This window comes from Lissotriton helveticus, chromosome 9, assembly GCF_964261635.1.
Source record: "Lissotriton helveticus chromosome 9, aLisHel1.1, whole genome shotgun sequence".
NCBI lineage: Eukaryota > Metazoa > Chordata > Amphibia > Caudata > Salamandridae > Lissotriton > Lissotriton helveticus.
Genome location: NC_136070.1, coordinates 830886751 through 831030929, shown reverse-complemented (window position 1 = coordinate 831030929; position 144179 = coordinate 830886751).

The following is a 144179-nucleotide window of genomic DNA, read 5'->3' as shown; positions in this document are numbered from 1 at the left end:
TGGATTCAAGCAAGCCGGGATGAAGACGGCTTGAATGCCAGAAACCGGTCCTCGGAAGCTTGTTTCCGGTCCACGGAAGACACGGCTTGGCAGTTCGGGCTGGACTGTTCCCATGAGGCACAGGGTCAGACTGATTTGCATATAGCCATGTCAGAACTGGGGTGGAAGAGTGGGCTAAAGAACGGTGATGGATTAAAGCCAGATCTTTTGACTGGGTGTGAGTGTTTGATTGATTCAGATGCTCCGTCCATCACCACCCCCTTTTGTAACGCTTTTGGCCACCATAAGTGTGGCAGGGTATGCTCAGACATGAATCCCTTGCTCACTTTGCCACTGGATTCAAGCAAGCCGGGCTGAAGACGGCTTGAATGCCAGAAACCGGTCCTCGGAAGCGTGTTTCCGGTCCAGGGAAGACATGGCTTGGCAGTTCGGGCTGAACTGTTCCCATGAGGCACAGGGTCAGACTGATTTGCATATAGCCATGTTAGAACTGGGGTGGCAGAGTGGGCTAAGGAACGGTGATGGATTAAACCCAGATCTTTTGACTGGGTGTGAGTGTTTGATTGATTCAGATGCTCCGTCCATCACCACCCCCTTTTATAACGCTTTTGGCCGCCATAAGTTTGCAGGGTATGCTCAGACGTGAGTCCCTTGCTCACTTTGCCACTGGATTCAAGCAAGCCGGGCTGAAGACGGCTTGAATGCCAGAAACCGGTCCTCGGAAGCTTGTTTCCGGTCCAGGGAAAACATGGCTTGGCAGTTCGAGCTGGACTGTTCCCATGAGGCACAGGGTCAGACTGATTTGCATATAGCCATGTCAGAACGGGGGTGGCAGAGTGGGCTAAAGAACGGTGATGGATTAAACCCAGATCTTTTGACTGGGTGTGAGTGTTTGATTGATTCAGATGCTCCGTCCATCACCACCCCCTTTTGTAACGCTTTTGGCCCACATAAGTGTGGCAGGGTATGCTCAGACGTGAGTCCCTTGCTCACTTTGCCACTGGATTCAAGCAAGCCGGGCTGAAGACGGCTTGAATGCCAGAAACCGGTCCTCGGAAGCTTGTTTCCGGTCCAGGGAAGACATGGCTTGGCAGTTCGGGCTGGACTGTTCCCATGAGGCACAGGGTCAGACTGATTTGCATATAGCCATGTCAGAACTGGGGTGGCAAAGTGGGCTAAAGAACGGTGATGGATTAAACCCAGATCTTTTGACTGGGTGTGAGTGTTTGATTGATTCAGATGCTCCGTCCATCACCACCCCCTTTTGTAACGCTTTTGGCCGCCATAAGTGTGGCAGGGTATGCTCAGACGTGAGTCCCTTGCTCACTTTGCCACTGGATTCAAGCAAGCCGGGCTGAAGACGGCTTGAATGCCAGAAACCGGTCCTCGGAAGCTTGTTTCCGGTCCAGGGAAGACATGGATTGGCAGTTCGGGCTGGACTGTTCCCATGAGGCACAGGGTCAGACTGATTTGCATATAGCCATGTCAGAACTGGGGTGGCAGAGTGGGCTAAAGAACGGTGATGGATTAAACCCAAACCTTTTGACTGGGTGTGAGTGCTTGATTGATTCAGATGCTCTGTCCATCACCACCCCCTTTTGTAACGCTTTTGGCCGCCATAAGTGTGGCAGGGTATGCTCATACGTAGTCCCTTGCTCACTTTGCCACTGGATTCAAGCAAGCCGGGCTGAAGACGGCTTGAATGCCAGAAACCAGTCCTCGGAAGCTTGTTTCCGGTCCAGGGAAGACATGGCTTGGCAGTTCGGGCTGGACTGTTCCCATGAGGCACAGGGTCAGACTGATTTGCATATAGCCATGTCGGAACTGGTGTGGCAGAGTGGGCTAAAGAACGGTGATGGATTAAACCCAGATCTTTTGACTGGGTGTGAGTGTTTGATTGATACAGATGCTCCGTCCATCACCACCCCCTTTTGTAACGCTTTTGGCCGCCATAAGTGTGGCAGGGTATGCTCAGACGTGAGTCCCTTGCTCACTTTGCCACTGGATTCAAGCAAGCCGGGCTGAAGACGGCTTGAATGCCAGAAACCGGTCCTCGGAAGCTTGTTTCCGGTCCAGGGAAGACATGGCTTGGCAGTTCGGGCTGGACTGTTCCCAAGAGGCACAGGGTCAGACTGATTTGCATATAGCCATGTCAGAACTGGGGTGGCAGAGTGGTCTAAAGAACGGTGATGGATTAAACCAGATCTTTTGACTGGGTGTGAGTGTTTGATTGATTCAGATGCTCCATCCATCACCACCCCCTTTTGTAACGCTTTTGGCCGCCATAAGTGTGGCAGGGTATGCTGAGACGTGAGTCCCTTGCTCACTTTGCCCCTGGATTCAAGCAAGCCGGGCTGAAGACGGCTTGAATGCCAGAAACCGGTCCTCGGAAGCTTGTTTCCGGTCCAGGGAAGACATGGCTTGGCAGTTCGGGCTGGACTGTTTCCATGAGGCACAGGGTCAGAATGATTTGCATATAGCCATGTCAGAACTGGGGTGGCAGAGTGGGCTAAAGAACGGTGATGGATTAAAGCCAGATCGTTTGACTGGGTGTGAGTGTTTGATTGATTCAGATGCTCCGTCCATCACCAGCTCCTTTTGTAACGCTTTTGGCCGCCATAAGTGTGGCAGGGTATGCTAAGACGTGAATCCCTTGCTCACTTTGCCACTGGATTCAAGCAAGCCGGGCTGAAGACGGCTTGAATGCCAGAAACCGGTCCTCGGAAGCTTGTTTCCGGTCTAGGGAAGACATGGCTTGGCAGTTCGAGCTGGACTGTTCCCATGAGGCACAGGGTCAGACTGATTTGCATATAGCCATGTCAGAACTGGGGTGGCAGAGTGGGCTAAAGAACGGTGATGGATTAAACCCAGATCTTTTGACTGGGTGTGAGTGTTTGATTGATTCAGATGCTCCGTCCATCACCACCCCCTTTTGTAACGCGTTTGGCCGCCATAAGTGTGGCAGGGTATGCTCAGACGTGAGTCCCTTGCTCACTTTGCCACTGGATTCAAGCAAGCCGGCTGACGACGGCTTGAATGCCAGAAACCGGTCCTCGGAAGCTTGTTTCCGGTCCAGGGAAGACATGGCTTGGCTGTTCGGGCTGGACTGTTCCCATGAGGCACCGGGTCAGACTGATTTGCATATAGCCATGTCAGAACTGGGGTGGCAGAGTGGGCTAAAGAACGGTGATGGATTAAACCCAGATCTTTTGACTGGGTGTGAGTGTTTGATTGATTCAGATGCTCCGTCCATCACCACCCCCTTTTGTAATGCTTTTGGCCGCCATAAGTGTGGCAGGGTATGCTCAGCCGTGAGTCCCTTGCTCACTTTGCCACTGGATTCAAGCAAGCCGGGCTGAAGACTGCTTGAATGGCAGAAACCGGTCCTCGGAAGCTTGTTTCCGGTCCAGGGAAGACATGGCTTGGCAGTTCGGGCTGGACTGTTCCCATGAGGCACAGGGTCAAACTGATTTGCATATAGCCATGTCAGAACTGGGGTGGCAGAGTGGGCTAAAGAACGGTGATGGATTAAACCCAGATCTTTTGACTGGGTAGAGTGTTTGATTGATTCAGATGCTCCGTCCATCACCATCCCCTTTTGTAACGCTTTTGGCCGCCATAAGTGTGGCAGGGTATGCTCAGACGTGAGTCCCTTGCTCACTTTGCCACTGGATTCAAGCAAGCCGGGCTGAAGATGGCTTGAATGCCAGAAACCGGTCCTCGGAAGCTTGTTTCCGGTCCAGGGAAAACATGGCTTGGCAGTTCGGGCTGGACTGTTCCCATGAGGCACAGGGTCAGACTGATTTGTATATAGCCATGTCAGAACTGGGGTGGCAGAGTGGGCTAAAGAACGGTGATGGATTAAACCCAGATCCTTTGACTGGGTGTGAGTGTTGGATTGATTCAGATGCTCTGTCCATCACCACCCCCTTTTGTAACGCATTTGGCCGCCATAAGTGTGGCAGGCTATGCTCAGACGTGAGTCCCTTGCTCACTTTGCCACTGGATTCAAGCAAGCCGGGCTGAAGACGGCTTGAATGCCAGAAACCAGTCCTCGGAAGCTTGTTTTCGGTCCAGGGAAGACATGGCTTGGCAGTTCGGGCTGGACTGTTCCCATGAGGCACAGGGTCAGACTGATTTGCATATAGCCATGTCGGAACTGGGGTGGCAGAGTGGGCTAAAGAACGGTGATGGATTAAACCCAGATCTTTTGATTGGGTGTGAGTGTTTGATTGATTCAGATGCTCCGTCCATCACCACCCCCTTTTGTAACGCTTTTGGCCGCCATAAGTGTGGCAGGGTATGCTCAGACGTGAGTCCCTTGCTCACTTTGCCACTGGATTCAAGCAAGCCGGGCTGAAGACGGCTTGAATGCCAGAAACCGGTCCTCGGAAGCTTGTTTCCGGTCCAGGGAAGATATGGCTTGGCAGTTCGGGCTAGACTGTTCCCATGAGGCACAGGGTCAGACTGATTTGCATATAGCCATGTCAGAACTGGGGTGGCAGAGTGGGCTAAAGAATGGTGATGGATTAAACCCAGATCTTTTGACTGGGTGTGAGTGTTTGATTGATTCAGATGCTCCGTCCATCACCACCCCCTTTTGTAATGCTTTTGGCCGCCATAAGTGTGGCAGGGTATGCTCAGACGTGAGTCCCTTGCTCACTTTGCCACTGGATTCAAGCAAGCCGGGCTGAAGACGGCTTGAATGCCAGAAACCGGTCCTCGGAAGCTTGTTTCCGGTCTAGGGAAGACATGGCTTGGCAGTTCGAGCTGGACTGTTCCCATGAGGCACAGGGTCAGACTGATTTGCATATAGCCATGTCAGAACTGGGGTGGCAGAGTGGGCTAAAGAACGGTGATGGATTAAAGCCAGATCTTTTGACTGGGTGTGAGTGTTTGTTTGATTCAGATGCTCCGTCCATCACCACCCCCTTTTGTAACGCTTTAGGCCACCATAAGTGTGGCAGGGTATGCTCAGACGTGAGTCCCTTGCTCACTTTGCCACTGGATTCAAGCAAGCCGGGCTGAAGACTGCTTGAATGCCAGAAACCGGTCCTCGGAAGCTTGTTTCCGGTCCAGGGAAGACATGGCTTGGCAGTTCGGGCTGGACTGTTCCCATGAGGCACAGGGTCTGACTGATTTGCATATAGCCATGTCAGAACTGGGGTGGCAGAGTGGGCTAAAGAACGGTGATGGATTAAACCCACATCTTTTGACTGGGTGTGAGTGTTTGATTGATTCAGATGCTCCGTCCATCACCAGCCCCTTTTGTAACGCTTTTGCCCGCCATAAGTGTGGCAGGGTATGCTCAGACGTGAGTCCCTTGCTCACTTTGCCACTGGATTCAAGCAAGCCGGGATGAAGACGGCTTGAATGCCAGAAACCGGTCCTCGGAAGCTTGTTTCCGGTCCACGGAAGACACGGCTTGGCAGTTCGGGCTGGACTGTTCCCATGAGGCACAGGGTCAGACTGATTTGCATATAGCCATGTCAGAACTGGGGTGGAAGAGTGGGCTAAAGAACGGTGATGGATTAAAGCCAGATCTTTTGACTGGGTGTGAGTGTTTGATTGATTCAGATGCTCCGTCCATCACCACCCCCTTTTGTAACGCTTTTGGCCACCATAAGTGTGGCAGGGTATGCTCAGACATGAATCCCTTGCTCACTTTGCCACTGGATTCAAGCAAGCCGGGCTGAAGACGGCTTGAATGCCAGAAACCGGTCCTCGGAAGCGTGTTTCCGGTCCAGGGAAGACATGGCTTGGCAGTTCGGGCTGAACTGTTCCCATGAGGCACAGGGTCAGACTGATTTGCATATAGCCATGTTAGAACTGGGGTGGCAGAGTGGGCTAAGGAACGGTGATGGATTAAACCCAGATCTTTTGACTGGGTGTGAGTGTTTGATTGATTCAGATGCTCCGTCCATCACCACCCCCTTTTATAACGCTTTTGGCCGCCATAAGTTTGCAGGGTATGCTCAGACGTGAGTCCCTTGCTCACTTTGCCACTGGATTCAAGCAAGCCGGGCTGAAGACGGCTTGAATGCCAGAAACCGGTCCTCGGAAGCTTGTTTCCGGTCCAGGGAAAACATGGCTTGGCAGTTCGAGCTGGACTGTTCCCATGAGGCACAGGGTCAGACTGATTTGCATATAGCCATGTCAGAACGGGGGTGGCAGAGTGGGCTAAAGAACGGTGATGGATTAAACCCAGATCTTTTGACTGGGTGTGAGTGTTTGATTGATTCAGATGCTCCGTCCATCACCACCCCCTTTTGTAACGCTTTTGGCCCACATAAGTGTGGCAGGGTATGCTCAGACGTGAGTCCCTTGCTCACTTTGCCACTGGATTCAAGCAAGCCGGGCTGAAGACGGCTTGAATGCCAGAAACCGGTCCTCGGAAGCTTGTTTCCGGTCCAGGGAAGACATGGCTTGGCAGTTCGGGCTGGACTGTTCCCATGAGGCACAGGGTCAGACTGATTTGCATATAGCCATGTCAGAACTGGGGTGGCAAAGTGGGCTAAAGAACGGTGATGGATTAAACCCAGATCTTTTGACTGGGTGTGAGTGTTTGATTGATTCAGATGCTCCGTCCATCACCACCCCCTTTTGTAACGCTTTTGGCCGCCATAAGTGTGGCAGGGTATGCTCAGACGTGAGTCCCTTGCTCACTTTGCCACTGGATTCAAGCAAGCCGGGCTGAAGACGGCTTGAATGCCAGAAACCGGTCCTCGGAAGCTTGTTTCCGGTCCAGGGAAGACATGGATTGGCAGTTCGGGCTGGACTGTTCCCATGAGGCACAGGGTCAGACTGATTTGCATATAGCCATGTCAGAACTGGGGTGGCAGAGTGGGCTAAAGAACGGTGATGGATTAAACCCAAACCTTTTGACTGGGTGTGAGTGCTTGATTGATTCAGATGCTCTGTCCATCACCACCCCCTTTTGTAACGCTTTTGGCCGCCATAAGTGTGGCAGGGTATGCTCATACGTAGTCCCTTGCTCACTTTGCCACTGGATTCAAGCAAGCCGGGCTGAAGACGGCTTGAATGCCAGAAACCAGTCCTCGGAAGCTTGTTTCCGGTCCAGGGAAGACATGGCTTGGCAGTTCGGGCTGGACTGTTCCCATGAGGCACAGGGTCAGACTGATTTGCATATAGCCATGTCGGAACTGGTGTGGCAGAGTGGGCTAAAGAACGGTGATGGATTAAACCCAGATCTTTTGACTGGGTGTGAGTGTTTGATTGATACAGATGCTCCGTCCATCACCACCCCCTTTTGTAACGCTTTTGGCCGCCATAAGTGTGGCAGGGTATGCTCAGACGTGAGTCCCTTGCTCACTTTGCCACTGGATTCAAGCAAGCCGGGCTGAAGACGGCTTGAATGCCAGAAACCGGTCCTCGGAAGCTTGTTTCTGGTCCAGGGAAGACATGGCTTGGCAGTTCGGGCTGGACTGTTCCCAAGAGGCACAGGGTCAGACTGATTTGCATATAGCCATGTCAGAACTGGGGTGGCAGAGTGGTCTAAAGAACGGTGATGGATTAAACCAGATCTTTTGACTGGGTGTGAGTGTTTGATTGATTCAGATGCTCCATCCATCACCACCCCCTTTTGTAACGCTTTTGGCCGCCATAAGTGTGGCAGGGTATGCTGAGACGTGAGTCCCTTGCTCACTTTGCCCCTGGATTCAAGCAAGCCGGGCTGAAGACGGCTTGAATGCCAGAAACCGGTCCTCGGAAGCTTGTTTCCGGTCCAGGGAAGACATGGCTTGGCAGTTCGGGCTGGACTGTTCCCATGAGGCACAGGGTCAGAATGATTTGCATATAGCCATGTCAGAACTGGGGTGGCAGAGTGGGCTAAAGAACGGTGATGGATTAAAGCCAGATCGTTTGACTGGGTGTGAGTGTTTGATTGATTCAGATGCTCCGTCCATCACCAGCTCCTTTTGTAACGCTTTTGGCCGCCATAAGTGTGGCAGGGTATGCTAAGACGTGAATCCCTTGCTCACTTTGCCACTGGATTCAAGAAAGCCGGGCTGAAGACGGCTTGAATGCCAGAAACCGGTCCTCGGAAGCTTGTTTCCGGTCTAGGGAAGACATGGCTTGGCAGTTCGAGCTGGACTGTTCCCATGAGGCACAGGGTCAGACTGATTTGCATATAGCCATGTCAGAACTGGGGTGGCAGAGTGGGCTAAAGAACGGTGATGGATTAAACCCAGATCTTTTGACTGGGTGTGAGTGTTTGATTGATTCAGATGCTCCGTCCATCACCACCCCCTTTTGTAACGCGTTTGGCCGCCATAAGTGTGGCAGGGTATGCTCAGACGTGAGTCCCTTGCTCACTTTGCCACTGGATTCAAGCAAGCCGGCTGACGACGGCTTGAATGCCAGAAACCGGTCCTCGGAAGCTTGTTTCCGGTCCAGGGAAGACATGGCTTGGCTGTTCGGGCTGGACTGTTCCCATGAGGCACCGGGTCAGACTGATTTGCATATAGCCATGTCAGAACTGGGGTGGCAGAGTGGGCTAAAGAACGGTGATGGATTAAACCCAGATCTTTTGACTGGGTAGAGTGTTTGATTGATTCAGATGCTCCGTCCATCACCATCCCCTTTTGTAACGCTTTTGGCCGCCATAAGTGTGGCAGGGTATGCTCAGACGTGAGTCCCTTGCTCACTTTGCCACTGGATTCAAGCAAGCCGGGCTGAAGATGGCTTGAATGCCAGAAACCGGTCCTCGGAAGCTTGTTTCCGGTCCAGGGAAAACATGGCTTGGCAGTTCGGGCTGGACTGTTCCCATGAGGCACAGGGTCAGACTGATTTGTATATAGCCATGTCAGAACTGGGGTGGCAGAGTGGGCTAAAGAACGGTGATGGATTAAACCCAGATCCTTTGACTGGGTGTGAGTGTTGGATTGATTCAGATGCTCTGTCCATCACCACCCCCTTTTGTAACGCATTTGGCCGCCATAAGTGTGGCAGGCTATGCTCAGACGTGAGTCCCTTGCTCACTTTGCCACTGGATTCAAGCAAGCCGGGCTGAAGACGGCTTGAATGCCAGAAACCAGTCCTCGGAAGCTTGTTTTCGGTCCAGGGAAGACATGGCTTGGCAGTTCGGGCTGGACTGTTCCCATGAGGCACAGGGTCAGACTGATTTGCATATAGCCATGTCGGAACTGGGGTGGCAGAGTGGGCTAAAGAACGGTGATGGATTAAACCCAGATCTTTTGATTGGGTGTGAGTGTTTGATTGATTCAGATGCTCCGTCCATCACCACCCCCTTTTGTAACGCTTTTGGCCGCCATAAGTGTGGCAGGGTATGCTCAGACGTGAGTCCCTTGCTCACTTTGCCACTGGATTCAAGCAAGCCGGGCTGAAGACGGCTTGAATGCCAGAAACCGGTCCTCGGAAGCTTGTTTCCGGTCCAGGGAAGACATGGCTTGGCAGTTCGGGCTAGACTGTTCCCATGAGGCACAGGGTCAGACTGATTTGCATATAGCCATGTCAGAACTGGGGTGGCAGAGTGGGCTAAAGAATGGTGATGGATTAAACCCAGATCTTTTGACTGGGTGTGAGTGTTTGATTGATTCAGATCCTCCGTCCATCACCACCCCCTTTTGTAACGCTTTTGGCCACCGTAAGTGTGGCAGGGTATGCTCAGACGTGAGTCCCTTGCTCACTTTGCCACTGGATTCAAGCAAGCCGTGCTGAAGACGGCTTGAATGCCAGAAATCGGTCCTCGGAAGCTTGTTTCCGGTCCAGGGAAGACATGGCTTGGCAGTTCGGGCTGGACTGTTCCCATGAGGCACAGGGTCAGACTGATTTGCATATAGCCATGTCAGAACTGGGGTGGCAGAGTGGTCTAAAGAACGGTGATGGATTAAACCCAGATCTTTTGACTGGGTGTGAGTGTTTGATTGATTCAGATGCTCCGTCCATCACCACCCCCTTTTGTAACGCTTTTGGCTGCCATAAGTGTGGCAGGGTATGCTCAGACGTGAGTCCCTTGCTCACTTTGCCACTGGATTCAAGCAAGCCGGGCTGAAGACGGCTTGAATGCCAGAAACCGGTCCTCGGAAGCTTGTTTCCGGTCCAGGGAAGACATGGCTTGGCAGTTCGGGCTGGACTGTTCCCATGAGGCACAGGGTCAGACTGATTTGCATATAGCCATGTCAGAACTGGGGTGGCAAAGTGGGCTAAAGAACGGTGATGGATTAAACCCAGATCTTTTGACGGGGTGTGAGTGTTTGATTGATTCAGATGCTCCGTCCATCACCAGCCCCTTTTGTAACGCTTTTGGCCGCCATAAGTGTGGCAGGGTATGCTCAGACATGAGTCCCTTGCTCACTTTGCCACTGAATTCAAGCAAGCCGGGCTGAAGACGGCTTGAATGCCAGAAACCGGTCCTCGGAAGCTTGTTTCCGGTCCAGGGAAGACATGGCTTGGCCGTTCGGGCTGGACTGTTCCCATGAGGCACAGGGTCAGACTGATTTGCATATAGCCATGTCAGAACTGGGGTGGAAGAGTGGGCTAAAGAACAGTGATGGATTAAAGCCAGATCTTTTGACTGGGTGTGAGTGTTTGATTGATTCAGATGCTCCGTCCATCACCACCCCCTTTTGTAACGCTTTTGGCCGCCATAAGTGTGGCAGGGTATGCTCAGACGTGAGTCCCTTGCTCACTTTGCCACTGGATTCAAGCAAGCCGGGCTGAAGACGGCTTGAATGCCAGAAACCGGTCCTCGGAAGCTTGTTTCCGGTCCAGGGAAAACATGGCTTGGCAGTTCGGGCTGGACTGTTCCCATGAGGCACAGGGTCAGACTGATTTGCATATAGCCATGTCAGAACTGGGGTGGAAGAGTGGGCTAAAGAACAGTGATGGATTAAAGCCAGATCTTTTGACTGGGTGTGAGTGTTTGATTGATTCAGATGCTCCGTCCATCACCACCCCCTTTTGTAACGCTTTTGGCTGCCATAAGTGTGGCAGGGTATGCTCAGACGTGAGTCCCTTGCTCACTTTGCCACTGGATTCAAGCAAGCCGGGCTGAAGACGGCTTGAATGCCAGAAACCGGTCCTCGGAAGCTTGTTTCCGGTCTAGGGAAGACATGGCTTGGCAGTTCGGGCTGGACTGTTCCCATGAGGCACAGGGTCAGACTGATTTGCATATAGCCATGTCAGAACTGGGGTGGCAGAGTGGGCTAAAGAACGGTGATGGATTAAACCCAGATCTTTTGACTGGGTAGAGTGTTTGATTGATTCAGATGCTCCGTCCATCACCACCCCCTTTTGTAACGCTTTTGGCCGCCATAAGTGTGGCAGGGTATGCTCAGACGTGAGTCCCTTGCTCACTTTGCCACTGGATTCAAGCAAGCTGGGCTGAAGATGGCTTGAATGCCAGAAACCGGTCCTCGGAAGCTTGTTTCCGGTCCAGGGAAAACATGGCTTGGCAGTTCGGGCTGGACTGTTCCCATGAGGCACAGGGTCAGACTGATTTGTATATAGCCATGTCAGAACTGGGGTGGCAGAGTGGGCTAAAGAACGGTGATGGATTAAACCCAGATCCTTTGACTGGGTGTGAGTGTTGGATTGATTCAGATGCTCTGTCCATCACCACCCCCTTTTGTAACGCATTTGGCCGCCATAAGTGTGGCAGGCTATGCTCAGACGTGAATCCCTTGCTCACTTTGCCACTGGATTCAAGCAAGCCGGGCTGAAGACGGCTTGAATGCCAGAAACCAGTCCTCGGAAGCTTGTTTTCGGTCCAGGGAAGACATGGCTTGGCAGTTCGGGCTGGACTGTTCCCATGAGGCACAGGGTCAGACTGATTTGCATATAGCCATGTCGGAACTGGGGTGGCAGAGTGGGCTAAAGAACGGTGATGGATTAAACCCAGATCTTTTGATTGGGTGTGAGTGTTTGATTGATTCAGATGCTCCGTCCATCACCACCCCCTTTTGTAACGCTTTTGGCCGCCATAAGTGTGGCAGGGTATGCTCAGACGTGAGTCCCTTGCTCACTTTGCCACTGGATTCAAGCAAGCCGGGCAGAAGACGGCTTGAATGCCAGAAACCGGTCCTCGGAAGCTTGTTTCCGGTCCAGGGAAGACATGGCTTGGCAGTTCGGGCTAGACTGTTCCCATGAGGCACAGGGTCAGACTGATTTGCATATAGCCATGTCAGAACTGGGGTGGCAGAGTGGGCTAAAGAATGGTGATGGATTAAACCCAGATCTTTTGACTGGGTGTGAGTGTTTGATTGATTCAGATCCTCCGTCCATCACCACCCCCTTTTGTAACGCTTTTGGCCACCATAAGTGTGGCAGGGTATGCTCAGACCTGAGTCCCTTGCTCACTTTGCCACTGGATTCAAGCAAGCCGTGCTGAAGACGGCTTGAATGCCAGAAATCGGTCCTCGGAAGCTTGTTTCCGGTCCAGGGAAGACATGGCTTGGCAGTTCGGGCTGGACTGTTCCCATGAGGCACAGGGTCAGACTGATTTGCATATAGCCATGTCAGAACTGGGGTGGCAGAGTGGTCTAAAGAACGGTGATGGATTAAACCCAGATCTTTTGACTGGGTGTGAGTGTTTGATTGATTCAGATGCTCCGTCCATCACCACCCCCTTTTGTAATGCTTTTGGCTGCCATAAGTGTGGCAGGGTATGCTCAGACGTGAGTCCCTTGCTCACTTTGCCACTGGATTCAAGCAAGCCGGGCTGAAGACGGCTTGAATGCCAGAAACCGGTCCTCGGAAGCTTGTTTCCGGTCCAGGGAAGACATGGCTTGGCAGTTCGGGCTGGACTGTTCCCATGAGGCACAGGGTCAGACTGATTTGCATATAGCCATGTCAGAACTGGGGTGGCAAAGTGGGCTAAAGAACGGTGATGGATTAAACCCAGATCTTTTGACGGGGTGTGAGTGTTTGATTGATTCAGATGCTCCGTCCATCACCAGCCCCTTTTGTAATGCTTTTGGCCGCCATAAGTGTGGCAGGGTATGCTCAGACGTGAGTCCCTTGCTCACTTTGCCACTGAATTCAAGCAAGCCGGGCTGAAGACGGCTTGAATGCCAGAAACCGGTCCTCGGAAGCTTGTTTCCGGTCCAGGGAAGACATGGCTTGGCCGTTCGGGCTGGACTGTTCCCATGAGGCACAGGGTCAGACTGATTTGCATATAGCCATGTCAGAACTGGGGTGGAAGAGTGGGCTAAAGAACAGTGATGGATTAAAGCCAGATCTTTTGACTGGGTGTGAGTGTTTGATTGATTCAGATGCTCCGTCCATCACCACCCCCTTTTGTAACGCTTTTGGCCGCCATAAGTGTGGCAGGGTATGCTCAGACGTGAGTCCCTTGCTCACTTTGCCACTGGATTCAAGCAAGCCGGGCTGAAGACGGCTTGAATGCCAGAAACCGGTCCTCGGAAGCTTGTTTCCGGTCCAGGGAAAACATGGCTTGGCAGTTCGGGCTGGACTGTTCCCATGAGGCACAGGGTCAGACTGATTTGTATATAGCCATGTCAGAACTGGGGTGGCAGAGTGGGCTAAAGAACGGTGATGGATTAAACCCAGATCTTTTGACTGGGTGTGAGTGTTAGATTGATTCAGATGCTCCGTCCATCACCACCCCCTTTTGTAACGCATTTGGCCGCCATAAGTGTGGCAGGCTATGCTCAGACGTGAGTCCCTTGCTCACTTTGCCACTGGATTCAAGCAAGCCGGGCTGAAGACGGCTTGAATGCCAGAAACCAGTCCTCGGAAGCTTGTTTTCGGTCCAGGGAAGACATGGCTTGGCAGTTCGGGCTGGACTGTTCCATTGAGGCACAGGGTCAGACTGATTTGCATATAGCCATATCGGAACTGGGGTGGCAGAGTGGGCTAAAGAACGGTGATGGATTAAACCCAGATCTTTTGATTGGGTGTGAGTGTTTGATTGATTCAGATCCTCTGTCCATCACCACCCCCTTTTGTAACGCTTTTGGCCGCCATAAGTGTGGCAGGGTATGCTCAGACGTGAGTCCCTTGCTCACTTTGCCACTGGATTCAAGCAAGCCGGGCTGAAGACGGCTTGAATGCCAGAAATCGGTCCTCGGAAGCTTGTTTCCGGTCCAGGGAAGACATGGCTTGGCAGTTCGGGCTGGACTGTTCCCATGAGGCACAGGGTCAGACTGATTTGCATATAGCCATGTCAGAACTGGGGTGGCAGAGTGGTCTAAAGAACGGTGATGGATTAAACCCAGATCTTTTGACTGGGTGTGAGTGTTTGATTGATTCAGATGCTCCGTCCATCACCACCCCCTTTTGTAACGCTTTTGGCTGCCATAAGTGTGGCAGGGTATGCTCAGACGTGAGTCCCTTGCTCACTTTGCCACTGGATTCAAGCAAGCCGGGCTGAAGACGGCTTGAATGCCAGAAACCGGTCCTCGGAAGCTTGTTTCCGGTCTAGGGAAGACATGGCTTGGCAGTTCGGGCTGGACTGTTCCCATGAGGCACAGGGTCAGACTGATTTGCATATAGCCATGTCAGAACTGGGGTGGCAGAGTGGGCTAAAGAACGGTGATGGATTAAACCCAGATCTTTTGACTGGGTGTGAGTGTTTTATTGATTCAGATCCTCCGTCCATCACCACCCCCTTTTGTAACGCTTTTGGCCGCCATAAGTGTGGCAGGGTATGCTCAGACGTGAGTCCCTTGCTCACTTTGCCACTGGATTCAAGCAAGCCGGGCTGAAGACGGCTTGAATGCCAGAAATCGGTCCTCGGAAGCTTGTTTCCGGTCCAGGGAAGACATGGCTTGGCAGTTCGGGCTGGACTGTTCCCATGAGGCACAGGGTCAGACTGATTTGCATATAGCCATGTCAGAACTGGGGTGGCAGAGTGGGCTAAAGAACGGTGATGGATTAAACCCAGATCTTTTGACGGGGTGTGAGTGTTTGATTGATTCAGATGCTCCGTCCATCACCAGCCCCTTTTGTAACGCTTTTGGCCGCCATAAGTGTGGCAGGGTATGCTCAGACGTGAGTCCCTTGCTCACTTTGCCACTGAATTCAAGCAAGCCGGGCTGAAGACGGCTTGAATGCCAGAAACCGGTCCTCGGAAGCTTGTTTCCGGTCCAGGGAAGACATGGCTTGGCCGTTCGGGCTGGACTGTTCCCATGAGGCACAGGGTCAGACTGATTTGCATATAGCCATGTCAGAACTGGGGTGGAAGAGTGGGCTAAAGAACAGTGATGGATTAAAGCCAGATCTTTTGACTGGGTGTGAGTGTTTGATTGATTCAGATGCTCCGTCCATCACCACCCCCTTTTGTAACGCTTTTGGCCACCATAAGTGTGGCAGGGTATGCTCAGACGTGAATCCCTTGCTCACTTTGCCACTGGATTCAAGCAAGCCGGGCTGAAGACGGCTTGAATGCCAGAAACCGGTCCTCGGAAGCGTGTTTCCGGTCCAGATGTGGTATATAAATAAATAATACCGGATCTAGGTTTGACTAGGCATAGCAATAACAGATAGCTCAATAAATAAGAGTCAAGACTCGAGGTAGTAGGAGTTTGCAGGTTTAATACAGCATAAAGGACAGGAACAGGACAACCTGCACGGGAACAGGATGGCAGCGCTGCCGGGGGCAGGATCAGAATCGGCACGCTCTGGGGAAAGGACTGGCGTAACATTTAATAACAATACACAAGCATATATAGTAAAATAGTTGCATTACAGTACATATGATAGGCGGAGCAGTGGGTGTGGTCAATAGCAGTCGCGAAAGATAAGGGTGAAAATGGGTGTAACAGGGGCGTATACATAGACATGTGATGCAAACGTAACAGAATATGTCATAAATGGGGCGGAAACATGGAGGGGGCTACCTAAGGAGCCGGGACCTCTAACCTAATGGTGCGCGTAAACTGACAATGACGTGTTACTAGGAGAAGCTGGGGGCTATGAACTCTGTGCTAGGAGCAGAGACTGAAGTCTGGAGAGTCAGGGCGACATGTACCTAAACAGTATCTAGTATCTGATGTTTAGAGAACATGTTGATAGAATCCAAAAGTTATCGGGGTAAAGGCTAACAGACTCTAAGAATGGTGCATGCATTATTCTACATGTAGTGCGTGATGAAGAATATTAAATGACCATTAAATGCAGTATTTCTCTTACATGGAGACGTAAAGGCTAGACAATGACGGAAATTATTGATGCGATTCAGTAGCTTAGAAATGCAAAGAAGGAGGGCTGGACTGATAACTAGAATCATAACATACTCTTGGCAGACTCAGAGGCAGAGCCAGGCTGAGCCGGGCACTGTGAGGCAGGAAGTAAGTGAAGGGTCGAGGATACAGGTGGGGGCTGTATCGCTCCTCAGCGAGGACTCAGAAGACAGGAGCTGAATCTGGTGTCCGGGCCCTTTTGAGGCCTAGAAACGGGGACTTTACAATGAAATAACGTGCACACTGAGAAACGTGGCAACGTAACTTTACATAGGCCTGATACTCGTAGCTTTCACGAGAACTGGAAACTGGCATACTAATGATGGACACAACTGTAATTGCGTCTTTAATCAAACATGGGGGATACATATGCATATTTAATCATGCACACATAACATAAGATGGAGGACTCGTAGGGACACAGAACATGGCAAAATTTACTTTTCCACATTCCCTCCTTGTCACTACGTTTCCATCAGGAAACATCAATATTCATGATACCATCTATCATTTCATACAGTATCATTTGCTCGTTTCGAGTTTTCTTGGAACTGGATTTAGGACGGGACTTGGGACTAGGAACACATGATGTAGCACAAATGCCGCAAATCGCAGGGCCACATTGTAAACAGAGGCAGCAACTGAATATGATCGCTACTGTAATACCCAGAAATGACAATACTTTCCATCCCCAGGCGGAAATTATATTCCAGAACCAACCGGACCATGTCCAGGTGCCTGGATCTTGGTGTAACATATGGGCAATTTTATGGAGTCTGGTTATAGCTGAATAAACAGACGGTGCGTTATTAGGAATGAAAATGCAGCAACTAGATCCGATGACTCTACATGCCCCGCCCCTATCGGCCAGTATGACGTCAAGGACGAGACGATTCTGGAGCACGACAATTCTCATAAAGGATTGTTCTTCGGTTAAGTTACCTAGAGCAGAAGTAGTCTCAATCACTACTGCTTCAAGTGTTCTGGTTAATCTACGTATCAGTTTACTATTCACGACAGTACCTAAGTAGGGGAAGACACCTTTATTGATATCTATATATTGTTCTAGAGCAGTTTCAGTATAATCGACAATCGGGAAATTTCTCTTGTGTCTAGTATGTACTAGGTGGGAATTCCTATGATAATCAGGTGGGGCTAGGAAAACTGGTGGCAGTAGGAAGGCAATGTAACATGTACCCTCCCAATCGAGGGGCAGACGAACATATGCGGTCTGACCACAAACAAAATAAGAATGACGTGAAGCTTTGAAAATAGATTTCCTACTGTCACCATACTTGACAATAGTAGTACAATCACTATGGCCTACATGTACGGAACCATTATTCCGGACACATAATTCACCTTTAACTGGTAGTACTGAAATAGCAGGTAAGTCTGGAGTAGAATCAGACTGAACATTCAGGACCATGAAATTCGAAGAATAATTACCTAGATTATAAACTTCATTCTCTAGATCTAACCCTGTTCTGTGGGGAAGACCTTGCTTGTCTGGGAAACATGTACTGTTCAGAAAAGACATATCTGTTGAGGATGACATTAACGTGGACCATGCTCCACACGAACCATTATGTGAAAATGGATAAGGAAAGAGTGGCAGAACTCCCTTCGGTGTCTGGAAAGGGGGGAGTCGACCACACACCCAACAATTTGTGGCATTGCTGGTCTGGTGTGAATAATGTAACATGCGGATAAAAGAATTGTTACGCATAGCGAGGCGGTAAGAGAGTTCATGAGGAGGCAGATCACTAAACGTGTGCTCTACTGTAACATTAGCAGACTTATTTACATGAGAAACTGAAAAACACAAATAAAATGCATAACTGGTGCAGGAAATCATAATGCTGAAATATAGCAGAAAACATAAAATAATAGTGCAACTTCTAGAGTTCTCACTAACTCTCTCTCTGTGGGGGTCTATTATATACATGTCAGAAACCGGTCTAACCGTTTCACCTAGGGAAGGACTTAGACAATCAAACTGGCTGACTTATTTTACTAGACCTTAGCTTTTTCTTATACTCCTGTTGCGGAGTTTTCTCTAACAGGGAGGGTGCAGTATCATTGTCTTTTGCGGGACAGTCCTTAAGAATAGTACTTTGGCAGTCCTTTAAATCCTCGGGAATGTTCTTTGAAACTGGTTTCAATCCATAAAACTTTTTGATATGCGATAGATGCACCCAGCCTTTGCGTCCCTCCAACTTTACGGCTGTACGGGTGGCCAGGAGGACCTGTCGGGGCTCCTTCCAGCGAGGCTCCAGCGGACTTGAACGATCAAAATTTCGCACTAGGACCATGGATCCGGGAACGATTTCATGCGGTGCCACCTCGGTATTGTCTGGAAATGCGGCGGCAACCTGTGAACGACAAGAGTTGAGGGCAGACATCAAGGAAGCTAGGTAATCTGTCAGCATATTACTTGAAACATCGGTAATACTTCGAGGTCTTGGTGTACCCCACATGTTAGGGGGGCGGCCGAATACGACCTCATAAGGGGACAGACCTGATCTGGAATGTGCGACCATGCGCATATAAAATAAGGCAACTGGCAGAGCTATTAGCCAGTCCACACCTTTTTCTTGACAAACTTTTGCAATTCGGATTTTCAGGGTCTGATTATGTCTCTCTACGAGACCGGCTGCTTCAGGATGGCGTACACAATGGAACTTCCACTGGTACCCTAACAACAGGGAAACATGTTTCATCAACTCGGATGAGAATGGCTGGCCGTTGTCAGAATATACGACTCTAGGGAGTCCATAACGGGGGAAGAACTCACGAACCAACTGCTTGGCAGTAGTCGTGGCTGTGTAATCTGGGACTGGATATGCTTCCGTCCACCTGGACAAAGCGCATACAACTACGAGGACATACTTGAAACCTCGACATCGCTCCATCTGAATATAATCCATCTGGAGCACTTCAAAAGGGTGGTCAGGGGGCTGGAATCCACCTTGTTCCACCGGGACACTTTTACCTGGATTAAACTGACAACATATCATACAAGTACGGACTTTCTGCTTGGCTGCAGCTCGTAAATGCTTGTTGAACCAAATGTTCTGGATACTGTCTAACATAGCTTTTTCTCCTAAACGTGCTGGACTATGTGCGGTATTGATAATGACTTGAACCATGGAGTCGGGGAGAAACCATGTGGCTTTACCCTTCGTTACCCATCCCTGATCTGTCTGGACCCCTCCTTGTTCGGACCATTTCTTGATTTCATCGGGAGTAGCATGTAACTGGATATCTATGACATCTTGAGTAGGGTCCTTAACTGTCATACAGGTAGTCGGATCTGGAGTGTATGTCGGTGTCTTATTAACTGGAATGTCTGGTATCTGTGCTGTAAGCTTGGCTGTGCGATCTGCTAGATCATTACCCTGGGAAATAGTGTCAGTAACTTTCGTATGTGCTTTGCATTTCATGATAGCAATGGATGTCGGTAAGTGTATGGCATCTAACAGAGCTTGAATAAGGAGACCATGCTGAATCTTGGTTCCATGAGAAGTCATGAAACCTCTCTCCTGCCAGAGCACTCCGAAGTCGTGTACAACTCCAAATGCGTAACGTGAATCTGTGTAAACATTAGCTTTCAGGTCTTTGGCGTGTATGCAGGCTTGGGTCAGAGCAACTAGCTCTGCTGCTTGAGCAGACAGGGTGTCAATACGATGTGTTTCTATAACTTCAGTGTCAGTAGTCACTGCATACGCGGCTACTAGTTCTCCTGTACTTGTTCTCATACATGAACCATCCACATAAAGTGTCAGGTCTGGATCTGGTAATGGAATATCTGTCAGATCTTGTCTTGGCTTAGTCATAATATTAACTACTTCCACACAGTCGTGTGTGGCAGGATTTGAATTTACTGACGGTAACAGTGTGGCAGGATTTAGAACGTTGCAGCGTCTGATTTCTATGTGTGGCTGGAACAGTGTCAATTCATAACCTGTTAAACGTGCAATTGTCAAGTGCTGAGTCTGTGTTCGGTTTAAAAGAACTTCCACGGAGTGTGGGACTTGTACTGTCAAGGAATGTCCTAATACTATGGAATCACTTTGTCTGATAGCTAGTGCTGTGGCTGCAACTGACTTGAGGCACGCAGGCAGAGCCTGGGCTACAGGATCTAATGTGCTCGAAAAATAAGCACAAGGCTTGTATTGTCCTGCTTGATCTTGTGTGAGAACAGATAATGCTGTACCTTCGCGTTCAGTGACAAAAAGTGTAAAAGGCTTACTGTAGTTCGGTGTAGCTAGAACTGGAACTTGGCATAGAGCTTTCTTTAACTCATTAAAACTAAGTGTATGTTCAGATGTCCAAGGGAGGACAGTCGATACGGCTGCCTCCTGTGTCGTTAACTGTATCAGTGGTTTAGCTAGAAATGCATACTGAGGAATCCATTGTCTGCAGTAAGAAGTGAGGCCAATAAAAGCACGTACCTCCTTCTGGGTCTTGGGCTGAGGAAGACTCGCTATTAACTGGATACGGTCGGGTGTCAACTGCCTACCCCTCTTGGACAGTAAGTGGCCTAAATAGATCACTTGCTGGACACACAATTGAAGCTTAGAAGGGGACACCTTGTGCCCCATCTCGGCAAGGAAATACAAGACTGTAAGGGATGCTCGCTCGCAAGCACGTTCAGAACGGGCTGTGATCAGTAGATCATCGACATACTGGAGCAGGGCAGTGTCAGTTGGCATGTGAATACTGTCTAGTTGTCTCTTAAGTGCTTGACTGTAAATACTAGGACTTTCTGTGAAACCTTGAGGAGCGCGTGTGAACATATAGCTCCTTCCATTTAAACAAAATCCGAAAAGAAACTGGCTGTCCGGATGAATGGGGACACTGAAAAATGCGTTCTTGAGGTCTATGACTGTAAAAAATGAAGCTTCGGAATCAATGGCTGTCAATAGGGAAGAGATATCTGGGACAACTGGGTACTGGGGAATAATACATTTATTAAGTTCTCGAAGGTCAATCACTAAACGATATACTGGGGGTGCATTTGGATCAGTACGTTTCATGACTGGAATGATCGGAGAATTACATACATTGGAGTCAGTTTCTACAACTACTCCTTGAGCGATGAGCTCGTCAATAATTTTGGATAAGGCTGCTACAGCCTCAGGTGGCAATCTGTACTGTCTGATTCGTGGTAACACTACACCTGGCTTGAGAGTCACACGATGGGGTGTGATTTGCATGAAGCCAACATCAGTTGGACCTTGTGCCCATAGATGCTGCGGAACATTGGACAATCTCGGATCAAAATCTCGTAATACATAGTGACCCTTGAAGTCACGTAGGAACAGTCGTATTCCCTCTGGGGAGCAGCAAATAACTGCACCTAATTCTTTCAGTGTTTTAATGCCTAATAAATTTTCTGGACATGACTTCGTAAGTAACAGATCAGTAGTGCGGGACAATGGACCTACTTCTAGAGTAACTGGCTTTGAAATTTCATTTACGATAGGTTTTCCTGAAAATCCAAGGGAAACATTTCTAGAGCCTGAGAGCGGAGCCCCTGGAACTTCGGCGTGACTAATGGTGGTCCTACTTGCCCCTGTATCAATCAAAAACTTTCTGTCTTTCCCTAATACTTGACTATGAACATAGGGACCCTCTTGATCTACAGGTATCTCGATGAGAGGCAAGCCTACCTCCCTCTCTAGGCTGTTTCATGAATATGGCTGATACTCTGGATACTCAGACTGCGCATACTGGTACATCTGCTGTGTAACATGCTGTGTTGCAGCAATAGGCTGCGGTACTGGAACTGTCTGTTGTGCATTCTGTGGCTGAGAAGTCTGTGAAACTTGTTCTTGTCTAGGCGGACGTGGTCTTTCTTTAGTCTTACCGGTAGCTATATTGTGTTTCAGAACTGCACACTCGTTTATAAAATGACCTGGCTGTTTACAATAATTGCAGTTTCCTTTAACGGGAGCTGTAGGATGACTGGCTTGATTCGGACCCCTCTTCTGACTGTCTTGAGGAATAGATTGTGCAACTAGTACTTTCATTTTCGTGTCTTTCATACGCTTTCTCTCGTGTTCTTGCTCTTCTCTGATTCTATTCTGGTGGTATTGGAGCATCTGTAACATCTGGGACGGGGTATTAGCTTGCCAGGTACTTTCGACTTTCAAAACTCGTTTTTTAATTAGTGGACTTGAATTCTCGACTAATTTGGTAACAAAAAGGTGAGGGTATGACTCGCTACTTGTCTTGAGGCCACTGTTTATACTAAAACATTTCTCGAATCTAGAATAAAAATCACTAGTGTCTTCGTCTTGTTTCTGTTTACAGGCTGAGATTGCATCCCAGTCTTCCTTTTTAGTGGCTAATAGTCTGGGCAAAACTTGTATTAACAGTTCAGGTAATTCTTTACATTTATCTCCAAGACCGGTACCTGGTACTCGTGCCTTATCTTCAGCTTCTAGAACTGCCCAATCGATCTTTTTCTCTCCCACCTCCCATTCTTTTTCCTTGAGTTTCTCATATACCCCTGCGGGCAACAGGACCTTTAGCATTTTAATTATGTCTGGATACGTGTATTCTCCCATACGGAGCATGTCTTTTAATTCTCGGTGGAACCCTGCTGGATCTTTATCATGACAGGGAATTAACTTTTTCATCTCTAAGAGTTCCATCTTTGTAATCGGGGTGTAAACAAACACTCGTTGCATTTCACCACCCTCTGTCTTAACTGGATGCACTTCTCGTAACGGATTCTGTCTGTCTATGTAAAAGGGTTTACTTTCTGGGGGTGAGACATGAACAAAATGAGGGTTCAGAAACATACTATATTTGTGGCGCTGTTCTAGAATAACACTAATTAAATCGGTACCTAAACCTTTCCATTTATACTGGAGTAACTCGTTCAGGACATCGTGTAACGGACCTGGATCAGAATGTTGACCCTCATACAAAGTAATGAGGTGTTGAATCATATACATACCCGCCAGTCGTTGCTCGGCTGGGGGCAATTTCAGAAACATTTGTGCCACTATTTCGTCTGGAAAAGTGGTAGAATCAGTAATCCATCGGACTGCTGATCGGGCTAGTTCTTGTTCATGCATAGTACTTAATTCACTATAACCGATTCGTGATTTCAGAATATGGTCGGTGGCTTGAAATACTTGTTCCAGAGAACCTTGTTCTGGTGCTGGATGATGTAAAACTGACTTGTGTTCTAGGCGCAAATGGCGATCTGGAAATCTAGATTTTCCTACATACGCTATTCTAGTGGGATTCTCGTCCTCTACCTCTTCAGTAGAAGAGTCATTCTCTTTCTCGCTTACTTGTGCTGCTTTACGTTGTTCGTGTAACTTTAGTATTTCCTTACGAATTTTCTTGTACATACTCTCTATACTACTGATAGTCTTGTGTTTACCCTCGGCTATATTATCACTCCACCTTGTCAGGATTTTCATTTCGGCCTGATCTTTAGTCGGGGAATCTTGTTCTCTTATTAGACAATTAATCAGAAACTTTAATATCATGAGCTGGATCTCAGCTTTCCTTTGAGACATGGCTTCGCCAATACTTTCTGGATCATCCCCTGTACGGATGAAACGATCTATTCTGTCTAGATCTCCTTTCATATCTGGTAGGGTGTCTAAATACCCGGTCACCCGTCTTACACGGATGGAATATATTACTGTACTATCATCACCTGCAACTGGATCATAGCGGCATTCAGTGAGAGCTCGTCGGATTTCTGCAACGGACTTAAATTTGGGCGTACGCTGTAACGCACATTCATGTAACTCGGCCAACGTTCTACGTTGGTGCGGTGGCGGGGTACCAGGAGGACCTCCTCCTGCGGCCCCTATACTGGAATCGTCGACTGATGCTCTTCGTACTAGCGCGGCGGGAAATTGAAATGCGGGCTGAACTTGTGTGACGGGCTGAACCTGGGGGACCGTAGCAGGTACTGCAAGGGGTGCCCCGGTGTCTGGAGGAGCAGGAAGTGCCTGATTTACAGGGACTGGCGGAACAGGATTTGCATATTCCGGGACTGTGTCGTCCAAATAGGACGAGATGAAAATATCAGCTGCGGTCGGTTTGTGACGTAGCTTGGTCGGAACCAATGGTGGCGGAAAATTACTGGATGCCTCCGGGGTTGCTTTTGGCAAGCCCTCGGCAAGAAGAGGATACATACCCTTGATGAGGGCATGCCTCTGTCTGTCTGACTGTTCTGTTTTAACTCGTTCACCTATCTCGATTAGTTCCCTTTCCTGGGCTCGTTCCAAGGATTCTCTACTTAGTTCTGACTTTCTGATTTCTTTTTCGGTTCTTTTATGAGATTCTTTGCGCCATAACTCGATGGCATCTTTCTGTGACTGTCTGGCTTTCTTTTTCCATAATGCTTCTTCTACTCTCATGATGCACTCGGCATCCCACGTACCTGATACGGGCCATCTATACTTTTCCTCTAACTCTCTGGTATACTCTACCCATAAATCTAGATATAGTATGGCACTTATGCCATGCTTCTGATACATAAAATGACCTGGACTGTCCCTAGGCGGGACAGGAACTGCTGCTTCTAGCAGACCTTTTCTAGTTTTTAACTGACGTAATTTCGAGAATAAGGGCATGACTGAACTGTAATCTAGACACACTACAATACACAATGAACACGATACTTACTTCACATTCATACCACGACATTAAAATACATGAAGAATATTTAAAATAACAGTTCGAACAAAATACTACCTGGAATACTGAAAACAGAATACATGAATTTCTCGAGAACAGAACTGACTAGAACAGAAACTAGATGCACTGCTGAAACAGTACGAAACTTACCGGTCTCATAAAGAGACACGTCAGGACCCGCATCCACCGAAGTGGACACTTCGTTTTGGGGTCTGTGTACCACCAACCCACGGACCAGAGTCAATTAGATTGACCCTGTCTAGATACTACCCCAGCAATGGTACTCACCGGGCAGCAAGAACGGAAGGCCTCGGACTGGACTTGACTGCTTCGACGCCGGACGGACGAACTTCGAACTTCTGTTACGGGTGGGCCTCCGGATACCTCGGACCTTGGACTCTCGGCTTGGGCTCTGGTCGGGACTCGCCGCGTTCCTCCACCGCCTCGTCTGGATGCTGTACCGCCACCTCCGTCTCCTCCGTGGGCCTGAGGGATACTTGAAGCAGAAATATCTGCACGTGCACGGTATGGTTCCGTCACGGCTGCAGAGGGTCAGGGGGCCGGCGTGGCTTCACCGGCGCGTGGGGAAAGGGCAAGTCCCTGTTCGGGCGCCATTATGTGGTATATAAATAAATAATACCGGATCTAGGTTTGACTAGGCATAGCAATAACAGTTAGCTCAATAAATAAGAGTCAAGACTCGAGGTAGTAGGAGTTTGCAGGTTTAATACAGCATAAAGGACAGGAACAGGACAACCTGCACGGGAACAGGATGGCAGCGCTGCCGGGGGCAGGATCAGAATCGGCACGCTCTGGGGAAAGGACTGGCGTAACATTTAATAACAATACACAAGCATATATAGTAAAATAGTTGCATTACAGTACATATGATAGGCGGAGCAGTGGGTGTGGTCAATAGCAGTCGCGAAAGATAAGGGTGAAAATGGGTGTAACAGGGGCGTATACATAGACATGTGATGCAAACGTAACAGAATATGTCATAAATGGGGCGGAAACATGGAGGGGGCTACCTAAGGAGCCGGGACCTCTAACCTAATGGTGCGCGTAAACTGACAATGACGTGTTACTAGGAGAAGCTGGGAGCTATGAACTCTGTGCTAGGAGCAGAGACTGAAGTCTGGAGAGTCAGGGCGACATGTACCTAAACAGTATCTAGTATCTGATGTTTAGAGAACATGTTGATAGAATCCAAAAGTTATCGGGGTAAAGGCTAACAGACTCTAAGAATGGTGCATGCATTATTCTACATGTAGTGCGTGATGAAGAATATTAAATGACCATTAAATGCAGTATTTCTCTTACATGGAGACGTAAAGGCTAGACAATGACGGAAATTATTGATGCGATTCAGTAGCTTAGAAATGCAAAGAAGGAGGGCTGGACTGATAACTAGAATCATAACATACTCTTGGCAGACTCAGAGGCAGAGCCAGGCTGAGCCGGGCACTGTGAGGCAGGAAATAAGTGAAGGGTCGAGGATACAGGTGGGGGCTGTATCGCTCCTCAGCGAGGACTCAGAAGACAGGAGCTGAATCTGGTGTCCGGGCCCTTTTGAGGCCTAGAAACGGGGACTTTACAATGAAATAACGTGCACACTGAGAAACGTGGCAACGTAACTTTACATAGGCCTGATACTCGTAGCTTTCACGAGAACTGGAAACTGGCATACTAATGATGGACACAACTGTAATTGCGTCTTTAATCAAACATGGGGGATACATATGCATATTTAATCATGCACACATAACATAAGATGGAGGACTCGTAGGGACACAGAACATGGCAAAATTTACTTTTCCACACAGGGAAGACATGGCTTGGCAGTTCGGGCTGAACTGTTCCCATGAGGCACAGGGTCAAACTGATTTGCATATAGCCATGTCAGAACTAGGGTGGCAGAGTGGGCTAAGGAACGGTGATGGATTAAACCCAGATCTTTTGACTGGGTGTGAGTGTTTGATTGATTCAGATGCTCCGTCCATCACCACCCCCTTTTGTAACGCTTTTGGCCGCCATAAGTGTGGCAGGGTATGCTCAGACGTGAGTCCCTTGCTCACTTTGCCACTGGATTCAAGCAAGCCGGGCGGAAGACGGCTTGAATGCCAGAAACCGGTCCTCGAAAGCTTGTTTCCGGTCCAGGGAAGACATGGCTTGGCAGTTCAGGCTGGACTGTTCCCATGAGGCACAGGGTCAGACTGATTTGCATATAGCCATGTCAGAACTGGGGTGGCAGAGTGGTCTAAAGAACGGTGATGGATTAAACCCAGATCTTTTGACTGGGTGTGAGTGTTTGATTGATTCAGATGCTCCGTCCATCACCACCCCCTTTTGTAACGCTTTTGGCCGCCATAAGTGTGGCAGGGTATGCTCAGACGTGAGTCCCTTGCTCACTTTGCCACTGGATTCAAGCAAGCCGGGCTGAAGACGGCTTGAATGCCAGAAACCGGTCCTCAGAAGCTTGATTCCAGTCCAGGGAAGACATGGCTTGGCAGTTTGGGCTGGACTGTTCCCATGAGGCACAGGGTCAGACTGATTTGCATATAGCCATGTCAGAACTGGGGTGGCAGAGTGGGCTAAAGAACGGTGATGGATTAAACCCAGATCTTTTGACTGGGTGTGAGTGTTTGATTGATTCAGATGCTCCGTCCATCACCAGCCCCTTTTGTAACGCTTTTGGCCGCCATAAGTGTGGCAGGGTATGCTCAGATGTGAGTCCCTTGCTCACTTTGCCACTGTATTCAAGCAAGCCGGGCTGACGACGGCTTGAATGCCAGAAACCGGTCCTCGGTAGCTTGTTTCCGGTCCAGGGAAGACATGGCTTGGCAGTTCGGGCTGGACTGTTCCCATGAGGCACAGGGTCAGACTGATTTGCATATAGCCATGTCGGAACTGGGGTGGCAGAGTGGGATAAAGAACGGTGATGGATTAAACCCAGAACTTTTGACTGGGTGTGAGTGTTTGATTGATTCAGATGCTCCGTCCATCACCACCCCCTTTTGTAACGCTTTTGGCCACCATAAGTGTGGCAGGGTATGCTCAGACGTGAATCCCTTGCTCACTTTGCCACTGGATTCAAGCAAGCCGGGCTGAAGACGGCTTGAATGCCAGAAACCGGTCCTCGGAAGCGTGTTTCCGGTCCAGGGAAGACATGGCTTGGCAGTTCGGGCTGAACTGTTCCCATGAGGCACAGGGTCAAACTGATTTGCATATAGCCATGTCAGAACTAGGGTGGCAGAGTGGGCTAAGGAACGGTGATGGATTAAACCCAGATCTTTTGACTGGGTGTGAGTGTTTGATTGATTCAGATGCTCCGTCCATCACCACCCCCTTTTGTAACGCTTTTGGCCGCCATAAGTGTGGCAGGGTATGCTCAGACGTGAGTCCCTTGCTCACTTTGCCACTGGATTCAAGCAAGCCGGGCGGAAGACGGCTTGAATGCCAGAAACCGGTCCTCGGAAGCTTGTTTCCGGTCCAGGGAAGACATGGCTTGGCAGTTCAGGCTGGACTGTTCCCATGAGGCACAGGGTCAGACTGATTTGCATATAGCCATGTCAGAACTGGGGTGGCAGAGTGGTCTAAAGAACGGTGATGGATTAAACCCTGATCTTTTGACTGGGTGTGAGTGTTTGATTGATTCAGATGCTCCGTCCATCACCATCCCCTTTTGTAACGCTTTTGGCCGCCATAAGTGTGGCAGGGTATGCTCAGACGTGAGTCCCTTGCTCACTTTGCCACTGGATTCAAGCAAGCCGGGCTGAAGACGGCTTGAATGCCAGAAACCAGTCCTCAGAAGCTTGTTTCCAGTCCAGGGAAGACATGGCTTGGCAGTTCGGGCTGGACTGTTCCCATGAGGCACAGGGTCAGACTGATTTGCATATAGCCATGTCAGAACTGGGGTGGCAGAGTGGGCTAAAGAACGGTGATGGATTAAACCCAGATCTTTTGACTGGGTGTGAGTGTTTGATTGATTCAGATGCTCCGTCCATCACCAGCCCCTTTTGTAACGCTTTTGGCCGCCATAAGTGTGGCAGGGTATGCTCAGACGTGAGTCCCTTGCTCACTTTGCCACTGTATTCAAGCAAGCCGGGCTGACGACGGCTTGAATGCCAGAAACCGGTCCTCGGTAGCTTGTTTCCGGTCCAGGGAAGACATGGCTTGGCAGTTCGGGCTGGACTGTTCCCATGAGGCACAGGGTCAGACTGATTTGCATATAGCCATGTCGGAACTGGGGTGGCAGAGTGGGATAAAGAACGGTGATGGATTAAACCCAGAACTTTTGACTGGGTGTGAGTGTTTGATTGATTCAGATGCTCCGTCCATCACCACCCCCTTTAGTAACGCTTTTGGCCGCCATAAGTGTGGCAGGGTATGCTCAGACGTGAGTCCCTTGCTCACTTTGCCACTGGATTCAAGCAAGCCGGGCTGAAGACGGCTTGAATGCCAGAAATCGGTCCTCGGAAGCTTGTTTCCGGTCCAGGGAAGACATGGCTTGGCAGTTCGGGCTGGACTGTTCCCATGAGGCACAGGGTCAGACTGATTTGCATATAGCCATGTCAGAACTGGGGTGGCAGAGTGGTCTAAAGAACGGTGATGGATTAAACCCAGATCTTTTGACTGGGTGTGAGTGTTTGATTGATTCAGATGCTCCGTCCATCACCACCCCCTTTTGTAACGCTTTTGGCTGCCATAAGTGTGGCAGGGTATGCTCAGACGTGAGTCCCTTGCTCACTTTGCCACTGGATTCAAGCAAGCCGGGCTGAAGACGGCTTGAATGCCAGAAACCGGTCCTCGGAAGCTTGTTTCCGGTCCAGGGAAGACATGGCTTAGCAGTTCGGGCTGGACTGTTCCCATGAGGCACAGGGTCAGACTGATTTGCATATAGCCATGTCAGAACTGGGGTGGCAGAGTAGGCTAAAGAACGGTGATGGATTAAACCCAGATCTTTTGACGGGGTGTGAGTGTTTGATTGATTCAGATGCTCCGTCCATCACCAGCCCCTTTTGTAACGCTTTTGGCCGCCATAAGTGTGGCAGGGTATGCTCAGACGTGAGTCCCTTGCTCACTTTGCCACTGAATTCAAGCAAGCCGGGCTGAAGACGGCTTGAATGCCAGAAACCGGTCCTCGGAAGCTTGTTTCCGGTCCAGGGAAGACATGGCTTGGCCGTTCGGGCTGGACTGTTCCCATGAGGCACAGGGTCAGACTGATTTGCATATAGCCATGTCAGAACTGGGGTGGAAGAGTGGGCTAAAGAACAGTGATGGATTAAAGCCAGATCTTTTGACTGGGTGTGAGTGTTTGATTGATTCAGATGCTCCGTCCATCACCACCCCCTTTTGTAACGCTTTTGGCCACCATAAGTGTGGCAGGGTATGCTCAGACGTGAATCCCTTGCTCACTTTGCCACTGGATTCAAGCAAGCCGGGCTGAAGACGGCTTGAATGCCAGAAACCGGTCCTCGGAAGCGTGTTTCCGGTCCAGGGAAGACATGGCTTGGCAGTTCGGGCTGAACTGTTCCCATGAGGCACAGGGTCAAACTGATTTGCATATAGCCATGTCAGAACTAGGGTGGCAGAGTGGGCTGAGGAACGGTGATGGATTAAACCCAGATCTTTTGACTGGGTAGAGTGTTTGATTGATTCAGATGCTCCGTCCATCACCAGCCCCTTTTGTAACGCTTTTGGCCGCCATAAGTGTGGCAGGGTATGCTCAGACGTGAGTCCCTTGCTCACTTTGCCACTGAATTCAAGCAAGCCGGGCTGAAGACGGCTTGAATGCCAGAAACCGGTCCTCGGAAGCTTGTTTCCGGTCCAGGGAAGACATGGCTTGGCCGTTCGGGCTGGACTGTTCCCATGAGGCACAGGATCAGACTGATTTGCATATAGCCATGTCAGAACTGGGGTGGAAGAGTGGGCTAAAGAACAGTGATGGATTAAAGCCAGATCTTTTGACTGGGTGTGAGTGTTTGATTGATTCAGATGCTCCGTCCATCACCACCCCCTTTTGTAACGCTTTTGGCCACCATAAGTGTGGCAGGGTATGCTCAGACGTGAGTCCCTTGCTTACTTTGCCACTGGATTCAAGCAAGCCGGGCTGAAGACGGCTTGAATGCCAGAAACCGGTCCTCGGAAGCTTGTTTCCGGTCCAGGGAAAACATGGCTTGGCAGTTCGGGCTGGACTATTCCCATGAGGCACAGGGTCAGACTGATTTGTATATAGCCATGTAAGAACTGGGGTGGCAGAGTGGGCTAAAGAACGGTGAGGGATTAAACCCAGATCTTTTGACTGGGTGTGAGTGTTAGATTGATTCAGATGCTCCGTCCATCACCACCCCCTTTTGTAACACATTTGGCCGCCATAAGTGTGGCAGGCTATGCTCAGACGTGAGTCCCTTGCTCACTTTGCCACTGGATTCAAGCAAGCCGGGCTGAAGACGGCTTGAATGCCAGAAACCAGTCCTCGGAAGCTTGTTTTCGGTCCAGGGAAGACATGGCTTGGCAGTTCGGGCTGGACTGTTCCATTGAGGCACAGGGTCAGACTGATTTGCATATAGCCATGTCGGAACTGGGGTGGCAGAGTGGGCTAAAGAACGGTGATGGATTAAACCCAGATCTTTTGATTGGGTGTGAGTGTTTGATTGATTCAGATGCTCCGTCCATCACCACCCCCTTTTGTAACGCTTTTGGCCGCCATAAGTGTGGCAGGGTATGCTCAGACGTGAGTCCCTTGCTCACTTTGCCACTGGATTCAAGCAAGCCGGGCTGAAGACGGCTTGAATGCCAGAAACCGGTCCTCGGAAGCTTGTTTCCGGTCCAGGGAAGACATGGCTTGGCAGTTCGGGCTAGACTGTTCCCATGAGGCACAGGGTCAGACTGATTTGCATATAGCCATGTCAGAACTGGGGTGGCAGAGTGGGCTAAAGAACGGTGATGGATTAAACCCAGAACTTTTGACTGGGTGTGAGTGTTTGATTGATTCAGATCCTCCGTCCATCACCACCCCCTTTTGTAACGCTTTTGGCCGCCATAAGTGTGGCAGGGTATGCTCAGACGTGAGTCCCTTGCTCACTTTGCCACTGGATTCAAGCAAGCCGGGCTGAAGACGGCTTGAATGCCAGAAATCGGTCCTCGGAAGCTTGTTTCCGGTCCAGGGAAGACATGGCTTGGCAGTTCGGGCTGGACTGTTCCCATGAGGCACAGGGTCAGACTGATTTGCATATAGCCATGTCAGAACTGGGGTGGCAGAGTGGTCTAAAGAACGGTGATGGATTAAACCCAGATCTTTTGACTGGGTGTGAGTGTTTGATTGATTCAGATGCTCCGTCCATCACCACCCCCTTTTGTAACGCTTTTGGCTGCCATAAGTGTGGCAGGGTATGCTCAGACGTGAGTCCCTTGCTCACTTTGCCACTGGATTCAAGCAAGCCGGGCTGAAGACGGCTTGAATGCCAGAAACCGGTCCTCGGAAGCTTGTTTCCGGTCCAGGGAAGACATGGCTTGGCAGTTCGGGCTGGACTGTTCCCATGAGGCACAGGGTCAGACTGATTTGCATATAGCCATGTCAGAACTGGGGTGGCAGAGTGGGCTAAAGAACGGTGATGGATTAAACCAAGATCTTTTGACTGGGTGTGAGTGTTTGATTGATTCAGATCCTCCGTCCATCACCACCCCCTTTTGTAACGCTTTTGGCCGCCATAAGTGTGGCAGGGTATGCTCAGACGTGAGTCCCTTGCTCACTTTGCCACTGGATTCAAGCAAGCCGGGCTGAAGACGGCTTGAATGCCAGAAATCGGTCCTCGGAAGCTTGTTTCCGGTCCAGGGAAGACATGGCTTGGCAGTTCGGGCTGGACTGTTCCCATGAGGCACAGGGTCAGACTGATTTGCATATAGCCATGTCAGAACTGGGGTGGCAGAGTGGGCTAAAGAACGGTGATGGATTAAACCCAGATCTTTTGACGGGGTGTGAGTGTTTGATTGATTCAGATGCTCCGTCCATCACCAGCCCCTTTTGTAACGCTTTTGGCCGCCATAAGTGTGGCAGGGTATGCTCAGACGTGAGTCCCTTGCTCACTTTGCCACTGAATTCAAGCAAGCCGGGCTGAAGACGGCTTGAATGCCAGAAACCGGTCCTCGGAAGCTTGTTTCCGGTCCAGGGAAGACATGGCTTGGCCGTTCGGGCTGGACTGTTCCCATGAGGCACAGGGTCAGCCTGATTTGCATATAGCCATGTCAGAACTGGGGTGGAAGAGTGGGCTAAAGAACAGTGATGGATTAAAGCCAGATCTTTTGACTGGGTGTGAGTGTTTGATTGATTCAGATGCTCCGTCCATCACCACCCCCTTTTGTAACGCTTTTGGCCGCCATAAGTGTGGCAGGGTATGCTCAGACGTGAATCCCTTGCTCACTTTGCCACTGGATTCAAGCAAGCCGGGCTGAAGACGGCTTGAATGCCAGAAACCGGTCCCCGGAAGCGTGTTTCCGGTCCAGGGAAGACATGGCTTGGCAGTTCGGGCTGAACTGTTCCCATGAGGCACAGGGTCAGACTGATTTGCATATAGCCATGTCAGAACTGGGATGGCAGAGTGGGCTAAAGAACGGTGATGGATTAAACCCAGATCTTTTGACTGGGTGTGAGTGTTTGATTGATTCAGATGCTCCGTCCATCACCAGCCCCTTTTGTAACGCTTTTGGCCGCCATAAGTGTGGCAGGGTATGCTCAGATGTGAGTCCCTTGCTCACTTTGCCACTGTATTCAAGCAAGCCGGGCTGACGACGCCTTGAATGCCAGAAACCGGTCCTCGGTAGCTTGTTTCCGGTCCAGGGAAGACATGGCTTGGCAGTTCGGGCTGGACTGTTCCCATGAGGCACAGGGTCAGACTGATTTGCATATAGTCATGTCGGAACTGGGGTGGCAGAGTGGGATAAAGAACGGTGATGGATTAAACCCAGAACTTTTGACTGGGTGTGAGTGTTTGATTGATTCAGATGCTCCGTCCATCACCACCCCCTTTTGTAACGCTTTTGGCCACCATAAGTGTGGCAGGGTATGCTCAGACGTGAATCCCTTGCTCACTTTGCCACTGGATTCAAGCAAGCCGGGCTGAAGACGGCTTGAATGCCAGAAACCGGTCCTCGGAAGCGTGTTTCCGGTCCAGGGAAGACATGGCTTGGCAGTTCGGGCTGAACTGTTCCCATGAGGCACAGGGTCAAACTGATTTGCATATAGCCATGTCAGAACTAGGGTGGCAGAGTGGGCTAAGGAACGGTGATGGATTAAACCCAGATCTTTTGACTGGGTGTGAGTGTTTGATTGATTCAGATGCTCCGTCCATCACCACCCCCTTTTGTAACGCTTTTGGCCGCCATAAGTGTGGCAGGGTATGCTCAGACGTGAGTCCCTTGCTCACTTTGCCACTGGATTCAAGCAAGCCGGGCTGAAGACGGCTTGAATGCCAGAAACCGGTCCTCAGAAGCTTGTTTCCAGTCCAGGGAAGACATGGCTTGGCAGTTCGGGCTGGACTGTTCCCATGAGGCACAGGGTCAGACTGATTTGCATATAGCCATGTCAGAACTGGGGTGGCAGAGTGGGCTAAAGAACGGTGATGGATTAAATCCAGATCTTTTGACTGGGTGTGAGTGTTTGATTGATTCAGATGCTCCGTCCATCACCACCCCCTTTTGTAACGCTTTTGGCCGCCATAAGTGTGGCAGGGTATGCTCAGACGTGAGTCCCTTGCTCACTTTGCCACTGGATTCAAGCAAGCCGGGCTGAAGACGGCTTGAATGCCAGAAACCGGTCCTCAGAAGCTTGTTTCCAGTCCAGGGAAGACATGGCTTGGCAGTTCGGGCTGGACTGTTCCCATGAGGCACAGGGTCAGACTGATTTGCATATAGCCATGTCAGAACTGGGGTGGCAGAGTGGGCTAAAGAACGGTGATGGATTAAACCCAGATCTTTTGACTGGGTGTGAGTGTTTGATTGATTCAGATGCTCCGTCCATCACCAGCCCCTTTTGTAACGCTTTTGGCCGCCATAAGTGTGGCAGGGTATGCTCAGACGAGAGTCCCTTGCTCACTTTGCCACTGTATTCAAGCAAGCCGGGCTGACGACGGCTTGAATGCCAGAAACTGGTCCTTGGTAGCTTGTTTCCGGTCCAGGGAAGACATGGCTTGGCAGTTCGGGCTGGACTGTTCCCATGAGGCACAGGGTCAGACTGATTTGCATATAGCCATGTCGGAACTGGGGTGGCAGAGTGGGATAAAGAACGGTGATGGATTAAACCCAGAACTTTTGACTGGGTGTGAGTGTTTGATTGATTCAGATGCTCCGTCCATCACCACCCCCTTTTGTAACGCTTTTGGCCGCCATAAGTGTGGCAGGGTATGCTCAGACGTGAGTCCCTTGCTCACTTTGCCACTGGATTCAAGCAAGCCGGGCTGAAGACGGCTTGAATGCCAGAAACCGGTCCTCGGAAGCTTGTTTCCGGTCCAGGGAAGACATGGCTTGGCAGTTCGGGCTGGACTGTTCCCATGAGGCACAGGGTCAGACTGATTTGCATATAGCCATGTCAGAACTGGGGTGGCAGAGTGGGCTAAAGAACGGTGATGGATTAAACCCAGATCTTTTGACTGGGTGTGAGTGTTTGATTGATTCAGATCCTCCGTCCATCACCACCCCCTATTGTAACGCTTTTGGCCACCATAAGTGTGGCAGGGTATGCTCAGACGTGAGTCCCTTGCTCACTTTGCCACTGGATTCAAGCAAGCCGGGCTAAAGACGGCTTGAATGCCAGAAATCGGTCCTCGGAAGCTTGTTTCCGGTCCAGGGAAGACATGGCTTGGCAGTTCGGGCTGGACTGTTCCCATGAGGCACAGGGTCAGACTGATTTGCATATAGCCATGTCAGAACTGGGGTGGCAGAGTGGTCTAAAGAATGGTGAAGGATTAAACCCAGATCTTTTGACTGGGTGTGAGTGTTTGATTGATTCAGATGCTCCGTCCATCACCACCCCCTTTTGTAACGCTTTTGGCCGCCATAAGTCTGGCAGGGTATGCTCAGACGTGAGTCCCTTGCTCACTTTGCCACTGGATTCAAGCAAGCCGGGCTAAAGACGGCTTGAATGCCAGAAATCGGTCCTCGGAAGCTTGTTTCCGGTCCAGGGAAGACATGGCTTGGCAGTTCGGGCTGGACTGTTCCCATGAGGCACAGGGTCAGACTGATTTGCATATAGCCATGTCAGAACTGGGGTGGCAGAGTGGTCTAAAGAATGGTGAAGGATTAAACCCAGATCTTTTGACTGGGTGTGAGTGTTTGATTGATTCAGATGCTCCGTCCATCACCACCCCCTTTTGTAACGCTTTTGGCCGCCATAAGTCTGGCAGGGTATGCTCAGACGTGAGTCCCTTGCTCACTTTGCCACTGGATTCAAGCAAGCCGGGCTGAAGACGGCTTGAATGCCAGAAACCGGTCCTCGGAAGCTTGTTTCCGGTCCAGGGAAGACATGGCTTGGCAGTTCGGGCTGGACTGTTCCCATGAGGCACAGGGTCAGACTGATTTGCATATAGCCATGTCAGAACTGGGGTGGCAGAGTGGGCTAAAGAAGGGTGATGGATTAAACCCAGATCTTTTGACTGGGTGTGAGTGTTTGATTGATTCAGATGCTCCGTCCATCACCACCCCCTTTTGTAACGCTTTTGGCCGCCATAAGTGTGGCAGGGTATGCTCAGACGTGAGTCCCTTGCTCACTTTGCCACTGGATTCAAGCAAGCCGGGCTGAAGACGGCTTGAATGCCAGAAACCGGTCCTCAGAAGCTTGTTTCCAGTCCAGGGAAGACATGGCTTGGCAGTTCGGGCTGGACTGTTCCCATGAGGCACAGGGTCAGACTGATTTGCATATAGCCATGTCAGAACTGGGGTGGCAGAGTGGGCTAAAGAACGGTGATGGATTAAACCCAGATCTTTTGACTGGGTGTGAGTGTTTGATTGATTCAGATGCTCCGTCCATCACCAGCCCCTTTTGTAACGCTTTTGGCCGCCATAAGTGTGGCAGGGTATGCTCAGACGAGAGTCCCTTGCTCACTTTGCCACTGTATTCAAGCAAGCCGGGCTGACGACGGCTTGAATGCCAGAAACCGGTCCTTGGTAGCTTGTTTCCGGTCCAGGGAAGACATGGCTTGGCAGTTCGGGCTGGACTGTTCCCATGAGGCACAGGGTCAGACTGATTTGCATATAGCCATGTTGGAACTGGGGTGGCAGAGTGGGATAAAGAACGGTGATGGATTAAACCCAGAACTTTTGACTGGGTGTGAGTGTTTGATTGATTCAGATGCTCCGTCCATCACCACCCCCTTTTGTAACGCTTTTGGCCGCCATAAGTGTGGCAGGGTATGCTCAGACGTGAGTCCCTTGCTCACTTTGCCACTGGATTCAAGCAAGCCGGGCTGAAGACGGCTTGAATGCCAGAAACCGGTCCTCGGAAGCTTGTTTCCGGTCCAGGGAAGACATGGCTTGGCAGTTCGGGCTGGACTGTTCCCATGAGGCACAGGGTCAGACTGATTTGCATATAGCCATGTCAGAACTGGGGTGGCAGAGTGGGCTAAAGAACGGTGATGGATTAAACCCAGATCTTTTGACTGGGTGTGAGTGTTTGATTGATTCAGATCCTCCGTCCATCACCACCCCCTATTGTAACGCTTTTGGCCACCATAAGTGTGGCAGGGTATGCTCAGACGTGAGTCCCTTGCTCACTTTGCCACTGGATTCAAGCAAGCCGGGCTAAAGACGGCTTGAATGCCAGAAATCGGTCCTCGGAAGCTTGTTTCCGGTCCAGGGAAGACATGGCTTGGCAGTTCGGGCTGGACTGTTCCCATGAGGCACAGGGTCAGACTGATTTGCATATAGCCATGTCAGAACTGGGGTGGCAGAGTGGTCTAAAGAATGGTGAAGGATTAAACCCAGATCTTTTGACTGGGTGTGAGTGTTTGATTGATTCAGATGCTCCGTCCATCACCACCCCCTTTTGTAACGCTTTTGGCCGCCATAAGTCTGGCAGGGTATGCTCAGACGTGAGTCCCTTGCTCACTTTGCCACTGGATTCAAGCAAGCCGGGCTAAAGACGGCTTGAATGCCAGAAATCGGTCCTCGGAAGCTTGTTTCCGGTCCAGGGAAGACATGGCTTGGCAGTTCGGGCTGGACTGTTCCCATGAGGCACAGGGTCAGACTGATTTGCATATTGCCATGTCAGAACTGGGGTGGCAGAGTGGTCTAAAGAATGGTGAAGGATTAAACCCAGATCTTTTGACTGGGTGTGAGTGTTTGATTGATTCAGATGCTCCGTCCATCACCACCCCCTTTTGTAACGCTTTTGGCCGCCATAAGTCTGGCAGGGTATGCTCAGACGTGAGTCCCTTGCTCACTTTGCCACTGGATTCAAGCAAGCCGGGCTGAAGACGGCTTGAATGCCAGAAACCGGTCCTCGGAAGCTTGTTTCCGGTCCAGGGAAGACATGGCTTGGCAGTTCGGGCTGGACTGTTCCCATGAGGCACAGGGTCAGACTGATTTGCATATAGCCATGTCAGAACTGGGGTGGCAGAGTGGGCTAAAGAACGGTGATGGATTAAACCCAGATCTTTTGACGGGGTGTGAGTGTTTGATTGATTCAGATGCTCCGTCCATCACCAGCCCCTTTTGTAATGCTTTTGGCCGCCATAAGTGTGGCAGGGTATGCTCAGACGTGAGTCCCTTGCTCACTTTGCCACTGAATTCAAGCAAGCCGGGCTGAAGACGGCTTGAATGCCAGAAACCGGTCCTCGGAAGCGTGTTTCCGGACCAGGGAAGACATGGCTTGGCAGTTCGGGCTGAACTGTTCCCATGAGGCACAGGGTCAAACTGATTTGCATATAGCCATGTCAGAACTAGGGTGGCAGAGTGGGCTAAGGAACGGTGATGGATTAAACCCAGATCTTTTGACTGGGTGTGAGTGTTTGATTGATTCAGATGCTCCGTCCATCACCACCCCCTTTTGTAACGCTTTTGGCCGCCATAGGTGTGGCAGGGTATTCTCAGACGTGAGTCCCTTGCTCACTTTGCCACTGGATTCAAGCAAGCCGGGCTGAAGACGGCTTGAATGCCAGAAACCGGTCCTCGGAAGCTTGTTTCCGGTCCAGAGAAGACATGGCTTGGCAGTTCAGGCTGGACTGTTCCCATGAGGCACAGGGTCAGACTGATTTGCATATAGCCATGTAAGAACTGGGGTGGCAGAGTGGGCTAAAGAACGGTGATGGATTAAACCCAAATCTTTTGACTGGGTGTGAGTGTTTGATTGATTCAGATCCTTCCTCCATCACCACCCCCTTTTGTAACGCTTTTGGCCGCCATAAGTTTGGCAGGGTATGCTCAGACGTGAGTCCCTTGCTCACTTTGCCACTGGATTCAAGCAAGCCGGGCTGAAGACGGCTTGAATGCCAGAAATCGGTCCTCGGAAGCTTGTTTCCGGTCCAGGGAAGACATGGCTTGGCAGTTCAGGCTGGACTGTTCCCATGAGGCACAGGGTCAGACTGATTTGCATATAGCCATGTCAGAACTGGGGTGGCAGAGTGGTCTAAAGAACGGTGATGGATTAAACCCAGATCTTTTGACTGGGTGTGAGTGTTTGATTGATTCAGATGCTCCGTCCATCACCACCCCCTTTTGTAACGCTTTTGGCCGCCATAAGTGTGGCAGGGTATGCTCAGACGTGAGTCCCTTGCTCACTATGCCACTGGATTTAAGCAAGCCGGGCTGAAGACGGCTTGAATGCCAGAAACCGGTCCTCGGAAGCTTGTTTCCGGTCCAGAGAAGACATGGCTTGGCAGTTCAGGCTGGACTGTTCCCATGAGGCACAGGGTCAGACTGATTTGCATATAGCCATGTAAGAACTGGGGTGGCAGAGTGGGCTAAAGAACGGTGATGGATTAAACCCAAATCTTTTGACTGGGTGTGAGTGTTTGATTGATTCAGATGCTCCGTCCATCACCACCCCCTTTTGTAACGCTTTTGGCCGCCATAAGTGTGGCAGGGTATGCTCAGACGTGAGTCCCTTGCTCACTATGCCACTGGATTTAAGCAAGCCGGGCTGAAGACGGCTTGAATGCCAGAAACCGGTCCTCGGAAGCTTGTTTCCGGTCCAGGGAAGACATGGCTTGGCAGTTCGGCTGGACTGTTCCCATGAGGCACAGGGTCAGACTGATTTGCATATAGCCATGTCAGAACTGGGGTGGCAGAGTGGGCTAAAGAACGGTGATGGATTAAACCCAGATCTTTTGACTGGGTGTGAGTGTTTGATTGATTCAGATGCTCCGTCCATCACCAGCCCCTTTTGTAACGCTTTTGGCCGCCATAAGTGTGGCAGGGTATGCTCAGACGTGAGTCCCTTGCTCACTTTGCCACTGGATTCAAGCAAGCCGGGCTGAAGACGGCTTGAATGCCAGAAACCGGTCCTCGGAAGCTTGTTTCCGGTCCAGGGAAGACATGGCTTGGCAGTTCGGGCTGGACTGTTCCCATGAGGCACAGGGTCAGACTGATTTGCATATAGCCATGTCAGAACTGGGGTGGCAGAGTGGGCTAAAGAACGGTGATGGATTAAACCCAGATCTTTTGACTGGGTGTGAGTGTTTGATTGATTCAGATCCTCCGTCCATCACCACCCCCTTTTGTAATGCTTTTGGCCGCCATAAGTGTGGCAGGGTATGCTCAGACGTGAGTCCCTTGCTCACTTTGCCACTGGATTCAAGCAAGCCAGGCTGAAGACGGCTTGAATGCCAGAAACCGGTCTTCGGAAGCTTGTTTCCGGTCCAGGGAAGACATGGCGTGGCAGTTCGGGCTGGACTGTTCCCATGAGTCACAGGGTGAGACTGATTTGCATATAGCCATGTCAGAACTGGGGTGGCAGAGTGGGCTAAAGAACGGTGATGGATTAAACCCAGATCTTTTTGACTGGGTGTGAGTGTTTGATTGATTCAGATGCTCCGTCCATCACCACCCCCTTTTGTAACGCTTTTGGCCGCCATAAGTGTGGCAGGGTATGCTCAGACTTGAGTCCCTTGCTCACTTTGCCACTGGATTCAAGCAAGCCGGGCTGAAGACGGCTTGAATGCCAGAAATCGGTCCTCGGAAGCTTGTTTCCGGTCCAGGGAAGACATGGCTTGGCAGTTCAGGCTGGACTGTTCCCATGAGGCACAGGGTCAGACTGATTTGCATATAGCCATGTCAGAACTGGGGTGGCAGAGTGGTCTAAAGAACGGTGATGGATTAAACCCAGATCTTTTGACTGGGTGTGAGTGTTTGATTGATTCAGATGCTCCGTCCATCACCACCCCCTTTTGTAACGCTTTTGGCCGCCATAAGTGTGGCAGGGTATGCTCAGACGTGAGTCCCTTGCTCACTATGCCACTGGATTTAAGCAAGCCGGGCTGAAGACGGCTTGAATGCCAGAAACCGGTCCTCGGAAGCTTGTTTCCGGTCCAGAGAAGACATGGCTTGGCAGTTCAGGCTGGACTGTTCCCATGAGGCACAGGGTCAGACTGATTTGCATATAGCCATGTAAGAACTGGGGTGGCAGAGTGGGCTAAAGAACGGTGATGGATTAAACCCAAATCTTTTGACTGGGTGTGAGTGTTTGATTGATTCAGATCCTCCGTCCATCACCACCCCCTTTTGTAACGCTTTTGGCCGCCATAAGTTTGGCAGGGTATGCTCAGACGTGAGTCCCTTGCTCACTTTGCCACTGGATTCAAGCAAGCCGGGCTGAAGACGGCTTGAATGCCAGAAATCGGTCCTCGGAAGCTTGTTTCCGGTCCAGGGAAGACATGGCTTGGCAGTTCAGGCTGGACTGTTCCCATGAGGCACAGGGTCAGACTGATTTGCATATAGCCATGTCAGAACTGGGGTGGCAGAGTGGTCTAAAGAACGGTGATGGATTAAACCCAGATCTTTTGACTGGGTGTGAGTGTTTGATTGATTCAGATGCTCCGTCCATCACCACCCCCTTTTGTAACGCTTTTGGCCGCCATAAGTGTGGCAGGGTATGCTCAGACGTGAGTCCCTTGCTCACTATGCCACTGGATTTAAGCAAGCCGGGCTGAAGACGGCTTGAATGCCAGAAACCGGTCCTCGGAAGCTTGTTTCCGGTCCAGGGAAGACATGGCTTGGCAGTTCGGCTGGACTGTTCCCATGAGGCACAGGGTCAGACTGATTTGCATATAGCCATGTCAGAACTGGGGTGGCAGAGTGGGCTAAAGAACGGTGATGGATTAAACCCAGATCTTTTGACTGGGTGTGAGTGTTTGATTGATTCAGATGCTCCGTCCATCACCAGCCCCTTTTGTAACGCTTTTGGCCGCCATAAGTGTGGCAGGGTATGCTCAGACGTGAGTCCCTTGCTCACTTTGCCACTGGATTCAAGCAAGCCGGGCTGAAGACGGCTTGAATGCCAGAAACCGGTCCTCGGAAGCTTGTTTCCGGTCCAGGGAAGACATGGCTTGGCAGTTCGGGCTGGACTGTTCCCATGAGGCACAGGGTCAGACTGATTTGCATATAGCCATGTCAGAACTGGGGTGGCAGAGTGGGCTAAAGAACGGTGATGGATTAAACCCAGATCTTTTGACTGGGTGTGAGTGTTTGATTGATTCAGATCCTCCGTCCATCACCACCCCCTTTTGTAATGCTTTTGGCCGCCATAAGTGTGGCAGGGTATGCTCAGACGTGAGTCCCTTGCTCACTTTGCCACTGGATTCAAGCAAGCCAGGCTGAAGACGGCTTGAATGCCAGAAACCGGTCTTCGGAAGCTTGTTTCCGGTCCAGGGAAGACATGGCGTGGCAGTTCGGGCTGGACTGTTCCCATGAGTCACAGGGTGAGACTGATTTGCATATAGCCATGTCAGAACTGGGGTGGCAGAGTGGGCTAAAGAACGGTGATGGATTAAACCCAGATCTTTTTGACTGGGTGTGAGTGTTTGATTGATTCAGATGCTCCGTCCATCACCACCCCCTTTTGTAACGCTTTTGGCCGCCATAAGTGTGGCAGGGTATGCTCAGACGTGAGTCCCTTGCTCACTTTGCCACTGGATTCAAGCAAGCCGGGATGAAGACGGCTTGAATGCCAGAAACCGGTCCTCGGAAGCTTGTTTCCGGTCCACGGAAGACATGGCTTGGCAGTTCGGGCTGGACTGTTCCCATGAGGCACAGGGTCAGACTGATTTGCATATAGCCATGTCAGAACTGGGGTGGAAGAGTGGGCTAAAGAACGGTGATGGATTAAAGCCAGATCTTTTGACTGGGTGTGAGTGTTTGATTGATTCAGATGCTCCGTCCATCACCACCCCCTTTTGTAACGCTTTTGGCCACCATAAGTGTGGCAGGGTATGCTCATACATGAATCCCTTGCTCACTTTGCCACTGGATTCAAGCAAGCCGGGCTGAAGACGGCTTGAATGCCAGAAACCGGTCCTCGGAAGCGTGTTTCCGGTCCAGGGAAGACATGGCTTGGCAGTTCGGGCTGAACTGTTCCCATGAGGCACAGGGTCAGACTGATTTGCATATAGCCATGTTAGAACTGGGGTGGCAGAGTGGGCTAAGGAACGGTGATGGATTAAACCCAGATCTTTTGACTGGGTGTGAGTGTTTGATTGATTCATATGCTCCGTCCATCACCACCCCCTTTTGTAATGCTTTTGGCCGCCATAAGTGTGGCAGGCTATGCTCAGACGTGAGTCCCTTGCTCACTTTGCCTCTGGATTCAAGCAAGCCGGGCTGAAGACGGCTTGAATGCCAGAAACCGGTCCTCGGAAGCTTGTTTCCGGTCCAGGGAAGACATGGCTTGGCAGTTCGGGCTGGACTGTTCCCATGAGGCACAGGGTCAGACTGATTTGCATATAGCCATGTCAGAACTGGGGTGGCAGAGCGGGCTAAAGAACGGTGATGGATTAAACCCAGATCTTTTGACTGGGTGTGAGTGTTTGATTGATTCAGATCCTCCGTCCATCACCACCCCCTTTTGTAATGCTTTTGGCCACCATAAGTGTGGCAGGGTATGCTCAGACGTGAATCCCTTGCTCACTTTGCCACTGGATTCAAGCAAGCCGGGCTGAAGACGGCTTGAATGCCAGAAACCGGTCCTCGGAAGCGTGTTTCCGGTCCAGGGAAGACATGGCTTGGCAGTTCGGGCTGAACTGTTCCCATGAGGCACAGGGTCAAACTGATTTGCATATAGCCATGTCAGAACTAGGGTGGCAGAGTGGGCTAAGGAACGGTGATGGATTAAACCCAGATCTTTTGACTGGGTGTGAGTGTTTGATTGATTCAGATGCTCCGTCCATCACCACCCCCTTTTGTAACGCTTTTGGCCGCCATAAGTGTGGCAGGGTATGCTCAGACGTGAGTCCCTTGCTCACTATGCCACTGGATTTAAGCAAGCCGGGCTGAAGACGGCTTGAATGCCAGAAACCGGTCCTCGGAAGCTTGTTTCCGGTCCAGGGAAGACATGGCTTGGCAGTTCGGGCTGGACTGTTCCCATGAGGCACAGGGTCAGACTGATTTGCATATAGCCATGTCAGAACTGGGGTGGCAGAGTGGGCTAAAGAACGGTGATGGATTAAACCCAGATCTTTTGACTGGGTGTGAGTGTTTGATTGATTCAGATGCTCCGTCCATCACCAGCCCCTTTTGTAACGCTTTTGGCCACCATAAGTGTGGCAGGGTATGCTCAGACGTGAGTCCCTTGCTCACTTTGCCACTGGATTCAAGCAAGCCGGGCTGAAGACGGCTTGAATGCCAGAAACCGGTCCTCGGAAGCTTGTTTCCGGTCCAGGGAAGACATGGCTTGGCAGTTCGGGCTGGACTGTTCCCATGAGGCACAGGGTCAGACTGATTTGCATATAGCCATGTCAGAACTGGGGTGGCAGAGTGGGCTAAAGAACGGTGATGGATTAAACCCAGATCTTTTGACTGGGTGTGAGTGTTTGATTGATTCAGATCCTCCGTCCATCACCACCCCCTTTTGTAATGCTTTTGGCCGCCATAAGTGTGGCAGGGTATGCTCAGACGTGAGTCCCTTGCTCACTTTGCCACTGGATTCAAGCAAGCCAGGCTGAAGACGGCTTGAATGCCAGAAACCGGTCTTCGGAAGCTTGTTTCCGGTCCAGGGAAGACATGGCGTGGCAGTTCGGGCTGGACTGTTCCCATGAGTCACAGGGTGAGACTGATTTGCATATAGCGATGTCAGAACTGGGGTGGCAGAGTGGGCTAAAGAACGGTGATGGATTAAACCCAGATCTTTTTGACTGGGTGTGAGTGTTTGATTGATTCAGATGCTCCGTCCATCACCACCCCCTTTTGTAACGCTTTTGGCCGCCATAAGTGTGGCAGGGTATGCTCAGACGTGAGTCCCTTGCTCACTTTGCCACTGGATTCAAGCAAGCCGGGATGAAGACGGCTTGAATGCCAGAAACCGGTCCTCGGAAGCTTGTTTCCGGTCCACGGAAGACATGGCTTGGCAGTTCGGGCTGGACTGTTCCCATGAGGCACAGGGTCAGACTGATTTGCATATAGCCATGTCAGAACTGGGGTGGAAGAGTGGGCTAAAGAACGGTGATGGATTAAAGCCAGATCTTTTGACTGGGTGTGAGTGTTTGATTGATTCAGATGCTCCGTCCATCACCACCCCCTTTTGTAACGCTTTTGGCCACCATAAGTGTGGCAGGGTATGCTCATACATGAATCCCTTGCTCACTTTGCCACTGAATTCAAGCAAGCCGGGCTGAAGACGGCTTGAATGCCAGAAACCGGTCCTCGGAAGCGTGTTTCCGGTCCAGGGAAGACATGGCTTGGCAGTTCGGGCTGAACTGTTCCCATGAGGCACAGGGTCAGACTGATTTGCATATAGCCATGTTAGAACTGGGGTGGCAGAGTGGGCTAAGGAACGGTGATGGATTAAACCCAGATCTTTTGACTGGGTGTGAGTGTTTGATTGATTCATATGCTCCGTCCATCACCACCCCCTTTTGTAATGCTTTTGGCCGCCATAAGTGTGGCAGGGTATGCTTAGACGTGAGTCCCTTGCTCACTTTGCCACTGGATTCAAGCAAGCCGGGCTGAAGACGGCTTAAATGCCAGAAACCGGTCCTCGGAAGCTTTTTTCCGGTCCAGGGAAGACATGGCTTAGCAGTTCGGGCTGGACTGTTCCCATGAGGCACAGGGTCAGACTGATTTGCATATAGCCATGTCAGAACTGGGGTGGCAGAGTGGGCTAAAGAACGGTGATGGATTAAACCCAGATTTTTTGACTGGGTGTGAGTGTTTGATTGATTCAGATCCTCCGTCCATCACCATCCCCTTTTGTAATGCTTTTGGCCACCATAAGTGTGGCAGGGTATGCTCAGACGTGAATCCCTTGCTCACTTTGCCACTGGATTCAAGCAAGCCGGGCTGAAGACGGCTTGAATGCCAGAAACCGGTCCTCGGAAGCGTGTTTCCGGTCCAGGGAAGACATGGCTTGGCAGTTCGGGCTGAACTGTTCCCATGAGGCACAGGGTCAAACTGATTTGCATATAGCCATGTCAGAACTAGGGTGGCAGAGTGGGCTAAGGAACGGTGATGGATTAAACCCAGATCTTTTGACTGGGTGTGAGTGTTTGATTGATTCAGATGCTCCGTCCATCACCACCCCCTTTTGTAACGCTTTTGGCCGCCATAAGTGTGGCAGGGTATGCTCAGACGTGAGTCCCTTGCTCACTTTGCCACTGGATTCAAGCAAGCCGGGCGGAAGACGGCTTGAATGCCAGAAACCGGTCCTCGGAAGCTTGTTTCCGGTCCAGGGAAGACATGGCTTGGCAGTTCAGGCTGGACTGTTCCCATGAGGCACAGGGTCAGACTGATTTGCATATAGCCATGTCAGAACTGGGGTGGCAGAGTGGTCTAAAGAACGGTGATGGATTAAATCCAGATCTTTTGACTGGGTGTGAGTATTTGATTGATTCAGATGCTCCGTCCATCACCACCCCCTTTTGTAACGCTTTTGGCCGCCATAAGTGTGGCAGGGTATGCTCAGACGTGAGTCCCTTGCTCACTTTGCCACTGGATTCAAGCAAGCCGGGCTGAAGACGGCTTGAATGCCAGAAACCGGTCCTCAGAAGCTTGTTTCCAGTCCAGGGAAGACATGGCTTGGCAGTTCGGGCTGGACTGTTCCCATGAGGCACAGGGTCAGACTGATTTGCATATAGCCATGTCAGAACTGGGGTGGCAGAGTGGGCTAAAGAACGGTGATGGATTAAACCCAGATCTTTTGACTGGGTGTGAGTGTTTGATTGATTCAGATGCTCCGTCCATCACCACCCCCTTTTGTAACGCTTTTGGCCGCCATAAGTGTGGCAGGGTATGCTCAGACGAGAGTCCCTTGCTCACTTTGCCACTGTATTCAAGCAAGCCGGGCTGACGACGGCTTGAATGCCAGAAACCGGTCCTCGGTAGCTTGTTTCCGGTCCAGGGAAGACATGGCTTGGCAGTTCGGGCTGGACTGTTCCCATGAGGCACAGGGTCAGACTGATTTGCATATAGCCATGTCGGAACTGGGGTGGCAGAGTGGGATAAAGAACGGTGATGGATTAAACCCAGAACTTTTGACTGGGTGTGAGTGTTTGATTGATTCAGATGCTCCGTCCATCACCACCCCCTTTTGTAACGCTTTTGGCCGCCATAAGTGTGGCAGGGTATGCTCAGACGTGAGTCCCTTGCTCACTTTGCCACTGGATTCAAGCAAGCCGGGCTGAAGACGGCTTGAATGCCAGAAACCGGTCCTCGGAAGCTTGTTTCCGGTCCAGGGAAGACATGGCTTGGCAGTTCGGGCTGGACTGTTCCCATGAGGCACAGGGTCAGACTGATTTGCATATAGCCATGTCAGAACTGGGGTGGCAGAGTGGGCTAAAGAACGGTGATGGATTAAACCCAGATCTTTTGACTGGGTGTGAGTGTTTGATTGATTCAGATCCTCCGTCCATCACCACCCCCTATTGTAACGCTTTTGGCCGCCATAAGTGTGGCAGGGTATGCTCAGACGTGAGTCCCTTGCTCACTTTGCCACTGGATTCAAGCAAGCCGGGCTAAAGACGGCTTGAATGCCAGAAATCGGTCCTCGGAAGCTTGTTTCCGGTCCAGGGAAGACATGGCTTGGCAGTTCGGGCTGGACTGTTCCCATGAGGCACAGGGTCAGACTGATTTGCATATAGCCATGTCAGAACTGGGGTGGCAGAGTGGTCTAAAGAATGGTGAAGGATTAAACCCAGATCTTTTGACTGGGTGTGAGTGTTTGATTGATTCAGATGCTCCGTCCATCACCACCCCCTTTTGTAACGCTTTTGGCCGCCATAAGTCTGGCAGGGTATGCTCAGACGTGAGTCCCTTGCTCACTTTGCCACTGGATTCAAGCAAGCCGGGCTGAAGACGGCTTGAATGCCAGAAACCGGTCCTCGGAAGCTTGTTTCCGGTCCAGGGAAGACATGGCTTGGCAGTTCGGGCTGGACTGTTCCCATGAGGCACAGGGTCAGACTGATTTGCATATAGCCATGTCAGAACTGGGGTGGCAGAGTGGGCTAAAGAACGGTGATGGATTAAACCCAGATCTTTTGACGGGGTGTGAGTGTTTGATTGATTCAGATGCTCCGTCCATCACCAGCCCCTTTTGTAATGCTTTTGGCCGCCATAAGTGTGGCAGGGTATGCTCAGACGTGAGTCCCTTGCTCACTTTGCCACTGAATTCAAGCAAGCCGGGCTGAAGACGGCTTGAATGCCAGAAACCGGTCCTCGGAAGCGTGTTTCCGGACCAGGGAAGACATGGCTTGGCAGTTCGGGCTGAACTGTTCCCATGAGGCACAGGGTCAAACTGATTTGCATATAGCCATGTCAGAACTAGGGTGGCAGAGTGGGCTAAGGAACGGTGATCGATTAAACCCAGATCTTTTGACTGGGTGTGAGTGTTTGATTGATTCAGATGCTCCGTCCATCACCACCCCCTTTTGTAACGCTTTTGGCCGCCATAGGTGTGGCAGGGTATGCTCTGACGTGAGTCCCTTGCTCACTTTGCCACTGGATTCAAGCAAGCCGGGCTGAAGACGGCTTGAATGCCAGAAACCGGTCCTCGGAAGCTTGTTTCCGGTCCAGAGAAGACATGGCTTGGCAGTTCAGGCTGGACTGTTCCCATGAGGCACAGGGTCAGACTGATTTGCATATAGCCATGTAAGAACTGGGGTGGCAGAGTGGGCTAAAGAACGGTGATGGATTAAACCCAAATCTTTTGACTGGGTGTGAGTGTTTGATTGATTCAGATCCTCCGTCCATCACCACCCCCTTTTGTAACGCTTTTGGCCGCCATAAGTTTGGCAGGGTATGCTCAGACGTGAGTCCCTTGCTCACTTTGCCACTGGATTCAAGCAAGCCGGGCTGAAGACGGCTTGAATGCCAGAAATCGGTCCTCGGAAGCTTGTTTCCGGTCCAGGGAAGACATGGCTTGGCAGTTCAGGCTGGACTGATCCCATGAGGCACAGGGTCAGACTGATTTGCATATAGCCATGTCAGAACTGGGGTGGCAGAGTGGTCTAAAGAACGGTGATGGATTAAACCCAGATCTTTTGACTGGGTGTGAGTGTTTGATTGATTCAGATGCTCCGTCCATCACCACCCCCTTTTGTAACGCTTTTGGCCGCCATAAGTGTGGCAGGGTATGCTCAGACGTGAGTCCCTTGCTCACTTTGCCACTGGATTTAAGCAAGCCGGGCTGAAGACGGCTTGAATGCCAGAAACCGGTCCTCGGAAGCTTGTTTCCGGTCCAGGGAAGACATGGCTTGGCAGTTCGGGCTGGACTGTTCCCATGAGGCACAGGGTCAGACTGATTTGCATATAGCCATGTCAGAACTGGGGTGGCAGAGTGGGCTAAAGAACGGTGATGGATTAAACCCAGATCTTTTGACTGGGTGTGAGTGTTTGATTGATTCAGATGCTCCGTCCATCACCAGCCCCTTTTGTAATGCTTTTGGCCGCCATAAGTGTGGCAGGGTATGCTCAGACGTGAGTCCCTTGCTCACTTTGCCACTGGATTCAAGCAAGCCGGGCTGAAGACGGCTTGAATGCCAGAAACTGGTCCTCGGAAGCTTGTTTCCGGTCCAAGGAAGACATGGCTTGGCAGTTCGGGCTGGACTGTTCCCATGAGGCACAGGGTCAGACTGATTTGCATATAGCCATGTCAGAACTGGGGTGGCAGAGTGGGCTAAAGAACGGTGATGGATTAAACCCAGATCTTTTGACTGGGTGTGAGTGTTTGATTGATTCAGATCCTCCGTCCATCACCACCCCCTTTTGTAATGCTTTTGGCCGCCATAAGTGTGGCATGGTATGCTCAGACGTGAGTCCCTTGCTCACTTTGCCACTGGATTCAAGCAAGCCAGGCTGAAGACGGCTTGAATGCCAGAAACCGGTCTTCGGAAGCTTGTTTCCGGTCCAGGGAAGACATGGCGTGGCAGTTCGGGCTAGACTGTTCCCATGAGTCACAGGGTGAGACTGATTTGCATATAGCCATGTCAGAACTGGGGTGGCAGAGTGGGCTAAAGAACGGTGATGGATTAAACCCAGATCTTTTTGACTGGGTGTGAGTGTTTGATTGATTCAGATGCTCCGTCCATCACCACCCCCTTTTGTAACGCTTTTGGCCGCCATAAGTGTGGCAGGGTATGCTCAGACGTGAGTCCCTTGCTCACTTTGCCACTGGATTCAAGCAAGCCGGGATGAAGACGGCTTGAATGCCAGAAACCGGTCCTCGGAAGCTTGTTTCCGGTCCACGGAAGACATGGCTTGGCAGTTCGGGCTGGACTGTTCCCATGAGGCACAGGGTCAGACTGATTTGCATATAGCCATGTCAGAACTGGGGTGGCAGAGTGGGCTAAAGAACGGTGATGGATTAAACCCAGATCTTTTGACGGGGTGTGAGTGTTTGATTGATTCAGATGCTCCGTCCATCACCAGCCCCTTTTGTAATGCTTTTGGCCGCCATAAGTGTGGCAGGGTATGCTCAGACGTGAGTCCCTTGCTCACTTTGCCACTGAATTCAAGCAAGCCGGGCTGAAGACGGCTTGAATGCCAGAAACCGGTCCTCGGAAGCGTGTTTCCGGACCAGGGAAGACATGGCTTGGCAGTTCGGGCTGAACTGTTCCCATGAGGCACAGGGTCAAACTGATTTGCATATAGCCATGTCAGAACTAGGGTGGCAGAGTGGGCTAAGGAACAGTGATCGATTAAACCCAGATCTTTTGACTGGGTGTGAGTGTTTGATTGATTCAGATGCTCCGTCCATCACCACCCCCTTTTGTAACGCTTTTGGCCGCCATAGGTGTGGCAGGGTATGCTCTGACGTGAGTCCCTTGCTCACTTTGCCACTGGATTCAAGCAAGCCGGGCTGAAGACGGCTTGAATGCCAGAAACCGGTCCTCGGAAGCTTGTTTCCGGTCCAGAGAAGACATGGCTTGGCAGTTCAGGCTGGACTGTTCCCATGAGGCACAGGGTCAGACTGATTTGCATATAGCCATGTAAGAACTGGGGTGGCAGAGTGGGCTAAAGAACGGTGATGGATTAAACCCAAATCTTTTGACTGGGTGTGAGTGTTTGATTGATTCAGATCCTCCGTCCATCACCACCCCCTTTTGTAACGCTTTTGGCCGCCATACGTTTGGCAGGGTATGCTCAGACGTGAGTCCCTTGCTCACTTTGCCACTGGATTCAAGCAAGCCGGGCTGAAGACGGCTTGAATGCCAGAAATCGGTCCTCGGAAGCTTGTTTCCGGTCCAGGGAAGACATGGCTTGGCAGTTCAGGCTGGACTGATCCCATGAGGCACAGGGTCAGACTGATTTGCATATAGCCATGTCAGAACTGGGGTGGCAGAGTGGTCTAAAGAACGGTGATGGATTAAACCCAGATCTTTTGACTGGGTGTGAGTGTTTGATTGATTCAGATGCTCCGTCCATCACCACCCCCTTTTGTAACGCTTTTGGCCGCCATAAGTGTGGCAGGGTATGCTCAGACGTGAGTCCCTTGCTCACTTTGCCACTGGATTTAAGCAAGCCGGGCTGAAGACGGCTTGAATGCCAGAAACCGGTCCTCGGAAGCTTGTTTCCGGTCCAGGGAAGACATGGCTTGGCAGTTCGGGCTGGACTGTTCCCATGAGGCACAGGGTCAGACTGATTTGCATATAGCCATGTCAGAACTGGGGTGGCAGAGTGGGCTAAAGAACGGTGATGGATTAAACCCAGATCTTTTGACTGGGTGTGAGTGTTTGATTGATTCAGATGCTCCGTCCATCACCAGCCCCTTTTGTAATGCTTTTGGCCGCCATAAGTGTGGCAGGGTATGCTCAGACGTGAGTCCCTTGCTCACTTTGCCACTGGATTCAAGCAAGCCGGGCTGAAGACGGCTTGAATGCCAGAAACCGGTCCTCGGAAGCTTGTTTCCGGTCCAAGGAAGACATGGCTTGGCAGTTCGGGCTGGACTGTTCCCATGAGGCACAGGGTCAGACTGATTTGCATATAGCCATGTCAGAACTGGGGTGGCAGAGTGGGCTAAAGAACGGTGATGGATTAAACCCAGATCTTTTGACTGGGTGTGAGTGTTTGATTGATTCAGATCCTCCGTCCATCACCACCCCCTTTTGTAATGCTTTTGGCCGCCATAAGTGTGGCAGGGTATGCTCAGACGTGAGTCCCTTGCTCACTTTGCCACTGGATTCAAGCAAGCCAGGCTGAAGACGGCTTGAATGCCAGAAACCGGTCTTCGGAAGCTTGTTTCCGGTCCAGGGAAGACATGGCGTGGCAGTTCGGGCTAGACTGTTCCCATGAGTCACAGGGTGAGACTGATTTGCATATAGCCATGTCAGAACTGGGGTGGCAGAGTGGGCTAAAGAACGGTGATGGATTAAACCCAGATCTTTTTGACTGGGTGTGAGTGTTTGATTGATTCAGATGCTCCGTCCATCACCACCCCCTTTTGTAACGCTTTTGGCCGAAATAAGTGTGGCAGGGTATGCTCAGACGTGAGTCCCTTGCTCACTTTGCCACTGGATTCAAGCAAGCCGGGATGAAGACGGCTTGAATGCCAGAAACCGGTCCTCGGAAGCTTGTTTCCGGTCCACGGAAGACATGGCTTGGCAGTTCGGGCTGGACTGTTCCCATGAGGCACAGGGTCAGACTGATTTGCATATAGCCATGTCAGAACTGGGGTGGAAGAGTGGGCTAAAGAACGGTGATGGATTAAAGCCAGATCTTTTGACTGGGTGTGAGTGTTTGATTGATTCAGATGCTCCGTCCATCACCACCCCCTTTTGTAACGCTTTTGGCCACCATAAGTGTGGCAGGGTATGCTCATACATGAATCCCTTGCTCACTTTGCCACTGGATTCAAGCAAGCCGGGCTGAAGACGGCTTGAATGCCAGAAACCGGTCCTCGGAAGCGTGTTTCCGGTCCAGGGAAGACATGGCTTGGCAGTTCGGGCTGAACTGTTCCCATGAGGCACAGGGTCAGACTGATTTGCATATAGCCATGTTAGAACTGGGGTAGCAGAGTGGGCTAAGGAACGGTGATGGATTAAACCCAGATCTTTTGACTGGGTGTGAGTGTTTGATTGATTCATATGCTCCGTCCATCACCACCCCCTTTTGTAATGCTTTTGGCCGCCATAAGTGTGGCAGGGTATGCTCAGACGTGAGTCCCTTGCTCACTTTGCCACTGGATTCAAGCAAGCCGGGCTGAAGACGGCTTGAATGCCAGAAACCGGTCCTCGGAAGCTTGTTTCCGGTCCAGGGAAGACATGGCTTGGCAGTTCGGGCTGGACTGTTCCCATGCGGCACAGGGTCAGACTGATTTGCATATAGCCATGTCAGAACTGGGGTGGCAGAGTGGGCTAAAGAACGGTGATGGATTAAACCCAGATCTTTTGACTGGGTGTGAGTGTTTGATTGATTCAGATCCTCCGTCCATCACCACCCCCTTTTGTAATGCTTTTGGCCGCCATAAGTGTGGCAGGGTATGCTCAGACGTGAGTCCCTTGCTCACTTTGCCACTGGATTCAAGCAAGCCAGGCTAAAGACGGCTTGAATGCCAGAAACCGGTCTTCGGAAGCTTGTTTCCGGTCCAGGGAAGACATGGCGTGGCAGTTCGGGCTGGACTGTTCCCATGAGTCACAGGGTGAGACTGATTTGCATATAGCCATGTCAGAACTGGGGTGGCAGAGTGGGCTAAAGAACGGTGATGGATTAAACCCAGATCTTTTTGACTGGGTGTGAGTGTTTGATTGATTCAGATGCTCCGTCCATCACCACCCCCTTTTGTAACGCTTTTGGCCGCCATAAGTGTGGCAGGGTATGCTCAGACGTGAGTCCCTTGCTCACTTTGCCACTGGATTCAAGCAAGCCGGGATGAAGACGGCTTGAATGCCAGAAACCGGTCCTCGGAAGCTTGTTTCCGGTCCACGGAAGACATGGCTTGGCAGTTCGGGCTGGACTGTTCCCATGAGGCACAGGGTCAGACTGATTTGCATATAGCCATGTCAGAACTGGGGTGGAAGAGTGGGCTAAAGAACGGTGATGGATTAAAGCCAGATCTTTTGACTGGGTGTGAGTGTTTGATTGATTCAGATGCTCTGTCCATCACCACCCCCTTTTGTAACGCTTTTGGCCACCATAAGTGTGCCAGGGTATGCTCATACATGAATCCCTTGCTCACTTTGCCACTCGATTCAAGCAAGCCGGGCTGAAGACGGCTTGAATGCCAGAAACCGGTCCTCGGAAGCGTGTTTCCGGTCCAGGGAAGACATGGCTTGGCAGTTCGGGCTGAACTGTTCCCATGAGGCACAGGGTCAGACTGATTTGCATATAGCCATGTTAGAACTGGGGTGGCAGAGTGGGCTAAGGAACGGTGATGGATTAAACCCAGATCTTTTGACTGGGTGTGAGTGTTTGATTGATTCATATGCTCCGTCCATCACCACCCCCTTTTGTAATGCTTTTGGCCGCCATAAGTGTGGCAGGGTATGCTCAGACGTGAGTCCCTTGCTCACTTTGCCACTGGATTCAAGCAAGCCGGGCTGAAGACGGCTTGAATGCCAGAAACCGGTCCTCGGAAGCTTGTTTCCGGTCCAGGGAAAACATGGCTTGGCAGTTCGAGCTGGACTGTTCCCATGAGGCACAGGGTCAGACTGATTTGCATATAGCCATGTCAGAACGGGGGTGGCAGAGTGGGCTAAAGAACGGTGATGGATTAAACCCAGATCTTTTGACTGGGTGTGAGTGTTTGATTGATTCAGATGCTCCGTCCATCACCACCCCCTTTTGTAACGCTTTTGGCCCACATAAGTGTGGCAGGGTATGCTCAGACGTGAGTCCCTTGCTCACTTTGCCACTGGATTCAAGCAAGCCGGGCTGAAGACGGCTTGAATGCCAGAAACCGGTCCTCGGAAGCTTGTTTCCGGTCCAGGGAAGACATGGCTTGGCAGTTCGGGCTGGACTGTTCCCATGAGGCACAGGGTCAGACTGATTTGCATATAGCCATGTCAGAACTGGGGTGGCAGAGTGGGCTAAAGAACGGTGATGGATTAAACCCAGATCTTTTGACTGGGTGTGAGTGTTTGATTGATTCAGATGCTCCGTCCATCACCACCCCCTTTTGTAACGCTTTTAGCCGCCATAAGTGTGGCAGGGTATGCTCAGACGTGAGTCCCTTGCTCACTTTGCCACTGGATTCAAGCAAGCCGGGCTGAAGACGGCTTGAATGCCAGAAACCGGTCCTCGGAAGCTTGTTTCCGGTCCAGGGAAGACATGGATTGGCAGTTCGGGCTGGACTGTTCCCATGAGGCACAGGGTCAGACTGATTTGCATATAGCCATGTCAGAACTGGGGTGGCAGAGTGGGCTAAAGAATGGTGATGGATTAAACCCAGACCTTTTGACTGGGTGTGAGTGCTTGATTGATTCAGATGCTCCGTCCATCACCACCCCCTTTTGTAACGCTTTTGGCCGCCATAAGTGTGGCAGGGTATGCTCAGACGTGAGTCCCTTGCTCACTTTGCCACTGGATTCAAGCAAGCCGGGCTGAAGACGGCTTGAATGCCAGAAACCGGTCCTCGGAAGCTTGTTTCCGGTCCAGGGAAGACATGGCTTGGCAGTTCGGGCTGGACTGTTCCCATGAGGCACAGGGTCAGACTGATTTGCATATAGCCATGTCAGAACTGGGGTGGCAGAGTGGTCTAAAGAACGGTGATGGATTAAACCAGATCTTTTGACTGGGTGTGAGTGTTTGATTGATTCAGATGCTCCATCCATCACCACCCCCTTTTGTAACGCTTTTGGCCGCCATAAGTGTGGCAGGGTATGCTCAGACGTGAGTCCCTTGCTCACTTTGCCACTGGATTCAAGCAAGCCGGGCTGAAGACGGCTTGAATGCCAGAAACCGGTCCTCGGAAGCTTGTTTCCGGTCCAGGGAAGACATGGCTTGGCAGTTCGGGCTGGACTGTTCCCATGAGGCACAGGGTCAGACTGATTTGCATATACCATGTTGTGGAAAAGTAAATTTTGCCATGTTCTGTGTCCCTACGCCCCATCCATCATATGTTATGTATGCATGACCAATATGCATATGTTATTCCCCATTTCTGATTAAAGACGCAATTACAGTTGTGTCCACCTCTAATATGTTAAATTTCCAGTCCTCGTGAATACTACGAATATCAGGCCTATGTAGGTAATGTTGCCACGTTTCTCAGTGTGCACGTTATTCCATTATAAAGTCCCCGTTTCTAGGCCTCAAAAGGGCCCGGACCACAGATTCAGCTCCTGTCTCCCGAAAGCCTCGCTAAGGAGCGATACAGCCCCCACCTGTATCCTCGACCCTTCACTTACTTCCTGCCTTGCAGTGCCCGGTGCACCCCGGCTCTGCCTCTGAGTCTGCCAACAGTATGTTATAGTTCCAGCTATCAGTTCAGTCCTCCTCCTCTGCATTCCTAAGCTACTGAACTGCATCAATAGTTTCCGTCATTGTCTAGCCTTCTCGGCTCCACGTTAGAGAAATACTGTATTTAATGGTCATTTAATATTCTTCTTCACGCACTACATGTAGAATAATGCATGGTCCAGTCTTAGAGTCAAGTTAGCCTCTCCCCTCATAACTTCTAGTTTATATCAACATGTTCCCTAAACATTAGATACCAGATAGGGTTTAGGTACATGTCGCTCCGACCTTCCAGACTCTAGTCTCTGCTCCTAGCACAGAGTTCGTAGCCCCAGCTTCTCCTAGTAACACGTCATTGCCAGTTTTCGCGCACCATTAGGTTAGAGGTCCCGGCTCCTTAGGTAGCCCCCTCCTATGTTTCCGCCCATTCATGACATATTCTGTTACGTTTTGCATCACATGTCTAAGTAAACTCCCAGTTACACCTCTTATTACTGTTATCTCTCGCGACTGTTACATGTCACGCCTTCTGCTCCACCCACTGTTACGCCTACTGCAATGTAATGCTATGTGTTTGCGCTATGTATATATGCCTGTGTCTTGTTATTGAATGTTAGCGCGCTCATCCCAGACCTAGCCCCAGCAGCTGTTGGGTCACCCTATGCAGGTTGTCCTGATCCTGTCCTTATGCTGTAATAAACCTGCAGAAACTCCTACTACCTCGAATCTTGACTCTTATTTATTGAGCTATCTGTTATTCATTTATACATCCAAAAATAGGGTATTATTTATTTATTTACCACATAATGGCGCCCGAATAGGGACTTGACCTTTCCCCACGCGTCGGTGAAGCCACGCCGACCCCCTGACCCTCTGCAGTCGTGACGGAACCATACTGGCCAAGTGCAGATATTTCTGCTTCAAGTATCCCTCAGGCCCACGGAGGAGACGGAGGAGGCGGTCCAGCATCCGAACGAGACGGTGGAGGAACGCGGCGAGTCCCGACCAGAGCCCAAGCCGAGAGTCCAAGGTCCGAGGTATCCGGAGGTCCACCCGTAACTGAAGTCCGAAGTTCGTCGTCATAGTCCAGTCCCGTTCGAGGCCTTCCGTTCCGTGCTGCCCGGTGAGTACCATTGCTGGGGTAGTGTCTAGACAGGGTCAGTCTAAATTGACTCCTGGTCCGTGGGTTGGTGGTACCCAAGCCCACAAACGAAGTGTTCACCTAGGTGGATACGGGTCTTGATGCGTTCCTTTATGGGACCGGTATGTTCCGTACTGTTATAGCAGTGCATTCAGTAACTCTAGTCTGTTCCGTTCTCGAGAATTCTGTTCTGTTTTCAGTATTTTCAGGTAGTATTCTGTTCGAACTGTTATTTATGATGTTGTTTAATGTATTTTCAATGTCGTGGTATGCCTGAATTGTTTTCCAATTGTTATTGTTTTTCGTGTATTGTATTGTGTTCCGATTCAAGTTTAAAATGCCGCTCTTTTCCAAGTTACGTCAGTTAAGAACTAGAAAGGGTCTGCTGGAAGCAGCAGTTCCTGTTCCGCCGAGGGACAGTCCAGGTCACTTTATGTATCAGAAACATGGCATAAGCGCCATATTGTATCTAGATTTATGGGTAGAATATACCAAACAGTTAGAAGAAAAGTATAGATGGCCCGTATCGGGTACATGGGATGCCGAATGTATCATACGAGTAGAAGAAGCATTATGGAAAAAGAAAGCCAGACAGTCACAGAAAGATGCCATCGAGTTATGGCGTAAGGAAGCTCATAGAAGAACGGAAAAGGAAGTCAGAAAGTCAGAGTTAAGTAGAGAATCCCAGGAACGAGCCCAAGAAAGAGAATTAATCGAGATAGGTGAACAAGTCAAAGCCGAACAGTCAGACAGACAGAGGCATGCCCTTATTAAGGGTATGTATCCTCTCCTTGCCGAAGGCTTGCCAAAAGCGACCCCAGAGGCACCCAGTAATTTCCCGCCGCCATTAGTTCCGACCAAGTTACGTCACAAACCGACCGCAGCTGATATTTTTATTTCGTCCTATTTGGACGACACAGTTCCAGAATATGCAAATCCAGTTCGCGCTCCACCTGTCCCTGTAAATCAGGCACTTCCCGTTCCTCCAGACACCGGAGTACCTGTTGCGGTACCCCCGGGTCAGCCTGCCATACAAGTTCAGCCCACGTTACAATTACCGACCCTGCAAGCACGAAGAATGTCAGTCGACGATTCTAGTCTAGGGGCCGCAGGAGGAGGTCCTCCTCAAACCCCGCCGCCACACAAGCGTTTATCAGCACTCGAATTACATGCTCAAGCATCACAGCGTACTCCTAAAAGTAATAAGTCTGTTACAGAAATCAGACAAGCCCTTGCCGAATGTGTTTATGATCCAGTCCCAGGCGAGTATAATATGGTTTTATATTCCGTACGTGTAAGGAGAGTGACCGAGTATCTAGTCACCTTACCGAATATGAAAGAAGATCTAGACAGAATATATCGTTTCATCCGTACAGGGGATGATCCAGAAAGTATTGGTGAGATTATGTCTCAAAGGAAAGCCGAGATTCAGCTGATGATATTAAAGTTCCTGATCAATTGTCTAATAAGAGAACAAGATTACCCGTCTAAAGATCCCGCCGAAATGAGAATCCTGACAAGGTGGAGTGATAATATAGCCGAGGGTAAGCACAAGACCATTAGTGCCATGGAAAGTATGTACAAGAAAATTCGTAAAGAAATAGTAAGGTTACACGAACAGCGTAAAGCAGCACAAGTAAGCGAGAAAGAAAGTATCTCTGATCCTGAAGAGGAAGACGAGAATCCGGCCAGAATAGCATATGTAGGAAAATCCAGATTTCCAGATCGCCATTTACGTCCAGAACCTAAGTCTATTTTTCATCATCCAGCACCAGAACGGGAGCCTTGTTCCCTAGAACAAGTATTTCAAGCTACCGATCACATTCTGAAATCACGAGTCGGTTATAGCGAATTAAGTACCATGCACGAACAAGAACTAGCCCGATCAGCAGTCCGATGGATTACTGATTCTACCACTTTTCCAGACGAAATAGTGGCACAAATGTTTCTGAAACTGCCCCCAGCCGAGCAACGACTGGTGGGTATGTATATGATCCAGCACCTCATTACCCTGTATGAGGGTCAACATTCTGATCCAGGCCCGTTACACGATATTCTGAACGAGTTACTCCAGTACAGATGGAGAGGTCTAGGTACCGATTTAATTAGTGTCATTCTAGAACAGCGCCACAAGTATAGAACGTTCCTGAACCCGCATTTTGTTCATGTCTCACCCCCAGAAAATAAACCATTCTACATAGACAGACAGAATCCGTTACGAGAAGTCCACCCAGTCCAAGGGGCGGGTGGCGAAATGCAACGAGTGTTTGTATACACTCCAATCACAAAGATGGAACTCCTCGAAATGAAAAAGTTAATTCCCTGTCATGACAAAGATCCAGCAGGGTTCCATAGAGAATTAAAAGACATGCTCCGTATGGGAGAATACACTTACCCAGATGTCATTAAAATGTTAAAGGTTCTGCTACCCGCAGGGGTGTATGAAAAGTTAAAGGAAAAAGAATGGGAGGTGGGAGAGAAAAAGATCGATTGGGCAGCTCTAGAAGCTGAAGACAAGGCACGAGTACCAGGTACCGGTCTTGGAGATAAATGTAAAGAATTACCAGAATTATTGATTCAAGTTTTACCCAGATTATTGACAACTAGGAAAGAAGACTGGGATGCAATCTCAGCCTGTAAACAGAAACAAGATGAAGACATTAGTGATTTTTATTCTAGATTCGAGAAATGTTTCAGTATTAACAGTGGTCTCAGGACAAGTAGTGAGTCATACCCTCATCTTTTCGTTACCAAATTAGTCGAGAATTCAAGCCCACAAATTAAAAATCGAGTTTTGAAAGTCGAAAGCACCTGGCAAGCAAATACTCCGTCCCAGATGCTCCAGATGCTCCAGTATCACCAGAATAGAATCAGAGAAGAGCAAGAACACGAAAGAAAACGTATGAAAGACACGAAAATGAAAGTGCTAGTTGCACAATCTATTCCTCAAGATAGTCAGAAGAGGGGTCCGAATCAAGCTAGTCATCCTGCGGCTCCCGTTAAAGGGAACTGCAATTATTGTAAACAGCCAGGTCATTTTATAAACGAGTGTGCAGTCCTGAAACACAATATAGCTACTGGTAAGACTAAAGAAAGACCACGTCCGCCGAGACAAGAACTAGTTTCACAGATTCCTCAGTCACAGAATGCACAACAGACAGTTACAGTACCGCAGCCTATTGCTGCAACACAGCATGTTACATCGCAGATGTACCAGTATGCACAGTCCGAGTATCCAGAGTATCAGTCATATTCATGAAACAGCCTAGAGAGGGAGGTAGGCTTGCCTCTCATCGAGATACCTGTAGACCAAGAAGGTCCCTATGTTCACAGCCAAGTATTAGGGAAAGACAGAAAATTTTTGATCGATACAGGGGCAAGTAGGACTACAATTAGTCACGCCGAAGTTCCAGGGGCTCCGCTCTCAGGCTCAAGAAATGTTTCCCTTGGATTTTCAGGAAAACCCATAGTTAATGAGATTTCAAAGCCAGTTACTCTAGAAGTAGGTCCCTTGTCCCGTACTACTGATCTGTTACTTACTAAGTCATGTCCAGAAAATCTATTAGGTATTAAGACACTGAAAGAATTAGGTGCAGTTATTTGCTGTTCCCCAGAGGGAATACGTCTGTTCCTACGTGACTTTAAGGGTCACTATGTATTACGAGATTTTGATTCAAGATTGTCTAATGTTCCGCAGCATCTATGGGCGCAAGGTCCAACTGATGTAGGTTACATGCAAATCACACCCTATCGTGTGACTCTCAAGCCAGGTGTAGTGTTACCACGAATCAGGCAGTACAGATTGCCACCTGAGGCTGTAGCAGCCTTATCCAAAATTATTGACGAGCTCATGGCTCAGGGAGTAGTTGTAGAAACTGACTCCAATGTATGCAATTCTCCAATCATTCCAGTCATGAAACGTACTGATCCGAATGCACCCCCAGTATATCGATTAGTGATTGATTTACGAGAGCTTAATAAATGTATTATTCCTCAGTATCCAGTTGTCCCAGATATTTCTTCCCTGTTAACAGCCATTGATTCCGAAGCCATGTTTTTCACTGTTATTGACCTTAAAAATGCATTTTTTAGTGTTCCAATTCATCCAGACAGTCAGTTTCTTTTCGGATTTTGTTTAAATGGAAGGAGCTATATGTTTACACGCGCTCCTCAAGGTTTCACAGAAAGCCCTAGTATTTACAGTCAAGCACTCAAGAGACAACTAGACAACATTCACATGCCAACTGACACTGCCCTGCTCCAGTATGTCGATGATCTACTGATCACAGCCCGTTCTGAACGTGACTGCGAGCGAGCATCACTTACAGTTCTGTATTTTCTAGCCGAGATGGGGCACAAGGTGTCACCTTCGAAGCTTCAATTCTGTGTCCAGCAAGTGGTATACTTAGGACACTTGCTGTCCAAGAGGGGTAGGCAGTTGACACCCGACCGTATCCAGCTAATAGCGAGTCTTCCCCAGCCCAGAACCCAGAAGGAGGTACGTGCTTTTATCGGCCTTACTTCTTATTGTAGACAATGGATTCCCCAGTATGCATTCCTAGCCAAGCCACTGATACAGTTAACGACACAGGAGGCAGCCGTATCGACTGTCCTCCCTTGGACATCTGAACATACACTTAGTTTCAACGAGTTAAAGAAAGCCCTATGTCAAGCTCCAGTTCTAGCTACACCGAACTACAGTAAGCCTTTTATACTTTTCGTTACAGAACGCGAAGGTACAGCATTATCTGTTCTCACACAAGATCAAGCAGGTCAATACAAGCCCTGTGCTTATTTTTCGAGCACGTTAGATCCAGTCGCCCAGGCGTTGCCTGCGTGCCTCAAGTCAGTCGCAGCCACAGCACTAGCTATCAGACAAAGTGATTCCATAGTTTTAGGACATTCCCTGACAGTACAAGTTCCACATTCAGTAGAAGTTCTTTTAAACCGAACACAAACTCAGCACTTGACAATTGCACGTTTAACAGGTTATGAATTGACACTGTTCCAGCCACACATAGAAATTAGACGCTGCAACGTCCTGAATCCTGCTACACTGTTACCATCAGTTAGTTCAAATCCAGACCCACATGATTGTGTGGAATTAGTTAATATTACGACTAAGCCAAGACAAGACCTGACAGATATTCCGTTATCAGATCCTGACCTGACACTTTATGTGGACGGTTCATGTATGAGAACTAGTACAGGAGAACTAGTCGCCGCGTATGCAGTGACTACTGACATTGAAGTTATTGAAACACACCGTATTGATACCCTGTCCGCTCAAGCAGCAGAGCTAGTTGCTCTGACACAAGCCTGTGTACACGCCAAGAACCTGAAAGTTAATGTTTACACAGATTCACGTTACGCATTCGGAGTTGTACACGACTTCGGAGTGCTCTGGCAGGAGAGAGGTTTTATGACTTCTCATGGAACCAAGATTCAGCATGGTCTCCTTATTCAAGCCCTGTTAGATGCCATACATTTACCGACATCTATTGCTATCATGAAGTGCAAAGCACATACGAAAGTTACTGACATTATTTCCCAAGGTAATGATTTAGCAGACCGCACAGCCAAGCTTACAGCACAGACTCCAGACATTCCAGTTAATCAGACACATATTCCAGATCCGACTATATGCATGACAGTTAAGGACCCTACTCAAGATGTCATAGATATCCAGTTACATGCTACTCCCGATGAGATCAAGAAATGGTCTGTACAAGGAGGGGTCCAGACAGATCAAGGATGGTTAACGAAGGGTAGAGCCACATGGTTTCTCCCCGATTCTATGGTTCAAGTCATTATCAATACCGCACATAGTCCAGCACATTTAGGAGAAAAAGCTATGTTAGACAGTATCCAGAACATTTGGTTCAACAAACATTTACGAGCTGCAGCCAAGCAGAAAGTCCGTACTTGTATGATATGTTGTCAGTTTAATCCAGGTAAAAGTGTCCCGGTGGAACAAGGTGGTTTCCAGCCCCCTGACCACCCTTTTGAGGTCCTCCAGATGGATTATATTCAAATGGAGCGATGTCGAGGTTTTAAGTATGTCCTTGTAGTAGTATGCGCTTTGTCCAGATGGACAGAAGCATATCCAGTCCCAGATTACACAGCCGCGACCACTGCCAAACAGTTGGTTCGTGAATTCTTCCCTAGATATGGACTCCCTAGAGTCGTATATTCTGACAACGGCCAGCCATTCTCATCCGAACTTATGAGACATGTTTCCCTGTTGTTAGGGTACCAGTGGAAGTTCCATTGTGTACGCCATCCAGAAGCAGCTGGACTAGTCGAGAGGCATAATCAGACTCTGAAAATCCGTATAGCAAAAGTCTGTAAAGACAAAGGTGTGGACTGGTTAGTAGCTTTGCCAGTCGCTCTGTTTTATATGCGTATGGTCGCACATTCCAGATCAGGTCTGTCCCCGTATGAGGTCGTTTTCGGCCGCCCCCCTAACATGTGGGGTACTCCTAGACCCCGAAGTATTACCGATGTTTCATGTAATATGCTGACAGATTACCTAGCTTCCTTGATGTCTGCCCTCAACTCATGTCGTTCACAGGTTGCCGCCGCATTTCCAGATAATACCGAGGTGGCACCGCACGAGATCGTTCCAGGATCGATGGTCCTCGTCCGCAATTTTGACAGATCAAGTCCGCTGGAACCACGTTGGAAGGAGCCACGTCAGGTCCTCTTGACCACCCGAACTGCCGTCAAGTTGGAAGGCAGGAAGGGGTGGGTCCACCTTTCTCATGTAAAACTTTTCAAAGGACCAAAGCCAGACTTCAAAGACATTGCCAAGAACATTTCCCAGGATTCGAAGGATTGCCAGAACATTGTTTTAAAGGACTGTCCCGCACCGGACTTTATTACAACCCCTCCCTTGTTAGAGAAAACTCCGCAACAGGAGTATAAGTTAAAGCTCAGGTCTAATAAGTCAGCCAGTTTGATTGTATAAGTCCTCCCCTAGGTGAAACGGTTAGATTGTTTCTGACATGTATAAAATAGACCCCCATAGTGAGAGAGTCAGTCGAAGTTCACTTAAATGCATCGTTTTTCTAAGTTTCATATTGTTTCTTAGCATAATGATTTCTTGCACCAGTTATGCTTTCTATCTGAGTTTTTCAGTTCCTCATGTAAATATGTCTGCTCATGCTACAGTAGAGCACACGTTTAGTGATCTGCCTCCTCACGAATATTCATACCGCCTCGCCATGCGTAATAACACATTCATCCGTATGTTACATTACTCACACCAGACCAGCAATGCCACTAATTGTTGGGTGTGTGGTCGACTCCCCCCTTTCCAGACATCGAAGGGAGTTCTGCCACTCTTTCCTTATCCATTCTCACACAATGGTTCGTGTGGAGCATGGTCCACGTTAACGTCATCCTCAACAGATATGTCTTTTCTTAACAGTACATGTTTCCCAGACAAGCAAGGTTTCCCCCACAGAACAGCTCGAGCTCAGGTAACGCCCTACGCGCCCGGAGAGGTACCAGACCTGAGAACACTTTGGCAGCCTGCACAGCAACCCCTGAATATCTTCCTACACTCTGCTGACGATGGACAATAATCCTGAAACACCGGTGTCCAGAGTTGGCCTGCAACTTTGCATTTACACTTCGGAACTTTTGAAAAGCACACCCGCTTTGAGAATACTGCATTTACCATAATGCCCTTGGGGTATACCCGCTGGAATGGTGGAGTAGCGTGCGACCTATGGACCTTTTCCCCCACAGAACAGGTTTAGATCTAGAAAATGAAGTATATAATTTAGGAAATTATTCGTCGAATTTCATGGTCCTGAATGTTCAGTCTGATACTACTCCAGACTCACCCGCTATTTTAGTATTACCAGTCAAAGGCGAATTATGTGTCCGTAGTTATGGTTCTGTACATATAGGTCATAGTGAATGTACTACTGTTATCCAGTATAGTGACAGTAGGAAATCTATTTTTAAAGCTTCACGTCATTCTTATTTTGTTTGTGGTCAAACTGCATATGTTCGTCTGCCCCTCGATTGGGAGGGAACCTGTTACATTGCTTTCCTACTGCCACCTGTTTTTCTAGCCCCACCTGATTATCATAGGAATTCTTTCTTAGTACACACTAGACACAAGAGAAATCTCCCGATTGTCGATTATACTGAAACCGCTGCAGAACAATTCATTGATATAGATAAAGGTGTTTTCCCTTATTTAGGTACAGTTGTAAATAGTAAGCTAATCCGTAGGTTAACAAGAACCCTTGAAGCAGTAGTAGATGAGACTGCCTCTGCTCTAGGTAACTTAACTGAAGAGCAATCCTTTATGAGAATTGTCGTTTTACAGAATCGTCTCGTCCTTGACGTCATACTGGCCGATAGGGGCGGGGCCTGTAGAATTCTCGGATCCAGTTGTTGCATTTTCATTCCAAATAACGCGCCGTCTGTTTATTCAGCTATAACCAGACTCCATAAAATTGCCCATCTGTTACATCAAGATCCAGGCACCTGGACATGGTCCGGTTGGTTCTGGAATATAATTTCCACATGGGGATGGAAAGTCCTGTCCTTTCTAGGTATTGCAGTAGCGATCATATTTAGCTGCTGCCTCTGTATACAATGTGGCCCTGCGATTTGCAGCATGTGTGCTACCTCTTGTATTCCCAATCCCAAGCCCCGTTCTAAATCCCGTTCCAAGACAATTCGAGACGAGCAAATGGTACTGTATGAAATGATAGATGGTATCATGAATATTGATGTTTCCTGATGGAAACGTAGTGACAAGGAGGGAATGTGGAAAAGTAAATTTTGCCATGTTCTGTGTCCCTACGCCCCATCCATCATATGTTATGTATGCATGACCAATATGCATATGTTATTCCCCATTTCTGATTAAAGACGCAATTACAGTTGTGTCCACCTCTAATATGTTAAATTTCCAGTCCTCGTGAATACTACGAATATCAGGCCTATGTAGGTAATGTTGCCACGTTTCTCAGTGTGCACGTTATTCCATTATAAAGTCCCCGTTTCTAGGCCTCAAAAGGGCCCGGACCACAGATTCAGCTCCTGTCTCCCGAAAGCCTCGCTAAGGAGCGATACAGCCCCCACCTGTATCCTCGACCCTTCACTTACTTCCTGCCTTGCAGTGCCCGGTGCACCCCGGCTCTGCCTCTGAGTCTGCCAACAGTATGTTATAGTTCCAGCTATCAGTTCAGTCCTCCTCCTCTGCATTCCTAAGCTACTGAACTGCATCAATAGTTTCCGTCATTGTCTAGCCTTCTCGGCTCCACGTTAGAGAAATACTGTATTTAATGGTCATTTAATATTCTTCTTCACGCACTACATGTAGAATAATGCATGGTCCAGTCTTAGAGTCAAGTTAGCCTCTCCCCTCATAACTTCTAGTTTATATCAACATGTTCCCTAAACATTAGATACCAGATAGGGTTTAGGTACATGTCGCTCCGACCTTCCAGACTCTAGTCTCTGCTCCTAGCACAGAGTTCGTAGCCCCAGCTTCTCCTAGTAACACGTCATTGCCAGTTTTCGCGCACCATTAGGTTAGAGGTCCCGGCTCCTTAGGTAGCCCCCTCCTATGTTTCCGCCCATTCATGACATATTCTGTTACGTTTTGCATCACATGTCTAAGTAAACTCCCAGTTACACCTCTTATTACTGTTATCTCTCGCGACTGTTACATGTCACGCCTTCTGCTCCACCCACTGTTACGCCTACTGCAATGTAATGCTATGTGTTTGCGCTATGTATATATGCCTGTGTCTTGTTATTGAATGTTAGCGCGCTCATCCCAGACCTAGCCCCAGCAGCTGTTGGGTCACCCTATGCAGGTTGTCCTGATCCTGTCCTTATGCTGTAATAAACCTGCAGAAACTCCTACTACCTCGAATCTTGACTCTTATTTATTGAGCTATCTGTTATTCATTTATACATCCAAAAATAGGGTATTATTTATTTATTTACCACAATGTCAGAACTGGGGTGGCAGAGTGGTCTAAAGAACGGTGATGGATTAAACCAGATCTTTTGACTGGGTGTGAGTGTTTGATTGATTCAGATGCTCCATCCATCACCACCCCCTTTTGTAACGCTTTTGGCCGCCATAAGTGTGGCAGGGTATGCTGAGACGTGAGTCCCTTGCTCACTTTGCCCCTGGATTCAAGCAAGCCGGGCTGAAGACGGCTTGAATGCCAGAAACCGGTCCTCGGAAGCTTGTTTCCGGTCCAGGGAAGACATGGCTTGGCAGTTTGGGCTGGACTGTTCCCATGAGGCACAGGGTCAGAATGATTTACATATAGCCATGTCAGAACTGGGGTGGCAGAGTGGGCTAAAGAACGGTGATGGATTAAAGCCAGATCTTTTGACTGGGTGTGAGTGTTTGATTGATTCAGATGCTCCGTCCATCACCACCCCCTTTTGTAACGCGTTTGGCCGCCATAAGTGTGGCAGGGTATGCTCAGACGTGAGTCCCTTGCTCACTTTGCCACTGGATTCAAGCAAGCCGGCTGATGACGGCTTGAATGCCAGAAACCGGTCCTCGGAAGCTTGTTTCCGGTCCAGGGAAGACATGGCTTGGCTGTTCGAGCTGGACTGTTCCCATGAGGCACAGGGTCAGACTGATTTGCATATAGGCATGTCAGAACTGGGCTGGCAGAGTGGGCTAAAGAACGGTGATGGATTAAAGCCAGATCTTTTGACTGGGTGTGAGTGTTTGATTGATTCAGATGCTCCGTCCATCACCTCCCCCTTTTGTAACGCTTTAGGCCGCCATAAGTGTGGCAGGGTATGCTCAGACGTGAGTCCCTTGCTCACTTTGCCACTGGATTCAAGCAAGCCGGGCTGAAGACGGCTTGAATGCCAGAAACCAGTCCTCGGAAGCTTGTTTCCGGTCCAGGGAAGACATGGCTTGGCAGTTCGGGCTGGACTGTTCCCATGAGGCACAGGGTCAGACTGATTTGCATATAGCCATGTCGGAACTGGGGTGGCAGAGTGGGCTAAAGAACGGTGATGGATTAAACCCAGATCTTTTGACTGGGTGTGAGTGTTTGATTGATTCAGATGCTCCGTCCATCACCACCCCCTTTTGTAATGCTTTTGGCCGCCATAAGTGTGGCAGGGTATGCTCAGACGTGAGTCCCTTGCTCACTTTGCCACTAGATTCAAGCAAGCCGGGCTGAAGACGGCTTGAATGCCAGAAACCGGTCCTCGGAAGCTTGTTTCCGGTCCAGGGAAGACATGGCTTGGCAGTTCGGGCTGGACTGTTCCCATGAGGCACAGGGTCAGACTGATTTGCATATAGCCATGTCAGAACTGGGGTGGCAGAGTGGGCTAAAGAACGGTGATGGATTAAACCCAGATCTTTTGACTGGGTGTGAGTGTTTGATTGATTCGGATGCTCCGTCCATCACCACCCCCTTTTGTAACGCATTTGGCCGCCATAAGTGTGGCAGGGTATGCTCAGACGTGAGTCCCTTGATCACTTTGCCACTGGATTCAAGCAAGCCGGGCTGAAGACGGCTTGAATGCCAGAAATCGGTCCTCGGAAGCTTGTTTCCGGTCCAGGGAAGACATGGCTTGGCAGTTCGGGCTGGACTGTTCCCATGAGGCACAGGGTCAGACTGATTTGCATATAGCCATGTCAGAACTGGGGTGGCAGAGTGGTCTAAAGAACGGTGATGGATTAAACCCAGATCTTTTGACTGGGTGTGAGTGTTTGATTGATTCAGATGCTCCGTCCATCACCACCCCCTTTTGTAACGCTTTTGGCCACCATAAGTGTGGCAGGGTATGCTCATACATGAATCCCTTGCTCACTTTGCCACTGGATTCAAGCAAGCCGGGCTGAAGACGGCTTGAATGCCAGAAACCGGTCCTCGGAAGCGTGTTTCCGGTCCAGGGAAGACATGGCTTGGCAGTTCGGGCTGAACTGTTCCCATGAGGCACAGGGTCAGACTGATTTGCATATAGCCATGTTAGAACTGGGGTGGCAGAGTGGGCTAAGGAACGGTGATGGATTAAACCCAGATCTTTTGACTGGGTGTGAGTGTTTGATTGATTCATATGCTCCGTCCATCACCACCCCCTTTTGTAATGCTTTTGGCCGCCATAAGTGTGGCAGGGTATGCTCAGACGTGAGTCCCTTGCTCACTTTGCCACTGGATTCAAGCAAGCCGGGCTGAAGACGGCTTGAATGCCAGAAACCGGTCCTCGGAAGCTTGTTTCCGGTCCAGGGAAGACATGGCTTGGCAGTTCGGGCTGGACTGTTCCCATGAGGCACAGGGTCAGACTGATTTGCATATAGCCATGTCAGAACTGGGGTGGCAGAGTGGGCTAAAGAACGGTGATGGATTAAACCCAGATCTTTTGACTGGGTGTGAGTGTTTGATTGATTCAGATCCTCCGTCCATCACCACCCCCTTTTGTAATGCTTTTGGCCGCCATAAGTGTGGCAGGGTATGCTCAGACGTGAGTCCCTTGCTCACTTTGCCACTGGATTCAAGCAAGCCAGGCTAAAGACGGCTTGAATGCCAGAAACCGGTCTTCGGAAGCTTGTTTCCGGTCCAGGGAAGACATGGCGTGGCAGTTCGGGCTGGACTGTTCCCATGAGTCACAGGGTGAGACTGATTTGCATATAGCCATGTCAGAACTGGGGTGGCAGAGTGGGCTAAAGAACGGTGATGGATTAAACCCAGATCTTTTTGACTGGGTGTGAGTGTTTGATTGATTCAGATGCTCCGTCCATCACCACCCCCTTTTGTAACGCTTTTGGCCGCCATAAGTGTGGCAGGGTATGCTCAGACGTGAGTCCCTTGCTCACTTTGCCACTGGATTCAAGCAAGCCGGGATGAAGACGGCTTGAATGCCAGAAACCGGTCCTCGGAAGCTTGTTTCCGGTCCACGGAAGACATGGCTTGGCAGTTCGGGCTGGACTGTTCCCATGAGGCACAGGGTCAGACTTATTTGCATATAGCCATGTCAGAACTGGGGTGGAAGAGTGGGCTAAAGAAGGGTGATGGATTAAAGCCAGATCTTTTGACTGGGTGTGAGTGTTTGATTGATTCAGATGCTCCGTCCATAACCACCCCCTTTTGTAACGCTTTTGGCCACCATAAGTGTGCCAGGGTATGCTCATACATGAATCCCTTGCTCACTTTGCCACTGGATTCAAGCAAGCCGGGCTGAAGACGGCTTGAATGCCAGAAACCGGTCCTCGGAAGCGTGTTTCCGGTCCAGGGAAGACATGGCTTGGCAGTTCGGGCTGAACTGTTCCCATGAGGCACAGGGTCAGACTGATTTGCATATAGCCATGTTAGAACTGGGGTGGCAGAGTGGGCTAAGGAACGGTGATGGATTAAACCCAGATCTTTTGACTGGGTGTGAGTGTTTGATTGATTCATATGCTCCGTCCATCACCACCCCCTTTTGTAATGCTTTTGGCCGCCATAAGTGTGGCAGGGTATGCTCAGACGTGAGTCCCTTGCTCACTTTGCCACTGGATTCAAGCAAGCCGGGCTGAAGACGGCTTGAATGCCAGAAACCGGTCCTCGGAAGCTTGTTTCCGGTCCACGGAAGACATGGCTTGGCAGTTCGGGCTGGACTGTTCCCATGAGGCACAGGGTCAGACTGATTTGCATATAGCCATGTCAGAACTGGGGTGGAAGAGTGGGCTAAAGAACGGTGATGGATTAAAGCCAGATCTTTTGACTGGGTGTGAGTGTTTGATTGATTCAGATGCTCCGTCCATCACCACCCCCTTTTGTAACGCTTTTGGCCACCATAAGTGTGCCAGGGTATGCTCATACATGAATCCCTTGCTCACTTTGCCACTGAATTCAAGCAAGCCGGGCTGAAGACGGCTTGAATGCCAGAAACCGGTCCTCGGAAGCGTGTTTCCGGTCCAGGGAAGACATGGCTTGGCAGTTCGGGCTGAACTGTTCCCATGAGGCACAGGGTCAGACTGATTTGCATATAGCCATGTTAGAACTGGGGTGGCAGAGTGGGCTAAGGAACGGTGATGGATTAAACCCAGATCTTTTGACTGGGTGTGAGTGTTTGATTGATTCATATGCTCCGTCCATCACCACCCCCTTTTGTAATGCTTTTGGCCGCCATAAGTGTGGCAGGGTATGCTCAGACGTGAGTCCCTTGCTCACTTTGCCACTGGATTCAAGCAAGCCGGGCTGAAGACGGCTTGAATGCCAGAAACCGGTCCTCGGAAGCTTGTTTCCGGTCCAGGGAAAACATGGCTTGGCAGTTCGAGCTGGACTGTTCCCATGAGGCACAGGGTCAGACTGATTTGCATATAGCCATGTCAGAACGGGGGTGGCAGAGTGGGCTAAAGAACGGTGATGGATTAAACCCAGATCTTTTGACTGGGTGTGAGTGTTTGATTGATTCAGATGCTCCGTCCATCACCACCCCCTTTTGTAACGCTTTTGGCCCACATAAGTGTGGCAGGGTATGCTCAGACGTGAGTCCCTTGCTCACTTTGCCACTGGATTCAAGCAAGCCGGGCTGAAGACGGCTTGAATGCCAGAAACCGGTCCTCGGAAGCTTGTTTCCGGTCCAGGGAAGACATGGCTTGGCAGTTCGGGCTGGACTGATCCCATGAGGCACAGGGTCAGACTGATTTGCATATAGCCATGTCAGAACTGGGGTGGCAGAGTGGGCTAAAGAACGGTGATGGATTAAACCCAGATCTTTTGACTGGGTGTGAGTGTTTGATTGATTCAGATGCTCCGTCCATCACCACCCCCTTTTGTAACGCTTTTGGCCGCCATAAGTGTGGCAGGGTATGCTCAGACGTGAGTCCCTTGCTCACTTTGCCACTGGATTCAAGCAAGCCGGGCTGAAGACGGCTTGAATGCCAGAAACCGGTCCTCGGAAGCTTGTTTCCGGTCCAGGGAAGACATGGATTGGCAGTTCGGGCTGGACTGTTCCCATGAGGCACAGGGTCAGACTGATTTGCATATAGCCATGTCAGAACTGGGGTGGCAGAGTGGGCAAAAGAATGGTGATGGATTAAACCCAGACCTTTTGACTGGGTGTGAGTGCTTGATTGATTCAGATGCTCCGTCCATCACCACCCCCTTTTGTAACGCTTTTGGCCGCCATAATTGTGGCAGGGTATGCTCAGACGTAGTCCCTTGCTCACTTTGCCACTGGATTCAAGCAAGCCGGGCTGAAGACGGCTTGAATGCCAGAAACCAGTCCTCGGAAGCTTGTTTCCGGTCCAGGGAAGACATGTCTTGGCAGTTCGGGCTGGACTGTTCCCATGAGGCACAGGGTCAGACTGATTTGCATATAGCCATGTCGGAACTGGGGTGGCAGAGTGGGCTAAAGAACGGTGATGGATTAAACCCAGATCTTTTGACTGGGTGTGAGTGTTTGATTGATACAGATGCTCCGTCCATCACCACCCCCTTTTGTAACGCTTTTGGCCGCCATAAGTGTGGCAGGGTATGCTCAGACGTGAGTCCCTTGCTCACTTTGCCACTGGATTCAAGCAAGCCGGGCTGAAGACGGCTTGAATGCCAGAAACCGGTCCTCGGAAGCTTGTTTCCGGTCCAGGGAAGACATGGCTTGGCAGTTCGGGCTGGACTGTTCCCATGAGGCACAGGGTCAGACTGATTTGCATATACCATGTCAGAACTGGGGTGGCAGAGTGGTCTAAAGAACGGTGATGGATTAAACCAGATCTTTTGACTGGGTGTGAGTGTTTGATTGAGATGCTCCATCCATCACCACCCCCTTTTGTAACGCTTTTGGCCGCCATAAGTGTGGCAGGGTATGCTCAGACGTGAGTCCCTTGCTCACTTTGCCACTGGATTCAAGCAAGCCGGGCTGAAGACGGCTTGAATGCCAGAAACCGGTCCTCGGAAGCTTGTTTCCGGTCCAGGGAAGACATGGCTTGGCAGTTCGGGCTGGACTGTTCCCATGAGGCACAAGGTCAGACTGATTTGCATATACCATGTCAGAACTGGGGTGGCAGAGTGGTCTAAAGAACGGTGATGGATTAAACCAGATCTTTTGACTGGGTGTGAGTGTTTGATTGATTCAGATGCTCCATCCATCACCACCCCCTTTTGTAACGCTTTTGGCCGCCATAAGTGTGGCAGGGTATGCTGAGACGTGAGTCCCTTGCTCACTTTGCCCCTGGATTCAAGCAAGCCGGGCTGAAGACGGCTTGAATGCCAGAAACCGGTCCTCGGAAGCTTGTTTCCGGTCCAGGGAAGACATGGCTTGGCAGTTTGGGCTGGACTGTTCCCATGAGGCACAGGGTCAGAATGATTTACATATAGCCATGTCAGAACTGGGGTGGCAGAGTGGGCTAAAGAACGGTGATGGATTAAAGCCAGATCTTTTGACTGGGTGTGAGTGTTTGATTGATTCAGATGCTCCGTCCATCACCACCCCCTTTTGTAACGCGTTTGGCCGCCATAAGTGTGGCAGGGTATGCTCAGACGTGAGTCCCTTGCTCACTTTGCCACTGGATTCAAGCAAGCCGGCTGATGACGGCTTGAATGCCAGAAACCGGTCCTCGGAAGCTTGTTTCCGGTCCAGGGAAGACATGGCTTGGCTGTTCGAGCTGGACTGTTCCCATGAGGCACAGGGTCAGACTGATTTGCATATAGGCATGTCAGAACTGGGCTGGCAGAGTGGGCTAAAGAACGGTGATGGATTAAAGCCAGATCTTTTGACTGGGTGTGAGTGTTTGATTGATTCAGATGCTCTGTCCATCACCTCCCCCTTTTGTAACGCTTTAGGCCGCCATAAGTGTGGCAGGGTATGCTCAGACGTGAGTCCCTTGCTCACTTTGCCATTGGATTCAAGCAAGCCGGGCTGAAGACGGCTTGAATGCCAGAAACCAGTCCTCGGAAGCTTGTTTCCGGTCCAGGGAAGACATGGCTTGGCAGTTCGGGCTGGACTGTTCCCATGAGGCACAGGGTCAGACTGATTTGCATATAGCCATGTCGGAACTGGGGTGGCAGAGTGGGCTAAAGAACGGTGATGGATTAAACCCAGATCTTTTGACTGGGTGTGAGTGTTTGATTGATTCAGATGCTCCGTCCATCACCACCCCCTTTTGTAATGCTTTTGGCCGCCATAAGTGTGGCAGGGTATGCTCAGACGTGAGTCCCTTGCTCACTTTGCCACTGGATTCAAGCAAGCCGGGCTGAAGACGGCTTGAATGCCAGAAACCGGTCCTCGGAAGCTTGTTTCCGGTCCAGGGAAGACATGGCTTGGCAGTTCGGGCTGGACTGTTCCCATGAGGCACAGGGTCAGACTGATTTGCATATAGCCATGTCAGAACTGGGGTGGCAGAGTGGGCTAAAGAACGGTGATGGATTAAACCCAGATCTTTTGACTGGGTGTGAGTGTTTGATTGATTGAGATGCTCCGTCCATCACCACCCCCTTTTGTAACGCTTTTGGCCACCATAAGTGTGCCAGGGTATGCTCATACATGAATCCCTTGCTCACTTTGCCACTGGATTCAAGCAAGCCGGGCTGAAGACGGCTTGAATGCCAGAAACCGGTCCTCGGAAGCGTGTTTCCGGTCCAGGGAAGACATGGCTTGGCAGTTCGGGCTGAACTGTTCCCATGAGGCACAGGGTCAGACTGATTTGCATATAGCCATGTTAGAACTGGGGTGGCAGAGTGGGCTAAGGAACGGTGATGGATTAAACCCAGATCTTTTGACTGGGTGTGAGTGTTTGATTGATTCATATGCTCCGTCCATCACCACCCCCTTTTGTAATGCTTTTGGCCGCCATAAGTGTGGCAGGGTATGCTCAGACGTGAGTCCCTTGCTCACTTTGCCACTGGATTCAAGCAAGCCGGGCTGAAGACGGCTTGAATGCCAGAAACCGGTCCTCGGAAGCTTGTTTCCGGTCCACGGAAGACATGGCTTGGCAGTTCGGGCTGGACTGTTCCCATGAGGCACAGGGTCAGACTGATTTGCATATAGCCATGTCAGAACTGGGGTGGAAGAGTGGGCTAAAGAACGGTGATGGATTAAAGCCAGATCTTTTGACTGGGTGTGAGTGTTTGATTGATTCAGATGCTCCGTCCATCACCACCCCCTTTTGTAACGCTTTTGGCCACCATAAGTGTGCCAGGGTATGCTCATACATGAATCCCTTGCTCACTTTGCCACTGAATTCAAGCAAGCCGGGCTGAAGACGGCTTGAATGCCAGAAACCGGTCCTCGGAAGCGTGTTTCCGGTCCAGGGAAGACATGGCTTGGCAGTTCGGGCTGAACTGTTCCCATGAGGCACAGGGTCAGACTGATTTGCATATAGCCATGTTAGAACTGGGGTGGCAGAGTGGGCTAAGGAACGGTGATGGATTAAACCCAGATCTTTTGACTGGGTGTGAGTGTTTGATTGATTCATATGCTCCGTCCATCACCACCCCCTTTTGTAATGCTTTTGGCCGCCATAAGTGTGGCAGGGTATGCTCAGACGTGAGTCCCTTGCTCACTTTGCCACTGGATTCAAGCAAGCCGGGCTGAAGACGGCTTGAATGCCAGAAACCGGTCCTCGGAAGCTTGTTTCCGGTCCAGGGAAAACATGGCTTGGCAGTTCGAGCTGGACTGTTCCCATGAGGCACAGGGTCGGACTGATTTGCATATAGCCATGTCAGAACGGGGGTGGCAGAGTGGGCTAAAGAACGGTGATGGATTAAACCCAGATCTTTTGACTGGGTGTGAGTGTTTGATTGATTCAGATGCTCCGTCCATCACCACCCCCTTTTGTAACGCTTTTGGCCCACATAAGTGTGGCAGGGTATGCTCAGACGTGAGTCCCTTGCTCACTTTGCCACTGGATTCAAGCAAGCCGGGCTGAAGACGGCTTGAATGCCAGAAACCGGTCCTCGGAAGCTTGTTTCCGGTCCAGGGAAGACATGGCTTGGCAGTTCGGGCTGGACTGATCCCATGAGGCACAGGGTCAGACTGATTTGCATATAGCCATGTCAGAACTGGGGTGGCAGAGTGGGCTAAAGAACGGTGATGGATTAAACCCAGATCTTTTGACTGGGTGTGAGTGTTTGATTGATTCAGATGCTCCGTCCATCACCACCCCCTTTTGTAATGCTTTTGGCCGCCATAAGTGTGGCAGGGTATGCTCAGACGTGAGTCCCTTGCTCACTTTGCCACTGGATTCAAGCAAGCCGGGCTGAAGACGGCTTGAATGCCAGAAACCGGTCCTCGGAAGCTTGTTTCCGGTCCAGGGAAGACATGGATTGGCAGTTCGGGCTGGACTGTTCCCATGAGGCACAGGGTCAGACTGATTTGCATATAGCCATGTCAGAACTGGGGTGGCAGAGTGGGCAAAAGAATGGTGATGGATTAAACCCAGACCTTTTGACTGGGTGTGAGTGCTTGATTGATTCAGATGCTCCGTCCATCACCACCCCCTTTTGTAACGCTTTTGGCCGCCATAATTGTGGCAGGGTATGCTCAGACGTAGTCCCTTGCTCACTTTGCCACTGGATTCAAGGAAGCCGGGCTGAAGACGGCTTGAATGCCAGAAACCAGTCCTCGGAAGCTTGTTTCCGGTCCAGGGAAGACATGTCTTGGCAGTTCGGGCTGGACTGTTCCCATGAGGCACAGGGTCAGACTGATTTGCATATAGCCATGTCGGAACTGGGGTGGCAGAGTGGGCTAAAGAACGGTGATGGATTAAACCCAGATCTTTTGACTGGGTGTGAGTGTTTGATTGATACAGATGCTCCGTCCATCACCACCCCCTTTTGTAACGCTTTTGGCCGCCATAAGTGTGGCAGGGTATGCTCAGACGTGAGTCCCTTGCTCACTTTGCCACTGGATTCAAGCAAGCCGGGCTGAAGACGGCTTGAATGCCAGAAACCGGTCCTCGGAAGCTTGTTTCCGGTCCAGGGAAGACATGGCTTGGCAGTTCGGGCTGGACTGTTCCCATGAGGCACAGGGTCAGACTGATTTGCATATACCATGTCAGAACTGGGGTGGCAGAGTGGTCTAAAGAACGGTGATGGATTAAACCAGATCTTTTGACTGGGTGTGAGTGTTTGATTGAGATGCTCCATCCATCACCACCCCCTTTTGTAACGCTTTTGGCCACCATAAGTGTGGCAGGGTATGCTCAGACGTGAGTCCCTTGCTCACTTTGCCACTGGATTCAAGCAAGCCGGGCTGAAGACGGCTTGAATGCCAGAAACCGGTCCTCGGAAGCTTGTTTCCGGTCCAGGGAAGACATGGCTTGGCAGTTCGGGCTGGACTGTTCCCATGAGGCACAGGGTCAGACTGATTTGCATATACCATGTCAGAACTGGGGTGGCAGAGTGGTCTAAAGAACGGTGATGGATTAAACCAGATCTTTTGACTGGGTGTGAGTGTTTGATTGATTCAGATGCTCCATCCATCACCACCCCCTTTTGTAACGCTTTTGGCCGCCATAAGTGTGGCAGGGTATGCTGAGACGTGAGTCCCTTGCTCACTTTGCCCCTGGATTCAAGCAAGCCGGGCTGAAGACGGCTTGAATGCCAGAAACCGGTCCTCGGAAGCTTGTTTCCGGTCCAGGGAAGACATGGCTTGGCAGTTTGGGCTGGACTGTTCCCATGAGGCACAGGGTCAGAATGATTTACATATAGCCATGTCAGAACTGGGGTGGCAGAGTGGGCTAAAGAACGGTGATGGATTAAAGCCAGATCTTTTGACTGGGTGTGAGTGTTTGATTGATTCAGATGCTCCGTCCATCACCACCCCCTTTTGTAACGCGTTTGGCCGCCATAAGTGTGGCAGGGTATGCTCAGACGTGAGTCCCTTGCTCACTTTGCCACTGGATTCAAGCAAGCCGGCTGATGACGGCTTGAATGCCAGAAACCGGTCCTCGGAAGCTTGTTTCCGGTCCAGGGAAGACATGGCTTGGCTGTTCGAGCTGGACTGTTCCCATGAGGCACAGGGTCAGACTGATTTGCATATAGGCATGTCAGAACTGGGCTGGCAGAGTGGGCTAAAGAACGGTGATGGATTAAAGCCAGATCTTTTGACTGGGTGTGAGTGTTTGATTGATTCAGATGCTCTGTCCATCACCTCCCCCTTTTGTAACGCTTTAGGCCGCCATAAGTGTGGCAGGGTATGCTCAGACGTGAGTCCCTTGCTCACTTTGCCACTGGATTCAAGCAAGCCGGGCTGAAGACGGCTTGAATGCCAGAAACCAGTCCTCGGAAGCTTGTTTCCGGTCCAGGGAAGACATGGCTTGGCAGTTCGGGCTGGACTGTTCCCATGAGGCACAGGGTCAGACTGATTTGCATATAGCCATGTCGGAACTGGGGTGGCAGAGTGGGCTAAAGAACGGTGATGGATTAAACCCAGATCTTTTGACTGGGTGTGAGTGTTTGATTGATTCAGATGCTCCGTCCATCACCACCCCCTTTTGTAATGCTTTTGGCCGCCATAAGTGTGGCAGGGTATGCTCAGACGTGAGTCCCTTGCTCACTTTGCCACTGGATTCAAGCAAGCCGGGCTGAAGACGGCTTGAATGCCAGAAACCGGTCCTCGGAAGCTTGTTTCCGGTCCAGGGAAGACATGGCTTGGCAGTTCGGGCTGGACTGTTCCCATGAGGCACAGGGTCAGACTGATTTGCATATAGCCATGTCAGAACTGGGGTGGCAGAGTGGGCTAAAGAACGGTGATGGATTAAACCCAGATCTTTTGACTGGGTGTGAGTGTTTGATTGATTCAGATGCTCCGTCCATCACCACCCCCTTTTGTAACGCTTTTGGCCACCATAAGTGTGCCAGGGTATGCTCATACATGAATCCCTTGCTCACTTTGCCACTGGATTCAAGCAAGCCGGGCTGAAGACGGCTTGAATGCCAGAAACCGGTCCTCGGAAGCGTGTTTCCGGTCCAGGGAAGACATGGCTTGGCAGTTCGGGCTGAACTGTTCCCATGAGGCACAGGGTCAGACTGATTTGCATATAGCCATGTTAGAACTGGGGTGGCAGAGTGGGCTAAGGAACGGTGATGGATTAAACCCAGATCTTTTGACTGGGTGTGAGTGTTTGATTGATTCATATGCTCCGTCCATCACCACCCCCTTTTGTAATGCTTTTGGCCGCCATAAGTGTGGCAGGGTATGCTCAGACGTGAGTCCCTTGCTCACTTTGCCACTGGATTCAAGCAAGCCGGGCTGAAGACGGCTTGAATGCCAGAAACCGGTCCTCGGAAGCTTGTTTCCGGTCCACGGAAGACATGGCTTGGCAGTTCGGGCTGGACTGTTCCCATGAGGCACAGGGTCAGACTGATTTGCATATAGCCATGTCAGAACTGGGGTGGAAGAGTGGGCTAAAGAACGTGATGGATTAAAGCCAGATCTTTTGACTGGGTGTGAGTGTTTGATTGATTCAGATGCTCCGTCCATCACCACCCCCTTTTGTAACGCTTTTGGCCACCATAAGTGTGCCAGGGTATGCTCATACATGAATCCCTTGCTCACTTTGCCACTGAATTCAAGCAAGCCGGGCTGAAGACGGCTTGAATGCCAGAAACCGGTCCTCGGAAGCGTGTTTCCGGTCCAGGGAAGACATGGCTTGGCAGTTCGGGCTGAACTGTTCCCATGAGGCACAGGGTCAGACTGATTTGCATATAGCCATGTTAGAACTGGGGTGGCAGAGTGGGCTAAGGAACGGTGATGGATTAAACCCAGATCTTTTGACTGGGTGTGAGTGTTTGATTGATTCATATGCTCCGTCCATCACCACCCCCTTTTGTAATGCTTTTGGCCGCCATAAGTGTGGCAGGGTATGCTCAGACGTGAGTCCCTTGCTCACTTTGCCACTGGATTCAAGCAAGCCGGGCTGAAGACGGCTTGAATGCCAGAAACCGGTCCTCGGAAGCTTGTTTCCGGTCCAGGGAAAACATGGCTTGGCAGTTCGAGCTGGACTGTTCCCATGAGGCACAGGGTCAGACTGATTTGCATATAGCCATGTCAGAACGGGGGTGGCAGAGTGGGCTAAAGAACGGTGATGGATTAAACCCAGATCTTTTGACTGGGTGTGAGTGTTTGATTGATTCAGATGCTCCGTCCATCACCACCCCCTTTTGTAACGCTTTTGGCCCACATAAGTGTGGCAGGGTATGCTCAGACGTGAGTCCCTTGCTCACTTTGCCACTGGATTCAAGCAAGCCGGGCTGAAGACGGCTTGAATGCCAGAAACCGGTCCTCGGAAGCTTGTTTCCGGTCCAGGGAAGACATGGCTTGGCAGTTCGGGCTGGACTGTTCCCATGAGGCACAGGGTCAGACTGATTTGCATATAGCCATGTCAGAACTGGGGTAGCAGAGTGGGCTAAAGAACGGTGATGGATTAAACCCAGATCTTTTGACTGGGTGTGAGTGTTTGATTGATTCAGATGCTCCGTCCATCACCACCCCCTTTTGTAACGCTTTTGGCCGCCATAAGTGTGGCAGGGTATGCTCAGACGTGAGTCCCTTGCTCACTTTGCCACTGGATTCAAGCAAGCCGGGCTGAAGACGGCTTGAATGCCAGAAACCGGTCCTCGGAAGCTTGTTTCCGGTCCAGGGAAGACATGGATTGGCAGTTCGGGCTGGACTGTTCCCATGAGGCACAGGGTCAGACTGATTTGCATATAGCCATGTCAGAACTGGGGTGGCAGAGTGGGCTAAAGAATGGTGATGGATTAAACCCAGACCTTTTGACTGGGTGTGAGTGCTTGATTGATTCAGATGCTCCGTCCATCACCACCCCCTTTTGTAACGCTTTTGGCCGCCATAATTGTGGCAGGGTATGCTCAGACGTAGTCCCTTGCTCACTTTGCCACTGGATTCAAGCAAGCCGGGCTGAAGACGGCTTGAATGCCAGAAACCAGTCCTCGGAAGCTTGTTTCCGGTCCAGGGAAGACATGTCTTGGCAGTTCGGGCTGGACTGTTCCCATGAGGCACAGGGTCAGACTGATTTGCATATAGCCATGTCGGAACTGGGGTGGCAGAGTGGGCTAAAGAACGGTGATGGATTAAACCCAGATCTTTTGACTGGGTGTGAGTGTTTGATTGATACAGATGCTCCGTCCATCACCACCCCCTTTTGTAACGCTTTTGGCCGCCATAAGTGTGGCAGGGTATGCTCAGACGTGAGTCCCTTGCTCACTTTGCCACTGGATTCAAGCAAGCCGGGCTGAAGACGGCTTGAATGCCAGAAACCGGTCCTCGGAAGCTTGTTTCCGGTCCAGGGAAGACATGGCTTGGCAGTTCGGGCTGGACTGTTCCCATGAGGCACAGGATCAGACTGATTTGCATATAGCCATGTCAGAACTGGGGTGGCAGAGTGGTCTAAAGAACGGTGATGGATTAAACCAGATCTTTTGACTGGGTGTGAGTGTTTGATTGATTCAGATGCTCCATCCATCACCACCCCCTTTTGTAACGCTTTTGGCCGCCATAAGTGTGGCAGGGTATGCTCAGACGTGAGTCCCTTGCTCACTTTGCCACTGGATTCAAGCAAGCCGGGCTGAAGACGGCTTGAATGCCAGAAACCGGTCCTCGGAAGCTTGTTTCCGGTCCAGGGAAGACATGGCTTGGCAGTTCGGGCTGGACTGTTCCCATGAGGCACAGGGTCAGACTGATTTGCATATACCATGTCAGAACTGGGGTGGCAGAGTGGTCTAAAGAACGGTGATGGATTAAACCAGATCTTTTGACTGGGTGTGAGTGTTTGATTGATTCAGATGCTCCATCCATCACCAACCCCTTTTGTAACGCTTTTGGCCGCCATAAGTGTGGCAGGGTATGCTGAGACGTGAGTCCCTTGCTCACTTTGCCCCTGGATTCAAGCAAGCCGGGCTGAAGACGGCTTGAATGCCAGAAACCGTTCCTCGGAAGCTTGTTTCCGGTCCAGGGAAGACATGGCTTGGCAGTTTGGGCTGGACTGTTCCTATGAGGCACAGGGTCAGAATGATTTACATATAGCCATGTCAGAACTGGGGTGGCAGAGTGGGCTAAAGAACGGTGATGGATTAAAGCCAGATCTTTTGACTGGGTGTGAGTGTTTGATTGATTCAGATGCTCCGTCCATCACCACCCCCTTTTGTAACGCGTTTGGCCGCCATAAGTGTGGCAGGGTATGCTCAGACGTGAGTCCCTTGCTCACTTTGCCACTGGATTCAAGCAAGCCGGGCTGAAGACGGCTTGAATGCCAGAAACCAGTCCTCGGAAGCTTGTTTCCGGTCCAGGGAAGACATGGCTTGGCAGTTCGGGCTGGACTGTTCCCATGAGGCACAGGGTCAGACTGATTTGCATATAGCCATGTCGGAACTGGGGTGGCAGAGTGGGCTAAAGAACGGTGATGGATTAAACCCAGATCTTTTGACTGGGTGTGAGTGTTTGATTGATTCAGATGCTCCGTCCATCACCACCCCCTTTTGTAATGCTTTTGGCCGCCATAAGTGTGGCAGGGTATGCTCAGACGTGAGTCCCTTGCTCACTTTGCCACTGGATTCAAGCAAGCCGGGCTGAAGACGGCTTGAATGCCAGAAACCGGTCCTCGGAAGCTTGTTTCCGGTCCAGGGAAGACATGGCTTGGCAGTTCGGGCTGGACTGTTCCCATGAGGCACAGGGTCAGACTGATTTGCATATAGCCATGTCAGAACTGGGGTGGCAGAGTGGGCTAAAGAACGGTGATGGATTAAACCCAGATCTTTTGACTGGGTGTGAGTGTTTGATTGATTCGGATGCTCCGTCCATCACCACCCCCTTTTGTAACGCATTTGGCCGCCATAAGTGTGGCAGGGTATGCTCAGACGTGAGTCCCTTGATCACTTTGCCACTGGATTCAAGCAAGCCGGGCTGAAGACGGCTTGAATGCCAGAAATCGGTCCTCGGAAGCTTGTTTCCGGTCCAGGGAAGACATGGCTTGGCAGTTCGGGCTGGACTGTTCCCATGAGGCACAGGGTCAGACTGATTTGCATATAGCCATGTCAGAACTGGGGTGGCAGAGTGGTCTAAAGAACGGTGATGGATTAAACCCAGATCTTTTGACTGGGTGTGAGTGTTTGATTGATTCAGATGCTCCGTCCATCACCACCCCCTTTTGTAACGCTTTTGGCTGCCATTAGTGTGGCAGGGTATGCTCAGACGTGAGTCCCTTGCTCACTTTGCCACTGGATTCAAGCAAGCCGGCTGAAGACGGCTTGAATGCCAGAAACCGCTCCTCGGAAGCTTGTTTCCGGTCCAGGGAAGACATGGCTTGGCAGTTCGGGCTGGACTGTTCCCATGAGGCACAGGGTCAGACTGATTTGCATATAGCCATGTCAGAACTGGGGTGGCAGAGTGGGCTAAAGAACGGTGATGGATTAAACCCAGATCTTTTGACTGGGTGTGAGTGTTTGATTGATTCATATGCTCCGTCCATCACCACCCCCTTTTGTAATGCTTTTGGCCGCCATAAGTGTGGCAGGGTATGCTCAGACGTGAGTCCCTTGCTCACTTTGCCACTGGATTCAAGCAAGCCGGGCTGAAGACGGCTTGAATGCCAGAAACCGGTCCTCGGAAGCTTGTTTCCGGTCCAGGGAAAACATGGCTTGGCAGTTCGAGCTGGACTGTTCCCATGAGGCACAGGGTCAGACTGATTTGCATATAGCCATGTCAGAACGGGGGTGGCAGAGTGGGCTAAAGAACGGTGATGGATTAAACCCAGATCTTTTGACTGGGTGTGAGTGTTTGATTGATTCAGATGCTCCGTCCATCACCACCCCCTTTTGTAACGCTTTTGGCCCACATAAGTGTGGCAGGGTATGCTCAGACGTGAGTCCCTTGCTCACTTTGCCACTGGATTCAAGCAAGCCGGGCTGAAGACGGCTTGAATGCCAGAAACCGGTCCTCGGAAGCTTGTTTCCGGTCCAGGGAAGACATGGATTGGCAGTTCGGGCTGGACTGTTCCCATGAGGCACAGGGTCAGACTGATTTGCATATAGCCATGTCAGAACTGGGGTGGCAGAGTGGGCTAAAGAACGGTGATGGATTAAACCCAGACCTTTTGACTGGGTGTGAGTGCTTGATTGATTCAGATGCTCCGTCCATCACCACCCCCTTTTGTAACGCTTTTGGCCGCCATAATTGTGGCAGGGTATGCTCAGACGTAGTCCCTTGCTCACTTTGCCACTGGATTCAAGCAAGCCGGGCTGAAGACGGCTTGAATGCCAGAAACCAGTCCTCGGAAGCTTGTTTCCGGTCCAGGGAAGACATGTCTTGGCAGTTCGGGCTGGACTGTTCCCATGAGGCACAGGGTCAGACTGATTTGCATATAGCCATGTCGGAACTGGGGTGGCAGAGTGGGCTAAAGAACGGTGATGGATTAAACCCAGATCTTTTGACTGGGTGTGAGTGTTTGATTGATACAGATGCTCTGTCCATCACCACCCCCTTTTGTAACGCTTTTGGCCGCCATAAGTGTGGCAGGGTATGCTCAGACGTGAGACCCTTGCTCACTTTGCCACTGGATTCAAGCAAGCCGGGCTGAAGACGGCTTGAATGCCAGAAACCGGTCCTCGGAAGCTTGTTTCCGGTCCAGGGAAGACATGGCTTGGCAGTTCGGGCTGGACTGTTCCCATGAGGCACAGGGTCAGACTGATTTGCATATAGCCATGTCAGAACTGGGGTGGCAGAGTGGTCTAAAGAACGGTGATGGATTAAACCAGATCTTTTGACTGGGTGTGAGTGTTTGATTGATTCAGATGCTCCATCCATCACCACCCCCTTTTGTAACGCTTTTGGCCGCCATAAGTGTGGCAGGGTATGCTCAGACGTGAGTCCCTTGCTCACTTTGCCACTGGATTCAAGCAAGCCGGGCTGAAGACGGCTTGAATGCCAGAAACCGGTCCTCGGAAGCTTGTTTCCGGTCCAGGGAAGACATGGCTTGGCAGTTCGGGCTGGACTGTTCCCATGAGGCACAGGGTCAGACTGATTTGCATATACCATGTCAGAACTGGGGTGGCAGAGTGGTCTAAAGAACAGTGATGGATTAAACCAGATCTTTTGACTGGGTGTGAGTGTTTGATTGATTCAGATGCTCCATCCATCACCACCCCCATTTGTAACGCTTTTGGCCGCCATAAGTGTGGCAGGGTATGCTGAGACGTGAGTCCCTTGCTCACTTTGCCCCTGGATTCAAGCAAGCCGGGCTGAAGACGGCTTGAATGCCAGAAACCGGTCCTCGGAAGCTTGTTTCCGGTCCAGGGAAGACATGGCTTGGCAGTTCGGGCTGGACTGTTCCCATGAGGCACAGGGTCAGAATGATTTACATATAGCCATGTCAGAACTGGGGTGGCAGAGTGGGCTAAAGAACGGTGATGGATTAAAGCCAGATCTTTTGACTGGGTGTGAGTGTTTGATTGATTCAGATGCTCCGTCCATCACCACCCCCTTTTGTAACGCGTTTGGCCGCCATAAGTGTGGCAGGGTATGCTCAGACGTGAGTCCCTTGCTCACTTTGCCACTGGATTCAAGCAAGCCGGCTGATGACGGCTTGAATGCCAGAAACCGGTCCTCGGAAGCTTGTTTCCGGTCCAGGGAAGGCATGGCTTGGCTGTTCGAGCAGGACTGTTCCCATGAGGCACAGGGTCAGACTGATTTGCATATAGGCATGTCAGAACTGGGCTGGCAGAGTGGGCTAAAGAACGGTGATGGATTAAAGCCAGATCTTTTGACTGGGTGTGAGTGTTTGATTGAGTCAGATGCTCCGTCCATCACCTCCCCCTTTTGTAACGCTTTAGGCTGCCATAAGTGTGGCAGGGTATGCTCAGACGTGAGTCCCTTGCTCACTTTGCCACTGGATTCAAGCAAGCCGGGCTGAAGACGGCTTGAATGCCAGAAACCAGTCCTCGGAAGCTTGTTTCCGGTCCAGGGAAGACATGGCTTGGCAGTTCGGGCTGGACTGTTCCCATGAGGCACAGGGTTAGACTGATTTGCATATAGCCATGTCGGAACTGGGGTGGCAGAGTGGGCTAAAGAACGGTGATGGATTAAACCCAGATCTTTTGACTGGGTGTGAGTGTTTGATTGATTCAGATGCTCCGTCCATCACCACCCCCTTTTGTAATGCTTTTGGCCGCCATAAGTGTGGCAGGGTATGCTCAGACGTGAGTCCCTTGCTCACTTTGCCACTGGATTCAAGCAAGCCGGGCTGAAGACGGCTTGAATGCCAGAAACCGGTCCTCGGAAGCTTGTTTCCGGTCCAGGGAAGACATGGCTTGGCAGTTCGGGCTGGACTGTTCCCATGAGGCACAGGGTCAGACTGATTTGCATATAGCCATGTCAGAACTGGGGTGGCAGAGTGGGCTAAAGAACGGTGATGGATTAAACCCAGATCTTTTGACTGGGTGTGAGTGTTTGATTGATTCAGATGCTCCGTCCATCACCACCCCCTTTTGTAACGCATTTGGCCGCCATAAGTGTGGCAGGGTATGCTCAGACGTGAGTCCCTTGATCACTTTGCCACTGGATTCAAGCAAGCCGGGCTGAAGACGGCTTGAATGCCAGAAATCGGTCCTCGGAAGCTTGTTTCCGGTCCAGGGAAGACATGGCTTGGCAGTTCGGGCTGGACTGTTCCCATGAGGCACAGGGTCAGACTGATTTGCATATAGCCATGTCAGAACTGGGGTGGCAGAGTGGTCTAAAGAACGGTGATGGATTAAACCCAGATCTTTTGACTGGGTGTGAGTGTTTGATTGATTCAGATGCTCCGTCCATCACCACCCCCTTTTGTAACGCTTTTGGCTGCCATTAGTGTGGCAGGGTATGCTCAGACGTGAGTCCCTTGCTCACTTTGCCACTGGATTCAAGCAAGCCGGCTGAAGACGGCTTGAATGCCAGAAACCGCTCCTCGGAAGCTTGTTTCCGGTCCAGGGAAGACATGGCTTGGCAGTTCGGGCTGGACTGTTCCCATGAGGCACAGGGTCAGACTGATTTGCATATAGCCATGTCAGAACTGGGGTGGCAGAGTGGGCTAAAGAACGGTGATGGATTAAACCCAGATCTTTTGACTGGGTGTGAGTGTTTGATTGATTCAGATCCTCCGTCCATCACCACCCCCTTTTGTAACGCTTTTGGCCGCCATAAGTGTGGCAGGGTATGCTCAGACGTGAGTCCCTTGCTCACTTTGCCACTGGATTCAAGCAAGCCGGGCTGAAGACGGCTTGAATGCCAGAAATCGGTCCTCGGAAGCTTGTTTCCGGTCCAGGGAAGACATGGCTTGGCAGTTCGGGCTGGACTGTTCCCATGAGGCACAGGGTCAGACTGATTTGCATGTAGCCATGTCAGAACTGGGGTGGCAGAGTGGGCTAAAGAACGGTGATGGATTAAACCCAGATCTTTTGACGGGGTGTGAGTGTTTGATTGATTCAGATGCTCCGTCCATCACCAGCCCCTTTTGTAACGCTTTTGGCCGCCATAAGTGTGGCAGGGTATGCTCAGACGTGAGTCCCTTGCTCACTTTGCCACTGAATTCAAGCAAGCCGGGCTGAAGACGGCTTGAATGCCAGAAACCGGTCCTCGGAAGCTTGTTTCTGGTCCAGGGAAGACATGGCTTGGCCGTTCGGGCTGGACTGTTCCCATGAGGCACAGGGTCAGACTGATTTGCATATAGCCATGTCAGAACTGGGGTGGAAGAGTGGGCTAAAGAACAGTGATGGATTAAAGCCATATCTTTTGACTGGGTGTGAGTGTTTGATTGATTCAGATGCTCCGTCCATCACCACCCCCTTTTGTAACGCTTTTGGCCACCATAAGTGTGGCAGGGTATGCTCAGACGTGAATCCCTTGCTCACTTTGCCACTGGATTCAAGCAAGCCGGGCTGAAGACGGCTTGAATGCCAGAAACCGGTCCTCGGAAGCGTGTTTCCGGTCCAGGGAAGACATGGCTTGGCAGTTCGGGCTGAACTGTTCCCATGAGGCACAGGGTCAAACTGACTTGCATATAGCCATGTCAGAACTAGGGTGGCAGAGTGGGCTAAGGAACGGTGATGGATTAAACCCAGATCTTTTGACTGGGTGTGAGTGTTTGATTGATTCAGATGCTCCGTCCATCACCACCCCCTTTTGTAATGCTTTTGGCCGCCATAAGTGTGGCAGGGTATGCTCAGACGTGAGTCCCTTGCTCACTTTGCCACTGGATTCAAGCAAGCTGGGCTGAAGACGGCTTGAATGCCAGAAACCGGTCCTCGGAAGCTTGTTTCCGGTCCAGGGAAGACATGGCTTGGCAGTTCAGGCTGGACTGTTCCCATGAGGCACAGGGTCAGACTGATTTGCATATAGCCATGTCAGAACTGGGGTGGCAGAGTGGTCTAAAGAACGGTGATGGATTAAACCCAGATCTTTTGACTGGGTGTGAGTGTTTGATTGATTCAGATGCTCCGTCCATCACCACCCCCTTTTGTAACGCTTTTGGCTGCCATAAGTGTGGCAGGGTATGCTCAGACGTGAGTCCCTTGCTCACTTTGCCACTGGATTCAAGCAAGCCGGGCTGAAGACGGCTTGAATGCCAGAAACCGGTCCTCAGAAGCTTGTTTCCAGTCCAGGGAAGACATGGCTTGGCAGTTCGGGCTGGACTGTTCCCATGAGGCACAGGGTCAGACTGATTTGCATATAGCCATGTCAGAACCTGGGTGGCAGAGTGGGCTAAAGAACGGTGATGGATTTAACCCAGATCTTTTGACTGGGTGTGAGTTTTTGATTGATTCAGATGCTCCGTCCATCACCAGTCCCTTTTGTAACGCTTTTGGCCGCCATAAGTGTGGCAGGGTATGCTCAGACGTGAGTCCCTTGCTCACTTTGCCACTGTATTCAAGCAAGCCGGGCTGACGACGGCTTGAATGCCAGAAACCGGTCCTCGGTAGCTTGTTTCCGGTCCAGGGAAGACATGGCTTGGCAGTTCGGGCTGGACTGTTCCCATGAGGCACAGGGTCAGACTGATTTGCATATAGCCATGTCGGAACTGGGGTGGCAGAGTGGGATAAAGAACGGTGATGGATTAAACCCAGAACTTTAGACTGGGTGTGAGTGTTTTGTGGAAAAGTAAATTTTGCCATGTTCTGTGTCCCTACGTGTTCCCCATCTTATGTTATATGTGCATGATTAATATGCATATGTATTCCCCATGATCGATTAAAGATGCAATTATAGTTGTGTCCATCTCTAGTATGCCAGTTCCCAGTTTTCGTGAATACAACGAATATCAGGCCTATGTAAAGATACGTTGCCACGTTTCACAGTGTGCACGTTATTTCATTGTAAAGTCCCCGTTTCTAGGCCTCAAAAGGGCCCGGACTCAGATTCAGCTCCTGTCTTCTGAACCCTCGCTGAGGAGCGATACAGCCCCCACCTGTATCCCTGACCCTTCACTTACTTCCTGCCTCACAGTGCCCGGCTCGTCCTGGCTCTGCCTGCCAGTCTGCCAAGAGTATGTTATGATTCTAGTTATCAGTCCAGCCCTCCTTCTCTGCATTCCTAAGCTACTGAATCGCATCAATAGTTTCCGTCACAGTCTAGCCTTTACGTCTCCATGTAAGAGAAATACTGTATTAATGGTCATTTAATATTCCTCAACACACACTACATGTAGAATAATTCATGCACCAGTCTTAGAATCTGTTAGCCTTTGCCCTGATAACTTTTGGATTCTATCAACATGTTCTCTAAACATCAGATACTAGATAGTGTTTAGGTACATGTCGCTCTGACTCTCCAGACTTCAGTCTCTGCTCTTAGCGCAGAAGTCATAGCCCCAGCTTCTCCCTAGTCACACGTCATTGTCAGTTTGCGCGCACCACTAGGTTAGAGGTCCCGGCTCCTTAGGTAGCCCCCTCCATGTTTCCGCCCCATTTATGACATATTCTGTTACGTTTACATCACATGTCTATGTACACGCCTCCTGTTACACCTACTTTCACCCTTATCTTTCGCAACTGCTACGAACCCCACCCACTGCTACGCCTACTGTATGCACTGTCCTTCAATTGTTTTAGTATATATGCTTGTGCACTGTTATTAAAAGGGGTGGAAACTAGTATGATGTAAGATGGTGTTACGTGCAGTTGGTTTTGTATATAGATCCACGTACAGTTGTTTCGTATCGTGTTTTATCATGATATCCAGAAATTCAATCTCTACATTGCTGTAGTGAGAAGTGAAATGAAGATTCTCGTCACAGAGGTTAAGCCACTGTATAAACTCTGCCAGTACATGTAGGTCATCATTCCATAGAAATATGATGTCATCTATGTATCGTGACCATAGTGACACTGTTTCAAAAAATGGGGCCTCTTCTTTAAAGACAAATTGCTGTTCGAAGAAAGCCACATAGATGTTCGCTATAGTGGGAGCACAGGAAGCCCCCATGCTAACTCCCTTGACAAAAAATCAACAAAAAGATATATAAACATTTTTCGTATGCAAAACACAAATCATTAATAAAATTTAATATCAGATAAATTATCTTTTTGAAGTGTCTTACTACAGTTGGACGATATATGTTGATATACCTAAACATTCGAATATTGAAATCCAAAAAAGAATCTGTACTACTTGGCTATAGACCTTTTCCAAATGCCGTGGGTTTGGGGTACACAGATCCAACACGAAGTGTCCACTTAGGTGGATGCGGGTCCTGACGTGTCTCTTTATGAGACCGGTAAGTTTCGTACTGTTTTAGCAGTGCATCTAGTTTCTGTTCTAGTCTGTTCTGTTCTCGAGAAATTCATGTATTCTGTTTTCAGTATTCCAGGTGGAATTTTGTCCGAACTGTTATATTAAAATGTCATTCATGTATTTCAATGTCGTGGTATGAAAGTGGTGTAATTATTGTGTTTATTGTGTATTGTGTATTGTATTGTGTCTAGGCTCCAGCCCAGTCATGCCTTTGTTTTCCAAATTACGTCAGTTAAGAACTAGGAAAGGTCTGTTAGAAGAAGCAGTTCCTGTCCCGCCTAGGGACAGTCCAGGTCATTTTATGTATCAGAAGCATGGCATAAGCGCCATATTATATCTAGATTTATGGGTGGAGTACACCAAGAACTTAGAGGAAAAGTATAGATGGCCCGTATCAGGTACGTGGGATGCCGAGTGCATCATGCGAGTAGAAGAAGTATTATGGAAAAAGAAAGCCAGACAGTCACAGAAAGATGCCATCGAGTTATGGCGCAAAGAATCTCATAAAAGAACCGAAAAAGAAATCAGAAAGTCAGAATTAAGTAGAGAATCCTCAGAAAGAGCCCAAGAAAGGGAACTAATCGAGATAGGTGAACGAGTTAAAACCGAACAGTCAGACAGACAGAGAAATGCCCTTATTAAGGGTATGTACCCTCTTCTTGCCGAGGGCTTGCCAAAAGCAACCCCGGAAGCATCCAGTAATCTTCCGCCACCTTTAGTCCCGACCAAGTTACGTCACAAACCGACCGCAGCTGATATTTTTCTCTCGTCCTATTTGGACGACACAGTCCCAGAATATGCAAATCCTGTTCCACCAGCTCCTGTAAATAATGTAAATCCTGCTCCTCCAGTCACCGGGGCACCTTTTGCAGTACCTGCTACGGTACCCCCGGTCCAGCCCGTAGTACAAATTCCCGCCACATCAGTCACTCTGCCAGCTCGAAGAGTATCAGTCGACGATTCCAGTTTAGGGGCCGCGGGAGGAGGTCCTCCTGGTACCCCGCCGCCAAGTAGACGTCAAGGGGCAGTCGAGTTACATGAACGTGCGTTACAGCGTACGCCCAAATATAAGTCTATTGCAGAGATCAGACGAGCTCTTACTGAATGCGGTTATGATCCAGTTCCAGGCGAGGATAGTATGGTTCTATATTCCATACGTATAAGGCAGGTGTCCGAGTATTTGGTCACCCTACCGAATATGAAAGAAGATCTAGACAGAATGTATCGTTTCATTCGTAAAGGACAAGATCCAGAAAGTATTGGTGAAGTCATGTCTCTCAGAAAAGCTGAGATCCAGTTGATGTTATTAAAGTTTCTGATCAATTGTTTAATACGGGAACAAGATTCCCCGACTAAAGATCCGGTCGAAATGAAAGTTCTGACAAGGTGGAGTGATAATATAGCCGAGGGTAAGCACAAGACCCTCAATAGTATAGAGAGTATGTACAAGAAAATACGTAAAGAAATAATAAGGTTACACGAACAACGCAGAGAAGCACAAGTGAGCGAGAAAGAAAATGACTCTTCTACTGACGAGGTAGACGACGAGAATATCGCCAGAATAGCGTATGTAGGTAAATCTAGATTTCCAGACCGACGGTCACGCCTAGAACACAAGAAAGTCTTCCATCTTCCAGCACCGGAACAAGGCTCTCTAGAACAAGTATTTCAAGCTACCGATCAAATTCTGAAATCACGAATCGGTTATAGTGAGTTAAGTACTATGCATGAACAAGAACTAGCCCGATCAGCAGTCCGATGGATTACTGATTCTACCACTTTTCCAGACGAAATAGTGGCACAAATGTTTCTGAAATTGCCCCCAGCCGAGCAGCGACTGGTGGGTATGTATATGATCCAGCACCTCATTACACTGTATGAGGGTCAACATTCTGATCCAGGTCCGTTACATGATATCCTGAACGAGTTACTCCAGTATAGATGGAAAGGTTTAGGTACCGATTTAATTAGTGTCATTCTAGAACAGCGCCATAAATATAGAACGTTTCTGAACCCGCATTTTGTTCATGTCTCACCTCCAGAAAGTAAACCGTTTTATATAGACAGACAGAATCCGTTACGAGAAGTACACCCAGTTAGGACAGCGGGTGGTGAAATGCAACGAGTATTTGTTTACACCCCAGTTACCAAGATGGAACTCTTAGAAATGAAGAAATTAATTCCCTGTCACGACAAAGATCCAGCAGGGTTCCACCGAGAATTAAAGGACATGCTCCGTATGGGAGAATACACGTATCCAGATATTATTAAAATGCTAAAAGTCCTGTTGCCTGCGGGCATATACGAAAAACTCAAGGAAAAAGATTGGGAGGTGGGAGAGAAAAAGATAGATTGGACAGCTCTAGAAGCTGAAGAAAATACACGTGTACCAGGTACCGGTCTAGGAGGTAAATGTAAAGAATTACCTGAACTATTAATACAAGTTTTGCCAAGATTACTAGCCACGAAAAAGGAAGACTGGGATGCAATCTCAGCCTGTAAACAGAAACAAGACGAAGATACTAGTGATTTTTATTCTAGATTTGAGAAATGCTTTATAATAAACAGTGGTCTCAAGACGAGTAGTGAGTCATACCCTCATCTTTTTGTTACTAAATTAGTCGAGAATTCAAGTCCACAAGTTAAAAATCGAGTTTTGAAAGTCGAAAGTACCTGGCAAGCTAGTACCCCGTCCCAAATGCTCCAGATGCTCCAGTATCACCAGAATAGAATCAGAGAAGAGCAAGAACACGAGAGAAGATGTATGAAAGACACGAAAATGAAAGTACTAGTTGCACAATCTGTTCCTCAAGACAGTCAGAAGAGGGGTCCGAATCAAGCCAGTCATCCTGCAGCTCCCGTTAAAGGGACATGCAATTATTGTAAACAGCCAGGTCATTTTATAAACGAGTGTGCAGTTCTGAAACACAACATAGCCACTGGTAAAACTAAAGAAAGACCACGTCCGCCTAGACAAGAACAAGTTTCACAGACTTCTCAGCCACAGAATGCACAACAGACAGTTCCAGCACCGCAGCCTATCGCTGCAACACAACATGTTACACAGCAGATGTACCAGTATGCACAGACAGAGTATCCAGAGTATCAAGCGTATTCATGAAACAGCCTAGAGAGGGAGGTAGGCTTGCCTCTCATCGAGATTCCTGTAGATCAAGAAGGTCCCTATGTTCACAGTCAAGTATTAGGGAAAGACAGAAAGTTTCTGATTGATACAGGGGCAAGTAGGACTACCATTAGTCACGACGAGGTTCCAGGGGCTCCGCTCTCAGGCTCTAGAAATGTTTCCCTTGGATTTTCAGGAAAGCCTATTGTTAACGAGATTTCCAAACCAGTTACTCTAGAAGTAGGTCCATTGTCCCGAACTACTGATCTACTGCTTACGAAGTCATGTCCAGAAAATTTGTTAGGCATTAAGACACTGAAAGAATTAGGTGCGGTTATTTGCTGTTCCCCAGAGGGGATACGTTTGTTTTTACGTGACTTCAAGGGTCACTATGTTTTACGAGATTTTGATCCGAGATTGTCTAATGTTCCGCAGCATCTATGGGCGCAAGGTCCAACTGATGTTGGCTTCATGCAAATCACACCCCATCGTGTGACTCTCAAGCAAGGTATAGTCTTGCCACGAATCAGACAGTACAGATTGCCACCTGAGGCTGTAGCAGCCTTATCCAAAATTATTGACGAGCTCATTGCTCAAGGAGTAGTTGTAGAAACTGACTCCAATGTATGTAATTCTCCGATCATTCCAGTCATGAAACGTACTGATCCAAATGCACCCCCAGTATATCGATTAGTGATTGACCTTCGAGAACTCAATAAATGTATCATTCCCCAGTACCCAGTAGTCCCAGATATTTCTTCTTTATTGACAGCCATTGATTCTGAAGCCACATTTTTCACAGTCATAGACCTCAAGAACGCATTTTTCAGTGTCCCAATTCATCCAGATAGCCAGTACCTTTTCGGTTTTTGTTTAAATGGAAGGAGCTATAAATTCACACGAGCTCCTCAAGGTTTCACAGAAAGTCCTAGTATTTACAGTCAAGCACTTAAAAGACAACTAGACAATATTCACATGCCAGCTGACACTGCCCTGCTCCAGTATGTCGATGATCTACTGATCACAGCCCGTTCTGAACGTGCTTGCGAGCGAGCGTCACTTACAGTTTTGTATTTCCTAGCCGAGATGGGGCACAAGGTGTCTCCTTCGAAGCTTCAATTCTGTGTCCAGCAAGTGATCTACTTAGGCCACTTACTGTCCAAGTGGGGTAGGCAGTTGACACCTGACCGTATCCAGTTAATAGTGAGTCTTCCACAGCCTAAGACACAGAAGGAGGTACGTGCTTTTATCGGCCTTACTTCTTATTGCAGACAATGGATTCCTCAGTATGCATTTCTAGCCAAGCCACTGATACAGTTAACGACACAGGAGGCAGCCGTATCGACTATCCTCCCTTGGACATCTGAACATACACTTAGTTTTAATGAGCTAAAGAAAGCTTTATGCCAAGCTCCCGTTCTAGCTACACCGAACTACAGTAAGTCTTTTACACTTTTTGTCACAGAACGTAATGGTACAGCATTATCTGTTCTTACACAAGATCAAGCAGGACAATACAAGCCCTGTGCTTATTTTTCGAGCACACTAGATCCAGTAGCCCAGGCTCTGCCTGCGTGCCTCAAGTCAGTTGCAGCCACAGCACTAGCTATCAGACAAAGTGATTCCATAGTATTAGGACATTCCTTGACAGTACAAGTTCCACACTCCGTGGAAGTTCTTTTAAATCGAACACAGACTCAGCACTTGACAATTGCACGTTTAACAGGTTATGAATTGACACTGTTCCAGCCTCACATAGAAATCAGACGCTGCAATGTTCTGAATCCTGCTACACTGTTACCGTCAGTTACTTCAAGTCCTGCCACACATGACTGTGTGGAAGTAGTTAACACCATGACCAAGCCAAGACAAGACCTGACAGATATTCCATTACCAGATCCTGACCTGACACTTTATGTGGATGGTTCATGTATGAGAACAAGTACAGGAGAACTAGTAGCCGCGTATGCAGTGACCACTGACACTAAAGTTATTGAGACACACCGTATTGACACTCTGTCTGCTCAAGCCGCAGAGCTAGTTGCTCTGACTCAAGCCTGCATACACGCCAAGAACCTGAAAGTTAATATTTACACAGATTCACGTTACGCATTCGGAGTCGTACACGACTTTGGAGTGCTCTGGCAGGAGAGAGGTTTTATGACTTCTCATGGAACCAAGATTCAGCATGGTCTCCTTATTCAGGCTCTGTTAGATGCAATACATTTACCGACATCTATCGCTATCATGAAGTGCAAAGCACATACGAAAGTCACTGACATTATTTCCCAAGGTAATGATCTAGCAGATCGAACAGCCAAGCTTACAGCACAGACACCAGACATACCAGTTAACAAGACACCGACATCCACTCTAGAACGGACTACATGTATGACAGTTAAGGACCCTACTCAAGATATCATAGATATCCAGTTACATGCTACTCCCGATGAAATCAAGAAATGGTCCGAACAAGGAGGGGTCCAGACAGATCAGGGATGGTTGACGAAGGGTAGAGTCACATGGTTTCTCCCCGACTCAATGGTTCAAGTCATTATCAATACCGCACATAGTCCTGCACATTTAGGAGAAAAAGCCATGTTAGACAGTATCCAGAACATTTGGTTTAACAAGCATTTACGAGCTGCAGCCAAGCAGAAAGTCCGTACCTGTATGATATGTTGCCAGTTCAATCCAGGTAAAAGTATCCCGGTGGAACAAGGTGGATTCCAGCCCCCTGACCACCCTTTTGAAGTCCTCCAGATGGATTATATTCAGATGGAGCGATGTCGAGGTTTCAAGTATGTCCTTGTAGTTGTATGCGCTTTGTCCAGGTGGACAGAAGCATATCCAGTCCCAGATTACACAGCCGCGACCACTGCCAAACAGTTGGTTCGTGAATTCTTCCCCCGCTACGGACTCCCTAGGGTCGTGTATTCTGATAACGGCCAGCCATTCTCATCTGAATTAATGAAGCACGTTTCCCTTTTGTTAGGGTACCAGTGGAAGTTCCATTGTGTACGCCATCCTGAAGCAGCCGGTCTCGTAGAGAGACATAATCAAACCTTGAAAATCCGTATTGCCAAAGTATGCAAAGAGAAAGGTGTAGACTGGCTAGTAGCCCTGCCAGTTGCATTGTTTTATATGCGCATGGTCGCACATTCCAGATCAGGTCTGTCCCCGTATGAGGTCGTATTCGGCCGCCCCCCAAATATGTGGGGTACACCTAGACCCCGAAGTATTACAGATGTTTCCAGTAATATGCTGACAGATTACCTAGCTTCCTTGATGTCTGCCCTCCACTCTTGTCGTTCACAGGTTGCCGCCGCATTTCCAGACAATACCGAGGTGAAACCGCATGAAATCGTTCCAGGAAGTCTAGTGCTTGTCCGGAATTTTGATCGTTCAAATCCGCTGGAGCCTCGCTGGAAGGAGCCGAAGTTAGTCCTTCTAACCACCCGTACTGCCGTCAAGTTGGAAGGCAGGAAGGGGTGGGTCCATCTGTCTCACGTCAAGGAATTTCATGGACTAAAACCTAAAACTTTTGCCAAGGATTGCATTTTACCTAAAGACTGCCAAAATACTATTCTCAAGGACTGTCCCGCAAATGACATTGATACCAAGCCTCCCCTGTTAGAGGAAACTCCGCAGCAGGAGTATAAAAAGAAGTTACGGTCTAGTAAAATAAGTCAGCCAGTTTAATTGTCTAAGTCCTCCCCTAGGTGAAACGGTTAGACAGGTTTCTGACATGTATGAAATAGACCCCCATAGTGAGAGAGTTAGTCAAAACTCAATCCGATGTATCGTTTTTCTAAGTTTCATATTATTTTTCAGCTTAATGGTTACCTGCACGAGTTATGCATTTCATTTATGTTTTCCAATTTCTCATGTAAATAAGTCTTCTAATGCTACAGTAGAGCACACGTTTAGTGATCTGCCTCCTCATGAACTATCTTATCGTCTTGCTATGCGCAACAATTCATTTATCCGTATGTTGCATTATTCACACCAGACCAGCAATGCCACTAATTGTTGGGTGTGTGGTCGACTCCCCCCTTTCCAGACACCGAAGGGAGTTCTGCCACTGTTTCCTTATCCATTTTCACATAATGGCTCATGTGGAGCCTGGTCCATGTTAACGTCATCCTCAACTGATATGTCCTTTCTGAACAGTACATGTTTTCCAGACAAGCAAGGTCTTCCCCACAGAACAGGGTTAGATCTAGAAAATGAAGTTTATAATTTGGGTAATTATTCTTCGAATTTCATGGTCCTGAATGTTCAGTCTGATCCTACTCCAGACTTACCTGCTATTTCAGTACTACCAGTCAAAGGCGAATTATGTGTTAGAAATAATGGTTCCGTACATGTAGGACATAGTGATTGTACTACTATTGTCAAGTATCGTGACAGTGGGAAATCTATTTTCAAAGCTTCACGTCATTCTTATTTTGTTTGTGGTCAGACCGCATATGTTCGTCTGCCCCTCGATTGGGAGGGAACCTGTTACATTGCCTTCCTACTACCACCAGTCTTCCTAGCCCCATCTGATTATTACAGAAACACACATCTAGTACACATTAGACATAGAAGGGAGATCGAGTCCCCGATTGTCGACCAAACTGAAACTGCTCTAGAACAGTATACAGACTTCAATAGAGGATTCTTCTTCTTTATAGGCCCTATCCAGAATAGTAAGTTAATACGTAGATTAACCAGAACCCTTGAAGCAGTAGTTAATGAGACTGCCTCTGCTCTAGGTAACTTAACCGAAGAGCAATCTGCTATGAGATTTGTCGTGCTCCAAAATCGTCTCGTTCTTGACGTCATACTGGCCGATAGAGGAGGAGCATGTAGAGTCATCGGATCTAGTTGCTGCATTTTTATTCCTAATAACGCGCCGTCTGTTTATTCAGCTATAACCAGACTTCATAAAATTGCCCATCAGTTACACCAGAATCCAGGTACCTGGACATGGTCCGGTTGGTTCTGGAGTATAATTTCTGCCTGGGGATGGAAAGTATTGTCATTTCTAGGTATTACAGTAGCGATCATATTCAGTTGCTGCCTCTGTATACAATGTGGCCCTGCGATTTGCGGCATTTGTGCTACCTCTTGTATTCCTAATCCTAAGTCCCGTCCTAGATCCCGTTCCAAGACAATTCGAGACGAGCAAATGATACCGTATGAAATGATAGATGGTATCATGAATATTGATGTTTCCTGATGGAAACGTAGTGACAAGGAGGGAATGTGGAAAAGTAAATTTTGCCATGTTCTGTGTCCCTACGTGTTCCCCATCTTATGTTATATGTGCATGATTAATATGCATATGTATTCCCCATGATCGATTAAAGATGCAATTATAGTTGTGTCCATCTCTAGTATGCCAGTTCCCAGTTTTCGTGAATACAACGAATATCAGGCCTATGTAAAGATACGTTGCCACGTTTCACAGTGTGCACGTTATTTCATTGTAAAGTCCCCGTTTCTAGGCCCCAAAAGGGCCCGGACTCAGATTCAGCTCCTGTCTTCTGAACCCTCGCTGAGGAGCGATACAGCCCCCACCTGTATCCCTGACCCTTCACTTACTTCCTGCCTCACAGTGCCCGGCTCGTCCTGGCTCTGCCTGCCAGTCTGCCAAGAGTATGTTATGATTCTAGTTATCAGTCCAGCCCTCCTTCTCTGCATTCCTAAGCTACTGAATCGCATCAATAGTTTCCGTCACAGTGTAGCCTTTACGTCTCCATGTAAGAGAAATACTGTATTAATGGTCATTTAATATTCCTCAACACACACTACATGTAGAATAAATCATGCACCAGTCTTAGAATCTGTTAGCCTTTGCCCTGATAACTTTTGGATTCTATCAACATGTTCTCTAAACATCAGATACTAGATAGTGTTTAGGTACATGTCGCTCTGACTCTCCAGACTTCAGTCTCTGCTCTTAGCGCAGAAGTCATAGCCCCAGCTTCTCCCTAGTCACACGTCATTGTCAGTTTGCGCGCACCACTAGGTTAGAGGTCCCGGCTCCTTAGGTAGCCCCCTCCATGTTTCCGCCCCATTTATGACATATTCTGTTACGTTTACATCACATGTCTATGTACACGCCTCCTGTTACACCTACTTTCACCCTTATCTTTCGCGACTGCTACGAACCCCACCCACTGCTACGCCTACTGTATGCACTGTCCTTCAATTGTTTTAGTATATATGCTTGTGCACTGTTATTAAAAGTTGCTAGCCATCCCAGATCTTGCCCGTGCAGGTTGTCCTGTTCCTGTCCTTATGCTGTATTAAACCTGCAAACTCCTACTACCTCGAATCTTGACTCTTATTTATTGAGCTATCTGTTATTGTTATGTCCAGTCAAAAATAGAGGTATTATTTATATATTTACCACAGTTTGATTGATTCAGATGCTCCGTCCATCACCACCCCCTTTTGTAACGCTTTTGGCCGCCATAAGTGTGGCAGGGTATGCTCAGACGTGAGTCCCTTGCTCACTTTGCCACTGGATTCAAGCAAGCCGGGCTGAAGACGGCTTGAATGCCAGAAACCGGTCCTCGGAAGCTTGTTTCCGGTCCAGGGAAGACATGGCTTGGCAGTTCGGATTGGACTGTTCCCATGAGGCACAGGGTCAGACTGATTTGCATATAGCCATGTCAGAACTGGGGTGGCAGAGTGGGCTAAAGAACGGTGATTGATTAAACCCAGATCTTTTGACTGGGTGTGAGTGTTTGATTGATTCAGATCCTCCGTCCATCACCACCCCCTTTTGTAACGCTTTTGGCCGCCATAAGTGTGGCAGGGTATGCTCAGACGTGAGTCCCTTGCTCACTTTGCCACTGGATTCAAGCAAGCCGGGCTGAAGACGGCTTGAATGCCAGAAATCGGTCCTCGGAAGCTTGTTTCCGGTCCAGGGAAGACATGGCTTGGCAGTTCGGGCTGGACTGTTCCCATGAGGCACAGGGTCAGACTGATTTGCATATAGCCATGTCAGAACTGGGGTGGCAGAGTGGTCTAAAGAACGGTGAAGGATTAAACCCAGATCTTTTGACTGGGTGTGAGTGTTTGATTGATTCAGATGCTCCGTCCATCACCACCCCCTTTTGTAACGCTTTTGGCCGCCATAAGTCTGGCAGGGTATGCTCAGACGTGAGTCCCTTGCTCACTTTGCCACTGGATTCAAGCAAGCCGGGCTGAAGACGGCTTGAATGCCAGAAACCGGTCCTCGGAAGCTTGTTTCCGGTCCAGGGAAGACATGGCTTGGCAGTTCGGGATGGACTGTTCCCATGAGGCACAGGGTCAGACTGATTTGCATATAGCCATGTCAGAACTGGGGTGGCAGAGTGGGCTAAAGAACGGTGATGGATTAAACCCAGATCTTTTGACGGGGTGTGAGTGTTTGATTGATTCAGATGCTCCGTCCATCACCAGCCCCTTTTGTAATGCTTTTGGCCGCCATAAGTGTGGCAGGGTATGCTCAGACGTGAGTCCCTTGCTCACTTTGCCACTGAATTCAAGCAAGCCGGGCTGAAGACGGCTTGAATGCCAGAAACCGGTCCTCGGAAGCTTGTTTCCGGTCCAGGGAAGACATGGCTTGGCCGTTCGGGCTGGACTGTTCCCATGAGGCACATGGTCAGACTGATTTGCAAATAGCCATGTCAGAACTGGGGTGGAAGAGTGGGCTAAAGAACAGTGATGGATTAAAGCCAGATCTTTTGACTGGGTGTGAGTGTTTGATTGATTCAGATGCTCCGTTTATCACCACCCCCTTTTGTAACGCTTTTGGCCACCATAAGTGTGGCAGGGTATGCTCAGACGTGAATCCCTTGCTCACTTTGCCACTGGATTCAAGCAAGCCGGGCTGAAGACGGCTTGAATGCCAGAAACCGGTCCTCGGAAGCGTGTTTCCGGTCCAGGGAAGACATGGCTTGGCAGTTTGGGCTGAACTGTTCCCATGAGGCACAGGGTCAAACTGATTTTCATATAGCCATGTCAGAACTAGGGTGGCAGAGTGGGCTAAGGAACGGTGATGGATTAACCCCAGATCTTTTGACTGGGTGTGAGTGTTTGATTGATTCAGATGCTCCGTCCATCACCACCCCCTTTTGTAACGCTTTTGGCCGCCATAAGTTTGGCAGGGTATGCTCAGACGTGAGTCCCTTGCTCACTTTGCCACTGGATTCAAGCAAGCCGGGCTGAAGACGGCTTGAATGCCAGAAATCGGTCCTCGGAAGCTTGTTTCCGGGCCAGGGAAGACATGGCTTGGCAGTTCGGGCTGGACTGTTCCCATGAGGCACAGGGTCAGACTGATTTGCATATAGCCATGTCAGAACTGGGGTGGCAGAGTGGTCTAAAGAACGGTGATGGATTAAACCCAGATCTTTTGACTGGGTGTGAGTGTTTGATTGATTCAGATGCTCCGTCCATCACCACCCCCTTTTGTAACGCTTTTGGCCGCCATAAGTGTGGCAGGGTATGCTCAGACGTGAGTCCCTTGCTCATTTTGCCACTGGATTTAAGCAAGCCGGGCTGAAGACGGCTTGAATGCCAGAAACCGGTCCTCGGAAGCTTGTTTCCGGTCCAGGGAAGACATGGCTTGGCAGTTCGGGATGGACTGTTCCCATGAGGCACAGGGTCAGACTGATTTGCATATAGCCATGTCAGAACTGGGGTGGCAGAGTGGGCTAAAGAACGGTGATGGATTAAGCCCAGATCTTTTGACTGGGTGTGAGTGTTTGATTGATTCAGATGCTCCGTCCATCACCAGCCCCTTTTGTAACGCTTTTGGCCGCCATAAGTGTGGCAGGGTATGCTCAGACGTGAGTCCCTTGCTCACTTTGCCACTGGATTCAAGCAAGCCGGGCTGAAGACGGCTTGAATGCCAGAAACCGGTCCTCGGAAGCTTGTTCCCGGTCCAGGGAAGACATGGCTTGACAGTTCGGGCTGGACTGTTCCCATGAGGCACAGGGTCAGACTGATTTGCATATAGCCATGTCAGAACTGGGGTGGCAGAGTGGGCTAAAGAACGGTGATGGATTAAACCCAGATCTTTTGACTGGGTGTGAGTGTTTGATTGATTCAGATCCTCTGTCCATCACCACCCCCTTTTGTAATGCTTTTGGCCGCCATAAGTGTGGCAGGGTATGCTCAGACGTGAGTCCCTTGCTCACTTTGCCACTGGATTCAAGCAAGCCGGGCTGAAGACGGCTTGAATGCCAGAAACCGGTCTTCGGAAGCTTGTTTCCGGTCCAGGGAAGACATGGCGTGGCAGTTCGGGCTGGACTGTTCCCATGAGTCACAGGGTGAGACTGATTTGCATATAGCCATGTCAGAACTGGGGTGGCAGAGTGGGCTAAAGAACGGTGATGGATTAAACCCAGATCTTTTGACTGGGTGTGAGTGTTTGATTGATTCAGGTGCTCCGTCCATCACCTCCCCCTTTTGTAACGCTTTTGGCCGCCATAAGTGTGGCAGGGTATGCTCAGACGTGAGTCCCTTGCTCACTTTGCCACTGGATTCAAGCAAGCCGGGCTGAAGACGGCTTGAATGCCAGAAATCGGTCCTCGGAAGCTTGTTTCCGGTTCAGTGAAGACATGGCTTGGCAGTTCGGGCTGGACTGTTCCCATGAGGCACAGGGTCAGACTGATTTGCATATAGCCATGTCAGAACTGGGGTGGCAGAGTGGTCTAAAGAACGGTGATGGATTAAACCCAGATCTTTTGACTGGGTGTGAGTGTTTGATTGATTCAGATGCTCCGTCTATCACCACCCCCTTTTGTAACGCTTTTGGCCACCATAAGTGTGGCAGGGTATGCTCAGACGTGAGTCCCTTGCTCACTTTGCCACTGGATTCAAGCAAGCCGGGCTGAAGACGGCTTGAATGCCAGAAACCGGTCTTCGGAAGCTTGTTTCCGGTCCAGGGAAGACATGGCGTGGCAGTTCGGGCTGGACTGTTCCCATGAGTCACAGGGTGAGACTGATTTGCATATAGCCATGTCAGAACTGGGGTGGCAGAGTGGGCTAAAGAACGGTGATGGATTAAACCCAGATCTTTTGACTGGGTGTGAGTGTTTGATTGATTCAGATGCTCCGTCCATCACCACCCCCTTTTGTAACGCTTTTGGCCGCCATAAGTGTGGCAGGGTATGCTCAGACGTGAGTCCCTTGCTCACTTTGCCACTGGATTCAAGCAAGCCGGGCTGAAGACGGCTTGAATGCCAGAAACCGGTCCTCGGAAGCTTGTTTCCGGTCCAGGGAAGACATGGCTTGACAGTTCGGGCTGGACTGTTCCCATGAGGCACAGGGTCAGACTGATTTGCATATAGCCATGTCAGAACTGGGGTGGCAGAGTGGGCTAAAGAACGGTGATGGATTAAACCCAGATCTTTTGACTGGGTGTGAGTGTTTGATTGATTCAGATCCTCTGTCCATCACCACCCCCTTTTGTAATGCTTTTGGCCGCCATAAGTGTGGCAGGGTATGCTCAGACGTGAGTCCCTTGCTCACTTTGCCACTGGATTCAAGCAAGCCGGGCTGAAGACGGCTTGAATGCCAGAAACCGGTCTTCGGAAGCTTGTTTCCGGTCCAGGGAAGACATGGCGTGGCAGTTCGGGCTGGACTGTTCCCATGAGTCACAGGGTGAGACTGATTTGCATATAGCCATGTCAGAACTGGGGTGGCAGAGTGGGCTAAAGAACGGTGATGGATTAAACCCAGATCTTTTGACTGGGTGTGAGTGTTTGATTGATTCAGGTGCTCCGTCCATCACCACCCCCTTTTGTAACGCTTTTGGCCGCCATAAGTGTGGCAGGGTATGCTCAGACGTGAGTCCCTTGCTCACTTTGCCACTGGATTCAAGCAAGCCGGGCTGAAGACGGCTTGAATGCCAGAAATCGGTCCTCGGAAGCTTGTTTCCGGTCCAGGGAAGACATGGCTTGGCAGTTCGGGCTGGACTGTTCCCATGAGGCACAGGGTCAGACTGATTTGCATATAGCCATGTCAGAACTGGGGTGGCAGAGTGGTCTAAAGAACGGTGATGGATTAAACCCAGATCTTTTGACTGGGTGTGAGTGTTTGATTGATTCAGATGCTCCGTCCATCACCACCCCCTTTTGTAACGCTTTTGGCCGCCATAAGTGTGGCAGGGTATGCTCAGACGTGAGTCCCTTGCTCACTTTGCCACTGGATTCAAGCAAGCCGGGCTGAAGACGGCTTGAATGCCAGAAACCGGTCTTCGGAAGCTTGTTTCCGGTCCAGGGAAGACATGGCGTGGCAGTTTGGGCTGGACTGTTCCCATGAGTCACAGGGTGAGACTGATTTGCATATAGCCATGTCAGAACTGGGGTGGCAGAGTGGGCTAAAGAACGGTGATGGATTAAACCCAGATCTTTTGACTGGGTGTGAGTGTTTGATTGATTCAGATGCTCCGTCCATCACCACCCCCTTTTGTAACGCTTTTGGCCGCCATAAGTGTGGCAGGGTATGCTCAGACGTGAGTCCCTTGCTCACTTTGCCACTGGATTCAAGCAAGCCGGGCTGATGACGGCTTGAATGCCAGAAACCGGTCCTCGGAAGCTTGTTTCCGGTCAAGGGAAGACATGGCTTGGCAGTTCGGGCTGGACTGTTCCCATGAGGCACAGGGTCAGACTGATTTGCATATAGCCATGTCAGAACTGGGGTGGCAGAGTGGGCTAAAGAACGGTGATGGATTAAACCCAGATCTTTTGACTGGGTGTGAGTGTTTGATTGATTCAGATGCTCCGTCCATCACCACCCCCTTTTGTAACGCTTTTGGCCGCAATAAGTGTGGCAGGGTATGCTCAGACGTCAGTCCCTTGCTCACTTTGCCACTGGATTCAAGCAAGCCGGGCTGAAGACGGCTTGAATGCCAGAAACCGGTCCTCGGAAGCTTGTTTCCGGTCCAGGGAAGACATGGCTTGGCCGTTCGGGCTGGACTGTTCCCATGAGGCACAGGGTCAGACTGATTTGCATATAGCCATGTCAGAACTGGGGTGGAAGAGTGGGCTAAAGAACAGTGATGGATTAAAGCCAGATATTTTGACTGGGTGTGAGTGTTTGATTGATTCAGATGCTCCGTCCATCACCACCCCCTTTTGTAACGCTTTTGGCCGCCATAAGTGTGGCAGGGTATGCTCAGACGTGAGTCCCTTGCTCACTTTGCCACTGGATTCAAGCAAGCCGGGCTGAAGACGGCTTGAATGCCAGAAATCAGTCCTCGGAAGCTTGTTTCCGGTCCAGGGAAGACATGGCTTGGCAGTTCAGGCTGGACTGTTCCCATGAGGCACAGGGTCAGACTGATTTGCATATAGCCATGTCAGAACTGGGGTGGCAGAGTGGTCTAAAGAACGGTGATGGATTAAACCCAGATCTTTTGACTGGGTGTGAGTGTTTGATTGATTCAGATGCTCCGTCCATCACCACCCCCTTTTGTAACGCTTTTGGCCACCATAAGTGTGGCAGGGTATGCTCAGACGTGAGTCCCTTGCTCACTTTGCCACTGGATTCAAGCAAGCCGGGCTGAAGACGGCTTGAATGCCAGAAACCGGTCCTCGGAAGCTTGTTTCTGGTCCAGGGAAGACATGGCTTGGCAGTTCGGGCTGGACTGTTCCCATGAGGCACAGGGTCAGACTGATTTGCATATAGCCATGTCAGAACTGGGGTGGCAGAGTGGGCTAAAGAACGGTGATGGATTAAACCCAGATCTTTTGACTGGGTGTGAGTGTTTGATTGATTCAGATGCTCCGTCCATCACCAGCCCCTTTTGTAACGCTTTTGGCCGCCATAAGTGTGGCAGGGTATGCTCAGACGTGAGTCCCTTGCTCACTTTGCCACTGGATTCAAGCAAGCCGGGCTGAAGACGGCTTGAATGCCAGAAACCGGTCCTCAGAAGCTTGTTTCTGGTCCAGGGAAGACATGGCTTGGCAGTTCGGGCTGAACTGTTCCCATGAGGCACAGGGTCAGACTGATTTGCATATAGCCATGTCAGAACTGGGGTGGCAGAGTGGGCTAAAGAACGGTGATGGATTAAACCCAGATCTTTTGACTGGGTGTGAGTGTTTGATTGATTCAGATCCTCCGTCCATCACCACCCCCTTTTGTAATGCTTTTGGCCGCCATAAGTGTGGCAGGGTATGCTCAGACGTGAGTCCCTTGATCACTTTGCCACTGGATTCAAGCAAGCCGGGCTGAAGACGGCTTGAATGCCAGAAACCGGTCTTCGGAAGTTTGTTTCCGGTCCAGGGAAGACATGGCGTGGCAGTTCGGGCTGGACTGTTCCCATGAGTCACAGGGTGAGACTGATTTGCATATAGCCATGTCAGAACTGGGGTGGCAGAGTGGGCTAAAGAACGGTGATGGATTAAACCCAGATCTTTTGACTGGGTGTGAGTGTTTGATTGATTCAGATGCTCCGTCCATCACCACCCCCTTTTGTAATGCTTTTGGCCGCCATAAGTGTGGCAGGGTATGCTCAGACGTGAGTCCCTTGCTCACTTTGCCACTGGATTCAAGCAAGCCGGGCTGAAGACGGCTTGAATGCCAGAAATCGGTCCTCTGAAGCTTGTTTCCGGTCCAGGGAAGACATGGCTTGGCAGTTCGGGCTGGACTGTTCCCATGAGGCACAGGGTCAGACTGATTTGCATATAGCCATGTCAGAACTGGGGTGGCAGAGTGGTCTAAAGAACGGTGATGGATTAAACCCAGATCTTTTGACTGGGTGTGAGTGTTTGATTGATTCAGATGCTCCGTCCATCACCACCCCCTTTTGTAATGCTTTTGGCCGCCATAAGTGTGGCAGGGTATGCTCAGACGTGAGTCCCTTGCTCACTTTGCCACTGGATTCAAGCAAGCCGGGCTGAAGACGGCTTGAATGCCAGAAACCGGTCTTCGGAAGCTTGTTTCCGGTCCAGGGAAGACATGGCGTGGCAGTTCGGGCTGGACTGTTCCCATGAGTCACAGTGTGAGACTGATTTGCATATAGCCATGTCAGAACTGGGGTGGCAGAGTGGGCTAAAGAACGGTGATGGATTAAACCCAGATCTTTTGACTGGGTGTGAGTGTTTGATTGATTCAGATGCTCCGTCCATCACCACCCCCTTTTGTAATGCTTTTGGCCGCCATAAGTGTGGCAGGGTATGCTCAGACGTGAGTTCCTTGCTCACTTTGCCACTGGATTCAAGCAAGCCGGGCTGAAGACGGCTTGAATGCCAGAAACCGGTCCTCGGAAGCTTGTTTCCGGTCCAGGGAAGACATGGCTTGGCAGTTCGGGCTGGACTGTTCCCATGAGGCACAGGGTCAGACTGATTTGCATATAGCCATGTCAGAACTGGGGTGGCAGAGTGGGCTAAAGAACGGTGATGGATTAAACCCAGATCTTTTGACTGGGTGTGAGTGTTTGATTGATTCAGATGCTCCGTCCATCACCAGCCCCTTTTGTAACGCTTTTGGCCGCCATAAGTGTGGCAGGGTATGCTCAGACGTGAGTCCCTTGCTCACTTTGCCACTGGATTCAAGCAAGCCGGGCTGAAGACGGCTTGAATGCCAGAAACCGGTCCTCGGAAGCTTGTTTCTGGTCCAGGGAAGACATGGCTTGGCAGTTCGGGCTGGACTGTTCCCATGAGGCACAGGGTCAGACTGATTTGCATATAGCCATGTCAGAACTGGGGTGGCAGAGTGGTCTAAAGAACGGTGATGGATTAAACCCAGATCTTTTGACTGGGTGTGAGTGTTTGATTGATTCAGATGCTCCGTCCATCACCACCCCCTTTTGTAACGCTTTTGGCCGCCATAAGTGTGGCAGGGTATGCTCAGACGTGAGTCCCTTGCTCACTTTGCCACTGGATTTAAGCAAGCCGGGCTGAAGACGGCTTGAATGCCAGAAACCGGTCCTCGGAAGCTTGTTTCCGGTCCAGGGAAGACATGGCTTGGCAGTTCGGGATGGACTGTTCCCATGAGGCACAGGGTCAGACTGATTTGCATATAGCCATGTCAGAACTGGGGTGGCAGAGTGGGCTAAAGAACGGTGATGGATTAAGCCCAGATCTTTTGACTGGGTGTGAGTGTTTGATTGATTCAGATGCTCCGTCCATCACCAGCCCCTTTTGTAACGCTTTTGGCCGCCATAAGTGTGGCAGGGTATGCTCAGACGTGAGTCCCTTGCTCACTTTGCCACTGGATTCAAGCAAGCCGGGCTGAAGACGGCTTGAATGCCAGAAACCGGTCCTCGGAAGCTTGTTTCCGGTCCAGGGAAGACATGGCTTGACAGTTCGGGCTGGACTGTTCCCATGAGGCACAGGGTCAGACTGATTTGCATATAGCCATGTCAGAACTGGGGTGGCAGAGTGGGCTAAAGAACGGTGATGGATTAAACCCAGATCTTTTGACTGGGTGTGAGTGTTTGATTGATTCAGATCCTCTGTCCATCACCACCCCCTTTTGTAATGCTTTTGGCCGCCATAAGTGTGGCAGGGTATGCTCAGACGTGAGTCCCTTGCTCACTTTGCCACTGGATTCAAGCAAGCCGGGCTGAAGACGGCTTGAATGCCAGAAACCGGTCTTCGGAAGCTTGTTTCCGGTCCAGGGAAGACATGGCGTGGCAGTTCGGGCTGGACTGTTCCCATGAGTCACAGGGTGAGACTGATTTGCATATAGCCATGTCAGAACTGGGGTGGCAGAGTGGGCTAAAGAACGGTGATGGATTAAACCCAGATCTTTTGACTGGGTGTGAGTGTTTGATTGATTCAGGTGCTCCGTCCATCACCACCCCCTTTTGTAACGCTTTTGGCCGCCATAAGTGTGGCAGGGTATGCTCAGACGTGAGTCCCTTGCTCACTTTGCCACTGGATTCAAGCAAGCCGTGCTGAAGACGGCTTGAATGCCAGAAATCGGTCCTCGGAAGCTTGTTTCCGGTCCAGGGAAGACATGGCTTGGCAGTTCGGGCTGGACTGTTCCCATGAGGCACAGGGTCAGACTGATTTGCATATAGCCATGTCAGAACTGGGGTGGCAGAGTGGTCTAAAGAACGGTGATGGATTAAACCCAGATCTTTTGACTGGGTGTGAGTGTTTGATTGATTCAGATGCTCCGTCCATCACCACCCCCTTTTGTAACGCTTTTGGCCGCCATAAGTGTGGCAGGGTGTGCTCAGACGTGAGTCCCTTGCTCACTTTGCCACTGGATTCAAGCAAGCCGGGCTGAAGACGGCTTGAATGCCAGAAACCGGTCTTCGGAAGCTTGTTTCCGGTCCAGGGAAGACATGGCGTGGCAGTTCGGGCTGGACTGTTCCCATGAGTCACAGGGTGAGACTGATTTGCATATAGCCATGTCAGAACTGGGGTGGCAGAGTGGGCTAAAGAACGGTGATGGATTAAACCCAGATCTTTTGACTGGGTGTGAGTGTTTGATTGATTCAGATGCTCCGTCCATCACCACCCCCTTTTGTAACGCTTTTGGCCGCCATAAGTGTGGCAGGGTATGCTCAGACGTGAGTCCCTTGCTCACTTTGCCACTGGATTCAAGCAAGCCGGGCTGAAGACGGCTTGAATGCCAGAAACCGGTCCTCGGAAGCTTGTTTCCGGTCCAGGGAAGACATGGCTTGGCAGTTCGGGCTGGACTGTTCCCATGAGGCACAGGGTCAGACTGATTTGCATATAGCCATGTCAGAACTGGGGTGGCAGAGTGGGCTAAAGAACGGTGATGGATTAAACCCAGATCTTTTGACTGGGTGTGAGTGTTTGATTGATTCAGATGCTCCGTCCATCACCACCCCCTTTTGTAACGCTTTTGGCCGCAATAAGTGTGGCAGGGTATGCTAAGACGTCAGTCCCTTGCTCACTTTGCCACTGGATTCAAGCAAGCCGGGCTGAAGACGGCTTGAATGCCAGAAACCGGTCCTCGGAAGCTTGTTTCCGGTCCAGGGAAGACATGGCTTGGCCGTTCGGGCTGGACTGTTCCCATGAGGCACAGGGTCAGACTGATTTGCATATAGCCATGTCAGAACTGGGGTGGAAGAGTAGGCTAAAGAACAGTGATGGATTAAAGCCAGATATTTTGACTGGGTGTGAGTGTTTGATTGATTCAGATGCTCCGTCCATCACCACCCCCTTTTGTAACGCTTTTGGCCGCCATGAGTGTGGCAGGTTATGCTCAGACGTGAGTCCCTTGCTCACTTTGCCACTGGATTCAAGCAAGCCGGGCTGAAGACGGCTTGAATGCCAGAAATCAGTCCTCGGAAGCTTGTTTCCGGTCCAGGGAAGACATGGCTTGGCAGTTCAGGCTGGACTGTTCCCATGAGGCACAGGGTCAGACTGATTTGCATATAGCCATGTCAGAACTGGGGTGGCAGAGTGGTCTAAAGAACGGTGATGGATTAAACCCAGATCTTTTGACTGGGTGTGAGTGTTTGATTGATTCAGATGCTCCGTCCATCACCACCCCCTTTTGTAACGCTTTTGGCCACCATAAGTGTGGCAGGGTATGCTCAGACGTGAGTCCCTTGCTCACTTTGCCACTGGATTCAAGCAAGCCGGGCTGAAGACGGCTTGAATGCCAGAAACCGGTCCTCGGAAGCTTGTTTCTGGTCCAGGGAAGACATGGCTTGGCAGCTCGGGCTGGACTGTTCCCATGAGGCACAGGGTCAGACTGATTTGCATATAGCCATGTCAGAACTGGGGTGGCAGAGTGGGCTAAAGAACGGTGATGGATTAAACCCAGATCTTTTGACTGGGTGTGAGTGTTTGATTGATTCAGATCCTCTGTCCATCACCACCCCCTTTTGTAATGCTTTTGGCCGCCATAAGTGTGGCAGGGTATGCTCAGACGTGAGTCCCTTGCTCACTTTGCCACTGGATTCAAGCAAGCCGGGCTGAAGACGGCTTGAATGCCAGAAACCGGTCCTCGGAAGCTTGTTTCCGGTGCAGGGAAGACATGGCTTGGCCGTTCGGGCTGGACTGTTCCCATGAGGCACAGGGTCAGACTGATTTGCATATAGCCATGTCAGAACTGGGGTGGAAGAGTGGGCTAAAAAACAGTGATGGATTAAAGCCAGATATTTTGACTGGGTGTGAGTGTTTGATTGATTCAGATGCTCCGTCCATCACCACCCCCTTTTGTAACGCTTTTGGTCACCATAAGTGTGGCAGGGTATGCTCAGACGTGAATCCCTTGCTCACTTTGCCACTGGATTCAAGCAAGCCGGGCTGAAGACGGCTTGAATGCCAGAAACCGGTCCTCGGAAGCGTGTTTCCGGTCCAGGGAAGACATGGCTTGGCAGTTCGGGCTGAACTGTTCCCATGAGGCACAGGGTCAAACTGATTTGCATATAGCCATGTCAGAACTAGGGTGGCAGAGTGGGCTAAGGAACAGTGATGGATTAAACTCAGATCTTTTGACTGGGTGTGAGTGTTTGATTGATTCAGATGCTCCGTCCATCACCACCCCCTTTTGTAACGCTTTTGGCCGCCATAAGTGTGGCAGGGTATGCTCAGACGTGAGTCCCTTGCTCACTTTGCCACTGGATTCAAGCAAGCCGGGCTGAAGACGGCTTGAATGCCAGAAACCGGTCTTCGGAAGCTTGTTTCTGGTCCAGGGAAGACATGGCGTGGCATTTCGGGCTGGACTGTTCCCATGAGTCACAGGGTGAGACTGATTTGCATATAGCCATGTCAGAACTGGGGTGGCAGAGTGGGCTAAAGAACGGTGATGGATTAAACCCAGATCTTTTGACTGGGTGTGAGTGTTTGATTGATTCAGATGCTCCGTCCATCACCACCCCCTTTTGTAACGCTTTTGGCCGCCATAAGTGTGGCAGGGTATGCTCAGACGTGAGTCCCTTGCTCACTTTGCCACTGGATTCAAGCAAGCCGGGCTGAAGACGGCTTGAATACCAGAAACCGGTCCTCGGAAGCTTATTTCCGGTCCAAGGAAGACATGGCTTGGCAGTTCGGGCTGGACTGTTCCCATGAGGCACAGGGTCAGACTGATTTGCATATAGCCATGTCAGAACTGGGGTGGCAGAGTGGGCTAAAGAACGGTGATGGATTAAACTCAGATCTTTTGACTGGGTGTGAGTGTTTGATTGATTCAGATGCTCCGTCCATCACCTGCCCCTTTTGTAACGCTTTTGGCCGCCATAAGTGTGGCAGGGTATGCTCAGACGTGAGTCCCTTGCTCACTTTGCCACTGGATTCAAGCAAGCCGGGCTGAAGACGGCTTGAATGCCAGAAACCGGTCCTCGGAAGCTTGTTTCTGGTCCAGGGAAGACATGGCTTGGCAGTTCGGGCTGGACTGTTCCCATGAGGCACAGGGTCAGACTGATTTGCATATAGCCATGTCAGAACTGGGGTGGCAGAGTGGGCTAAAGAACGGTGATGGATTAAACCCAGATCTTTTGACTGGGTGTGAGTGTTTGATTGATTCAGATGCTCCGTCCATCACCAGCCCCTTTTGTAACGCTTTTGGCCGCCATAAGTGTGGCAGGGTATGCTCAGACGTGAGTCCCTTGCTCACTTTGCCACTGGATTCAAGCAAGCCGGGCTGAAGACGGCTTGAATGCCAGAAACCGGTCCTCGGAAGCTTGTTTCTGGTCCAGGGAAGACATGGCTTGGCAGTTCGGGCTGGACTGTTCCCATGAGGCACAGGGTCAGACTGATTTGCATATAGCCATGTCAGAACTGGGGTGGCAGAGTGGGCTAAAGAACGGTGATGGATTAAACCCAGATCTTTTGACTGGGTGTGAGTGTTTGATTGATTCAGATCCTCCGTCCATCACCACCCCCTTTTGTAATGCTTTTGGCCGCCATAAGTGTGGCAGGGTATGCTCAGACGTGAGTCCCTTGCTCACTTTGCCACTGGATTCAAGCAAGCCGGGCTGAAGACGGCTTGAATGCCAGAAACCGGTCTTCCGTAGCTTGTTTCCAGTCCAGGGAAGACATGGCGTGGCAGTTCGGGCTGGACTGTTCCCATGAGTCACAGGGTGAGACTGATTTGCATATAGCCATGTCAGAACTGGGGTGGCAGAGTGGGCTAAAGAACGGTGATGGATTAAACCCAGATCTTTTGACTGGGTGTGAGTGTTTGATTGATTCAGATGCTCCGTCCATCACCACCCCCTTTTGTAATGCTTTTGGCCGCCATAAGTGTGGCAGGGTATGCTCAGACGTGAGTCCCTTGCTCACTTTGCCACTGGATTCAAGCAAGCTGGGCTGAAGACGGCTTGAATGCCAGAAACCGGTCCTCGGAAGCTTGTTTCCGGAACGGGGAAGACATGGCTTGGCAGTTCGGGCTGGACTGTTCCCATGAGGCACAGGGTCAGACTGATTTGCATATAGCCATGTCAGAACTGGGGTGGCAGAGTGGGCTAAAGAACGGTGATGGATTAAACCCAGATCTTTTGACTGGGTGTGAGTGTTTGATTGATTCAGATGCTCCGTCCATCACCACCCCCTTTTGTAATGCTTTTGGCCGCCATAAGTGTGGCAGGGTATGCTCAGACGTGAGTCCCTTGCTCACTTTGCCACTGGATTCAAGCAAGCCGGGCTGAAGACGGCTTGAATGCCAGAAACCGGTCTTCGGAAGCTTGTTTCTGGTCCAGGGAAGACATGGCGTGGCATTTCGGGCTGGACTGTTCCCATGAGTCACAGGGTGAGACTGATTTGCATATAGCCATGTCAGAACTGGGGTGGCAGAGTGGGCTAAAGAACGGTGATGGATTAAACCCAGATCTTTTGACTGGGTGTGAGTGTTTGATTGATTCAGATGCTCCGTCCATCACCACCCCCTTTTGTAACGCTTTTGGCCGCCATAAGTGTGGCAGGGTATGCTCAGACGTGAGTCCCTTGCTCACTTTGCCACTGGATTCAAGCAAGCCGGGCTGAAGACGGCTTGAATGCCAGAAACCGGTCCTCGGAAGCTTATTTCCGGTCCAGGGAAGACATGGCTTGGCAGTTCGGGCTGGACTGTTCCCATGAGGCACAGGGTCAGACTGATTTGCATATAGCCATGTCAGAACTGGGGTGGCAGAGTGGGCTAAAGAACGGTGATGGATTAAACTCAGATCTTTTGACTGGGTGTGAGTGTTTGATTGATTCAGATGCTCCGTCCATCACCAGCCCCTTTTGTAACGCTTTTGGCCGCCATAAGTGTGGCAGGGTATGCTCAGACATGAGTCCCTTGCTCACTTTGCCACTGGATTCAAGCAAGCCGGGCTGAAGACGGCTTGAATGCCAGAAACCGGTCCTCGGAAGCTTGTTTCCGGTCCAGGGAAGACATGGCTTGGCCGTTCGGGCTGGACTGTTCCCATGAGGCACAGGGTCAGACTGATTTCCATATAGCCATTTCAGAACTGGGGTGGAAGAGTGGGCTAAAGAACAGTGATGGATTAAAGCCAGATCTTTTGACTGGGTGTAAGTGTTTGATTGATTCAGATGCTCCGTCCATCACCACCCCCTTTTGTAACGCTTTTGGCCACCATAAGTGTGGCAGGGTATGCTCAGACGTGAATCCCTTGCTCACTTTGCCACTGGATTCAAGCAAGCCGGGCTGAAGACGGCTTGAATGCCAGAAACCGGTCCTCGGAAGCGTGTTTCTGGTCCAGGGAAGACATGGCTTGGCAGTTCGGGCTGAACTGTTCCCATGAGGCACAGGGTCAAACTGATTTGCATATAGCCATGTCAGAACTAGGGTGGCAGAGTGGGCTAAGGAACGGTGATGGATTAAACCCAGATCTTTTGACTGGGTGTGAGTGTTTGATTGATTCAGATGCTCCGTCCATCACCACCCCCTTTTGTAACGCTTTTGGCCGCCATAAGTGTGGCAGGGTATGCTCAGACGTGAGTCCCTTGCTCACTTTGCCACTGGATTCAAGCAAGCCGGGCTGAAGACGGCTTGAATGCCAGAAACCGGTCCTCGGAAGCTTGTTTCCGGTCCAGGGAAGACATGGCTTGGCAGTTCGGGCTGGACTGTTCCCATGAGGCACAGGGTCAGACTGATTTGCATATAGCCATGTCAGAACTGGGGTGGCAGAGTGGGCTAAAGAACGGTGATGGATTAAACCCAGATCTTTTGACTGGGTGTGAGTGTTTGATTGATTCAGATCCTCCGTCCATCACCACCCCCTTTTGTAACGCTTTTGGCCACCATAAGTGTGGCAGGGTATGCTCAGACGTGAGTCCCTTGCTCACTTTGCCACTGTATTCAAGCAAGCCGGGCTGAAGATGGCTTGAATGCCAGAAATCGGTCCTCGGAAGCTCGTTTCCGGTCCAGGGAAGACATGGCTTGGCAGTTCGGGCTGGACTGTTCCCATGAGGCACAGGGTCAGACTGATTTGCATATAGCCATGTCAGAACTGGGGTGGCAGAGTGGTCTAAAGAACGGTGATGGATTAAACCCAGATCTTTTGACTGGGTGTGAGTGTTTGATTGATTCAGATGCTCCGTCCATCACCACCCCCTTTTGTAACGCTTTTGGCCGCCATAAGTGTGGCAGGGTATGCTCAGACGTGAGTCCCTTGCTCACTTTGCCACTGGATTCAAGCAAGCCGGGCTGAAGACGGCTTGAATGCCAGAAACCGGTCCTCGGAAGCTTGTTTCCGGTCCAGGGAAGACATGGCTTGGCAGTTCGGGCTGGACTGTTCCCATGAGGCACAGGGTCAGACTGATTTGCATATAGCCATGTCAGAACTGGGGTGGCAGAGTGGGCTAAAGAACGGTGATGGATTAAACCCATATCTTTTGACTGGGTGTGAGTGTTTGATTGATTCAGATGCTCCGTCCATCACCAGCCCCTTTTGTAACGCTTTTGGCCGCCATAAGTGTGGCAGGGTATGCTCAGACGTGAGTCCCTTGCTCACTTTGCCACTGGATTCAAGCAAGCCGGGCTGAAGACGGCTTGAATGCCTGAAACCGGTCCTCGGAAGCTTGTTTCCGGTCCAGGGAAGACATGGCTTGGCAGTTCGGGCTGGACTGTTCCCATGAGGCACAGGGTCAGACTGATTTGCATATAGCCATGTCGGAACTGGGGTGGCAGAGTGGGCTAAAGAACGGTGATGGATTAAACCCAGATCTTTTGACTGGGTGTGAGTGTTTGATTGATTCAGATGCTCCGTCCATCACCACCCCCTTTTGTAACGCTTTTGGCCACCATAAGTGTGGCAGGGTATGCTCAGACGTGAGTCCCTTGCTCACTTTGCCACTGGATTCAAGCAAGCCGGGCTGAAGACGGCTTGAATGCCAGAAACCGGTCCTCGGAAGCTTGTTTCCGGTCCAGGGAAGACATGGCTTGGCAGTTCGGGCTGGACTGTTCCCATGAGGCACAGGGTCAGACTGATTTGCATATAGCCATGTCAGAACTGGGGTGGCAGAGTGGGCTAAAGAACGGTGATGGATTAAACCCAGATCTTTTGACTGGGTGTGAGTGTTTGATTGATTCAGATCCTCCGTCCATCACCACCCCCTTTTGTAATGCTTTTGGCCGCCATAAGTGTGGCAGGGTATGCTCAGACGTGAGTCCCTTGCTCACTTTGCCACTGGATTCAAGCATGCCGGGCTGAAGACGGCTTGAATGCCAGAAACCGGTCCTCGGAAGCTTGTTTCCGGTCCAGGGAAGACATGGCTTGGCAGTTCGGGCTGGACTGTTCCCATGAGGCACAGGGTCAGACTGATTTGCATATAGCCATGTCGGAACTGGGGTGGCAGAGTGGGCTAAAGAACGGTGATGGATTAAACCCAGATCTTTTGACTGGGTGTGAGTGTTTGATTGATTCAGATGCTCCGTCCATCACCACCCCCTTTTGTAACGCTTTTGCCTGCCATAAGTGTGGCAGGGTATGCTCAGACGTGAGTCCCTTGCTCACTTTGCCACTGGATTCAAGCAAGCCGGGCTGAAGACGGCTTGAATGCCAGAAACCGGTCCTCGGAAGCTTGTTTCCGGTCCAGGGAAGACAAGGCGTGGCAGTTCGGGCTGGACTGTTCCCATGAGGCACAGGGTCAGACTGATTTGCATATAGCCATGTCAGAACTGGGGTGGCAGAGTGGGCTAAAGAACGGTGATGGATTAAACCCAGATCTTTTGACTGGGTGTGAGTGTTTGATTGATTCAGATGCTCCGTCCATCACCAGCCCCTTTTGTAACGCTTTTGGCCGCCATAAGTGTGGCAGGGTATGCTCAGACGTGAGTCCCTTGCTCACTTTGCCACTGGATTCAAGCAAGCCGGGCTGAAGACGGCTTGAATGCCAGAAACCGGTCCTCGGAAGCTTGTTTCTGGTCCAGGGAAGACATGGCTTGGCAGTTCGGGCTGGACTGTTCCCATGAGGCACAGGGTCAGACTGATTTGCATATAGCCATGTCAGAACTGGGGTGGCAGAGTGGTCTAAAGAACGGTGATGGATTAAACCCAGATCTTTTGACTGGGTGTGAGTGTTTGATTGATTCAGATGCTCCGTCCATCACCACCCCCTTTTGTAACGCTTTTGGCCGCCATAAGTGTGGCAGGGTATGCTCAGACGTGAGTCCCTTGCTCACTTTGCCACTGGATTCAAGCAAGCCGGGCTGAAGAAGGCTTGAATGCCAGAAACCGGTCCTCGGAAGCGTGTTTCCGGTCCAGGGAAGACATGGCTTGGCAGTTCGGGCTGAACTGTTCCCATGAGGCACAGGGTCAAACTGATTTGCATATAGCCATGTCAGAACTAGGGTGGCAGAGTGGGCTAAGGAACGGTGATGGATTAAACCCAGATCTTTTGACTGGGTGTGAGTGTTTGATTGATTCAGATGCTCCGTCCATCACCACCCCCTTTTGTAATGCTTTTGGCCGCCATAAGTGTGGCAGGGTATGCTCAGACGTGAGTCCCTTGCTCACTTTGCCACTGGATTCAAGCAAGCCGGGCTGAAGACGGCTTGAATGCCAGAAACCGGTCCTCGGAAGCTTGTTTCCGGTCCAGGGAAGACATGGCTTGGCAGTTCGGGCTGGACTGTTCCCATGAGGCACAGGGTCAGACTGATTTGCATATAGCCATGTCAGAACTGGGGTGGCAGAGTGGGCTAAAGAACGGTGATGGATTAAACCCAGATCTTTTGACTGGGTGTGAGTGTTTGATTGATTCAGATGCTCCGTCCATCACCACCCCCTTTTGTAACGCTTTTGGCCGCCATAAGTGTGGCAGGGTATGCTCAGACGTGAGTCCCTTGCTCACTTTGCCACTGGATTCAAGCAAGCCGGGCTGAAGACGGCTTGAATGCCAGAAACCGGTACTCGGAAGCTTGTTTCCGGTCCAAGGAAGACATGGCTTGGCAGTTCGGGCTGGACTGTTCCCATGAGGCACAGGGTCAGACTGATTTGCATATAGCCATGTCAGAACTGGGGTGGCAGAGTGGGCTAAAGAACGGTGATGGATTAAACCCATATCTTTTGACTGGGTGTGAGTGTTTGATTGATTCAGATGCTCCGTCCATCACCAGCCCCTTTTGTAACGCTTTTGGCCGCCATAAGTGTGGCAGGGTATGCTCAGACGTGAGTCCCTTGCTCACTTTGCCACTGGATTCAAGCAAGCCGGGCTGAAGACGGCTTGAATGCCAGAAACCGGTCCTCGGAAGCTTGTTTCCGGTCCAGGGAAGACATGGCTTGGCAGTTCGAGCTGGACTGTTCCCATGAGGCACAGGGTCAGACTGATTTGCATATAGCCATGTCGGAACTGGGGTGGCAGAGTGGGCTAAAGAACGGTGATGGATTAAACCCAGATCTTTTGACTGGGTGTGAGTGTTTGATTGATTCAGATGCTCCGTCCATCACCACCCCCTTTTGTAACGCTTTTGGCCGCCATAAGTGTGGCAGGGTATGCTCAGATGTGAGTCCCTTGCTCATTTTGCCACTGGATTCAAGCAAGCCGGGCTGAAGACGGCTTGAATGCCAGAAACCGGTCCTCGGAAGCTTGTTTCCGGTCCAGGGAAGACATGGCTTGGCAGTTCGGGCTGGACTGTTCCCATGAGGCACAGGGTCAGACTGATTTGCATATAGCCATGTCAGAACTGGGGTGGCAGAGTGGGCTAAAGAACGGTGATGGATTAAACCCAGATCTTTTGACTGGGTGTGAGTGTTTGATTGATTCAGATCCTCCGTCCATCACCACCCCCTTTTGTAATGCTTTTGGCCGCCATAAGTGTGGCAGGGTATGCTCAGACGTGAGTCCCTTGCTCACTTTGCCACTGGATTCAAGCAAGCCGGGCTGAAGACGGCTTGAATGCCAGAAATCGGTCCTCGGAAGCTTGTTTCCGGTCCAGGGAAGACATGGCTTGGCAGTTCGGGCTGGACTGTTCCCATGAGGCACAGGGTCAGACTGATTTGCATATAGCCATGTCAGAACTGGGGTGGCAGAGTGGGCTAAAGAACGGTGATGGATTAAACTTAGATCTTTTGACTGGGTGTGAGTGTTTGATGGATTCAGATGCTCCGTCCATCACCACCCCCTTTTGTAACGCTTTTGGCCGCCATAAGTGTGGCAAGGTATGCTCAGACGTGAGTCCCTTGCTCACTTTGCCACTGGATTCAAGCAAGCCGGGCTGAAGACGGCTTGAATGCCAGAAACCGGTCCTCGGAAGCTTGTTTCCAGTCCAGGGAAGACATGGCTTGGCAGTTCGGGCTGGACTGTTCCCATGAGGCACAGGGTCAGACTGATTTGCATATAGCCATGTCGGAACTGGGGTGGCAGAGTGGGCTAAAGAACGGTGATGGATTAAACCCAGAACTTTTGACTGGGTGTGAGTGTTTGATTGATTCAGATGCTCCGTCCATCACCACCCCCTTTTGTAACGCTTTTGCCTGCCATAAGTGTGGCAGGGTATGCTCAGACGTGAGTCCCTTGCTCACTTTGCCACTGGATTCAAGCAAGCCGGGCTGAAGACGGCTTGAATGCCAGAAACCGGTCCTCGGAAGCTTGTTTCCGGTCCAGGGAAGACATGGCTTGGCAGTTCGGGCTGGACTGTTCCCATGAGGCACAGGGTCAGACTGATTTGCATATAGCTATGTCAGAACTGGGTTGGCAGAGTGGGCTAAAGAATGGTGATGGATTAAAGCCAGATCTTTTGACTGGGTGTGAGTGTTTGATTGATTCAGATCCTCCGTATATCACCACCCCCTTTTGTAACGCTTTTGGCCGCCATAAGTGTGGCAGGGTATGCTCAGACGTGAGTCCCTTGCTCACTTTGCCACTGGATTCAAGCAAGCCGGGCTGAAGACGGCTTGAATGCCAGAAATCGGTCCTCGGAAGCTTGTTTCCGGTCCAGGGAAGACATGGCTTGGCAGTTCGGGCTGGACTGTTCCCATGAGGCACAGGGTCAGACTGATTTGCATATAGCCATGTCAGAACTGGGGTGGCAGAGTGGTCTAAAGAACGGTGATGGATTAAACCCAGATCTTTTGACTGGGTGTGAGTGTTTGATTGATTCAGATGCTCCGTCCATCACCACCCCCTTTTGTAACGCTTTTGGCCGCCATAAGTGTGGCAGGGTATGCTCAGACGTGAGTCCCTTGCTCACTTTGCCACTAGATTCAAGCAAGCCGGGCTGAAGAAGGCTTGAATGCCAGAAACCGGTCCTCGGAAGCTTGTGTCCGGTCCAGGGAAGACATGGCTTGGCAGTTCGGGCTGGACTGTTCCCATGAGGCACAGGGTCAGACTGATTTGCATATAGCCATGTCAGAACTGGGGTGGCAGAGTGGGCTAAAGAACGGTGATGGATTAAACCCAGATCTTTTGACCGGGTGTGAGTGTTTGATTGATTCAGATCCTCCGTCCATCACCACCCCCTTTTGTAACGCTTTTGGCCGCCATAAGTGTGGCAGGGTATGCTCAGACGTGAGTCCCTTGCTCACTTTGCCACTGGATTCAAGCAAGCCGGGCTGAAGATGGCTTGAATGCCAGAAATCGGTCCTCGGAAGCTCGTTTCCGGTCCAGGGAAGACATGGCTTGGCAGTTCGGGCTGGACTGTTCCCATGAGGCACAGGGTCAGACTGATTTGCATATAGCCATGTCAGAACTGGGGTGGCAGAGTGGTCTAAAGAACGGTGATGGATTAAACCCATATCTTTTGACTGGGTGTGAGTGTTTGATTGATTCAGATGCTCCGTCCATCACCACCCCCTTTTGTAACGCTTTTGGCCGCCATAAGTGTGGCAGGGTATGCTCAGACGTGAGTCCCTTGCTCACTTTGCCACTGGATTCAAGCAAGCCGGGCTGAAGACGGCTTGAATGCCAGAAACCGGTCCTCGGAAGCTTGTTTCCGGTCCAGGGAAGACATGGCTTGGCAGTTCGGGCTGGACTGTTCCAATGAGGCACAGGGTCAGACTGATTTGCATATAGCCATGTCAGAACTGGGGTGGCAGAGTGGGCTAAAGAACGGTGATGGATTAAACCCATATCTTTTGACTGGGTGTGAGTGTTTGATTGATTCAGATGCTCCGTCCATCACCAGCCCCTTTTGTAACGCTTTTGGCCACCATAAGTGTGGCAGGGTATGCTCAGACGTGAATCCCTTGCTCACTTTGCCACTGGATTCAAGCAAGCCGGGCTGAAGACGGCTTGAATGCCAGAAACCGGTCCTCGGAAGCGTGTTTCCGGTCCAGGGAAGACATGGCTTGGCAGTTCGGGCTGAACTGTTCCCATGAGGCACAGGGTCAAACTGATTTGCACATAGCCATGTCAGAACTAGGGTGGCAGAGTGGGCTAAGGAACGGTGATGGATTAAACCCAGATCTTTTGACTGGGTGTGAGTGTTTGATTGATTCAGATCCTCCGTCCATCACCACCCCCTTTTGTAACGCTTTTGGCCGCCATAAGTGTGGCAGGGTATGCTCAGACGTGAGTCCCTTGCTCACTTTGCCACTGGATTCAAGCAAGCCGGGCTGAAGATGGCTTGAATGCCAGAAATCGGTCCTCGGAAGCTCGTTTCCGGTCCAGGGAAGACATGGCTTGGCAGTTCGGGCTGGACTGTTCCCATGAGGCACAGGGTCAGACTGATTTGCATATAGCCATGTCAGAACTGGGGTGGCAGAGTGGTCTAAAGAACGGTGATGGATTAAACCCAGATCTTTTGACTGGGTGTGAGTGTTTGATTGATTCAGATGCTCCGTCCATCACCACCCCCTTTTGTAACGCTTTTGGCCGCCATAAGTGTGGCAGGGTATGCTCAGACGTGAGTCCCTTGCTCACTTTGCCACTGGATTCAAGCAAGCTGGGCTGAAGATGGCTTGAATGCCAGAAACCGGTCCTCGGAAGCTTGTTTCCGGTCCAGGGAAGACATGGCTTGGCAGTTCGGGCTGGACTGTTCCCATGAGGCACAGGGTCAGACTGATTTGCATATAGCCATGTCAGAACTGGGGTGGCAGAGTGGGCTAAAGAACGGTGATGGATTAAACCCATATCTTTTGACTGGGTGTGAGTGTTTGATTGATTCAGATCCTCCGTCCATCACCACCCCCTTTTGTAATGCTTTTGGCCGCCATAAGTGTGGCAGGGTATGCTCAGACGTGAGTCCCTTGCTCACTTTGCCACTGGATTCAAGCAAGCCGGGCTGAAGACGGCTTGAATGCCAGAAATCGGTCCTCGGAAGCTTGTTTCCGGTCCAGGGAAGACATGGCTTGGCAGTTCGGGCTGGACTGTTCCCATGAGGCACAGGGTCAGACTGATTTGCATATAGCCATGTCAGAACTGGGGTGGCAGAGTGGGCTAAAGAACGGTGATGGATTAAACCCAGATCTTTTGACTGGGTGTGAGTGTTTGATGGATTCAGATGCTCCGTCCATCACCACCCCCTTTTGTAACGCTTTTGGCCGCCATAAGTGTGGCAAGGTATGCTCAGACGTGAGTCCCTTGCTCACTTTGCCACTGGATTCAAGCAAGCCGGGCTGAAGATGGCTTGAATGCCAGAAACCGGTCCTCGGAAGCTTGTTTCCGGTCCAGGGAAGACATGGCTTGGCAGTTCGGGCTGGACTGTTCCCATGAGGCACAGGGTCAGACTGATTTGCATATAGCCATGTCGGAACTGGGGTGGCAGAGTGGGCTAAAGAACGGTGATGGATTAAACCCAGATCTTTTGACTGGGTGTGAGTGTTTGATTGATTCAGATGCTCCGTCCATCACCACCCCCTTTTGTAACGCTTTTGCCTGCCATAAGTGTGGCAGGGTATGCTCAGACGTGAGTCCCTTGCTCACTTTGCCACTGGATTCAAGCAAGCCGGGCTGAAGACGGCTTGAATGCCAGAAACCGGTCCTCGGAAGCTTGTTTCCGGTCCAGGGAAGACAAGGCTTGGCAGTTCGGGCTGGACTGTTCCCATGAGGCACAGGGTCAGACTGATTTGCATATAGCTATGTCAGAACTGGGTTGGCAGAGTGGGCTAAAGAATGGTGATGGATTAAAACCAGATCTTTTGACTGGGTGTGAGTGTTTGATTGATTCAGATCCTCCGTATATCGCCACCCCCTTTTGTAACGCATTTGGCCGCCATAAGTGTGGCAGGGTATGCTCAGACGTGAGTCCCTTGCTCACTTTGCCACTGGATTCAAGCAAGCCGGGCTGAAGACGGCTTGACTGCCAGAAATCGGTCCTCGGAAGCTTGTTTCCGGTCCAGGGAAGACATGGCTTGGCAGTTCGGGCTGGACTGTTCCCATGAGGCACAGGGTCAGACTGATTTGCATATAGCCATGTCAGAACTGGGGTGGCAGAGTGGTCTAAAGAACGGTGATGGATTAAACCCAGATCTTTTGACTGGGTGTGAGTGTTTGATTGATTCAGATGCTCCGTCCATCACCACCCCCTTTTGTAACGCTTTTTGCCGCCATAAGTGTGGCAGGGTATGCTCAGACGTGAGTCCCTTGCTCACTTTGCCACTGGATTCAAGCAAGCCGGGCTGAAGAAGGCTTGAATGCCAGAAACCGGTCCTCGGAAGCGTGTTTCCGGTCCAGGGAAGACATGGCTTGGCAGTTCGGGCTGAACTGTTCCCATGAGGCACAGGGTCAAACTGATTTGCATATAGCCATGTCAGAACTAGGGTGGCAGAGTGGGCTAAGGAACGGTGATGGATTAAACCCAGATCTTTTGACTGGGTGTGAGTGTTTGATTGATTCAGATGCTCCGTCCATCACCACCCCCTTTTGTAACGCTTTTGGCCGCCATAAGTGTGGCAGGGTATGCTCAGACGTGAGTCCCTTGCTCACTTTGCCACTGGATTCAAGCAAGCCGGGCTGAAGACGGCTTGAATGCCAGAAACCGGTCCTCGGAAGCTTGTTTCCGGTCCAGGGAAGACATGGCTTGGCAGTTCGGGCTGGACTGTTCCCATGAGGCACAGGGTCAGACTGATTTGCATATAGCCATGTCAGAACTGGGGTGGCAGAGTGGGCTAAAGAACGGTGATGGATTAAACCCAGATCTTTTGACTGGGTGTGAGTGTTTGATTGATTCAGATCCTCCGTCCATCACCACCCCCTTTTGTAACGCTTTTGGCCACCATAAGTGTGGCAGGGTATGCTCAGACGTGAGTCCCTTGCTCACTTTGCCACTGGATTCAAGCAAGCCGGGCTGAAGATGGCTTGAATGCCAGAAATCGGTCCTCGGAAGCTCGTTTCCGGTCCAGGGAAGACATGGCTTGGCAGTTCGGGCTGGACTGTTCCCATAAGGCACAGGGTCAGACTGATTTGCATATAGCCATGTCAGAACTGGGGTGGCAGAGTGGTCTAAAGAACGGTGATGGATTAAACCCAGATCTTTTGACTGGGTGTGAGTGTTTGATTGATTCAGATGCTCCGTCCATCACCACCCCCTTTTGTAACGCTTTTGGCCGCCATAAGTGTGGCAGGGTATGCTCAGACGTGAGTCCCTTGCTCACTTTGCCACTGGATTCAAGCAAGCCGGGCTGAAGACGGCTTGAATGCCAGAAACCGGTCCTCAGAAGCTTGTTTCCGGTCCAGGGAAGACATGGCTTGGCAGTTCGGGCTGGACTGTTCCCATGAGGCACAGGGTCAGACTGATTTGCATATAGCCATGTCAGAACTGGGGTGGCAGAGTGGGCTAAAGAACGGTGATGGATTAAACCCAAATCTTTTGACTGGGTGTGAGTGTTTGATTGTTTCAGATGCTCCGTCCATCACCACCCCCTTTTGTAATGCTTTTGGCCGCCATATGTGTGGCAGGGTATGCTCAGACGTGAGTCCCTTGCTCACTTTGCCACTGGATTCAAGCAAGCCGGGCTGAAGACGGCTTGAATGCCAGAAACCGGTCCTCGGAAGCTTGTTTCCGGTCCAGGGAAGACATGGCTTGGCAGTTCGGGCTGGACTGTTCCCATGAGGCACAGGGTCAGACTGATTTACATATAGCCATGTCAGAACTGGGGTGGCAGAGTGGGCTAAAGAACGGTGATGGATTAAACCCAGATCTTTTGACTGGGTGTGAGTGTTTGATTGATTCAGATGCTCCGTCCATCACCACCCCCTTTTGTAACGCTTTTGGCCGCCATAAGTGTGGCAGGCTATGCTCAGACGTGAGTCCCTTGCTCACTTTGCCACTGGATTCAAGCAAGCCGGGCTGAAGAAGGCTTGAATGCCAGAAACCGGTCCTCGGAAGCTTGTGTCCGGTCCAGGGAAGACATGGCTTGGCAGTTCGGGCTGGACTGTTCCCATGAGGCACAGGGTCAGACTGATTTGCATATAGCTATGTCAGAACTGGGGTGGCAGAGTGGGCTAAAGAACGGTGATGGATTAAACCCAGATCTTTTGTCTGGGTGTGAGTGTTTGATTGATTCAGATGCTCCGTCCATCACCAGCCCCTTTTGTAACGCTTTTGGCCGCCATAAGTGTGGCAGGGTATGCTCAGACGTGAGTCCCTTGCTCACTTTGCCACTGGATTCAAGCAGCCGGGCAGAAGACGGCTTGAATGCCAGAAACTGGTCCTCGGAAGCTTGTTTCCGGTCCAGGGAAGACATGGCTTGGCATTTCGGGCTGGACTGTTCCCATGAGGCACAGGGTCAGACTGATTTGCATATAGCTATGTCAGAACTGGGGTGGAAGAGTGGGCTAAAGAACGGTGATGGATTAAAGCCAGATCTTTTGACTGGGTGTGAGTGTTTGATTGATTCAGATGCTCCGTCCATCACCACCCCCTTTTGTAACGCTTTTGGCCACCATAAGTGTGGCAGGGTATGCTCAGACGTGAATTCCTTGCTCACTTTGCCACTGGATTCAAGCAAGCCGGGCTGAAGACGGCTTGAATGCCAGAAACCGGTCCTCGGAAGCGTGTTTCCGGTACAGGGAAGACATGGCTTGGCAGTTCGGGCTGAACTGTTCCCATGAGGCACAGGGTCAGACTGATTTGCATATAGCCATGTCAGAACTAGGGTGGCAGAGTGGGCTAAGGAACGGTGATGGATTAAACCCAGATCTTTTGACTGGGTGTGAGTGTTTGATTGATTCAGATGCTCCGTCCATCACCACCCCCTTTTGTAACGCTTTTGGCCGCCATAAGTGTGGCAGTGTATGCTCAGACGTGAGTCCCTTGCTCACTTTGCCACTGGATTCAAGCAAGCCGGGCTGAAGACGGCTTGAATGCCAGAAACCGGTCCTCGGAAGCTTGTTTCCGGTCCAGGGAAGACATGGCTTGGCAGTTCGGGCTGGACTGTTCCCATGAGGCACAGGGTCAGACTGATTTGCATATAGCCATGTCAGAACTGGGGTGGCAGAGTGGGCTAAAGAACGGTGATGGATTAAACCCAAATCTTTTGACTGGGTGTGAGTGTTTGATTGTTTCAGATGCTCCGTCCATCACCACCCCCTTTTGTAATGCTTTTGGCCGCCATATGTGTGGCAGGGTATGCTCAGACGTGAGTCCCTTGCTCACTTTGCCACTGGATTCAAGCAAGCCGGGCTGAAGACGGCTTGAATGCCAGAAACCGGTCCTCGGAAGCTTGTTTCCGGTCCAGGGAAGACATGGCTTGGCAGTTCGGGCTGGACTGTTCCCATGAGGCACAGGGTCAGACTGATTTACATATAGCCATGTCAGAACTGGGGTGGCAGAGTGGGCTAAAGAACGGTGATGGATTAAACCCAGATCTTTTGACTGGGTGTGAGTGTTTGATTTATTCAGATGCTCCGTCCATCACCACCCCCTTTTTTAACGCTTTTGGCCACCATAAGTGTGGCAGGGCATGCTCAGACGTGAGTCCCTTGCTCACTTTGCCACTGGATTCAAGCAAGCCGGGCTGAAGACGGCTTGAATGCCAGAAACTGGTCCTCAGAAGCTTGCTTCCAGTCCAGGGAAGACATGGCTTGGCAGTTCGGGCTGGACTGTTCCCATGAGGCACAAGGTCAGACTGATTTGCATATAGCCATGTCAGAACTGGGGTGGCAGAGTGGGCTAAAGAACGGTGATGGATTAAACCCACATCTTTTGACTGGGTGTGAGTGTTTGATTGATTCAGATGCTCCATCCATCACCACCCCCTTTTGTAACGCTTTTGGCCGCCATAAGTGTGGTAGGGTATGCTCAGACGTGAGTCCCTTGCTCACTTTGCCACTGGATTCAAGCAAGCCGGGCTGAAGACGGCTTGAATGCCAGAAACCGGTCCTCGGAAGCTTGTTTCCGGTCCAGGGAAGACATGGCTTGGCAGTTCGGGCTGGACTGTTCCCATGAGGCACAAGGTCAGACTGATTTGCATATAGCCATGTCAGAACTGGGGTGGCAGAGTGGGCTAAAGAACGGTGATGGATTAAACCCAGATCTTTTGACTGGGTGTGAGTGTTTGATTGATTCAGATGCTCCGTCCATCACCACCCCCTTTTGTAACGCTTTTGGCCACCATAAGTGTGGCAGGGTATGCTCAGACGTGAATCCCTTGCTCACTTTGCCACTGGATTCAAGCAAGCCGGGCTGAAGATGGCTTGAATGCCAGAAACCGGTCCTCGGAAGCGTGTTTCCGGTCCAGGGAAGACATGGCTTGGCAGTTCAGGCTGAACTGTTCCCATGAGGCACAGGGTCAGACTGATTTGCATATAGCCATGTCAGAACTGGGGTGGCAGAGTGGGCTAAGGAACGGTGATGGATTAAACCCAGATCTTTTGACTGGGTGTGAGTGTTTGATTGATTCAGATGCTCCGTCCATCACCACCCCTTTTTGTAACGCTTTTGGCCGCCATAAGTGTGGCAGGGTATGCTCAGACATGAGTCCCTTGCTCACTTTGCCACTGGATTCAAGCAAGCCGGGCTGAAGACTGCTTGAATGCCAGAAACCGGTCCTCGGAAGCGTGTTTCCGGTCCAGGGAAGACATGGCTTGGCAGTTCGGGCTGGACTGTTCCCATGAGGCACAGGGTCAGACTGATTTGCATATAGCCATGTCAGAACTGGGGTGGCAGAGTTGAAGGACTGTGCTAATTAAGGCCCAGCGGTGCCAGGGAACAACACCTATAACCTTCGTGAGATACCTGATTCGGCGCACAAGTGACAGAGACACGGGAGACTTCCTTCGGCGTCAAAGATCAGAGTTTATTACTGCAGGGAGGCAAAAGTCGCTAGAAGTACAACAGCGTGTAGGTTCTACGAGTCTGCTCTTCTTGCATATGTGAGTTGCTCTCTTTTATATAAGATTTCGCCATTGCACAACATGTGAACAAACGGTTACAACCCAGTTCCCACAATAAACTAATAAAAGGGTCGCTTTCATGCTTTCAGAACCCCGGAACATAATCACAGTAACATTACCAGTTCCCAACTGTAAAGGCACATTTTCCCATCGTGAGGCACATTCCACTTGAGTTGTAAATGAGCAAGAGTAAAGAGACAAGAACAGCTGCTAGGAAGTCAGGCACACCTAAAGAAAAGAGTGTGGGGGTAATATTGGAAACATGATCATAGGATCAAAGAGCTTGATCCCAGCACATGCACGGCTGAAACAATAGGCCGGTACGGCAAGATTACCCTCAAGCTGAGCCATTTGCCTCTGCAGTGTCATTCCTCCGGTCATAAAGACGCATGAAAGGAATATGCGTCTTCCGTATGGCTTGGGAACTAACAGGTCACGATGCGGACAGTTGCCTGTTCACTGACTACGTGAGGGCAAGAAACAAAATGGATGCGTATCTAAAATGGAACCCAAGGGTTCAGATGTAGAAACACGTAAATAAGGCGAACCAAGTCAGGTAGTGTAGTGAAAACGCGTACATTTACCGAACTCGCCATTTACGGTTCATAGATACCAAACTCGTCCATATTCGGCAATGCCCAAAACACCGTAACGATTTTCACGGAACCTCAGACGCTCCTTTTGCCCTCATGTAGGCAAGCACTAGTCGAAATCAGAGTCGATCTCGATATTCATCAGATCATTCAGGTGTTGCTGGAACATTATTCTATCCATCAATGCCTCTCTGGAAACAGATGGCCTTCTTATACACGTTGTAGCACAAAGGCCACATAAGGCAGGACCACACTGTACACAAAGACAACACGTGAACAGGAACGTCACAACAACCCCTATAATCATCAGAATCTTCCAACCCCAGGTCGACATTAGGCCCCAAAACCATCCTAGAAGCGTCCAATCTCCCTCGTCCACGTGTATGGACTCCGAGATTTTGTGCAACTTGGAGATGGCTTGATAAACCGTTGGAGCGTTATCAGGTATGAATATGCAGCAGCTCGAATGGATGACCTTACACACACCTCCTCTATCTGCTAGAACAATGTCTAGAACCATACGGTTCTGTAACGTCATAAGCCTATCCGCTTGAAGCTCTGCTGTCAAATTACCAAGGGCACTTGCGGTTATGTTAGCAGTTGACTCTACTACACGAGTTAACTGTCTCAGATTTCTGCTATTGACCATAGGGCCCCAAAACGGTAGGAAACCCTTAAAGAAGTCTCCTGCTTCTTGACCGGCAGTATCTTCTTTGCTAATAACACCTCTCTCAACTCTAGCTCTGTGATAATCTGAGGCAACAGTGAAAGTCGGAGGCAAGAGATTTGCAATATAGCAGGTACCCGAGAAGTCATGAGGTAACCACGTATATGCTCGATCATAACATACAAAATAGGTACCCTTGGCAGTTAAGAAGACAGGGGAAGAGAGCATCGGTAGAACGTAAGTATCCGCACAAGCGCTCTTCCCAAGCTGGGCTCTTGGATTTCGGCCATGACCTTGCAGACAAAAGTGGCCTAGGTGAGGTACAATCCAGATTGGAGATGAGCTTTTAAGCTGCCTATCACCCACTGATATACTATACTCAGCCTCACTAAGGTACTTGTAGGCCTGCACTTCCTCCTCTGGGATAAGTGAAGGATCAAAAATGTCTCTATTTAGATCAGCAATCGCTGTCGCCAGGGACTTATGGTATGGGCCAGGACCAAAACTTGCTGAGCGTGGCTCTCGGTGGGGGTAGGAATCTAGTGCACTATGGAACATGATTTGGAATGCCCGAGCTGACCCTTGGGGACTGTACGGAAGAACAAAATACGGGATACCCCTGTCCATGGTATGTGGCATTAGCCCACACACCCAACAATTTGTAGTATTTACCACCAACTGATGCTGATGCAAAAGTTGCACAAAAAGAATTGTTTCTAAATTCCGCACGTCTGACTTGCTCATGTTGGGGCAGTATGTGAAAAGAATGTGGAGAAACAGTAGAGACGAAATTGAGATCATGAGAAGGAGAGGTAGGTAAGGCAGAAGGCAGCAATGATTGAAAACCAAAGTATACTCCACCCACCAGCAGCATAGAAACAGTTAGGAACAACATGAAAACCTGTAGCAAGAAACATTTTGTACGCAACACCTTATCTAATGCAGATCTTTGCGCCGACATTTTCTCTCTTTTCGACAGCTTAAAAAATTCCATCCTCTAACGACCGTCCGCGACGTTCTTGACGCACTCCGTTCTGTGTAGCGATTATCAATTCCCAGGAGTTCCCAGAAATTGACAAAAGAAACTGACCTAGTGTCGATAACTGCTAAACAGAAGAAAGTACCCGCACGGCCCTACGGCCAACCCGGATGATAGGTTCTAGATAAATTGAACATTCAATTTACTATAAGGTTCTTGGCTGCACGGAAAAGGGAAAAAGGTACACCATATAAAATGTCCACAATATTCAGGGTAAATGTGGAATCCAAAAATAACAAAAAATTATTTTATTAGTCTTTTGTGCGTGGGCGAAGAAAGTATCGGCTGCTCCCAGGGCGAGTCTGATCTTCAAACAGTGAATTGGATGGCAAATGAGTGTTCGATTGTTCAGACAATTGTTCAGCACTTGAAGTTTTCAAGGTTGATGGAAAGGAAATTGGTTGAGGGGAATCAACAAGGGTGTCAGATATGGGCTGAGCTTCGCTGAACGGGACAAAGCGTAGTGGAGCGTCGGTCTCGGACGAGGAAAAACCCTTTTTTATCCAAGTATCCGCCGGCAAAGGAAGCGGGACTTTCTTGGTGTGGGTGGCATGCACCCAATGCTTCCGTCCCTCCAGCCGAACCGCCGTCCTTGTTGCCAGTAGCACCTGGAAGGGTCCCACAAACCTCGGCTCAAGGTTTCGTTTTCATCCGAAGTTACGGGTGAGGACCCAGTCCCCTGGTTGCAGCCGATGACCAGGACCCTCTGTTTGTGACGGCAGAGCCTCAAAGACCTGTTGATGAATCAAACTCAATTTAGCAGTCAGATCATGGAGATAATCAATCAGCATGGGATATTCAATTCTACCAAATTCTTTAGGCCTCGGGACTCCCCAAATATTAGCAGGACGGCCGTACACAATCTCATATGGGCTAAGCCCTACTCGAGAGTGCACAGTTGCCCTGGTCGATAAGAGAGCTAGAGGCAAAGCATCTGGCCATGATAAACCAGTTGTTGCCTGAATTTTTGCAAGTTTCAGTTTCAGGGTGCCATTGTATCCTTCCACCAAACCCGCTGACTGAGGATGATTAGCACTATGAAATTTCTGTACTATACCTAAACCACGACACACACTCTTCATCACACTTCCCACAAACTCACTTCCGTTGTCCTGTGGAAAAGTAAATTTTGCCATGTTCTGTGTCCCTACGCCTCATCCATCATATGTTATGTGTGCATGACCAATATGCATGTGTTATTCCCCATGTCCGATTAATGACGCAATTACAGTTGTGTCCACCTTTAGTATGCCAGTTTCCAGTCCTCGTGAATACTACGAATATCAGGCCTATGTAAAGTTACGTTGCCACGTTTCTCAGTGTGCACGTTATTCCATTTTAAAGTCCCCGTTTCCAGGCCTCAAAAGGGCCCGGACCACAGATTCAGCTCCTGTCTCCTGAAGTCTCGCTGAGGAGCGGTACAGCCCCCACCTGTATCCTGATAGGGTTTAGGTACATGTCGCTCCGATCCTCCAGACTTTAGTCTCTGCTCCTAGCACAGAGTTCATAGCCTCCCAGCTTCTCCTAGTAATACGTCATTGCCAGTTTGCGTGCACCACCAGGTTAGAGGTCCCGGCTCCTTAGGTAGCCCCCTCCTATGTTTCCGCCCCATTCATGACATATTCTGTTACGTTTGCACCACATGTCTATGTATACGCCCAGTTACACCTACTTTTACTGTTATCTTTCGCGACTACTACACGTCACGCCTTCTGCTCCACCCACTGCTACGCCTACTGCAATGTAATGCTATGTGTTTGCGCTATGTATATAAGTTCATGTATTGTTATTAAAAGCTAGCGCGCTCATCCCAGACCCGGCCCCAGCAGCTGCTGGGTCATCCCATGCAGGTTGTCCTGATCCTGTCCTTATGCTGTAATAAACCTGCAGAAACTCCTACTACCTCGAATCTTGACTCTTATTTATTGAGCTATCTGTTATGCTATATGTCTAGTCAAAAATAGGGTATTATTTATTTATTTACCACAGTCCGACCATACAATCCGAGGCATGCCGTATCTGGGGAAATACTCTTTGAGCAGAATTTTTGCTGTGGATAGGGCAGTATTATCCTTAAGGGGGTAAGCCTCAATCCATCTGGAGAACGCACATACTACAACCAAAACATACTTCAAATTGTTGCATCTCTCCATATGGATGAAGTCCAACTGGATAACTTCGAAAGGGTATTTAGGGGGGGCAAAATGACCAGGTGGAGTGGGAGTGCCCTTCCCGGGATTATACATCAAACACACCATACAATTCTTAACCACTCTCACTGCACATTTAGTAATACCATCATTCTTCCATACAGGAGACAACAACTTGCATATGCCTTTTGCGCTTATGTGTGCTGTACCATGAGCCATTGTAACAACAGCGAGCACATATGCATCCGGTAACATCCATCTCTGTTTTTCTGACAAATCAACCCAACATCCATTCTCATCCAACTTCCCCGTGCTCTCTTTCCATTTAGTCTTTTCCGTCTCAGTGGCCTCATTCTGTATTCCCTTCACACTCTCAACTGTGTCTTCACACATACTAGTCTCCGTTGGCCATCTCACTGAACTCGTAACATACATCCGATTTGTCAGATCTTTAGCTGTCTCCTTAGCAATCTCGTCTGCAAACGCATTACCACGACCAACATCATCCGTCACTTTCCGATGCGCACTACATTTGATTATTGCCACCTGCTTAGGCAATGTAAGTGCATCTAGAAGGTCGTTCACAAGCTGTCCATGCTGAATCTTTGTGCCATGCGACGTTAAGAATCCTCTTTCTCTCCACAATTGCCCAAAACTGTGCGCCACACCAAAAGCATACTGGCTGTCGGTAAACACATTCACCCGTTTTCCTCTGGACAACACACACGCTCTCGTCAAGGCGATCAGCTCAGCAGCCTGAGACGAATTCTGACTCAATCTTGCAGTTTCTACAACCGTACTCAATGTCACTACAGCATACGCGGTCGTCACATCACCATTCGGCAACTTAAAACAGGAACCATCCACATACAAAGTACCATCGGGATCTACCAATGGAGTATCTTTCAGGTCAATACGACCCTTTGTTTCCTCCTCAGTTCTCAGATAACAGTCATGTGGTGCTTCACCACTTGACTCCATGTTGATCGGCAACAATGTTGCTGGGTTCAACACATTACACCGTTTTATGCGTATGTGACTAGCCAGTAACATCAACTCATACCCAGACAACCTTGCGCTCGTCAAATGTTGAGTTTTCGTTCGGTTCAAGAGAGTGTCAACTGCATGCGGAACCATCACCGTAAGCATATTATCCATGACCAGACCTGCGGACTGTCGAATGGACGCCGCGGCTGCCGCTGTTGCTCTTAAACAACTCGGCAAAGCTCTAGCTACTGGGTCTAAGGTCGAAGAAAAATATGCGCATGGGCGCTGTTTGTCACCAAATTGTTGCGCCAGAACGCTCAACGCACAACCATCCCTCTCGTGAACGTACAGTGTAAACGGCTTACTGTAATCAGGAGTACCTAACACAGGAGCCGAACACAATGCATCACGTAATTCAGAGAAACTTTTCTGACACTCTTCAGTCCATGGCAAAGGAGTCGGAACATCCTTGCACGTGAGAGCTAACAATGGTTTCGCCAATAGTGAAAAATGTGGGTTATCCATTGTCTGCAGTATGACGTAATACCTAGAAAGGCACGTACATCTCTCTGAGTTTTAGGCACAGTCATTCGAGAAATCGCTGCAATTCTCTCTGGGGTCAACCTTCTCCCTTCTTTTGACAATAAGTGACCTAAGTAGGTTACTTCTTGGCAACAATATTGCAGCTTGGAAGGTGACACCTTGTGATGTAAGTCATGTAGATAGCGCAATAGTGATACTGTAGCCGTTTTGCAAATAGCCTCTGTATCAGCTGCCACTAATAGGTCGTCAACGTATTGAATCAAAGCCGCACCCGTCGGTAACACAAATGCATCCAGTTGACTTTTAAGTGCCTGGCTATAGATCGACGGACTTTCACAATAGCCTTGTGGTGCGCGTTTTAGTCTGAAACTGCGACCACCTAATGAAAATCCGAATAGGTCTCTGCTTTCCTCAGCGATCGGGATACTAAAGAAAGCATTCTTTAGGTCGATCACCGTGAACCAGGAGGCAGAAGCTGGAATCAGGGTCAGCAAAGCGGTGATATCAGGGACCACGGGAAATTGTGGATCACGATTTTATTCACCTCTCTCAAATCGATTATGAAACGGTACACAGGAGGTTTAGATGGATCAGTGCGTTTTAAAATTGGTAGTACAGGACTATTACACACATTTCCTCGAGTTTCTTCAACGACATCCTTTTTGATCAGGTCGTGTACAATCGCTAATAGCGCCCGTTCTCCCTCAATGGAGATACGATACTGTGGTATACGTGGCAGTCGCACATTTGGTTTCAGCTTGATCATATAAGGTGGGATGTCCAAGAGACCCACGTCATTGGGACCTGTGGCCCATAGAGACGCAGGAAGGGAGCTCAATTCCGGTGGGAATTTATCGATCGACAAGTACATAGGAGAGATTACTCTTTGACCTAATGTAAGCTCCACTCCTTCAGGGGAGCAATACAAAGTCGCATATAACCGTTTTAACAAATCCAAGCCCAAAAGATTCTCACCACAACCAGTAGATAGAATCAATGGAGCCTCTAGCTCACGAGGGCCAATCGTAAGTGGCAAAGGGCTGGAAACAGGATTGCTAACAGGGGCGCCAGAGAATCCAACGGAAACATTTGTTAAGCCAGACAAAGGTGCGCCAGGGAGTTTCGAATGCATAATGGAACTTTTCGTCGCACCAGTGTCTAACAGAAAAGGCTCAACTACGCCAGAAGTAGCTACTGCGACGTAAGGCCCACTCTGATCAACCGGAACTGATACTACTCCCTCTCTTTGTCGGTGGCTGTCCTAGTAATGATCGTTTGCAACAGTCTCATGTTCAACGTAGTAATCGTCCACATGATATTGTGTAGATCTAACTGACCCCGCATTTCGCTGGTCAAAACAATTATTCGTATCTGATGAATTCTGAGGGTGATCATTCTGATTGTGAATGGTACCGCGGCCTCTACCTCGAGATGCCTTCTGAGGACCACCACGGCTTCCTCGTGACGATACACCATTAAGACGGTCACGCAAAGCGGGACAGTCGTATTTTATGTGGCCCTCCCTTCTACAATACGCACACTGATTATACCCAAGAGTAGATCTATAGTCAGAGGAGTCAGAACGTGGCTGTGTTCTGGAGGACTGTGATTGTGGTCTATATTGCTGTTGCGACTCATTTTGATTCGAACGTGGAGGATACGCTTGCTGCAACAAAACCTTCGTTTTGAGCTCTTTCGTTTTCTTATCTACACGATCACTTTCTTCTTTCTCCCTATTCTCATAATATTGAGCCGTTGCTAATATCTGTGCAGTGGTTGAGACAGCCCATGCACTTTCTGAATTTTTCAATTTGTTGCATAGTTCAGGCAACAAATTTAATACGAATTTTTCGACAAATAAACGTTGGCCTCCCTCAGTGCCCATATCCTGACCGCTATGATCGACAAATGCCTCTTCGAACCTAGTGAAGAAATCGGAGACACTCACGTCCTTCTTTTGCTTACAAGCTGATAATTTATCCCAGTTTACTCTCATTGCCGGCATAAGCGTTTTCATGAGCGTAATTATTTTCTGAGGCAGTTCCAAAATTAACTGCTCAGGTTTAGCCCCACCAACTTGTAGTCCATCAGCCGCTATTAATGCAGCCCAATCACCACCTAACTCATTCGCATGATTTTCCTGACGAATTCTCGCCCAAACCGGCTGTGGTACTACATTACCGAACAGCATGTCGATGTCGGCAAGGTTCATAATGGTAGCATCTACCAATTGGGACAACTCCTTATAATAACCCGCTGGATTCTTGCGTGGATCAGGCAAGGACTGTTTGACCTGCAAGACTTCTGATCGCTTCCATGGGAGGTGTATCCAAACTCTTTGGAAATGTGGCAAAACTGGGGGATTGGCAGCAGGAGCACCTGGCATCCATACTGGCGGAACCTCTCTCATAGGATACTGACCAGGAGCCGCTTTCCAATTCTCAGAGTCGTCATCAAACGACACTCGAGAAGGCACTGTTGACCTATGGGCTAACAATCGCTCTAAGGCACGTCGTACATCTCCACCTACAATCATACCATTCGAAAATTGACTCTGAAGTTCAATCATATCGGGCGGTACGGTATCTAAATCATCATTATACCATTGCTCCCTCAAAAAATTACACATTTCTTCGAACACGAATCTCTGTGTAGGCTCATTAAACTGAGAAAACGTGTCGCAGACCACACGTGGAGGGTAATTAACAGGATGTCTTATCCACCTATGTGTCATTGTCACTAACGTCTCTCTCTCCCTTCCACCAGGGATTTGACTTCGTCTCTGAGAAGTTTCAGAAACGCTGGGTGGTAGTATCGATCCAGGTAGTGGTGAATAGAGCGTAGCAGCAGTATTAGGGATACGAGTACGAGCAGAAGGAGAAGAAGGAAAAAGAACAGGAGCGACAATATTAGAAGTGAACGTAGGAACAGTAGAGACAGACGAGACAGTCGAAGTAGCAGAAACTAGCGGTTGAGGAGGTACAGGCAAAGGTGCAGTAGGAATAGGAACAGGTGGTGGGACAAATGCAGCATTAACAACGGGCTGACCAGCAGCCGCCGGAACAACAGGAGGGACAACAGGAGGAACGACAGGCGGGACTACTGGAGGAACTACAGGGGCTGTAGCACCCTGTGCATAAGGAGGTGGCGATTTCATCAAATACGCTAACAGGGGATCCTCCTTCGAATCCTCTTCTTTCTTATCAAAACTAGCTGGTAAAACCGGATAACATTTGTCTATCCTCATATGATGTAGTCTAGTGGAAACTTCTATTTCTTTCTCTTCTTTATAAGTTCAAAACTTCCATGCGGTGGCCAACTAAGGACACCATCTTTTTTCGTGTAACGGACCCAATATTTATTATAAATAATAGGACCCACACCATGTCGACTATAGAGCTCATATGTCGGAGTTCCAACTGGAGGTATCGGACACGAGTCCTCCAACCGGGAATACTTGTTGCAACATTTAAGAAAACCAAGAAATCCACTATGGCTAGGCATCGTGCACACTAACCTAGTATCAAACTTCAAGGGTTACCGAAGCACTAATTCTTCGTGGAAGACAAAACCCTCGGTTTTTGGCAATTGCAATTGTCAAATAACAACTAAGGACAAACAACTAAGAACCACAAATGCAATGGAACCATGCATACAACAAAGCTTAAAAAAAAAAAACTCGACAACAACTAAGGACTGGGAGCGACCCACAAATACTTAACTGAGAACTTCAATGGCGTCACCAGGAAGGCCCGTCTATCGTCTCGCCGTACGAAAGGTCTACGCTGGGCGTCGAAAACAGGTCGACAGTCAGGGCATCGGTCCGTCGCAGCCGTCAGGAGGCGGGAATCTTCGCGGGAAAAATCTTTGGACCACTTATTTCGACAACGGGATCGATGAAGCGGGGTGCACCTTTTCCTCGGAGATTTCACACGAAGTTCCTCACAATCGTCAGGCTTCGGACCGGTACCGCCGATGTCGCCCCACGTTGGGCGCCAACTAAAGGACTGTGCTAATTAAGGCCCAGCGGTGCCAGGGAACAACACCTATAACCTTCGTGGGATACCTGATTCGGCGCACAAGTGACAGAGACACGGGAGACTTCCTTCGGCGTCAAAGATCAGAGTTTATTACTGCAGGGAGGCAAAAGTCGCTAGAAGTACAACAGCGTGTAGGTTCTACGAGTCTGCTCTTCTTGCATATGTGAGTTGCTCTCTTTTATATAAGATTTCGCCATTGCACAACATGTGAACAAACGGTTACAACCCAGTTCCCACAATAAACTAATAAAAGGGTCGCTTTCAGAACCCCGGAACATAATCACAGTAACATTACCAGTTCCCAACTGTAAAGGCACATTTTCCCATCGTGAGGCACATTCCACTTGAGTTGTAAATGAGCAAGAGTAAAGAGACAAGAACAGCTGCTAGGAAGTCAGGCACACCTAAAGAAAAGAGTGTGGGGGTAATATTGGAAACATGATCGTAGGATCAAAGAGCTTGATCCCAGCACATGCACGGCTGAAACAATAGGCCGGTACGGCAAGATTACCCTCAAGCTGAGCCATTTGCCTCTGCAGTGTCATTCCTCCGGTCATAAAGACGCATGAAAGGAATATGCGTCTTCCGTATGGCTTGGGAACTAACAGGTCACGATGCGGACAGTTGCCTGTTCACTGACTACGTGAGGGCAAGAAACAAAATGGATGCCGTATCTAAAATGGAACCCAAGGGTTCAGATGTAGAAACACGTAAATAAGGCGAACCAAGTCAGGTAGTGTAGTTAAAATGCGTACATTTACCAAACTCGCCATTTACGGTTCATAGATACCAAACTCGTCCATATTCGGCAATGCCCAAAACACCGTAACGATTTTCACGGAACCTCAGAGTGGGCTAAAGAACGGTCATGGATTAAACCCAAATCTTTTGACTGGGTGTGAGTGTTTGATTGTTTCAGATGCTCCGTCCATCACTACCCCCTTTTGTAACGCTTTTGGCCGCCATATGTGTGGCAGGGTATGCTCAGACGTGAGTCCCTTGCTCACTTTGCTTGAATGCCAGAAACCGGTCCTCGGAAGCTTGTTTCCGGTCCAGGGAAAACATGGCTTGGCAGTTCGAGTTGGACTGTTCCCATGAGGCACAGGGTCAGACTGATTTGCATATAGCCATGTCAGAACTGGGGTGGCAGAGTGGGCTAAAGAACGGTGATGGATTAAACCCAGATCTTTTGACTGGGTGTGAGTGTTTGATTGATTCAGATGCTCCGTCCATCACCACCCCCTTTTGTAACGCTTTTGGCCGCCATATGTGTGGCAGGGTATGCTCAGACGTGAGTCCCTTGCTCACTTTGCCACTGGATTTAAGCAAGCCGGGCTGAAGACGGCTTGAATGCCAGAAACCGGTCCTCGGAAGCTTGTTTCTGGTTAAGGTGTGGTAAATAAATAAATTACCGGTACTATTTTTCTATGCATTGAATGAAAGGGATAGCTCAATAAATGAGAGGCAGAGTCCGTGGTATCTGAGTCATACGGGCTTTAATTAAGTGGCTCGAGCCAATGGACATCGTGTTCCATCACCTACTCAGGTTCAGGAAGGGACATTCAACATTTCTTTAACATCATACAATATATATAGTAAAACCGTACAGTTGTATTGAATACAGTAGGCGTAACAAGTGACAAACGAAAGATAAGAACATATGGGCGTGAAAGAAGGCGTGCACAGGGCGTACATGGAGGCATGTGATGTAGACGTCACAGAAGTGTCATAAGTAGGTGGACACATGGAGGGGGCTTCATGGGCAGCTGGAACCTTTAACCTACTGGTGCGCGCAAAACGAGTCATGACGTGTAACTGGGGAGAGCTGGGGGGCGCTGACTTCTAGCACTAGTAGAGGAGACTAAAGTCTGGGATGTCAGAACGACCTGTACCTATAGCGTATCTGATATCTTGTGTTTAGAGAACATGTTGCTTGATTCTAAAAGTCATCAGGGCAAAAGCTACTTGTCACTAAAGGCTAGTGTATGCATATATTTCTTCATGTATTGTGTGAGCTATGGATCTACTATGGATACTAATTCAGTAAATCACTTGCATGGAGACAGGAAGACTGGACTGTAGACGGATATGTTTATCCTGTTCGTTAGCTAGGAATGTGAATCCGGGGAGCTGAACAAATAACTGTAGGCATAACATATTCTTGGCAGGCAGGCCAGGCCGAGTCGGGCACCGTGTTGTTTGGCAAGAAGTAAGGGAAGGGTCAGGGATGCGGGCGGGGCTGCATCTCTAGGAGCGTTACAGGAGACTTGAGGCCTGGGTCTGGTGTCCGGGCCCTGTGGGGCCTTAGAACGGGTGCATCTCGATGATTTAACGTGCACCATGTAAAGACGTTGGCAACATAGGCCTGGAAGCCTAATTCACGTTGCTTTCACGGAGGACTGGATAACTGACATACTAACGTTGGACGCAACTGTAAATGCGTCTTTATTATCGGCCATGGAGGGGAAATGCATAGAAATCATGCATATATATATTACATGTTGGGGAACACGTAGGGAGACATAGCAGGGCAAAATTCAATTTTCCTCATTCCCTCCTTGTTCCCTACGTTCCCTTCAGGAAACATCAATATTCATGAGACCATCTATCTGTTCATACAGCATCATTTGCTCGTCTTTTTTCATTCGGGAATGGGATTGTGAATGTGGAATACAAGATGTAGCGCACAAGCCGCAAATCGCTGGGCCACATTGTAAACAGAGACAACAACTGAATATGATCATTACTATCACTCCCAGGAATGACAGTACTTTCCATCCCCATGCGGATATTATACTCCAGAGCCAGCCGGACCAAGTCCAGGTGCCTGGATTCTGGTGTAGCTGATGAGCTATCTTATGAAGTCTAGTTATTGCTGAATACACAGACGGTGCGTTATTAGGAATGAAAACGCAACAACTAGATCCGATGACTCTACAAGCTCCGCCCCTATCGGCCAGAATGACGTCAAGGACAAGGCGGTTCTGAAGAACAACAAATCTCATAGCAGACTGCTCTTCTGTTAAGTTACCTAGGGCGGAAGTAGTCTCATTCACTACTGCTTCAAGGGTTCTGGTTAACCTGCGTATTAATTTACTATTCTGGACAGGACCTATGAAGAAAAAGAAACCTTTATTGAAATCCGTATACTGTTCCAATGCAGTTTCAGTCTGATCGACAATTGGGGACTCGATCTCCCTTCTATGTCTAACGTGTACTAGATGGGTATTTCGGTGATAATCGGATGGGGCTAGGAAAACTGGTGGCAATAGGAATGCAATGTAACAGGTTCCATCCCAATCTAGGGGCAAACGTACATAAGCGGTCTGACCACATATAAAATAGGAATGACGTGAGGCTTTGAAAGTAGACTTCCCACTGTCACTGTACTCGACCACAGTAGTACAATCACTGTGTCCTAGGTGTACTGAACCATTCTTTCTAACACATAATTCGCCTTTTACTGGTAGAACTGTTATAGAAGGCAAGTCTGGATTGGTCTCGGACTGAACATTCAAAACCATGAGGTTAGAGGAGAAATTACCTAGATCATATACTTCATTTTCTAGATCTATCCCTGTCCTATGGGGAAGACCGTCCTTGTCTGGGAAACAGGTTTCATTCATAACTGTATTCAGAAGGGAAACTGTG